This window comes from Chelmon rostratus, chromosome 3, assembly GCF_017976325.1.
Source record: "Chelmon rostratus isolate fCheRos1 chromosome 3, fCheRos1.pri, whole genome shotgun sequence".
Classification (NCBI taxonomy): Eukaryota; Metazoa; Chordata; class Actinopteri; order Chaetodontiformes; family Chaetodontidae; genus Chelmon; species Chelmon rostratus.
Genome location: NC_055660.1, coordinates 24,300,157 through 24,422,052, shown reverse-complemented (window position 1 = coordinate 24,422,052; position 121,896 = coordinate 24,300,157). Strand labels below are relative to the sequence as shown.

Sequence of the window (121,896 nt, the reverse complement as noted above, 5' to 3'; positions counted from 1 at the left end):
ACATCATTGACTGCTGCACCTCCTACGTGACACACTGTGTATGTGTTAGCTAAGAGAGCCACCACGGAAGGGAAAAAAACTCCATATAACCACGTAGTAATAAGAAATGTGTGCAGAGGGAAAGGTCTGGTTGTGATGTACTGTGACTTGTAACAACACTAGCTTGCGAGGCTTCACATAGCTGTAGCAGGGAGGCTTGTGTGGCCCAGTTCTACTCATGTCAGGATCTCTAATGCCAGCTGTGCCTCAGAGAGGGAGGAGATCGGCCTTATGTGAAGTCTTTGGACACCGCCTCGATGAAATTGGGAGCCGACATGAGGATGGTGAAGGTGCAGATGATGGAGAAGAGCGAGAAGGCCACCAGGCATAACCGATCCACCACGGCCGCTGCGAACTTCCACTCGCTGCAGATGGCCTCTCCCTCGTCCTGGTCCCGGAAGCGCCTGGCAATGTACTGCACTTCCTCCAGGATCCGGGAAATTTCCGGAACCTGCTCCAGCAGGAAAGTTTGCACCTGTTCTGATTGGATGTCATGCTGGGAGGGGCCGTTGGGGTGGCCGCCGCCGCCGCCTCCTCCGCCGCCGCACACCACCACACCTGAATCAGTGCTCGGTGGGAAAGCGGGGTTGTCGGTGCCCATCGAGTGGTAGCCGAAGTACAGGTTCATGTTCCCGTTGGTCGTGGCTGCCTGGTTGGACGCCTGTCCCGACATGGTGCTCATCTGGATGCTGCTGGTGCTGATGTGGTGAGGAGGAGGGTGGGAGTACTTGTAGTTTGGGGGGCTACTGGAGCTCACTGCTGTTTTGTTTTCTTCTCCAGGTTTCTTCATGCGGAGAAACCAAGCGCACCAATTGAGGAGGATGACTCGGACCTGGATGAAGGAATGAGGTAAAGTGGAGACATCAAAGATGGAGAGTTATAGACTAAGATATGAATAATAGATCTGTTACTCCCCAATCTTACTTCTACCAGTGTTGCATTTGATGCACAATGTACGACTTGACGCTGTGGAGGTTTCCATGCAGTGCATTATTTCTTAATAACTGCTTCAATGTGAATAATCTTTATATGGTAACTTTATGGTTGTCTTAGTGTTGACTCAGCCTTTGTCAACCTTTAAATGAATGTCACTTCATTCTCCCGCAATTGGGAGCCATAGCCTCGTAACAGCCTAGATAAGTAGGGAGTGTATGTATAAGTCATGTGGTTATTTGAAAATAATGCACTGCCTAATGCAGTTTTATGTTTGCAGTGATATTTATTGGGTTTAAAAATGATCGTTACTTACCCATTTAGGCATCTTCCCTCCCTGAGGATCATGGTGGTGGAACTGCAGGACCAGGACTGTTACCACCACCGACAAGCCCACAATCATCATGGTGCTGGCAAAGTATTGAGCTGAAGAAGAGGATACAGCAGAGTAAGAACAGCACTGTAAATTCCATATGGGATGAATGAAAACAATCGCAGCCTCTTATAGGAAATTCACCCGTGAATTTTAAATGAAAAGCTCATGTATCAACACTCGGAGCAAGAAGTTTAGTATTTTGGCAGAACCGTTGCTAAATCGGTTGGTTAGTCAGTGGAGAGTTTATCCCTGTCAACAGACCTGAGGTGCTAACACCACGGGGGCTGGCAGGAGGATGACTAACATTTTGCTTCCTCATATACCAGCCAACCAAAACACATACACCGCTGGCAGGCACTGAAGCTACAGAGACATGAAAATACATAACATATGCATGGAGGCAAGCACGATACCTCGTCCACACGAGATATGTCCCCCTCTAAAAGAAAGAGGCAGTTTTTCATTTTGATCCAGGGACCTCTCAGAAAGGTGAACCAATCCAATTATTCCTTATACATTTCCATGTCAATGTGTAATTGGAGCAATAGTAAATCCTGTCGCAGTCAGCGGTGAGGAGCATTTATTATTGTCTTCAATCTCTCAGTTCTGCTCCATCTGCTGTGTGTTAATATGTGTACTCCAATAAATGCGAATTTGCTAATGGCTTCGTTTTACATCGCTGAGCTGCCAAATGACACCGAGCAGCATCTCTGTCTGCAGCCTCCTCTCCCATCTCATGGCTGGCTGCCTTGTCTCCTCTGGTCTGTATCAGTATGACCTTATACAGTGCGACTCTGCTCGTCTCCTGCACTGAGAGTATTCTGCATCGGCAGCCTCCCACACCCAGCCCCTCCCTGTCTCAGCCACAACGTACCGCTGGGTTGGTTTGAAGACTTTAAAGCAACAGGCTGCCTGCGGCGTGCAGGATTTTTCTTTTCTTTTTCTTTCTTTCTTTCTCTTTTTTTTACACTGCTAGTAAATGAGGAAAAACCTCCACACTGACCCAGCAACAATGCTGTAGCACTTTGTAGCCTGTCCACCATGTGCTCACAGCTTCCCAGTGAAGGTCGCGTTCAGGTGCAAAACAGAAGAGATATATGACATTTTTGTTTCTTTGCATAAAGATGAACGTCATCATCTTTCAAAATCAAGAGAATTAAACGCACAGTATGTAATTTCTGCTGCTAGGGGTCAAAACAATGCAAAGAAAGGAGGTTGATGATGTGGTGAAGTAGTGTTGCATCATGGGAGTTGTCGTCTCTTTTGCTGTTAAATAAGCTAACAGGCTGCTAGCGGTAGCTTTATATTTACCATACGGACACATTGTCATCTAACTCTGGGAGAGTCAGCATGCACATCCCAAAAAATGCCAGACTATTCCTTTTGAGTTTTAAACGTGCATTTTATGTTATTGTAATCCATCTTCATCGTTTTTCTTTCTTATTCTCACTTTCAAAGTCCGACCATCATCAAATTGGCCGATAGTTCAAGCAGAAAAGTGTCTTACCAATCAGAGGGACAGAGTCTGAAGTGGCAGGCATGATCTCTGCTACCAGCAACATGAACACAGTTAGAGACAGCAGCACTGTGATGCCTGGAGAAAGACAGCAGAAACACACAGGGTACATTCATTCACCACAGATTATCACCACAGTAGAACCAGAAATATTGTCCTTTTATTCCCTGCATCGCATTCCCGCATGTTGCTTCAAGCTAGGGTGAATCAGCTGTGGATGTATTTCAGAGTATTCACTCTGATTTGTAACTCTCGAGGGATTACCTGCTGTTGCATGTTTACACTGGCCTTGTCTCACTGAATGGCATTTTGAAACAAGCTGGCATTTAGAGGTCCAGGTGATTATCTTTTCTGTGTTTATAATGGAGCTTTTATTAATCTGCTCATGAGCGAAATCCAACACAAATGCTAATTCACAGCCATAATGTCAGCATTAGCATAGAGCAATGACAAATAAATGGGTTAGCAAGAGCGTCTGGACCTGGTGGGCCGAGATCACCAAGGCGAGGGAGAGAGATACATTTTTGTCTGCATGTATGTGTATAATCAGTGTGTGTGTGTGTGTTTTTTTTGCCCTATACCCAGTGAGATCTTCTCTCCAGAGTCAGCAGGGAGCAGGAAGACCAGCAGAGCCAGACCAGAGATGAGCACACAGGGGATGAGCAGGTTGAGGCCGTAGTAAAGTGTCCTGCGGCGCATGGTGACCGTGAACGTCACATCAGGGTAGGGCTCCTTACAGCAGTCGTAGTAAAGCTCGTTACGCTTAGCCGGCACACCTTTGGGACAAATTAAAAGGCGGGAACGTGTCAGTTAGAGGTCAAATACACAGAACTATAAAATACAGGTCCAGTTCTCAGTCCTGTTGCCTGAATAATAACAATGAGACCTTGTAAAATAAGCTGTTAATGTGCAGCTGCGGCTGCTGCTTTCAATATTAACACCATGTTTAAATGAGCGTGCTTGGTAAAGAGGATCAGTTAACAAACATTGTTAATACAGTGTTTATTGGTAGCATTTATTTAAGCTTTGTTTAACCAGGAAGTCTCACAGGACAACATTAAAAGCTCTTTTTCAAGGGAGACCCAGCCAAGATGGCGCACATGAGGTATGTTGAAAACAGACACGGGACAACAGAAGAACAAAATTCAGCTCAGGAGTAGAAATAATGCTCTTCACTTACACAATTTTTTTTTTTTTTTATCAGAGCTTTGAACGCTCCCAGGGAGGCAAAATCAAGACGTGGTGGTGTGCTCTGTGTGTTTAAATGTGATTGAAAGAGGAGATTGGTGATCAGAAGGTCACTGGATTAAATCCTTGGATGGAAAGGAAAAATGTTGGCCTGTCTCTCTGTCAATGTGCCTTTAAGAAAGGTACTAACACTGTTTACTACGAGCAAGCATGTTTCATCATACAGGACAGCAGCATATGGGTTTAATATCAATCCTTTTCTAAAGCAATTTCCATGTACAGTAAGTGATGGAGGACAAAATCGAGAGACTTGGCCCTTCTGAAGTTCACCTAAAGTTAATATGAGGCTTCAGCGGTCTTAATCAAAAATCAAGTGGGTATTAAGTTACACATTTTTCAGTGTTAAATTCCCCCTTTGTGTTGCTGTTACTCAGTAAGGAAGCACTGTCTGTGGAAGCACAAAGAGGGAATTTATTACTAAAAGGCCTGTCATTTCAGAAGATACCCACTTGACTTGTTTAACTCAGCCTGCTGAAGCTTTATATTAACTCCAGTTGAGCTTCAGAGTTCACTTTTACACAGAAACACAACTGTGGATTTTGTCTCCCATCACCTACATTGAAATTGCTTTGGGAATGGATCTCTTTACAGCCAGTGGAAACATGTGCAGCAAATATAGCAACCAATAACATTTTTCAGGGGAAATATGGGGATGTGGGGATTGTTTTTTGCTATATAGGAGTGCAGTTCAGCATTGCACTCTTACATCATTGTCAGACTCACAAAGTTTTAAAGTGTCTAAATCAATGCAGTAGAACCAGAAATATTGTCCTTTTACTCCCTGCATCGCTTTTCCCTGTCAAAATCTGGTGCCTACATTACCCACAATACAGACAAGGAGCTACAGAGGCGTGGTGAGCTCATTTCTGTCTGTACTCCACCAGAATTCTTCCATTTTCAAATTTCTAGTCTTCTGCCGCAGCCAAGGCTGACTCCAGTGACATCACATGAGGCAGTTCATTAGATTTCACACAACCTTTTTCACCTGTGCTTTAGTATTGCCCAGCACCTTTCAACAGACTTTGCCCCTTTAAGACAGACTTGAAAAACTGTAAACCTACCCCTAAGTTTAAGATTTAAACATGGTCAGATTTGCGACAAAATGCATCTTTGATGTGTTATTTTGTGTTCGTAGACCTGAGTCGAAAGCAGGTCAGAAATATAATTTAGTCCCAGCCCCAGTGAGTGACCAGCTAAAGTATTTTAAAATCAAGTGTTGTGTGTAGTGTTGTAAACAGAATGAGCACTGGTTGGGTAGGAACAGTCAAGATCTATGAATGAGCAGAGCAAACTCCCACAAAAACACTACAGGATTTCAGTACATTAAAAACTGAGTTTTACGACCATTAATATTCTGTCAGCTTCAAATTACACCTCCAAAAACAATCCTAAATCATTTACTGATCCCAGTGCTCATCACTGTGGCCTTATCTGTCTTGAGGTATATTTACTCGAGTAATCTGCCTTGTACATCAGATCAACAACAGAAAACAATATCACCTCAGACTGGTCAGAGTCACATAAGTCCAAATCCTTGTGTGTATTTGTGTTTATGACTATTGTCGACTGCGTAGCGAGATGATTGATGATAGATGATAGTAAGCGTGACTTTGATCGATTTCAAACGCATCATTTTCTCCTTGATTAAAGTTTAAAAAAAAGTTAAAAACAGTCTGGGAACTCTGTGTGTGTGTGTGTGTGTGTGTGTGTGTGTGTGTGTGTGTGTGTGTGTGTGTGTGTGTGTGTTGAGAGAGGGAGGGTCACTTGTGGTTCACAGTCAACCATCAGTAAACATCAACCTGAAGTGCCCTGAACTGGATTATGACTGAAGCGTCATCGCGCAGCTTTATCAGTCATTCATACCTTTAAATGTTCAGTGATTCTGAATGAAGCCCTGCAACAACAAAATCAGCGACGTTTTCAAAAATAAAAACATCAAACAAAAGATGTCACAAAAAACTTGCTTTTAGCCCAGTGTGTTGCCTGGCTACACATGTGTGTGCATGCACGTGTATGTACGTGTGTGTGTGTGTGTGTGTGTGTCTGCGTGCATGCCTGTGTGTGTGTGTGTGTGTGTGTGTGTGTGTGTGTGGAAGCTGTTCTTTCCTTTAGAAATTCAATTCTAAGTTAATTGCACAGATTCATTTTCATTTCATTTAATCTTTGTCACCTGAACGCTGAAGAGGAATAGCCTTTGTTAGCCATCTATTAATGTGATGGATTGCAGACCTGCAGATGCACACATGTGTGGGCGTGCGTGTGTGCGTGTGTGTGTGTGTGTGTGTGTGTGTGTGTGGGTGTGGGTGTGTGTGTGTATGTGTGTGGGCGTGCGTGTGTGCGTGTGTGTGTGTGTGTGGGTGTGGGTGTGTGTGTGTATGTGTGCTGGCATGGTTATGTTCTGAGGCACCAGGACAGTGTGTGTTCTTGGCCAGCTTGACGCCTGGCTGTGCCTGAATTAAGTGAACCATCCCTGGGCCAGCTGTCACCACACACACCCATGGCCCCCTCCTCCATTCCCCCCAGCCAGCTGGGTACACTCACAGCTCACTTTGTGGCTAAGTCTGTTTGTGTATGTGAATGTGAATTATTCTGTTGGCCTCTGATTAACACCCAAACTTGGGCTGGCGATGATGCGAGTTGTTCATTTCCACATGAAGAGATGAAGAGGAGAAAAAAACAAATCAACATAAAAAGAGAGAGAGAGAGGAGAAGAAAGAAAGAAAACAGGGAGAAGGGATCTGTATGCTTTAATATCTTCTCTGTCTAATCTTGGACTTGACCTTTTTCCCACTGCTTTGTTTCTTGGGAAGAGACAGACAGAGGTAGTGTGGACAGAGTTAGAGAAATACCAAGACAGAAGGTAACAGACACAAATAAGACTTAACTGAGCCACCAAACATAGAGAAAAATCCTGCTTTTGTAAAGCTGTAATGTTAAAGGAACAGTGTGACACCTTGGTAAATATGCTTATTTGTTTTCTGGCCGAGAGTTAGATGAGTAGATCGATACCAACCTCACTGGCATTGTCTGTGCAGTACATGTGAAGCCAGGAGATGATTAGCTTAGTTTAGCATAACGACTGGAAACAGGGGGGACCAGCTAGTCTGTATTTCCCAAAATGACAAACTATTTCTTTAAGAGTCTATTGAAAACTGCCTGTGATTAAAAAAACCTGACAAATTAAACTTCAATCATGCTATGTGACACCTATCAAAAAATAATTTCCTCTAATTCACGGCAGCCAATTAACCTTTTGTCCCATAATTCTCACACACGTCTAGAAACAAAAGCTCATCAGATACTAATTATCTGAAAGCTTATCAGCTTACAAATAAATACATATATAGCAAATAAATGGTGTAAGTTTGGTGAGTTCAAGAAGTGATCAGTCAGAAGACACTGAGTCGATGCTGCTGCACTAAACATCAGCAATACACTCCAGGATGTGTGTGGCACTCTTTAACCAGGAGTGATAGACAGGGAAATGTCAGTGAGAACGGCATCTTATGAGGAAGCCGACATCCCTGAAACACCTGCTGTCAGAGCTGTGTAACGCTGGCTGGCTGTCTAACTCCCTGAAATATGACATGAAGGGCCGAGCCGATGCTGAAAGTCTGTCTGTCTCGGCCTGTCAGAGTCTTTCTGAGTCCCTGAGGGAATTTCCAATTTGCTGCTCAAACGCATCCGTCAAATATTGGGAGCGCTTTCAGTCAATCATCACGTCAGCTCTCACACCTCATCTTTATCCCTCTCATGTCAACGGGCAAACTCGTCATTTATTCTTGTACTCCGCGATTAAGTCGATCCAGATTCTGGTGCAGATTTATCCATACCCAGTCATCGTTAAAATATTTAGTGATTGACAGCTTTTCATTGCTGTTTACTGTAATATACAACTTGCTCTAAGCTCCCTTCACTTAGCAGGTAATGATACATTTGTTTGAAATGAACAATTTACTGTTTTACTTGTATGCACCTGAATGTGTCTTGGTGTGCCTGTCTGTTTTTCTCCTCACCTACGAGATCCCATTCCCCGTTGGGTATGTAGGTAGAGATGTCCACGTCCATCATCTGCAGGTCCAGCAGCCAGCCGTTGTGGGTCCAGGAGCCAAACTTCAGGTCACACTTCTGCACATCGAATGGGAACCAGCGTACATCGATGTAGCAGGTGCTCTTCAGGATGCCTGCACAGAAGTGTTGGGGTAACTTACTTTTGGCACTAAATACTTTCCATAGTTTTTGATAGCACATTTTGAAAAAGGTCCCTCTGATGCCAAAATATTACATATAATTTAACCTGATTTATCAGCTGAATTTAGGTGAAAAGGGAAAATTGTATAAGTCACATATAACTGTTGTAGTTTTCAATTTGTGGCAAATCCCACATTGAAATGTAGTTGAAAGGGTATTGAAACAGGGGTTATATGACACCCTGGTGTCTGTGAGCTTTTCACTTTTCCTCAAAAGCCTGCCTGAAAATCACTGAAACCATGGAAAAGGTGGAAGTTTCAGTTTGTGAGTTAGGAATAAGGATGACGATGATGACACTGATGATGACAATGACAATGATCAAGTTAACGATGTCTCTAAAGACATGATGATCTGAACAGTTGTAATGTGAAAAGATGCTAATGATGGTGAGGACACTGTAAGAACAACCATAAGTAAAGGTAATACAGTGATGTGATGAGCTAATGGTGAAATATAACATGCAACACAGTGAAGGTGTCACCTGGCGGGATGTACTGGCAGGATCCCGAAGCATTTACTAACACATTTGTGTGGAACGTTGCATCAAACCTCTCATCAGCACTGCAGGGAGAGAAGAGCAGACAATGTTAAAACAGCACTGGAGCATTCAAAGAAAAACCCCCCAAACAGGGTCTCATTCTTCTAGAAGAAGACTTCTAGAGAAAAGGCCAGAAAGGGGAATAAAAGGAGCCGATGTAACGAAATTCACTAAGAGTTTAGTACAAAAGTACAGACAGATACAAAGAGAAAACCCCAGATAATAAACAGGTGAGAATGAAGGTGACAGAGATAGAGACAAGGGGGATTAGTGCAAACCCAGACAGACAGTGTTTAATTTTACTGATCATCTTCAACAAACATGCCTGTCCGCCATCATGACGTCCTTCAATCAGACAGGGATTATGTACACTCCAAAAACAAACTACAGACACATAATCAGAAAATTACACATTTCACACAAGAGCCAAAAGATCCCTGGAACACTACAACAGCTGAAGATTTCTCTCACAGAGACAAACCAAAGCACCAAAGGACAGAAAATAGCCATCCTTAGACTGCAAATGTTGGGGACTCGTTTTTGCATTCATTGCAATCAAAAGGAGCATGTCAGAAATGTTAAAAAGTCAGTCCTGGCTAACTGAGTCCCTTTAACAAGAGTGGACAGATTTTCAAAAGACCCCAATAAGTGCATTCAATTGCAGAGTATTCATTATCTAAAAAGCACTCACAAAGCATATCCGTCCACTGAGGCTACGCAGCCCTCCGCATTTATTTATTTATTATTTGATAATATAAAATGTCAGGTCAGAAATTTTAGCCTGAATCTGCATTAAAATACACAGCGACAGCACAGACTGAATAAAACATCGATGTGGATTCTGTGACATCACCCCCAGGTCTCTGAGGAGCCACTGTGAAGCTCAGCGCCACCTTGGCAGGGCTCGACTCTGCCAAACTCCCAGCTAATCCACAAGTGGTCACTCAAAGCAGCCATGTCCATAGCTGTAGAGACCAAAACCATTTTTGTACCAAGCTGTAAACATGTTTATTTCTGCTCTAAAGTTGGCCATTTTAATATAGAAGTCTATGGGAATTGACTTTCGGAGCCAGCCTCAAGTGGCCATTTGAGGAAGTGCAGTTTTTGACACTTGACACGTTGCATTTGAGGGCCATGACTCTTGAAGAGAACCTAAATGGAACCTAAATGGAATTTAAGGCTTTATGCAAAAATGAATTATGAAAAATTTCAGCTGAGTCAGGCTCATGAAATCTTTACGACTCTGTTGATGGCTAACCTTTCCCCGAGCGTCATCATCAGGTCAAAATGCTAATTTATCCAATACTTCAGCTCATGACCACATACCAGCAACACTAATGACATCTCCATCCGCCTACATTGTACTTTCTGTTTAGTATTAATTAGCAAATATTACCATGCTAACACACTAAGCATGCTAAACATCTGCATGTTAGCATTGTCATTGTCATTTCACTCACGTACAGCCTGACAGAGCTTCTAGCATGACAGACAAAAACAAACAAATGGACAAAAAATAATCACACAGGACTAAAAACACAACCTCCTCAGCAGACGTAATGAGTCGGTAAAAGGTTTGGTTTGATGGCAGCATATAATGTATTTATTTATTCATAAATAGTATAATATTTATGTTACAAATCCCGAGCTATAACCGACTGCTCATCCAAAGCCAGACAAACAGCCTGACTCACACCATCATCCATCATTTTACATTAGTGCATTTCCACCGCTTACAGACTGAGACTGCAGGCAGCAGGAGAAAGTGAGGGGCATGCTTAAACTCTTCCTGAAGGCTTTTTGTTGGACAGGTAGAACATAAATTTTAGCAAAGTGCAGTGGGACTGTGCCCAGGAGGCACATAACAAGACAAGGCTTTATCCCATGCAGATTTATAACCGCTACATCAATAATCTAAATCTAATCACTCTTTTCACTTAGCAGAGGGTGGAAAAGCTAAGAGGTTGTGAGAATACTTTGGAACAGCGGTAATCGCTCTTGTCCATTGCTGAGAATAAATGAGATGAATTAGCATTTAGCCTTGTAATGGTGTTTGGAACACATCTACACAACATACAGATTAACTGGGTAGCATTTAAAAACAGACCTGCGTTTTTTTAATTCTTTGAACCATCTATCAAAAATCCTAATGCAGGATGTGGTTGATATAGAAGTGGGTATTTCGAATTAAGATGAGTTAAGACATAATTATCTAGATGAGACTGATTGTTTAAAACTGTTTTGTGAACATTTCTAGAAATGTGGAGACTTATACAATACCTAGACATAGCACAAGTGGCTAGCATGAGTGTCACAGGAGGCTTCTTGATGCATAACCTTACATCTTAATCAGGTCATTAAGTAAGTAGAACATGTTCCAGGAAGGTCATGTGTCATATGGAAAAGATAAGGGCATGATGAGAGTGTTGAATCCCAATGGAGGCCTTCAATAATTGAACCTTTTTTTCTTAGATGTGAGCCATTGAATGAAAAACCAAAAGAAAAAAATGGCTTTTCATTTACTTGTTCAATATCATCATGAACTTACTGAGTGTTTTTTTTTTAAAAATGATGCATTTCTGTGTGCTGTGATCTCAAGAATAGACTCTAAGGCACATAACCTTTCCTGTCATACCTCACAGAATATACTGCTTCAGTGTCCACCGGCTCAGTGAAACTGGATCATCCATATTGACATTTCATGCCTGTATTCTAAAACATCACCATTGAGATGTGCTTCTATGGTAAGGAAAGACAGCATTGTCCTGTCTGGATTCACAAGGGAAGCCATCTCAACATGTAAAGAGAGCAGCTCAACAGCGAGCCGGCGTACATTATTTACATGAAAAACACAATGAAAGCAGAAAACTCAGTCCTTTTGTGTCCCAACTTCCCAAGTGTCTGTAGATGGTGAAATATTCAAAGTCATGACTAGGATGGGACAAATGTTTCCTATATTATTCATCTGAAAGAGGTTCAGGATTGTTGCTGTGCTGACATGAGCACATATACAGCATGCAGCAGTCTACCTTTCAGATCCTTCAGCAGTCAGGCTTCTCAGTGTCCAAACAGTCTTAGAAAACGTCAATCAATCACTGGTCTAAGGTGCTGTTGTACAAACTACCTTATGATTCAACAGTCTGTCTGTTGTGTCCCCAGGCGACATCCTCATCTGAACCCCACTCAGAGACTCCAAGATCAGATACTATACCCTGAACTGCTGTTTGCTGCATAGGAATGAACAACAGTCAGAGCCTTCCTCTGCAAAACAAGCACTCATAGAGTCGACCCTCCTGTTCCTCCCTGAGAAGACTCAGCAGCACTCAAGCCAGAGGCTTGTGACCTTTGGTATCTTTTCTCCTCCTGCAATACCTTCTACCTTCAGAGAGCTGATATTATTCGTGCCCACAGCACTTTTTGTAGAGGTCAGCACACGTGGGGCCTCGCCTCCACCTGCCGCATGACTGACAGACCACCAGACCTCTACGCCAAACGCTACATGGTACAGCTGCAAGCTCCCCTCCCAGGCTTGGCTCGAGGAAAGCACCTCAAGCTAGGTAGGCTGATCTCATTCATACTTTGGTTGAAAAAACAAGTTAACTTAATTTCCCAAATTGTCCTCGAATGCTATTGTTAGCTTGAAAACTTTATGAAGCCCAGTCTCAATTCTCATGCTATTTGTATAACGTGTATAAAACTCATAATTGCTTCATTGTTTAATGGTTGAGGGCTCCTTCACTGTTCATTTTTTTCTTTACATACACTTTATGAATATCTTGTACTTTTTGTAGTGTCCCTGCTGAAGTCTTGCCTCTGAAATGACCTGATTTCCGGATGGGGATCAGTAAAAGCTCGTCTTATCTCACATCGCTGTTCTTGCTTGCGTTCTCGCTTCATAAAAATAGAAATTAATGATTTTACTCATGTTTTATACTGCATGCATAAGGAACGTCAGTTTCAATCTGGTTCTGTGTCAGGACTACACTATCGTTATCGTTAGTGATCGCTGATCCCCGCTGTAAGCTGCTTAATGTTCTGTATCATCCCTGTCTCCCTTCTCCTTCTCAGTCTCTCATATACACACACACACACACACACACACACACGAAAAGAATCCTCAATCACCTTGAAGGTAGAGCTGAAAAGCCAGTGCCATCAATCAACTTCAGCTCTGCCTTGTATCATGTTGTCTTTCCCCCATTACAAGTGTGCTTCTTTAAGTGTGTGTGGGTGTGTGTGTGGAGGAAAAAGCATTCGAGGCATGAAAAGGATTGATGCATTAAAAACATCTCACTCCCCTGTTAAATACCCTCTCCTGGAGCTTGACAATTCAATACCATTCAACAATCGCAAAAACTTTCTCCCCTGGTATCTTTTACAGTCAGCAGCACTAAAAAAAGCTGTTTTACTCGAGCACCAATTAAATCCCACTTTGTTATTTGGTAAGTGGTATTCCCCCGCACATGAATATGATGATTTATAATGTTTATGAAGGAAATCCTCATTCAATCCTCGGATTCCATCACTTTGCTTGCTGTGTGAAACTGCATAGGATGCTTCCTATAGCAATAATTATAATTTAATCTAACATGAGTTTATCTTGGTTTTGCAGAAAAACACACAATGAAAAATGGAATCTTCCACAGCCAAAAGGACGGAAACACAGAATTTCTGTAAAAGGTACGCACATTATTTTATTCCTACTCCTTCCCTCCCGTTGTCCTTTTCACAATAAACTCCCGCTACAGGTTTTCAGCAAAATGAACAGGACTAAGACCTGTATCGCTTGTACCAATGTGCAAGTCATGCGACTGCACCACACTGAGGCACAGTGTCTGTAGTTGTTGTTCTTTCACTATGTCACAGCTGTTCAGCAAGAGGAGAAATGTTCTGGATGTTTTCTGTTTACCATGTAGGCAGCTGCCTGTAATATATGTCTGAGAGAGGCTTGTGTTTGTGGACAGAATTGGTGCCGCACACATTCTTTTAATGCGCACCAAACCCTGAAACACAATGGGCACTGGAAAATGGTCAAGTTGCTCAGTGGCACTGATTCCAAGGAAGGGCCATTCTCTAAAACTGAGCAGGTCTCGACCACACTCTGAATATCAATCTCAGAAACACCTAGCAACCATCCAAACAGCAGAATGCCAAAGCGACTGAACAGGTTGAATAGGAAAGAGTCAAACTGACCTATGAATCAAAGGAACCAATGAGTGGTTCAAGAGACAGGTTTGCCAAGTTTGTTTTTCTTTCTAACCATGAAAGTCCACTTCCAGTAAGACCTGCACAGATTGATATGAGACTGAACCATCCTTTCAAACCAATTTAATTATACGATGATCACAAAATAAGGCACTAAAAGAACTAACATATTGCATACATATAAAGGTACATTACAAAAATGTGATATACTACTCTACATTCTGTCTATTCTTATCAAGGTTGATGGACTATTTGCATAATAGCCTCTGTATTGATATTTCTAGTTGCTCTGCGCAATGTTTTCAGAAGTCTTATTCCTGCTGCCCATTGCAGGCAACAGATGCAAAGCCTTCTGGGAGTTAAGGTTTATTTCCACCCAGAGGGAATCTGCTCAATCATCTTATTAAATGAGGCTATAACCAAGAGGGAAATTTTATCTGGGGAATATGTCTTTCCACTCTGTAACTGGTAAACAAAGCCCAGACAATCTAGAGTAACTGTCCATGTTCGTATTGCAGAAAACCAATCGGCATTAATAGATTATATTAAGCACTGTGCCGATCATGCCAGTGGACAGTGGCCGCTGGTATAATTACCAGCGTATGATGTTCCATCATTTTAGCTATCTTTCTTTCATCATTCCTTCCTTAATATCAATGCACTTCATTAAATACCCATTTTAATTCATAAGAGCTACAAAAAAACTGCACCATGTGGATGATTTTAAATGCAGTGTGGTGAAATAATAAATCACTCTGTCGGTAGAAAAATGTAGGGACTCTGAGGGAGTAGAGATTAAACATGAACAGCAGAATTACATTAAAAAGTTTTATACCAATACTGATGTGACTTTATAAAGTATTAACCCTTTCATTCCTGCATCATCATCAGCGTCTCCTGACCAATAATGTCCAATATTATTCACTCACTGACCATTACAACCGGGCACTTCTCACTTTCACTTTGCTGATGCTAACGCTCATGCTAACTCCATCCACCCCCCCAGCCTACTTCTTAGGCACTACAGTTTTGGTATTGTTGATTTAATGATAATTTTATGTTGTTTTTTATGTTTGTTAAAGGGGCATTTGGTCTCTCAGCAGAATCCTCATTGCCTTTTAAGATTCATTGTGAGCTCCCCCAAGGTGGATAGCCCTTTTTCTAACCAGATCTAACCATACAGGCATTTGTTACAAATGGTTTGTTCCTTGACTTGATTGTATCTTTATTGCTCCTGCTCCTAAACGGGTTATTTGCCTGAGGGCTGCAGTGGTAAAGGCCGTCCATACTCCAGCTGAGAATCTCAGGCCCCATGTGCTATTGAGAAACGTGTGTTGCAGCTTCAGATGTACAAAATAGATTTAATTAGTAAAATATTCAATCAACTCACAAGCAGGTGGTTAAAGAGCAACAATTTGGGAAGTCTTAAGTGAGATACGAAAGGTTTTGTGTATAGCCTACCTGTTGTAGAGGAGGATATCTGGCACCCAGACCAGATTGGAAGGGAAGCGTAGGTTCTGAACCCCGGGGTAGCTCTCTGGGTTCCATGAAAGGTAAATGTCTGTCCAATACTGCAACAAACAACAGAGAGTGAAAGAGTCGATAAAAAAGCAGGGGTGAGGCGAGGACATAAAAGTGAGGATAAAACACATGAAAATAAAAGTAAACTGAGCAAATGGCAGAACGGGTAAAGTAAAAAACAGAGTTTGAACTAAAATGAGACAAATGCCACATTTAAGGCTCTTTACTGTAATCTGTTTTTGGTTTGTATCCCAGCCAGGCGAGCCAATTTGTTATTTTTGTTGTTGTTGATACCTTGTTTGGCAAGACAGCATATTAGCAATGTTCACAGCTCTGACAGCAACACACATTTCACAGCTTTAATAGTGTTGGTACAATGCCACGCAACCTGCATATATCATCTGTGCATCATCGCATCTTTCCCAAAATAGAAAACATACCACAGTACACAGTAGCAATGCAAAGTGCATCATAGCTTTCTTTATGATCAACCATAAACCATTAGAAGTCAAACATTGTCCCTTTACCCAGGCTAATATTCCAACAACTGTTGGCCCTGACACTTTGTCCCCATCTCTGATCATGGAGCCTGACAGTGAAACCTTGCCAAGCCAACAGTTGTTGGCACTGACTCCTGCACTCCATTTGAGTCTGGTCCATATTCAGCCAGCAGCTAGCTGAGGCTGCCATCAAAGCGTTTAAAAGCACGAAGAGTGAGTGAGTGTTGTGTGCCTCCTCTGTGCCCCCTTTCATGACTTACAATACGTAGCAAGATGATGTGTGAGCTGTGCAATGGTGCACATATTAGTGTTTATTACTGTTGTGTCCTTCTATGGGTGTGTGTGTATGTAGGTGTGTGTGTGTGTCTAGTATACATATATATATATATATATATATATATAGAAGTCACATATAGATGGAGGCACTCAGATGTTGTCGCCATAGGGGACATTTTCTATGAAGCAAACACAGTCCCATTACTAATGTGGCCACGGTACACCGGGGACATCTGTTTATGCCTCTTTGTACACGAGTGTATGTCTGCGTGCATGCATGTTTGCACATGGATACTGTGCAGTGTGTATCGGCAATGTGTATTGTTGCGTTTGCATGAATGTGCTCTTGGAACTAATGTACGTGTCCGCTCTCCAGCAAATCTATTTACGCATATGTGCCTCTGTCCACATAAGTGACATTTACAATCAACTCAGAATCCTTTGATTTGAACCTTTCCCTCACCGCTAAGAGATGCCATCCATCTGAAGCGCTGACATATGTCTCCACTCACGCAGCTAATGACTTAATCACTACACTTGTCATCTGTGGGCCTTGGCTGTTTGGTGCTAGAGAGTCTTCTTTTCATGTTCGTTGGCTTGGAAAGCACATCTAACAGCCAACAGTACGAATTACAGCTCAGTAACTTTGTAGTCTGTCAGGAACAGATGAGGAGGACACTCGGCTACGTAAGGTAACAGCTGTCTAAGAATAGGTTTTGGAGTTACATAACAGAAATTTAAGAAAGCGGCACTAATTTGAGACAACTAGGTTCTTATTAAGAGAGTGTGAAATTTATTCTCCGAATGCAAGACTGAGGATGAAACGTTTTATGGTGTAGGATGAAAAATATGCAGTTTATATTTTATGCAGATGACAAAAGTAACAGCTGAAAAAGTTGGGCAGATAATTAAATAATTAGCACTGATTGATTTGTGTTATTTGTAGTGACATTCTGTGCATATCTGCACGTAGCCTCCTCAAAACAGACTTGCTACAAAAGCCATAATAAGGCAATAAATTGTCCATAAATTATTAGTTACAGTTATAGATTGTTCTATTTTTCCATGTAGCAACATGTTGCTTTTAAAAAAAACACTTGTATTTAGGTCATCTCTGGATTTAAGCCTTCGTGATAGTTTTGGATTTCATTGCCCTGGTTTTGAGATATCTGTCTCTGAGATTTCTGCTTCACCCCAAAACAATAGAGGTGAATAGGATTTCATTTGTGGTGCTCACAGCAATGAATAAATGTATTTAAAATGTGTCTATCCAGAAATGGTGTCCTGGTTTCTCTCAATAATCCGCAGACCTCACTGAGAACAGGTGCTACAGGGACTCTTTCTCAGGTAGAAAGCAGTTCCGGTAAAAAGTGTTGGTCTGCGGATTATCGAGCTCCACAGCACCACTGTTCCTGGAAAGACACATTTCTGACTGTTGTTAAGTGTTTCAGAGCAGTGAGCACCACAGACACAATTCAATTCCCCTACATTGTATTCAGATGGAGGCAGAATTATCCAAGACAGATCCCAGTTCAAATTTAGGTGAAACAGTCTTTTGGTAATTTGGGTGAGCTGACCCTTTAAAGGGCACTTCTCCATCAGCCACGTGAGCTGGCTGTAGAGGACACTAAAGTAACACCCAGTTCTTAGAAAACTTAAGCTCATTACAATTCTCACAGTTAAAAACCACATAAAATCCAATCCATTCGGATGTGGGACATTCATTGCCTGATAAACCTGTAATCCTCAAATCCCCCACAATGCAGCAGAGGTGAACCTGCCCCTTCTCTGTCTGACTGTCTGCAAGCCAGTTAATGTACCTCTCAAGTCTCCTTCAAAATCTGCTGCATCTGCAAAGCCCCCCTAAGCCGTTACACCAAAGTGGAAGCCAGTATTACAGAGGTGGCTTCCTGAATAATTGATTCATTCATAACTTGTGAGCCAGTCAGCAGCCAACTCAGCCTGACTGTCAGCTGTGAAATCCGTAATGGGCTGCTCTGACTGTGGCTGCTGTGATAATGAGGCTGTTGTACCTACCCGACTGCCTTGATGTAACATTTTCCTGAGCGTTGTGATGCATATTTCTTGTACCATTAGCCTAACTCATTTTCAACCTTCCATAATGGGACAGCTGTGCAAGAGCCGAGCTAAGTAGCGCAGTCTCCACCTGCTCGCGTGGCGGTACAGGTGCTAGACATCTTAGAATTAGCGTTCTCCAAACCCCCTCCCCCCATCATGGTTCAGAAACTGCAGCTTGGCACGGCAGCTCTGTCCGGCTTTGTCCACATGCTGTGCGCTGTGCGTGGGGCTGTTGTCAGAACAATACTCGGCATTGAAAGAGTCTGGAAGGTCACCTTTCCAAACCAAAAGCACAAAAGCTGGTTACGGATTGGAATAAACAATGGTTACCTGTTCTAACATAAGCTGTAATCATAGTTGCTTCCTACCTACAGTCACTGAGTATAAATCCAAGGCCAAGAGTTAGCATAGCATTAAATAGCTACATTAGCTTGTGGTGTTACAGGTTACGTTAAAAAACGCCCCACTCACGGCTACTACATGTCTGTGTTGTATGTCCCCGCTGTGTGGAAGCAAGTGCTGGGTGCTATTAGCGTTAAGGCTAACGTTAGCAGCTCTTTATTGAATTTGACAAAGTGACACTCCACTAACCTCAGCCAACGTTAAAAAGTTTCGATAGATTAGCCAAACAGATCAGTTAGTCCTCCTTTAAAGTGAAAACATACTGTTTGAAAATGTGAGTAACCAGACAGACATGACAGTCTTATCTGACATTTTTCCTTATATATAACAATGCTGTTTTATTCAGTGAATGTCTTCTGAACAGGTGAGGTTGCTCACTTCCTGGAACATAAAGGTTTAGCGTCTTCTAGCCTCTCTTACATACACGTTTACACTTTTAAGACGCCCGGAATGAAATCGAGCCAGCCGGACACAGCTTTGTCAACCAGCTCAGGGAGCTAATGTTAGCTTTATCAGCTAGCTAGTTAGCTTCCGCTGCTGAAATCTGAGAGCAATGGTCGCCATTTCAGCCAGCAAAAACGATTGTTTCCAGGTACAAATGAGAAGTCTGGCTCTTTTTGAAATCAAGGACCATTTGTTTAAGTATTTACTTAGTTTCAGTAGTTAGTCAGCACCATTACCGTTGTGCTATAATGAAAAGCTCACATACTCAAAGTTACTCAACAGTAAGGACTCCTCACAAAGCCAATGTAGATCACAGAGTAAGTAAATCGTGGCTGTGAGGCTTAGAAAAGTCTTGAGAGATCTTTGAAAACGTGATTTGCTGGCTTCATAAGATATTTTTATCCTGGACCTCCTGTGACATACTCTAATGGTGACATTAAATATCATATCATGCTATTATTAAATATCATTAAAGAAAAAAAAAGCCACAAAATCAGATTTTTTGACAGAAGCGAATGTTGCCGTTTTTTTTATTTTCTAGGAATCTAACACATCAAAGCTGTTTGACACGACTGTCTAATATAAACTTCAGGCTTGTGTTTAATTGTCACATGAGGACTTGGAGAGTTTTTGGGGGGTCAAGGAAACGGTTCCTGTTCAAAACAAAAGGTTATTGGATGCTGCTCAAATCATACCTGGCTCTGTGCCTTCAAAAGCGGTTAGATGTGAGCACTTTTTGTAAAAATGAGTGACAGAGCCCACAGGACAAAAGCAACACCCGCACACACGCCTTCCAAAAATATACTAAATGACAATTATCACACAGTGATCACACAAAAAGCGCTCGGAGAGGAGACGTACCAGCTGCAGCCAGGCATTTGTGATCAACACTTGGTTCTTTTCATCCTGGAGGGGAAGAGGAGGAGACAGAGAGAGTAATCAGCAGCGAGTAGACGTGACGGCAGACAGTGAATGAGATTGTTCTGCAGGGTGGGAGCAAATTAAAAAAATTAATTCTGCATGTCTGGAAAACGTGAGGTGAGATTATGAGACGGAACAGATCGGCAGTGAAGTCAAGCTGCAGCCCTGATGACGCAGAGCCGGCACTGACTGAATGACAATGATGCACTCCAGCTTTATTCCTCTTTTATGAGACTCTTGTGATGCAACAGAAGTCGTGCTTTGTCATTTAAACAATGCTAAGATCATAATGAATAAGGAAATAAAAATAAGTAGTGCAAACAGCAATTTTAGAGCAGAAAGGATGCAGCTCTTTAAAAGAGAGATGAGTTCACAGCAGTTTTAATCATCGTCATGAAAAGAGAAATACACAGACTCGGTGGCTCCAACTGCAGTTTCTGATAATTCACAAGGGTCAATTCATTGTCAAATGGTCAGAAGGGAAAGTGAGGTTCATTTGGACTGACGGAGAGAGAGAGAGATGCAGAACAGAGAGAGGCTGAGATAATTCACAAGACAGAGGAGAGAAAAGGAGAGAAGGAGGTCAGGAGGAGAGGAAGGAAGAAGGAAACAAACCAAAGCAAAACCCGAGGACTTGTTTCGAGTCTGTTTTGCAGAATCCTACATGACAGCGACATGTTTTGCTCCTTGTTACACACTGGTACGCTGTGTCTGACTTATTACCTCCCTCTCACCCTGAAGAAGAGTGCAAACTGCTCGACAGTGGTGGCTGGTCACAGCAGCCTCCTCTGTTCTCCGTTTCTTCATGGATTCGTCCTTGTTTTGCTTCCATAGAATCACTTAAGTGATTTCTCACGATATCGTCTACCCATGACCGAAACTGTGGCGCTACTTCAACCCTTTGAAAACTTTCCCTTTAATGTCCCTGTGGTAAAATCAAATCATGAAATCAATTTGCTCACTTTATTTCTTTGTATTTCTCATCCCACCAGACCTAATCTACGGTATAGTTTTCTTTCTTATCAAACAGTTTCACACTGTTCTCGCTTGTTTCGTCCCGCTTTTTCTTTTTTTTCTCTCTTAGGAACAATTTTGAGGTGGAACCTGAACAACCAAACTTGTTCTTATGTTGTGTGACAGTCACAGAGGAGAGAGCTTAGATCCGACCCAAACTGAATTACTGGTTTCATAGTCCTTATTAATGCTTTTCAAAGTGCTTAGCAGTAATATAAAGTATGTTAATGAGATAAAACTTGTATCACCTGTATGCTCCTTTTAAAGGTCTTTGAAGAGAGAAGGTGTTCCTGATGAAGTTATTCTCAGCTGATGTCATTACATTAAATTAGATTATAGTGCATAGGCCTTTTTTGAGCCATCTTTTTAGCCTCCATATCGCACCGAAACAGATTATGTTATTTTTATCCAGCCACCTCAGTTCTGAAACCACAGCTGGAGGGTTTTGTTAATTTCCAAAGAACTGATTTATAACAGCTTGCTCTTGAAATAAAGGCAGCATGAGTGGAGACCGGGAAGCCGTCATCAGCTCTCATCCCATCTGCCGGCGTAATAAGTGCACCTCACTCAAACTAATGCAGTCTAATTGAATTTGTGGTGCTGTTGAGCTGCTTTGCATCACACTGAGATAATGTTTTTATTGCATTAGTATTTAATTCTTCAATGTTAAATTGTAATCATTCAACTAAACCTGTACCTTTCAAAGACTGAAAGATCTACTACACCTGATAAACTTTGATCATTAAGAAGAGCTTTGTCTGTGCCTGTAAGGAGAGTAATGGTCGTTAAACATGATAAACCCCTGTCGTATCCCTGCCGTCCAGTGGTGGAATGTAACTAAGCACATTTACTCAAATACTGTACTTCAGTACAGTTTTGTGTAGAGGTTTTTGTACTTGAGTATTTCCATTTCATGCTACTTTTATACTTCTATTTCACTATTCCTGAGGCGAATGCTGTACTTTTTACTCCTCTACATTTTTTGGCAGCTGCACTTCCTGTTTGACATTAAAAAAAGCAGATGAAATAAATACATTTACGTCTTATGACCCCCCAAAAAAATCAGTTTGTGGCCTCTTGTCACAGTTCAAATGTCTATGAGTTCCACCAAATAGTGACATCCCCTCTTAACATCTCAAGTGGTTCATTTCAACAAAATGTTTGAGGTCCCCAGAGCTCATGGCTATATTTGTCAGCACATTATGGCTACCGGCTACTGATCAGTGGAATAACGTGAAACCGACTGCAGGGTGTCAGTCGCGCCACAGGTTTACTCGCTTACACAATACAGACAAAACAGGCTAAAAGTGTTCCAAGGTGCCGCTGGTGGTCAGAAACTTTCGCAGAAACGTTGGCAGGCTTGAGCTTAATGACTTGTTGCTCCACGTAAATATGAAGCCAGATTTAAGGAACCGAGAAATCCAGCTTGATATCAAATCATCATCATTCAAATCAGCTCAACTCATCAACTTTTATGAAGATCACTTGTGAGAAAGAACTTTTTGACATGGACAACGATGTAACAGAAACTATGAACATGGATAAACTATGGGCTCACCTCAAGTTCAACAACCACTAATATGAGTATGAATATTGTTTTTACAGTCACATTAGTGATTTTATTGGTTAGTAAACACCCATTTTAAATGTGCTTGATATGACTCTAACGATCCCAGCAGCACACAGAATCTCATCAACTGAATGATCAGCTTCAATAGGCTCTTAAACTCAGTATCATCGGCGACAAGCAAAGCATACTCGCTGCTCTTACTTGAAGTGAAAATCGATTCTCACACAATCGCCACTCCTCTCTCCCTTCCCCGCCTCCTCACCTCCTCCCTAACTCCCTCCACGCTCCAATCTTATCTCCACCTGTCCTTTCTGATCTGTCCCTCTTTTAAACAGCCTCCTTTCAGCCTCCTATTGTGTGCTTCACAAAGCAACATTTTCAGGCATTTCCATGTGTGTGAGTGTGTGTGTGTGTGTGTGTACGTGCGATCAAGCTCACAATCATGGAGATTTAGCTTTGTCCGTGAGGCTGTGTTTTCTCTGTGTTCTGCGCCTGACCTCTCTTTTGTGGTGTTTTGTGGGATTTTCCTCAGCTGCAATCGGCAGTATCAGCCCTGTCACACCCACTATAAACACTAATCTCCTCATAAATCTGCTCCGATTGGTTTTAGACAGACTGGCAGGGGAGTGATAGACACTTACATCCAATGAAAGCTCCTTAACTGTACTTTATTGCAAGTTATCTGACATCATATGGCCATGGTTGAAAACACGTTGTCACATATATATATATGTATATGTTGTCACACACACACACACACACACATATATATATATACATATATACATATATGTGTGTGTGTGTATATATATATATATATAGCACTTTGATATGATCAATGAACCATCCTTGTTTGAATGGTTCGACAGATGCACCACAGTGTGCGTAGAAAGGATGCAGCAAGGCCTGGTTTAGCAGGAGCACAATGAGAAGTGTCTCTCTACGTATACCTTCTGTCTAAGGGTTGATGAGCATGTATTAATAAGAATGCTTCTAACTGTGAGACTCTTCACCAGTGATCACCATGCCAGCAGCTCTTCATGTGTAGCTTTATCATCCTTTCTCTCTTTCTGTCTAGACATCTGTGTTACTGTTAATGCACAACATGTAACCATGGAAGTAGTGCAGGAAGTAGTCAGATCCTTTACTCCAAGCAAATATATTGGGAAATTTGAAAATTTGCCCCATTTGGACCGGATGTATTTCTCTCGAGCAGGCACTGATTGTAACATTACCTGCACTGGTCAGTGATTTTGGCTCAGTGTAAAATCTGACTTCTGTATGAAAATAGTGGTAATCAAAAATGTTTTTGCTGATTTCTGATAAATAAAAAACACAAATCATTAGTGAGACTGTTGCAGTGTCAGCTACAAGTAGGTATACTGATATTCTCAGCTGAATTGTTCTCCAGAATGTCCATGTCTCTTTAAACCACATTCTGATATCTTATGGTGGTTAAAATGCTGCTCAGAGCAATGTGTTTGATTAGAGGACCCAAGTGACTATTTTATTCCCAACTCCCCTGTAATGGCAACCGTGAAGTAGGCTTTAAATGAGAAGATTGTTGCCACTGTCTATTAAATATGAAGGTAAGGCCAGCAGATGGTTAGCTTATCTTAGCATCATCATGCTTTTTCGTTGAATCCATAAAAAAAACAAGTGTAAATTTGCTTTTTTTATGGGGAGTTTGAGCAGAACTATTTCTTGGCTCTGAGCAGCAGAGATTCCAGGAAGTTACTGATGGGTTTTACTAGAGTACTGGATTTTGTTACCTTTGAACAGAGCATGGCTAGCTGTTTCCCCCTATTCCCACTCATTGTGTTAAGCTAAGCTAACTGTCTGTAGGCTCTTGCCTTATGTTTAACGGACAGATATTAGAGCGCTATTGGTCTTCCTTATTTCTCGGCAAGAGAGCAAATAAGAGCAGTTCCTAAAATGCCTAAATATTTCTTTTATGTAAAAGTGGCAAAATGCAATATGAACATAGTCCATTACAGGTAAAAGTACACAAGTAGCAAAGCAAACAAGCAAAGTGGTTGGCTGTGGAGCATGACGTCCAGAAGGTAGATAGGTATATAAAGTAGCATGAAATAGGAATTTAAGTAGCTCAAATTTTCTACTGAAGTTGCATTTCACCACTGAACTTTGGTATCTTTGTAAACAACATAAGGCACATGGTGACCTTCCCACACTGGATGGTGGCCGGTCCCGTGCTCGTCTGTCAGCCTGTCTGTGGATCTGTCATTATTCATGGTGACGAACCCAGTTTGTGGACATCGACCTGCCCCAGTTTCCTGTTTGGAGAGTTACCCAGGAGCAGATGGAGGAATCAAAGGCCACATTACACACACACACACACACATGCACAACCAGCTTTACATTATTTACAACTGCCCAGTAAGCATTAATTCACATGGTCTTGCCATCTTATCCATTATGGATTGAGTCAGCGAACAATGTAGTTAACAAGTTAGCAAACATACACGCATACATAAAACATGTTCAACAGCATTTCAACAAATGACTCTACAACAAGAATTTAAACACGACATGTTATTTGTAACTTTTCACGAATCAGTAAGATTTTAAATTAAACTGTCCATCAACAAAAGAACTAAATGGTGTGATTACACCATGTTTGCTAAGTGCCATATGTTGTCTCTGAAGACTGTCTTGCCTCTCACCTCTGTGTCTCCAGCAAGCTCTAAGAATACACTGAAATGTTGTTTCATGTGTGCAGAAGGAAACTTGCCCATATTAATAATAGAATGGGAATCCTGCATCACAGCCAAGCGCATGGCTCTTACCACCATGTAGTTATCATGTGTCTTGTGACGGGGCTGGCTCTGTGATGTGACGGGGTGTCAGCTTGGGTTTTTTTGGATGAATGCTTCGGCCGAGTGGTGGAGTTAACAGGCAGGAGGCTACGAGTGGGCATGAGAGAGGATAGGTGCACGAGTCACGGAACAGGAGGAAACACACGATAAAGCACAAGGAGCAAAACATAAAATGAGATGTGACAGAAGATCTGCCCAAACCACAGAAGTGTCGATTTAAGAGCTGAGGGTTCGACATGAAAAAGAGTGAAACTGAGAAGTGTGGCCACACTGAGCTAAATGGGGTTTCTGTGTGCATTTGTGTGTGTGTTTACTGGTGTAGGTCACAGATAAGAGCTCAGAGACGATGTGAACGAAGCTTTTCTCTCAAGAAACGACTTCAAATGTTATACATGAAAAGAAGAAGAAGAAACCGTGGTGTTTGGCTTGGGCTTGGGCAGTGCACAGAAAATGTTTTCTGTTTATATGAGAAATGCACTGGTTCGCTTTCTATACGGCTGCAGCGGCCTGTTCACTTAGCTTAGCAGAAAGACTGGGAGCGGGGGGAAACAGCTAGCACATTACTGTCTAAAGGTAGTGAATCTGTCTGCTATCACCAGTAACTTCCTTGAGTCTTGCTACAAAAGTGCTTGTGTGTAACCTGAGAATTTGTTGCACGGAACCAATTGGGAAGTCGTCCTTGGAATGAATCATCTGTCTATCAACTTCAACCAGTCAAATCAACACACCCCATGTTGTAGTAGGAGAGTCAAACTGGACAGTAAGTTAAGATCTGAGAGTGGCACCAATCTTCTCATCTGACTGTTGGCACGAAGGCAAAAAGATCTAGTAAACACCTCTAAAGCTCACTGATTAACATGTATCTTATTTTAATCTGTAGAAAAACCAATGTGTGCTGTGGTTTTATTACGTGCCCAAATACTTCTTGAGCAGGCGCAGTGACCTCTTGGCGTCTAAAGGTGTGTTCAGACAGAAAAGGAAGCAAAGTTTCACTTTGCATCTTTTGTACAAATGTGCCTGCTGAACCTGTTGTACAATGTCTGTTGATTCATCCCAAACATCCAAAAGTACCAACTGTACAGATGTTAGCTGGAAGCTAGCAAACAACAGATACACTGACAGTGAGGGACTGTGTCAGTGTGTGTTTGAGGGTCAGCTCAGCCTCTGACTGAGCTCAGAACTCAGCAGAAACTTTGGTTCTTCATGAATTTTTCCTCAAGCTGAAAGATGTTCAACCTTCACCTTCAATTTGCCATCCTGCATCCCAAATTTGAATCAAGTAACGTCTTTCCAATAAATCTGTATGCAGTCATGCCACCTCTATAATTTGCTTTGTGCTCCGCCTGAACACACAGTAACAGCCACAGTGAATTTGCCAGGCAACCATGTTTTTGCTCTTCAGTCATTGTGCTAAGCTAACCTAACCTCCTGGCTCTAGCTTCATATTTAACAGCATCAACTCATCTAAATCTCAGCAGGAAAGCAAACAAGGGCATTTCCCAAGATTTTGAACTATTACTTTAAAGGCAACACACAAAAATAGTTGTGATCATATGGAAAAATGGTCAAAGAGGGAGGGAGAGTGAGGAGCAGCTGAGAAGGGGAAAAAAGGGCAAACATGTGAGAGGGCATATCGCAACACGGAGACAGAATTTTCCTGTTGGATGAAAGAAAGGACTGAGGGCCTGTAGTGCCACCAAATGAAAGAGGATCGAGGGGAGAAACAAAGCGCTCGCTCTTTCAAACACGACTTTTCTCACTTGGTTGGGTGCTGCCACTGGTGGAAAAACAGTTTTAAGTTCAGAGGAAGATGAAGTGCGGCAACCTCAAAGTATGTGGATTAGTATGCACCGCAGTCGCTGTAGGTAAATCAGATGGAATACCTTCCACGTAAACAAAACAAAAAATACTGGAAAAGTGCAAAAAGTTCGACAAAGAGTGTTCAACTTGACTTTCTCTTACTAATTCAGTGCTGATTTCCAAAACAAATTCCACTCACATCCTCACTTTTTCTGTCTGTCTTCAAACATACCCGACGCCCCACATCGCCGTGACACACGCACTCACCACGTCGATGATTTGCAGCAGTGTGAGGCCCAGTTCCACCACGATGGGTGCAGAGTCATTTTGGACGGGTCTTTCCAGCCGATTGTAGTTCACCATCAGGTCATTGTACAGCTTCCTCTGGTACACACCGCCATGGCAGCCTGGAGCAGAAAGAGGGTGGACGGTGAGAATGAGGAGAGAACGAAGGATAGAGGGAGAGGAACAGCATTAGCGAGACAAAGGGAAGGATGAAAGAGAGGAAGGAGGTAAAGGATAAAAGTCGGTTAGGGTGTAAGAGAGCAGAGGAGGGAGAAAGAATAGTAGATAATAGAGTTAAAGGGAAGGGGAAAGAAAGTATAGGTGAGAAAGGAAGCAAAATGTAAAGATGTCATGGTAGGTGTAAAGAGACAAAGAGGGGTGTAGTGGTGAGAGGAAGTGACAAATTAAAATTCTACTGTTTACATCTTTAACAGACTCAGTCAGCCCAGTACTTCAATAAAAACATACTCAGAATATTCTCCCACACATATTAGTGCCTGTAATCTAATCAGCAGTGTTAGCGCAATTATTTCCAACTTGATTAAACACGATTAAGTCCTGATCTGTTGAACGTAATGAGCACATTGTCAACTCAGTTAACTTTAATTGTGTTGACTGTGCTTTCGTTTTGTCTCTTCTGTATTCATTAGGCCTCATCAAGAGGTTTACACTGAACAACGAGGCCTCCATCTTTAATGGGAATGAATATTACAACGCCGTCCCTGATACAAACAAAAACCCAGCCAGATATGAAGGTGGGTGCTAGCATTATTCCTCTTTCACAAATATGACTTAAAAATGGCTTCAAGATGTATGTGACATAATAAATGTAATTTTAGAATATTGTAGAATCAAGACTGCATCATGAAACTCCTGACACACAATCTGGAATCATGTTATTTCTGTATTTCTAATTATTATTATTAATAATAATTAATAATATCAATAATTTCATATTCCTGACCCCTAATTACGGGGATGGAGCTAATTGCTGCCAATCTAGTCTATAAGTGCATTTCCACTGGGCGCGTAGCATCACTCCACTAAGCCCCACCCACTAAAGCTAACTAAAAGTTTGAACAGGAGCAGAGGGAGTCAGTCGCCCTGCAAAACCTCATGCCTCAAAGTGCCCACTCCCCTCGCCAAGACCCCGATCCCTCTCCCCACAACTCCTCTTCCTGTCATAGACGTCCCTCCAGCACTTTCCGGCCCCAGGGCAGCCTTCAGGGCTGCAGAGACAGCTGCAACACATACACACACACATGCACGCATGCCTCATTGCCACTCGTCGAGATGGGGCGCGGGCGCCATGGCATCGCAGACAACAAGCCTGAAGCTCCTGTTTTGTACTGTGCGCCACTGTAGGCAAAATTCATCTGCCATTGAATCCAGCTTTCACTTCCTCCAACACTGGCACGGTGCTAAAAGGAAGCGTGGGGATGCGTAGGTGTGGCTATGTGAGACTAGGTGTCCACCATCTGAAAGGACGTGCATGTGCATTTTTAGAAAAGACCTGTGATTGGCCAAAGTCTCCTAGATTTTCTAAAGCCTGAAAACAAAGCCAAGAGAAGTCTAGTTTTCTCTTAGACCGACTACTGTATGCTGAAAGATTATTATGGAATTTTTGCCCAGTGATGCCAAAAATAAACTGCCTACCACAGCTTTAACTGCAGCCTTGTCAAATGACAAAAATGATGATTGTTCAACAGCGATTTAACTCTTTTTGAAGGCAAAGTCTACTGCCGTCATCTGGCCTGTCAGGTGTCATTCTACAGGACGTGGACAAACAACACATTTTGTTGTTGACTGAGCCTGCAAATCTGTCTGCCGCAGCCCAGCACTGGTCCAAAGCTCTGAGCAGTAAACAAGATATGATAAGACTAATGACGTGACCACCTGTCGCCCTCCATTTCAATGTAGAAGGACCTCTCCCCATCTTATTCACAACCATGCTGGTATTCTTTAAGCATGATGATTTGCAGTGCAGCATTACAGACCCATTGTAATGTAACTCTGAGCAGATTTAAGTGCAAACTTTGAGCTCCTGGTGTCTGAATAGGCTGATAGAAATGTTAAAAAAAACTCTTAAACATGTTCTTATACGTGCTTACAGCTACATTTTAGTGTGTCATAAACGGTTCAGTGTAGAAATGCTAAATATTGGCCTTAAAGTAAAGCATTTTACAAGCTGTTCCATATCTGAAGCAGATTTCTTCGACGTTGGCACCAGCGAAAACAAAACTTCCAGACTTCCTCATCGTTCAGTGTCTCATCTCAGCCAGAACTGAAAAGGTCTCCGCCTGCCTCTCCCCAGTGACCCTTGTCCAAATTAGATGCCGTCTCAACATATTCCAGCATTTACCGAGTGACAGCCGAGACGTGAGTGCACACATGATGACTGAGTGGATGGCTAATTAGCTAATGAGGCAAGAATAAACAAAGACAGCTCCCTGTGTGTTTATGCGCGAGGGTGTCGGCGAGTGTCGGATGGGGCGCTCCTAAATCTTGGCATGACAGGGACTCTGCATAATGGGTGAGAGCGGCAGCCAGCAGAGAGCGGAGAGTCGACGGACTGAGGCGAGACGAGCAAAAACAAGCTGAATAGAGTTGAGCTGAGCAGCACAGAGCCCTGTCACAGAGCCACTGTAAAGATGAACTGTGACGAGGTGGTGACCTGGGATGTACTGCCGTTAATACATAATAGTACATTTAATGAAGTCAGCCTCCCTATTTCCTGCCTGCATGTTTCCACTGTTTGCAACAAATATGGGACGTATCTGTTTTCTACGATCATTTTTCTTGTCCTTAAAGTAGCAACAGTCTGTACCTGCTGCCCTTGAGACAGAAGAGTCAAGTACAGTGAGTTCCCAACAATTTGTTTTCCAGGGTTCAAGCAAAGAAACGCACACTATCAGCACTCCCTCCTCCAGGAGGGAGAAGCAGCTTTATCTGTGAAGCAGCTTTCAACAGCAAGGTAAGTGCTCTGCATACGGCATTAAGAGAAGATATAAGCATGCTGCGATTATAAAAATACACACATTAATAGGATTTTAATAAGATTAAAACAAAATATAAAAATAAGACAAAATAGAATAAGACGGATTAAAAGGTAGAATAAAAATGACAGTGCAGCTGTTTATCCGGGGTATGAATAAAAAGCCTCATGTTTAACTCTGTGAAAAGCTGTGGAAAAGTTTCACCGATGAGACAAACTTTCAGTGACCTCGCTGGCCTTGTCAGTCTCATCCTCCCAGGCAGGAGAGAGAGCTGTTCCCTCTTTTTTTTTTTTTTTGTCAGTTTTTCGTTATCAGCAAGGTTGGTGTTACAGAATGTGCTTGGTTTGGGCGGAGGCATACGACAGTGAGGGGGGGGCGAGCGTTGACCATTCTTCCAGTGAATCCCAAAAAGGGGGCAGAGAGACACGTGTTTTAGGACCTCCTTGGACAGACTGAGCTGTGAACTTGTGCAGGAGACTGCGCCACACTGCATCCTCAGGCGGTGCGTCTGTGTTATTAGACCGGGCTTTGGTTTGCACCATGCAGCTTCCTGGGCCGCATGTTTATCCCGTATGTGACCCTCCATGTCAGTTCAGCAGTTATGTAATGTCTCTCTTACTCACTGCCCTCTCTGTATGTCTCCTTCTTTTTAAAATATCCTCAATGTGTTCACACAGGCTTATCAAGGTTATACTAGCTTGCTGGTGTGTATGGACAGTATCTGCTAATATACTTGCACTGAGGTCAGTTAAAATAATTCAGATGTAAACACTGGACAGTCAGTGCCTTTAGACGCTGGCTGTCAATTTCAAAGTGTAGTCTAACTCCCCATGAAATTCTTGTTTTTGCTGACCTCTAGCGGTTTAACTTCTCACCTTGCTGTGGTGATATAGGCGTGCACTTCAGGGTGTGTCAGTACACCACAGCACCAGAGCACACTCCTGACCACACCCATCAGCGACGTGGCCAGAGGTGACAGAGACTGGAAACTTTCAAGCAGAGAGGCCGGTGAAACACTGCTTTTCAACCTGGTGTTAAGTTATTCTGTAAAGACTTTTGAGATGAACACAAAATACAGGAAATGAAATCGACTGATTAATCTGCTTTAGCTGAAAGTGTAGATTTAATTTGACCAGTATAAATATTCACCCTCTTGTTTTGGGGGTTTTTCACATGTCACATTAAACACAAAGCCTTTTTAAAATACTGTAGGCATACGTTGTGTGGATCAATAAACATACTTATAACTTACAATTTATGCCGTTGGACCGAGCCTAAATCCATTGAGCTACCCTCCACCTTGTGAAAACAAGTCCTGCTGTAGAGACAGACTGTCACCGTCTCTCATAACTCGTTGGAACTGATTCATCAAAGTCGCTGAAAGGAGTTCAAAATTCCCAGCTCCATTTTTCAACTTGGCTCTTACTCGCATAATCTCACTGTGGACTCATCTTGAAATGATTTATGTAAAATTGAATTTATTTGAAAAACTCTACAAGGCCCGCTCTGCATGCCCAGATATACTATATTACTGTAATGTATTACACTATGATTCATACTACCAGATTTGTCACAAATAGGGCTGGTTTTTCCTGCACAGGACTGCCAACAAAGTGCATTCTCCGGTAGCTGGAGCATGTACCACCTATCAAGACCTTACTGCAATCACCAGGGCTCGAATCTGGTCTGGGCCCTTTGCTGTATGGTAAACCCTCACTATAACTATCACTATCATTATCAAATAAAGCAGAAATGCAAAAAGAGACGTTTCCTAACTCTGTTTTTGTTGCATTCACTGTTGAAAGGTGCTAAACCTCTCCATCCCATTCTGTTGCATGATAACATATGGATGAATGGAGGGACAGACAGAGGATTAAATGATTCATTGAAATGAATGAAGAAAGAGCTCCGTCTCAAAGTCTCTGCTCTCATGAAAGACTGCGAGAAAAAGTGCTGGTACAAGACTGTTGTTCAGCGTCAGTTTACTTACCCACTGTGCTGTACTCGGCTGGCAGTGTGACCTGTCGCATTAAAGCAGGTCGCGAGGGTTTTAAGAAAGACCAGATTACTGTCTCATTATGTTGTGTAGCCTGAGGGCAACTTCTGCAGTGCGCTGAATGTAAAGAGGAAAAAAGTCACTCTGTCTGCACTCTCCTGCGTTCGCACCAGCTCTCCCTTGTGCCTCTTGATGCGTTTGCAGTTGCAAGTGTGTTTGCAGCTCACGGATCAGTCAATAAATAAAATTCTCCACTCGTACGTACTCACGATTTATGGATTCTATATTTCATTGTTGTGCTCACTTTCCCATTGTTGGTGAGCTCTTATGCGTGTCATCATTTTTTATTCATTTCAGCTGTGATCTGAGGGCATGGTTGGAATACCAGGTCAGTTAAGAAATGGGAGTGGGGAAGATGAATGAGCAACACTCTTCCCTGCCTCATCACCATTAACTCTGAATGACTCAGTATGGCCTGTGGAGTTGCACTGCTTGACTCTAAGCATGCAAATAAACTGTATAGTGTATTTTGCTTTTGAATGTCTTCTGATGATTTCTTATTTTGCTTACTTTACTCATTTTAAATGGCTCTTTATCTTTTTCCTACCTCATTAGACCGCTTCTTGTGATGCTGTAACATGTGAACTTCCCCGCTTGGGATCTATAAACTCCTGTTTTATCTTTTTTAATTGTTCTAAAGGAGGACACTTAAAGGTATATTATTCAGGATTTTCCTAAAAAAATGTATAGATACAAAAGTAATCCCTCTCAATCGTCATTTATGACCCACTAAAGTACTAGGTGTACCTTTAAAAGGCTGTGGTTGTCAAAAGCAGCTGCGCAAGAAGGGCTGCTGTAAATCAACATGATGCTCAGAGCACCTTTGCAAAAACACTATATATACTATACTATATATTCAAATGACCAATAGCTCAAATACTAGGACGCAGATACTACTATTTTTAATCCTGTCACAGTGGTTTCTCTTGTACCTAAATGCACCTAAATGCAATGCAATATAAACTAAAATGGTTAAGTTTCTGTCGAACAGCTCAGAAAAAAAAAACTCAGCAACACACTTCAAAGCAGCTACACTTTGTAAGAAAAGATACACACTAAGTATGTCATTTTTAAATTTGTGTTTTGCAGTGCATTTCAGTTGCAAATGTCTCCTTGCAGGGTTACAGAATGTCATACACTGTAGCAGAAGAGATAAGGTGTACTCCCATTACACCTCTGTCCTGCCAATTTTCACTCTGTCCCCCATTCCCTACAACTGAAACGCATATAATGGACAAATTCAAGCGTGCATTTCCTGTTTAGATGCAATCTTCTGGCCAGCTCTGGCAGACTCGCAGGTCAGACTTTGCTCTGCATATTTACCTGGTTGGCCAATAGAAACACTGATGCCCTGTGTTTTGAAATGAGGAGGTTATTCATATAGTGATGAGCCATCGCTGTGTTTTGTACAAGATTGCACTACTTGCCTACCAGCTGCAGCATCACTCTCATACACTGTTTACAGAATGTGATTGCTCTGCTCAATATTTGTTCATTACCCACACTGGATCCGTGTCGAACCATGACATCATCCTTTTTCGGGGGCATTTTCATTGGACAGAAGGCTTATGTGACACTACCTACAAACACTACCTGGACAACAGTCAATTTTCACTTACTTCAACTTACACATCTAGGTCTTTCAGCAAAAAGCCTCCTAATATTCATCTTGCCCTCAGAGCTTCCCTCTGATGTACACAGTTCCTGCTCCAGTCTTCCACAGACCAGACATCCACTTCTGTCCCCTCTCCATCTCCCAGACTACCACTGTTGTTGTTTTTCCATTCTTAGCACTCAAACCCAGCACTCAATGATTTGCTGCATGATCCACAACCTCAATTGATACACCGAACATACGAATACAGACAGAGCCCTAACATAGCCTGAAGGCATCTATCAATTTTAAATGGCTACCATATATCTCTCTTATCGCATTAGTGGCCTCTCGTATTTCCATTTCAGAGCCCACTGGGGACCTCATTCGATCCTCAATCATTAAAGCTCGGTTATATTGTTCAGAGATAAAAAGGGATTCTTTTATTGGCGGGTGGACGCAGCAGTAGACACACAGGCAATTCACTTTATGAGTCGTTCACCCTTGAAAGCACTCGCTGCCTCTAAAATCATTTTTACAGACTTGGTGTCCATGGTGTGCTTTCTTCTGTCACAGAGAGTGACACTCACAGGTGTAACAAATCTTTCTTGCTTTGCAATTTGGCAACACTCACACAATTTTATCACAGCCATCTCAAAGCATGTCCTTTAAGACGTACTCCAGCAATGTAGTATGTCACTTCCATAAAAGTGGTGGACTTAAAAACAAAGAGATAGCTTGACTTTTAGGTCCTAGTACGGGTCAGTCTCCAAAAACACTGGATCCTACATTTCCCACAATGCAATAGACTGGCAACTTTTTATTAGACCCACATTTACATCTTTCCACAACTCCAGTGTCGCACAGGCTTCCTGTTATAAATTTGTCTCCAAGCCTAAACTGAGATAACCCTGATGACATCACAGCATCTGGGTTATTTTTAAAACTGCTGATTGACACGAACCATGACCTGACGTTTGAAAGCAGACTGCTCCTTTAATAAAAGAAAAGGAAAAGAAAATGAAATCATTTAAAGGTGAGACAAAAACACCTGTGGATCCCAGCTTTTCCTCCCTTTACTCAGCGATGTGATACTCACATCTGGATCTATACTTTATCTACACAGTACACTCTCGACAGGCTACAGCCAATTTGTTTAGTTAAATATGTGACCTGCCATTAATAGAACCATTGCCACAGTTAATGCAGGAGCTCAAAGACAAACACTGACATGCAACCAACACTAATAACCACATGTGAACTGCAGCATACACACCTTGTATGATCTGAAGACCTAACATGTAACACGGCACACCGAGGGCTTCTCTGCGGGTCGTATTTGTTGCACAGTAGAGAGCAGCACAAAATTTACACCCCACAGCTAAATCCTCATCTGGGATTTTCCCGTCTTAGTGTCCCATATTAGAGCTTTCCAGGGCCATACGGCGACCCCTAACAGCTTGCTGCTCGCAGCAGTATTGACTTCACACTAGGAGAAACATTTGAGGACAGTAAGACAATGCCAGAGTGGAGTCTTTAATGTCAGCGAGAGGCGGTTTGGTTTACAGATAGCAGTCAAAATGATCAGCAATAAATATGCAATAAATTAAAGACACAACGGGCCGCTGTCACCATGACCATTTGAGGGAGGGCAGTGAAAATGGAGATAGCCTGCTGTTACATTTAACTACAAGTCATTTCAAAGGCCAGTAGCTGATGGGATAAAACACAGAACTCCTGAGACAGTTTTCATTTATCACAGGTTGCAATGTGCAGTATGGGGTGCGCTATCAAAGGCTTTACCTGTAGTCGTCATAGTTACTGCATATCTACATGATTCCATTTTTCTTTGATGGATGTCTCAATCACTTTTCAAATTACGTTCGCTGGTGATCATCTATGTTATTATACTGTACAAGGTGAATGTTTCTCCCTTCAGCATATGCAAAGCGATGGAAAAGTGGCAGTAAGCACCTGTCGGGTGCTGAGCTGCAGTCTGATGAAGGAATTTACCAGAAACTAGATACAATTCAACTCAAGAACACTCACAAGTACTATCCCTCCACAGAGACAGATTAAATATTGATTAGCCTCAGGCACTCTGAACATGGAGGAATTCTGGGCAAGTTAAAAATCGAATCACATTAAAGCAGCTGGTTCGCAGATTATCTGTATAAGATCAATACATTTCCAGAATCTGAGAAGCAAAGAACACATTAGAGCAGAATCTGACCAGGTCAGTTTATTTGCCTCAAGGTCACTCCCTTTGCTTGTGCAAATATGTTTCAAGGAGCATTTCCTCTGACCCAGGGGTACCCACACAAACGTGATTCTCAAATGTAGAGTCGTCTCATGCATCATGCAAGAATCCCTGGTTACATATTTATATATTCTTTATTAAAAAATGATCCATTTATGCTCTGGTGCAGCATTATTTGTTTTCAGAAACTTTTATTTGTTTTCAAAAAGTTTCCTTAAACTGGCATTAATTGATTTTATTGCCTTTTTTTAATGTGTCTTGTTTTTACTACTGTTTATCTTTGTGTCCTTGAGTGTTTTGAAAGGCGCTTATAAATAAAATGCATTATTATTATTATTATTATTATTATTATAGTTCAAGAGGCTGTGAACATAACACACATTATGTAATAAAACTGTGATGTCAAACCTGTGAACAACCACTTCTACACATCCAGCAACTTTATTATTCATTCGGAGTCACTTTTCAGGCCACGTGACGAATGTTAATCCAATATTCACTTTAATTTTAGCTCCGTTTTGGTCTCCACCAACTCCTGAGAGAAATATCAGGCTCTTTAGCTGCTAAAAGCTCCAGTACGTTCACCAGCTCGACACTAACTTGTGGGAGTGTACTGTCAGAGGTTTTTTTTCTCAAATCAGGTACCTGGAACACCTGGAAACGAGCTGAGGAGAATGGCAGCCCCAAAAACAAAACAACAGCTAAAACGCTAAGTACAGTCAAGGGGAACTACAAAGTGGAGCGATAATAATTTGTAGCTTTGCCACTTTGAGAAACCCCTACACACCATACAAAGTCATTTTCTTCCACTACTAATAGAAAAATGTTGATTAATGTCCATTAAGTTTGTGCAAAATTAGTATAATTTTGTTCATGCCTTTACATTCAGTGCTCTACTGTCCTGCAAGCTGATATTCATCAAGGATAATTTCTGATCAACAGCAGTAGCAAACACTCTTTTGCTCATATGAAACACACATTTGAAGGAGCCAATTCAGGTGTCTGCATGTTTGAAACACACATTTTACAGATTTTTTTTTTCAAGAATTACACTCACATTGGAGCGGTGACAAAAACAAGAAACAGTGTAAATTTTAAACTCATCTTTCCCCCTCTTTTTATAGTGTTAGAGAATGTTAGAGCGAACCATTTCCTGGTTTGTTTCAGATTAAGAACTTTCATTAGCAACCACTGTTGAAACATTTGTGACAAGCCAAGTGCAAATTCAGATAATCACAAGTTCAGTGAGTAAAGACCAGACTGTGTCCACACTGCATTTGACACACTGTACTGATATTGGAGCGACTGTTTCTGGAACAGAGGGTGGACATAATAACACAAACAGCTAATTAAGTGAACATCTGGGAATATGTCATTTTTTAATTCTGAAAGAGTTTAAGTCCTCCATGTAATGTTGTCCTCATGTCTCAGTGAAGGAAAGCCTTCACTTCACTGAGACATAAAAGAGGTACAAATGTACATGGACCTTTGCAGCCTAGAGATTTTCCTAGAAGGCTCAAATATGTGTACGAATGATGAAAAGGGATCTGAGAAACATCTGACCTCATTTGTCGTCTGTGAAAGTGCTCTTACACCTACTACACTACACTGCACCTACACTTACACTACACTACACCTGCTACTGCAGCCATTACACCATATGCAGTACACCTGCCACCTCAATGTAGTCTTGAGCCTAATGTTAGTGTCCAGTCTGCATGTTATTCTACCACCTGTTTGAAGAGTATGTGAGGACCCTCTTTACTTTTAGCTTCACCTGTGTGCATGTTGGAGCTTATAGGAAACCAGGGATAGCAGCCCTGCTCCTTAACTGTGCTCTAATCCATCTCTGAGACTGGTTGTTCACATCCTCTTAGATGTGTGACGTCCCGCTGCGTTTTCACTTTCATTCACTTCAGTCGAGCAGAGCAAAGGCACCAAAACAGTCAGTTCCATCAGTAAAACCTGACTGCAGTCCATGGCTGAAAAAAGCACCCATGCCACAAGCATGTGCAGAATAGGTCTAGATGTAAACCAGGGATTCAAACACATTACAGAGATTTAACCTCCTCTGAGGGTCCTGTGGCTCTGGTCCACTGGAGTCACGCATTTAACAATCCTTTATCTGCAGATTACACTGAAGGGATGAGCGGCCCCAATGGGCTTCGTGCATCATCGCCTGGACGACCTCCTTATTCCGGGACAGATGTTGTCGGACTATTAAAGAAGGCTCACTCGCGTGCACGCGCAAACACACAAGCACCCACTGACGCACGCGCTGCAGGCTTGCAAATTCAGTAACACGGCAGTTTATTAAAGTGTGGTCATCTTCAGAGGTTTAGCAGCCTTTACACATATTATGACACAAATATAATAAAAATAATATAAACAGCTGTTATAGTTTTCTAAAGGTGATTCGGTCGCTCTGAACTCACTTTTAAATTGAATGAATCAAAATTAAAGTGTAAATTCTAACATCATTTTATTAAAAAAAAATTTCACGAAATGTTCTATTGCACCTTTGCCAGCTGTGGAGACCGGTGCTCCTGTCGCCCCAGATGTGCAGTGAACAGCCGAACTAAGCCGAAGTGTGTCTAAACTGCAGCTCTCATCTCTCTGACAAATGTGTATGCAGATGATGCTCAAATGACAGCAGCATCAGAGAAAAACGCGCCTGGCTGCATCTTTTTTTTTCTTTTCTTTTCTTTTCTTTTGGTCCCTGCGTCTTTTGGCAAGACAGAAAACAGACTGGCGGCTCCGTCAGTGACCCACCTTGACAGCAGAATGTCGCCCACAGGTAAACTCCAATCAGTACAGATCCAGTACACAGCCGAGGCTCCATGGCAGCGGTGGAGCAGAACTCCCTCTGTAGCCCGCTGGGGATGTCAAACTTCGAGGGAGTGCAGCTTTATCAGACTGCTGGTACTCTCTCTCTCTCTCTCTCTCTCTCTCTCTCTCTCTCTCTTTCTGTGTGTGGGTGTGTGTGTGTGTGTGTGTCTCCTTGTGTTCCGCCTCTGAAGTCACTCCGGATCGCGCTCTCTCCTCTGCCTCTCTGCGCTCGCCTGTAGTTTTACATCAAACATCTCGAGCTCGTCCCCTGCGCGTTTCCTGTCGTGTCCGTGTGCGGTGACGGTGTCAGCCACCTGTCCGCTGGATGCTCCTGCGCAACGCTGTCAACTTCGTCAACGGTTGTCCCCTCCAGTCATTTCGGACTCATCCTCGTCTGCTTTATGGGCGATGACTCAAGGAAATACGAACACGCACGAGCTTAACGCGCGCGCACGGGAACCTCCAACAGAGGGCGACATGACCTCACCCCTGCACTTTGGAAAACTTTTATTTAAACTCATGTTGTCCTAAATATTTCATTAAAAGTTACTTCGATGCTTGTTTGGCACATGCCTATTTGTGTACGTGCAGGATTTGGTGGCATTCCTGTGTTTTTTTTGTTTGAGTTTGAGTAGAGACCATGATCTCCTACGGCGATCATCCACCGCTGCCTCATCCTTTCCCTCCTACAGGTGGGAGGGATGAGCTTAAGCCATTTGAGCAACAGTAAAGATTATCCTTTTTGAAATAAGTGCACAAATTCAGCTCAGGTGTGACCCTGAAAAGAGCATAATTTCCATTCTCTTCTTTTTCGTTGTGGAATCTTTCTATTTAAGTGGTCTCTTCCTGCACCTCATCCTCCTCCTCCTCCCTCTACTTTCTTTCAGCATCCTCTTCCTCTTTGAAAAGTAGCATCAGTCACTTTTACACAGCATGCTCCTTTCTCATTATCCTGTTTTTCCTCACAATGGTGTTTCTGTCTGGACTTTTACTTAATCCTCCCATCATGTTTCTCCTCTCCAGTCTCCATAATCTCTACCTCCTCACTCCTACAAGCATCACCTGTAGCATCCTCAGCTCTGTCCTCTCCTTATTGATTTATATTTTCTATATAGAAGCATGTCTAAAGGTTGGTGGAGGACCCATCTATCTCTTTAAAATCAAAGCAAATGTATAACACAGCAATCTGATGGCAACTGTTCAATGATTATGTAGTGCAGACACACATGACAAGAGAAAATATCTTAATTTCAAGCATTTATGAGCATAAGAACAATTTGAAAGGGGAGCAAAGGGACAGTAAAGTTGGTCTTCATGTGTTCCTGGAGTACATTTGTAGCCTTTATGGTAGCTTGCGGATGTATTAAACAATAAATAATGAATCCAGACATTAGGATGGATGCATTACTTACATAATATACATTATCATTTCCATAATGAATGGAGGTTTATTCATTTCCATGAAGACTGATCACTCAGCACGGGCGGTTCTGCCCAGCCTGCTAATCAGGCGCACATGACTCTTTTCTCTGGCCGAGGCAGTACAGTGCATGACACGAGAATAGATTATTCACCACCGTTTGGATTTTGAGAGCCATAAATCGCGGTAGCAAAGACCCAGTTGATTAACTGGCATTGATCCCAGCTCATTTGCTCATCATCATTTCGTCCTATGTGATAACAGCCTTGTTCCGCTGTTACATTGGGGGCTTAGCCTCAGAAACGTTGCCTTTTTTCACCCCATTTACTACATCATTTGTAACAAATGATGCAGTTTCCGAGTTGAATTTCCTGATCAGCTTCAAACACCCTGGAAAACAGAGCTCCTGATTTCAACCCTTATTTTAATATCACACATATCAGCTGGTATACTGCACATTTCATAACAAGGACATTATATGTTGCTATTTTGAGTGATTATGCACAGCGGCGCATATGATGAATGAAGCTCATAATTTCATGTTAGCATGCACCACTGAATGCATCTTTAATCACCATGGCTGCCGTCCAGTGTGGCGAGTTTTGGTGCATTTGGCCAGTTGTTTAAGCATATTGGATGGCATAATTACCTTTAATGAGACGGCCTGAGCTTCAGTGTGCTGCTGTCAGAGGGAAGGAAAACATCTTCAGGGTACACACACCTTACACAGGCGTGACAAGAGATGGAGTATCATTGTGTATGTGTGTGCGTGTGTGTGTGTGTGTGGGAGTCAGTGTGCAGCTTCATTAGCTTGTATGGAGATGCTCCAAGTTGTTAGTTGGAGAGATGCGCTGATGACGTTTCCTGATCTGTTAACTTACTCATGTATGCCACCCCCGACTTTTTTGCATCATCTTCCTGATGTTCTTCTCTCTCTTTTTGTCTGCCTCTTCATCACCCGTTCATTGACTCTCATTTCCTCTAGTTTTCTCATTTCTTTTACCCCCAACCATGTCATACCCACCATCCCCTGTTAATCTTCCTTTTTGTCCTCTCCCCTCCTCCTCCTCCTCCTCTTCTGCCACCCCTCTGTTTCCTTTCTTCCTTTCCTCTGTTCTGTACTCTTGCGGTTCTGCCTGTGAGCATCAGATGCAGTGATGTCCTCAGACCATTACGAGAGCGCCTGCAGCGGTTGTCCAGCTCTCACTATCTATCACTCTCGCCCTCCCGTTTGCTTCAGCCTCAGTGTGTAAACCCCCTCTTCCCCCGCCTCCCCCTCTTGTCTTTCTGTCTCCCTCTGGCTTCAGTCTGGACACAGTGTTGCACATGTATGTAGACTGCCATCAGCTCACATTAAATAAATGTCTTTTTGGCTGAGCCTGCAGGGACTGGAGTTGGTACTGTGTGTGTGTGTGTGTGTGTGTGTGTGTGTGTGTGTGTGTGTGTGCTGCGTATGTGTTTGTATGTGTCTTTTTCTCTGTGTGTGTACCTGTTTATTTAAAGTGCAGTCCTGTGCTGTATTGTGTGTTGTCTCTTCGAGTCCAACTGAAAGAGCCCCCCACCCCCTTTCTTTTACAACACACATTAACATACTGTATAGCATAGTAGCCCCAAGCCCATGCCATAAATATCATAAACACATAAGCAACATCACAAGCATGATCATCAAGCATAAGGCAGGACATGTGATTTATGCTGAGGCTCACAACGCTGCATATGCATACTTCAGCATGTTAAATCAGACTGTTGGCTACTACACATGCATGCTAAGAGAAATCACTGGAATGGAGCAAATGACAGTATGAAAGGGGTAAACCGCCTGGGAGAGAATTATCACCTGAATCTCCAGCTCCCTGTCGGCTTATGGAGTCGGTGGAGACCAAAACGAAGCTAAAAGAGAGTGAATATTGGACTTACATTTGCTATTCGGCAAGAGAAATGACTGCAAATGGATCATAGTGTTGCTCTGTAACTGCTGGCTGAGAGTCAACTGTTCGGTTACATGTTTGCCATATCAACTTAAAAGGTGATGATATGTCAATGTTGCTTTCACAACCTGTTTCTGTTGCCCCCAAGTGGACAAAGGAGAAAAAAGTGGGAAAACAATAGGCCTACTTTCTGTTTTCAACAGTCTTCACCCTTCAGGATTACAGGATTACATGCAACCAAGAATGGAAATAAAAATCACATCCTTTTGTGCTTTTGTCAAACTTTTGTACCTGGTAAATGAATGTGATTATTGACATTTTGGCAACAAGCTCTAAACACAGCGTTACCAGATTATCACCTTGTAAAGTTTATATAGCCAAAGTTTATTTGTCCTTCACATTACCCTTAAAATGAACCTGGATTCCTTAAACTGTCCCCATCAGACCTCTAGACCAGAGACCTTCTGCAAAGCTGCATTCTGAATGATTTTTCATCAGACAACCATTAGATGAAATCTTATGTGAAATAAGTTTAGTCAAACTTATTTCACATAAGATTTCATCTAATGTTCAATATCTGATGACAAAAACAGACAAAAATGTCAGCAGTTTTCATTGATTGAATTAGATTAGAATAGAAACTGTTTTCTTTGACCAAGTCTAAAATGCCCTGACTTATATTCAACTTAAGATGAGCTAATGAGTTTGATTAAATATGCTAGAAACTAACAAGGACATTTGACACTCGACCGAGACTAAATGAAAAAATGGCTGACAAAATGAACTCAAGGTGAGCGTGAACCACAGCAGTAAAGCTAGGTAGCCTTAAAGCTAACTTTGCAGAAGCTAAAAGACTGAACTGAGAGATGCTGAGACACTCTGCAGAGCGGAGGAGTCGTCTGATGATTCTCTGTCGATTGTCTTTATGCCTTTGACGTTTCTCATATTGAAATAAAGCTCCACCGTGCTCTATTCATGAAAAATAGTTTATTGAATTAATAGATGCATTCATTTACACTGGATGTGCACTGTAGCCTTTTCTTAAAACCCATAACAGTAACACGGTCAGTGTACCTCTCACAGCAGAGCGAGAGCTAATGCCTTCTCAACTTCTCCATACATTTCTACACTTTCGGTCAGCGAAAAAACCAAAAACAATAAACACTTTTCAGTCAGAGTGTCTGTTCTCATGACAGAAGACATGAAAGGTAAAGGTCGTGTCGAAATCGGGCAGTGTTTTCCATTGACTGGCAGGGTCACACCTTCAGGCGGGGGAGGCTGAGGTGAGCAACGGACCATGTTTTTCCTCACCTACGACCTTTTGACAGCGCTACTGTGCTACAGGCAGTCTGAGTCACGCGGTCAGAAAGTGGCAAGGCTCACACACACAAGAACACACAGTTTGTAAATGTGATGCTAAGAGGAACAGCACATGTGTCTTATTGCTTCGGTCCCTAGCAGCTCGGTCAGTAATTGGATTCTTGATCAGCTCTCTCCCAGAGCTGCTTGCGACTCTGGTCTCTACCCTGTAATTTCCCCATGATGTGCAACCTGGATTTGCTTCATTAAGAATGGATGAATCTATGTGAGACTGACCTTGTGGAGAACGTGAGTTTCAGCCGCTCTGTCCAGAAGAGCTTCAATTCGCGGTGGTGATGACAGATGTGAGGCAGAAAATTGAGTCTTCCTGTATACCGAGAAATTCCCCGGGGCTCTGCTGTGATCACCGTATCAATCTTGTCTTGTTCAGTGCAACTGGGGCTGTACATTAGTGTCACGGAAAATAAAGTATGCACTTCCCAAGTCAATACTAAACAAAGGCAAAACTGTACACTCTCTGAACGTTGCTCAGCGTGAGCTTTGATTGTGCATTATGAGCCAGTGTATCTGTCAAGCGATGTTATGGCTTTAAATTGCCACAGCTGACACATGAAGGCAGGTCAGGCTGGATTCAGACTGTACGGGATTGAGGTTTGCAAAGACTGTTCACTCATATGGATCAAATTACGCTGTGGCACGAGGCAAATACTACAACTGAGTGAATTCTCTATAAATAGAAAAATGGTGTGTGTAGAATCCCTTCAGACTAAACGGGCTCAAATGTGTATTTACTGGCAGTTTGCATTAAGAATAACTGATAAAAACTTCTTGGTTTTGCTATAAAACCATGGTGGCAGCTTGTCTCTAGTGATAGGATTGTTGTGTTGGGCAGTCCGCCGCAATGAAATATGCCCACATCTATTGGATGGATTACCAGGAAAGTTGGTACAGAAATTCATGAACGTTTTCAGTCAAATGTCTCTACATTAATTGCCTGCATTGCCATGAAATTTGGAACAGACGTTCATGCTCCTCACAGCGTGAATGGTGAGACTGACTTAGCATCCAGCTCCATCATCGAGTCAGGATTAAACATTTTCTAATACTTTGGTTTACGATGAAATGCCTGCAAAACTAAAAGCTCTGCCACCAGTCTCAGCTGCACCTTTTGTTCAGTCCTAATTGGCAAATGTTGCTATCACCAAGATGATGATCGTGCTGAACACTATACCAACCAAACATTAGCGTGTCAGGACACTGATTTTAGCACGTAGGCTAAATCATGCCTCGGTAAACCCTCACACAGCTGCCAGTGTTGCATTCATTATAACAATACTGTGTTTATCATACTACAAAGTTGTAATGCTGTAACGTTGGTCTTTTTTCAGTGTATGATGTATTTCTATCTAATATGATTTTTGTTAAGGTTAGGGTGAGGTTTGGTCATGGCTCAAACAAGTTTAATGTAGACTGTTATGGTTCACAGCTTTTTGCTTTTTCGATACAAATAACTGAACTTCTTTTTCATACAATTTAGTAGTATTATGAATTTCCCAGATGCACCAGAGAACCTAAGAACATGAAATATGTTTTTGTTGGAAAGAGGAGTTCCCCTCAGAGTATTTTGGTTTTCTTACATGCGACCACAGACTTTTCTCCACCCGAAGACCTGAAAGCCTGTTTATTCATATGGAATCCTGAGGGGTTCACACCCTGCTCTGTCACTGTCTGTTTGTGTCACACACACACACACACACACACACACATTGCCCTTCTTGTGCACTCTCAGTCTGTCTCACCCAAACACACACACCTGTCTGCCTGAGTCAGATCTGTAGCTGTGAATAATGGAAGAGTAGGCTGAGGTCAGACTGTTCAAGTGCAGGGGAAACAGGAGGGAGGCTTTCACTTAAGCATGTCAGCCATTTTTAATAAGTCAGAGAACAAACTCATGTCTCCTGTAAACTAGGCCAAAGCACAAAATGCCATGATATCACCAGGGACTGCCACTTGTAACAGTGTTTGCTGGGTGACAAAAGCCCGAAGGCTTGAAGTTACAGCAGCTAATAACAAGAAGGTTGGCGGTTTGGATAGACAAGCTCAGCCAGCAGGGAAAATAAGTGCAGGGGGAATGAAGGATCCACTGTCTCCTCTTGTAATTGCTGATGATGATGTGTCCTTCAGCAAAGCATACCACTCAGGGAAGCTTGACTAGAGCTAATACAGGGGTAACAGTACAGTATAATGTTACTATATGACCCACAATCAACAGTCACTGGCCTCATAGAGATATTATCTGCTGTATCCAGTCTTATTGCAGGGGTTAAATTCTGCTCCTCCTTTCCCTCTATGTCTGCACTGCTCTGCTGTAACCTCCTCCCATGTAGCTGTTCATCCAGGTTGATGCTGTGAATGAAGACACATCATTAGTGTTAAAAAAAATGACTGCAAAACATCATATTCTCTAAATATTGATCTGTATGGCACGCTAATCTATCTTTTTTTTTCCGCCCACATGTGGTATTTGAAGCAGTTTTCTGAAGGAACACCGGCTGTTTTTGTGGGGAAAAAAAGATGTTTGCTGCCATTTAGTGGTGAAACTGCGTCATTACAACCAAAACACAACCAAATTGGCCCACTCCAAACGATCTACTCTAGTCAATACTCTAACTCTGCTCTAATTTATTGCCCGCTCTCTTTGTATTGTATATGTATTACTTAGTAATTAGCAAGTAGTTTGAGGTTAATTTATTCAGAAATATGCACCACCTATGTCCTATCCTCTTGTGGTGCAGTAACATATTACAAAAGTAATTTGCAGTTCATCAAATTCCCACAAACACATTGCCATGTTGTAGACTCGCAGTCCTCTGCTTCCTTGACAGTCTCGGGGCCGCTGATAGTTGCCCCTTTGTCTGGTTATTAGCATCAAGTTAGTCTTAAAAACAGGACTGAAAAAAATGGATTTTGTACATCAGATTTCTTTTAATTAACATCATCATCACAGCACTTACAGCAGAGTAGAATGGGCTGGACATCATGGTGAATGTGACACACAAAACTCATTAATCATGGAGTGATACTGTGCATGTTGCGGTATGTATAATTACAATGTTACAGTTATACAAACACAAATATTCAAATCATACACGCTACTATAGCCTGCTTATTGCTTTTACTCCTTCGCAGTCTTCCAATGTATGACAAGTTGCATCTAGAACATTACAGTCTCCAGTAGTCATTACAGGCTGCAAACCACACTGTACGGAGGTAAACGTTTGATTCTACAATTGAAATATACAGTGTGAATGTTTTATTGAACCTCATCAATAAATCATAGTCAGAGACAAACTGGAAAACGAGACGGGGCTGTTGGCGGGCGTTCTTGAGTTTGTGTGTGTGTTTATCAAGGAGTGCTGAGGTACATCTGCAGAGCTGGGGTGAAGATTAAGACAGTTCCCAGTATTGACACTGTGAGGAAGGCCCACAGGAAAATCCTGTCCAACACCTGAGCCACAAACTTCCAGTCTTGAACAACCTGAATGAGACACAGAGATGGACAGACAGACAGAGCAAGAGAGAGACAGAAACAACAAAGAAAGGTCCACAGGTGAGAATCTGTGTCAGCCTCAAGCACTTCTGTCACAGTCAACATCGCTCATTCAGACGCTGCTTTGTGTCATTTTAAGCAAATATAGAGCAAATGAGTCATACGTCGGGGGTGAAATTGCAACTGTCAAGACGCTGTAGCAGTATAAAAAATTCAAAGAGAAGGTAAAACTCATGCATGCAAAGACTCTCATCCCACGCCTTCCCTCATGTCTGCCCACCCCCACACCTCTCGTATGAAGTGCTCCTTTTTGATGTGACGGCTGATGTAGCGAACTGAATTCGTGGCCTTCTCCAGCATGGCCAGCCAGGCCTGGTTCTCGTCCTCCTTCCCTGTGAGGGGGCCTCTCTGCTGGCCGCCACTGTGGCCAGGAACCCCCCTCCTCCCCACACCTCTGCGGGGCTTCAGCTCTGGGCTACGCATCTCCATATCTGGAAAGTGGTACCTGAGGATAATGGACACTCATTTCATTCATTTTACATACTGTTTGTATCCTAATGTGTACTGGCACATCTGGAAGGAACAGTTTGACATTTTGGGAAATGTGCTTCTCTCTTGCCAAGAGTTATACGAGAAGATTGAAACTGCTCTCATACGTGTACATTAAATATGAAGCTACCACCAGGAGACTGTTAGCTTGGCCGAGCATAAAGACTGGAAACGGTCAATTTTGTGTTTAACGAGAGTTACGCATGATACTATTTTTTATTAACAGCCTTGCTGTCTCTTCCCGTCTCCAGTCTTTATGCTAAGCTAAGCTAATCTTCTCCTCTAACTCTCTTAAAGATAGCGAACAAGCACAGTCGACTCTATGTTACCTGTCAGTGTGGCCCCTCATACACAGCAGCCTGGGCAGTCTCTGAAGGAAGAGGCTCTTTACCCAGGGGGCCATGGGGTGGTAAGTTGCAGAGGAACGGTGGTGGACGTTAATGACAAAGACGGTGACGATGATGGAGAAAGTGACGAAGATCATGATGAAGAGCAGGTATTCTCCGATCAGTGGGATCACCTGGAGACAGAGAAATGTTCACTTGGAGGTTTGAACTGTGGAGATCCATTTAGAATTCATCAGGAGAAACTAGTTTATTACCACATAAAAACTACACACTGTCTGTTTCGTAACGAGTTCAGTTTGGGTGGATCAGTTTTGGAGCTCAGTAGAAGGAAAAGTCAGTGAATTTGGATGCAGTCATTGTCTTTTTGAGCTCAGCTTTTCTGTACCGTTCTGTATTGGACTGAGATTTATCTGAAGTCGATAGCAAATTAATTGAGTTGACATGCGGTTTAAGCTGCAGGTAATTGAGAGGGCTGTGGTTGTGATCTGTGTTAATTAAGGAGCGTGACAATTAAGATTACAATTAGGATAAGTGAACACAGGAAATGCAGGACTGATCCCAGGCAAAACTTCAAAATGAAAACAGGGTTCGATGTAAACCCTCTTAGGAAGCCCACCTTTGAGGATGAAGGGATGATTTCTTCTATGACCAGGAGGAACACAGTGAGTGACACCAGCACAGATGTGGAAAGTGACAGTTTCTCTCCTTCGTCTGACGGCAAATAAAACACTAACACAGTCAGAAAGGAGAGGCCGAGGCATGGGATGATGAGGAACAGGGTGTAGAACAAGGGCAATCTCTTCAGGATGAAGGAGTAGGTGACGAACGGGTACCAGTACACCCCATCCCTCCTGCTTCCCTTTACTCCTGTGGCATTGAGGATCTCCCACTCGCCGTTATCGAAGAAGTCTTTACGATCCACATAGTGATCTACCAGGACCAGGTCCACCATGTTTCCATCGTAAGTCCAGGAGCCAAACTTCATGGAGCAGTTCTGCCGGTCGAAGGGGAAGAAGGTGACATCCATGGTGCAAGAGGACTTGTAGCTGGCAGGTGGAGTCCACGTTATGGTCCCGTCCCAGCGCACAATGGCTTTGGTCATCAGGGAACCCTCAAAGCGACCGTCCGCACTGAGAGAAGAGGAGATGGAAAGGATGAGGTGGTGAAGAAAAAGTCAAAAAGATCAGTCAAGGTAGGTGTGAAATATGCATCAGAGATATCAGGCACTGCTTCAGAATGTGCTACTAGTGTGTGTATAACTCACTTTTCATACAGGACAATGTCAGGCAGCCATATAGTTTCTGAAGGCACCCTGATGGAGGTGATCCCTCCATAGTCATCTGGGTTCCACTTCAGCTTCACATCAACCCACTCCTTTAAATAAATAAATGACACACACGATAAGTTACACAATCTGATCCAGTTAGCCTAAATTTTAATGTGATCCTGTGATGCAGCTGTCAAAGACGCTGGACTCAGGAAAGCTTGACGAGCCTTTAAGTGCATCTTTTACATTTCAGCACCACGGACAGCACCACACTGCTGACTGCACCAAGCAGCTGGAAACAGGGTTTTACCAGACATAGTTGTCCCCAGTTTGCTTGTGTCTTGTCCAACCACGTTTGTGTGTCTTTGATTCAACATCTTGTTGAGGACATGGATTCATTAGAGCAAATTAAAGTTAAAAAAAGCGTTCCCACATCCACCAGTCTCCTTTAAACGTCAAGATTTTTTGTGTAAAATTCTTTATTTTCATTCAGACTGTGTTCAGTGTGTTTCATTTTGTTGCAATATCATTTTATTTTGTCAATGCCATTTAATGTTATAGGTATATCATATAGACCCATCTATGAATTACACTTTTTAGGAGTGTTAGGAGGAGGGAAAAAAATTGTAGTAAGTTTATTATAATGAGAAATAGGGATTATTAAATGGGAGTTAATAGCAGGAAATACCAGGAAATAATACCAGGAAATTAGATGTTTGTCTTTTCATACTGCACTTAAAGAAATATGTTCATATTAATCACATTTACATTAGATTTGTGAGCTCTTCTTGATTAGTCCTTCAGTAAAATCAAACAACACCATAATGTGTGACATTGCACATTTTATATAGGCTACAGTTGCTCATTGTCGCTAATGAATCTTACCCAATGCTCAAACTGTGTTAGAATGAACTGATGATAGCCCCCGCTCCAGTCATGGAGAACCAAAGGTTGTGCACAAAAATTTCCCACCTGACAGTTTTTGTATTTGTAGATGGTGGCGTTCATTGTTACCTGCCAGAGCCAGACGTTGGTAGTCATCAGTTGGTTCTTTTCATCCTGCAGGACGACAGGGAATAGGTTTAGTTCACTATTTGTACATCTTAGTGGGGCTTAACTGTGAGCAATAAGAGAGGCTAATAAGGAGCAAACCAGAAGCTGGAGACAGAAAGTTGAGTGGGATGAAAGAGAGAAACCTAGTTAGAAAGTACGATTTTTTTTCAGATTCAGTTAATTGCTTCTCTTCTTTGCCACTAAGGAAGCGCAGTGGAACATTGTGAGGGTTAAGTGCCTTGCTTCAAGGTAAGTCTATAGCATTTAATGAGCAAGATGAGCACAAGTTACTCTTGGCAACACTAATATACTGTAGGTGCCGCTGCCTCATTTGCTCAATATGGAGTATTGACGTATGCTGTGCAAAAACAAACAGGGAGGCAGGGAGAGAGGGTGAAAGAAAGGAATAAGAGCAGGAGGACAAAGACAGTAATGAGTTTGTGGAAGTCAGAGAGGTTTTCCATGTGAGCTGTCGACTGTCCGTGCAAGATCAGCTTCGCCAAAACATGAAAAGCTAAACTAGAGGAAAGAGAAAATCTATGCAATAGATTTTGTGGTTTGTCTGCTCTCGAGAGGCGCTGAGGCAAACCTGATTGCATACCCATCCTCTCCGAACAGAAATTGATCTGAGCTGGGTCTTTTCAAAATCACAGCAGTTAAGTTAGAGTACCACAAGATGGCGCTCTTCTAGATGTTATTTCTGCACTGTAGAAGTACGAACATCGAATGCTGATGTAGTCAAAATGTGGCCCTCTGAGGTGTGTGTGTGTGTGTGTGTGTGTGTGTGTGTGTGTGTGTGCGTGTGTGTGTGTGTGTGTGTCCTTGTGTAAATAATAAATGTGATCTGGTTCCTCTCAGCCTGATGGCCTCATTACTTCCTCTGCTGCTATGAAAGACCACTTTGGACCTCTCTTTTAACCTTTCTTCCTCTCTCTTCTTTTTACTCTCTCTTCCTGTCCTTGGCCCTTTACTTCCCTCTGCTCCTTAATGTCGTCCTTGTTTATCTTCACACGTCTGTCCTCTCTCATCCTCTGCTCTGGCTACCTTTTATCATTTCCTCTTAACATTAAATAATAACCTTTGTCCCACCTGAAACAGAAGATGAGCCACCTACAGTATCTCTCTCATGGACTTCTTCCTGTTCCCTGGCTCTATATTCTGATGCGTCGCAGGGATGGTGAGTTTCACTTCCTCCCCTGCTCTCCTCTCTCATTCCAAAACACAACCTCAAAAGACTATGACAGGATTTTATTAACCGTGTTACATAAGGATAGTTTGATTTCCGCGGAGAGCTTGCTTAACAGGTATACACAGCTTAAGACTGTGTGCTGGGTCGGTCTCCTGGAAGCATTAGAGCCTCTCTGTCTGGTTTCACTTCGCTCACGGATGTGGTCACTGCAGAGACTGTTTAAAATACCCTTGTCTATTTAATATTAATATAATACATTATCTATGGCATGAACTGCCTTTGAGGACACTGAGGTCATTTCCTCAGCATTTTATTAGATTTGTTGTGAATTGTGAATTTGTGGGCTTTAGCAACATCTCGTTTGTGACTGACCTTTCGAGGTCCAGCTTGATTTTATTGATTATCTGCCTTCTGTTCTTCCTCAGTCAATATACCTAAAAATGCAAAGTCAGCTCACAAGCTGCATGCAAAGAAGATGCAGGAGTTCCACATTTATTTTGCTGAGAATTCAATAACAAAAATACCTGACGATTTTTCATTCACTTCCGCTTTGCTACCTCTTTGATATAAATCCATGCGACACATTGACGAGAACCACAACAGCACAACAGCGGCCTTAAAGAAGACCATTCAGTTCACAAACACATCGTCCATGTGTAAAACCTGAAATAACTTGACATTATGTGCCTCTTGTGTGTTTGTGTATCTGGGTGTTGTTTCCTCACCACATCGACCAGCTGTGAGATCTTGAGTCCAAAGCGTACAGTGATGGTGTCATTGGCGTGCTGGACAGGCCGCACCCACTTCTGGTAACCGCTGAAAACGTTCTTCAACAAGGAATCCTCCATCTCGGCCAGAGACACAAAGTCTTCCTGAGCTGGAAGAAAGAAAGTAGTGATGAGGACTAAAGACAAGGTACACAACAAAATGGTATAGTGTTCATGAAAAACATAGTTATGGATATGATAATAAGACATTAGTTAAATTAGTAATTAGAAGATTAGTCGATTAACAGTAAACTGATATTCTTTACCATTCATTTTGATCAGGCGTCAAACGGAAAAAATACACCTCTCTTTTGATCAATCCAGCTGTCTACACAGCTTTACAAATGTAAACCAGACCCAAACCACTTTAAGTCTGTTTTCTTCCATTTTACATGTCTAACTGTGGTGTGTGTTGGAGTTCTTGTGTCAACACTGTCAAAACACAGATGACCTACACTTAATGTAGTGCCTGAATGCATCTTATGTAGATGGAGGACTGAGACTCTTGTGCTGCTCTGCTGGTGTGCTGCTTTTGCTTTACAGGCCATGTAGACAATGTCTTACTGTCAATACTGTGCCTGCCCACATCCTGTGTAGATGCTGACGGGGGTTAGGCTGCTGCTTGTGATTTCAGATGTCAATTTAAGATGCTTTTCATACAGCTCTTTGACAGGGCTGTGTGGGAACTGTGTAATACAGCCATGCTAACAGCTCTGTGACCCTGTGGGGCTCACAACGAGTGTGCTAACATGCTAACCACGGTCACAATCTTAGTTAAGACTGAGAATGAATCCTCTTTTTGAGCACAAGTATCTTGTGTTTAAATTAACTCACAACTAGCTTGGCTAGTGACTGTTGTGAATAGAGCAGCTGACAACATGGGAAAGACCATGTGACTGCTTGGAAAGACAGCTGACAGGAGGGAAAAGACCCCACAGGTGCTGGTATGGGCTAGCAACCCATGGCAGCAGTGGCAAGCCTTAACCTTGCTACAACCAGACTTAGCTACAACCAATATAAGGAAAATACCCCAAGAGTCAGCGAGAGCAGGGGTGGAAGATGACTCACAGGTGGATTGCATGGTAACGAACAGGATAACGGATATGACTATGCCTTGGATACATGACTCAGTGAGGGATGGGGGCACGGACCCATCTCTTAGGGCCAGAGGTAGCAGTACTCAGGTGACAGGGAAGGCAACTAAGGAGAGCAAAAGTTGTGCAGCAGAGGATAAGAAGCTTCAAGTTTGCCCATGTGGCTGGCAGAAAATAACATCAATCCGAGGCCTTAGAACTCATCAGGGAAGGAGGAAGTGTTTAGCGGTGGAAGGGCAGAGTGGCCGCATCGACCAGTATTTCTTGAGAAGTCAGTCAAATCAGTCGGATGAAGTCCAGCGACAGGTAGAAAACCACAGTTCGCAGGATATCAGTAACACTATCCCTGGAGAGGAGGAGGTACGGAGAGGGGATGCAGTTGGTGTTGAGGGCAACAGGCCAGCCAAGGAGAGAAGCATGGAGCAGAAAGCTAGAGTTAAGTGGCCGAGGGCTAATGATAGCAAAGAGTGGGAGGCAGTTGATAGAGATTTATCAGTCATATTAAGCAGGCTTAGAGGAGATGTAGTGGAGAAATTGGATAAAATTGGAGATGTGATCTACTCCTATGGTCGAGAGAGATTTGGGGTGCTTGTCAAAAGGAAAGGCGAGAGGGTGCAGGTCGGCAAGTCTAGGCGGCAAAGAGAAATAGAGAAGTTAGTAAAGGAAAGGAGGCAGTTAAGAAAGCAGTGGAGGAAGGCGACAGAAGAAGAAAGGGAGGGAATTAAGGTGTTGCAGGAGGAACTGAGAAGCAGGTTAGCAGTACTCAGAAGGGCAGAACACCTTAGGGAGAAGAGAAAGAAGAAGGAACGTGCAAGGTCAGCATTTTTTAGGAACCCCTTTAATTTTGTGAAAGGCTTGTTTAATCAAGAAAAAGGAGGGCAACTTAAGGCAACGAAATCAGAGATTGAACAGTATTTGAAGTCGACGTATTCAGATTCAAAGGAGAATAGGAACATAGGTCTTCCACCTGACATGCCACCATTAGGGGAAGTGGAGCAGGAGATGGATGTGAGCCCACCTAGGTGGAGAGAAGTGGTGGAGGTGGTTAGGCGTGCAAAGGCTTCTTCGGCCCCAGGGCCTAATGGAGTCCCCTACCGTGTCTATAAGAGTGCACCTGGCATCTTAAGGACACTATGGAGATACCTGAGAATAGTTTGGGAGAAACAAAGTATTCCAAGAGCATGGCGCAGGGCAGGAGGTGTCTTCATCCCTAAGGAGAAGGAGTCATCGGACCTTAGCCAGTTTCGGATGATTTCTCTCCTAAATGTTGAGGGAAAGATTTTCTTTAGTATCGTAGCACAGAGGCTGGCTAAATACTTAGAAAGGAATGGTATGATAGATACGACAGTGCAAAAAGCAGGGATACCAGGATTTGCGGGATGCTTAGAGCATACTAGCATGATTTGGCATCAGATTCAGACAGCTAAGAGGGAGAAAAGAGACTTGAATGTTGTATTTTTAGATCTGGCTAATGCGTTTGGGTCAGTGCCACATAACCTTATTTGGAGTTCCTTTGACTACTTTAAAGTGCCGGAGATAGTTGTTAACTTGGTGAAAGCATATTTCCAAGACATCAGACTGTGTGCAAGTATCGCAGAGCTTACAACAGGCTGGCAAAGATTGGAGGTTGGTATTATGGCAGGATGTACAGTGTCCCCGCTAGCTTTCACAATGGCTATGGAGGTAATTATTAGGGCTTCCAAGTGGGTCGTAGGTGGAGAGAGACGGCAGAATGGAATGCGTCTTCCACCAATTAGGGCTTATATGGATGATATGACACTGCTAACTTCAACAGTGCCATGTACAAGGAGGTTGTTAGATAAAGTCAATCAGAATCTCAAGTGGGCTAGTATGAAGATTAAGCCTAGTAAGTCAAGGAGTATTTCAATATACAGAGGGAAAGTAAGTGATAGAAAGTTTGCTATAGATGGTGAGGAAATCCCAACAATTAGGGAGAAAGCAGTTAAGAGTCTAGGACGGTGGTACAATGTGGACCTGAATGATGTTGAACAGGTTGTGCAATTTAGAAAGGATGTTGCAGAAGGGCTGGAGAGAATAGATAAATCAGGGCTCCCAGGAAAACTGAGGTTGTGGTGCTTGCAGTTTGGCTTGTATCCTAGGTTAATGTGGCCAATGTCAGTATATGAAGTCCCATTATCTGTAGCAGAGAGAATGGAAAGGCTAGTTAGCTCTTATATTAGAAAATGGTTGGGTGCTCCCAGGTGCTTAAGCAATGTAGCTTTGTATGGGAAAGGAATGCTTCAGCTGCCAGTATCCAGTCTAACAGAGGAGTTTAAATGCACTAAGGTTAGGACAGAACTTTTATTATCTGGGAGTAAGGACATGTTAGTTAGCAATGTGGTTCCGAATCCTTCTGGGGGGAGGAAATGGAACCCAAGGGCAGCAGTGCAGGAGGCAGAGGCAGCTCTTAGGCATGCAGAAATAGTAGGAAATGTTCAATTTGGCCGGGGAGGCTTGGGGCTTGGCCCAGGCAAACCAGTGTGGAATAAAGCAGGTCTAAAGGAGAAAAGAAAGCTTGTAGTGGAACAGGTGCGTAGGCAGGAGGAGTTGTTAAGAGGGGCAAAAGCAGTTGGTCAAGCCAAACAGGGACAATGGTTGAATTGGGAAGGTGTTGAGAAGAGGAAACTTAGTTGGAGGGACCTGTGGAATATGGAGGAAGGCCGTATTAAATTTCTGATAGGGGCGACATACGATGTGTTGCCAACCCCGCAGAACCTAAGTCTCTGGGTACAGGGCGATCAATCGTGCCCACTCTGCTCAGGTACAGCAAGTTTAAAGCACATTTTGTCAGGTTGTAGAATTAGCTTATCACAAGGCCGGTATACATGGCGGCATAATCAGGTGCTGAGAAGCTTAGCCGCAGGCATTGAGGAGAGAAGGAAGCAGGTGAATTCTGGAAGTTCTAGAAAGGAGAGGTTAGATGTGCAGTTTGTTCGAGAGGGGGAGAAAAATAAAGCTGCTAAGTCAGGGAGAAAGCAGGGAGGTGGCTGCCTGGTAGGGGCTGATGATTGGCAAATGCAGGTCGACTTGGGAGGACAGCTAGTTGTGCCCCAGGAAATAGTTTATAGTAATCTGAGGCCAGACATTGTCTTATGGTCCATGAGTAAAAAGACTGTGTATTTTATTGAGTTAACAGTCCCTTGGGAAAATTCAGTGGAGGCAGCTTATGAAAGGAAGAAGACTAAGTATGCAGATTTAAAGACAGAATCTGAGCAGAGGGGATGGAAGACCAGGGTCTGTCCGGTTGAAGTGGGGTGTAGAGGTTTTGTTGCAGGGTCAGCTGTTTCACTGTTGAGGGAGCTGGGAGTGCATGGGCAAAATTTAAGAAAGACAGTGAGGGAGATGTCAGATGAGGCTGCTAGGTCTAGTCAGTGGATATGGATCAGGAGAAATAATAGTAGTTGGGGGGTGAAATAGGGACAGTGGGGGGGCAGGCAGAGGACATGCATGCCTAACCCGGCAAGAGAAGAGGTTAAAGTCTGAACAAGACACCTCTCCTCTGCTCTGCTTTCCCCGCCCCATCTTCTCGCTCTGCCAATAGGAAGAGAACCAGGAAGTTTAGATAAGGTGGGGGGTGTGGCCAGCTAGAGTCTCTCTTTGGGACCATGCGGCCTGTTCAGGTGAGTTTGCGTGGTAAGACACAGAGTTGGCTTGTTTTTTGATCTTTTTGGTTGTTTTCCTGTTTTGTCTGCTTCTTGAAGGAAATGTTAGGGTTTGTTTTCCTGCTCTGTTTGCTTTTTGAAGGAAATGGTAGGGTTTGCTGCTTCTTGAAGGAAATGTTAGAAGAGGCTGTTAAATCTAGTCTGTGGTTTAGGCCTCCACCTTCAGCACCTTCTAAATTTTCCACCCCCTACCCGAACAAGGGTCTGTATCCAATCCCTACTTTCATCTTTTGACTCTACCTCTTTATTTTCTATCCCCTACCCGAACCAGGGTTTGTATTCCCACCCCGCTTTTTTCTTGGTGCAGTTGGTGAGAGGCAGGGGTAGATGATGGTAGTGTGGCAATCGGCAGTTACATGTGGCATCTAGGCCTGTGGTAGCATTGTAGCAGCTAACAATAGCTAAAGCGGTGAGAGTATGATAGTATCTTAGCAGTTAGTATTGGTAGCTAGCAATTAACATTAACAGTATAGGTGAATCTAGCGTTATTGTCTTCTTCTGTTCCTCTTAGCAGGTAGCGGTTAGCACATAACATTAGCTAAATGGTAGCATCGGAACTGTATTGTCTTCTTCTGTTCTTCCTAGCGGTTAGCAGTAGCATTAGCAATAGTTAAATGGTAGCATCGGTACTGGCCACTACCTGGAGCATCTCTGGGTCAGTTGAACGTGGCGGTGCTGTTTGGATTGTGTAGGAGCAGTGTGAACTGGCACTAGGGGGGGTGACTCTGGGACGCCGGAGTTCACTGCCTAACCTCCTGGAGGTGTAGTGGGACTAAGTAGGCGAAACACTGTTGAAGGGAGGTTTCCACCTGATGACCCCCAGAGACGTGTTAGGAATCACTGCTCTTTGGCAGGTATAGAGGCAGATTAGAGCTCCAAGGTTCTTCACTGAGAATGAATCCTCTTTTTGAGCACAAGTATCTTGTGTTTAAATTAACTAAGCTGGGTAGCATGCTAACATTTCTTAATTAGCACTAAACACAAAGTACAGCTGATGAGAATGTCATTAGGTTTGCAGATATTCAGTCATCAACCAAAACACTGTATGAACTGATATTTGGACTGGATGATGGTGGTGGTAAATGAAAAGTCACAGGATCACAACAGTTTTTACAAGTCATCCTCTGGGGCAGATTAATTTCTGCAACAATCATGGTAATCATTCCAATAGTTGTGAACCTCATATTGGCACAAGAGGCAAAGTTAGGGGATCACCAACGTCAGTAGGATGCATAGTTTTACACGTTTGTGCAAATCCAGTTACTGTTGAGAGATCTCAATGGATAGGCAAAAGCTTTGACCTGGTGCTAGATGACCAGTCAGGGGATCACCACCGTCACAATGATTCATCCCCTGCATACGATGCTGCTCGCATGGCTAAATGCGGATAAAAAAGGCAATCTGAGGGCACGACAAGGCAACTCTATATTCAGTCGTTTTATAAGGTAAATTATTTGATTCATTAAAGAAAGCAACAAATGAATCAATGGTGAAAAAAGCTGTTCTTTGCAGCTCAACTTAAATGGCTAGTTAATGCACATGCATGTAATATTCATGTGCAGACAGATGTGCACATAAATGTCACCCTCTTGTGAGGCTTACATGTTTAAGAACATACAACGGCACAGTGGTGCATGAACACAGTGAACTGCCTCTCCCGAGCCTCAACAGCAAGTGGAAGGAAAAATGTAGTCAGGGCCTAAGAGTCACTCACACACAAACACACACACACACACACAGTCAACGCTGGACTGACAGCTGGTCATGGCCGAGCGAATGCATCTCAGCTCCCAAGGCTGACAAAATGATCATGTTGACATGATCACCTCAGACAGAACAATTGCCAGGGGAGACAAGCCGAGCTCAGAGCGCTTTGTGCAGCCAGGCACAAATAGTCAGTTAAAAAGTGACGCTCATGCTGAGCAGGAGACTGAAGGAACAGTGCTTTCGCTTCACCAGCCACCGTTCTAGTGCGGACAGCTGGGAGATATCAGGCCTGTTAGGTAGACAATTACAGAAAACACACTGTGATATTCTGCAGCTACAGACCAAAAAATGCACGTGTAATTCAGTTTGGTTCAGCAGAGAGGAAACAATCAGTCAATGGGTGATGGTACATCTTGTCGTCAGTAAGAGCTAATGGTTTAGTCTAATAGTCAGACTGTTCAGAGACTCGTCAGCAGCTTAAAGTTTGCATACTTGATTGCTCCGACAGTCAGCGTGCTCACCGACAGCTGCATGTCCCATCAAATTGTCCTTCAGCAAGACGCTGACGCTCGTCCCTGTTATTCACATTGTAACTCAGTCTAAAAGATGCGGATGACAGCAGCATTTGCTGGACGCTCAGAGCATTATGTGGTATTTGCACTTGAGCTGCACAACAGAGCCTCCCACAGTAACAGGGTGCCTCTGTCAGCTCTGAGCGTTGCACTGCATAAGAGGATGTTATTTGGCACCGCCAATAGTAGTGTTGCAACGGAGGCAGAGGCTGATAGAAGGAAAAGAGACGTTTGGATCAACAGCCTCTTGAACAAGGGGAATGGAGCAGAGGAATGGAGAGAGCTGATAAGGGAAGGAGTGAGACAGAGTGACCCAGAGCAATTCCCTTCAGCGTCTGAGAGAGACAGAATGAGGGGGCAGGGTAGGGGTTGGTACAAAAGGAGAAGTTAACTGGGGCAAGGGGAATGAGAACAGACAGTAAAACAGATAGCAAGGAGAAAGCAAATTCCCATTTCAGCTTCTTAAAACAAGGCTCTATAGTGAGCAGGCCAATCCCTCTGCTACTGTAGTTCACATTACAGAGAGATCGGGGAGTGGGGGGGGGGTCGTAGATAGCAACGTTACATCAACATTCAGCGTCTGATAATGATGTTTTTGTTTGTCTCAGCTGTTTTTGTCACGGCTGTGCCTAATTCTCAGTGATTAATTTAGTCCATAAATCCTTCTTCCAAGAACCGTTAAAGTCAGGTAGCCTTCCTGATGGAGACACACTGTTAACTGAATGCACTGTGCTTCTTATACATGGCAGCTACATCAAAGTCTGAACACGAGCTGTTTTATTTGTTGATGAAAAATCTCATACGCTTTGTTTGTTTTAATGAGTTACAGTTAGGTATATTTTTTCTTATTCTGTGTATTTCTTAACAAATCCCATGAAAAGACAGATTGCAACTATGATCTGGTCTGTCTCTAAGCACTTTCCATACCGTCCACTGCCAATCTGTTCCAACTGGTCACAAATATGTTTCTTTTTCTTCTTTACAAAGGCTCAGCTCAATCTCCTAAAGCAGCTGGACACTGTACTTTGTCACAAACATTACTCAAACAGAAGTGAATTGTGAATTTGTTGGGAACTATTTTCAGCAGCGGATAAATACACATTTGGTACTGAAGTGAATATTTATGGCAGAAGGATGGTATATTTTTGATCTGACTCAAACTAAAGTGCAGTGGCTTTAATCATAGAATAAAGGAACATCATCAGCTGGTGTGACAGTGTGGCTCACTCATATTTTTAATGGTTATTAAGCAACAATGGAGCTCTATGGCACACAGGAGTGAGCAACATGTATGTGTGCTTTCTTACTGTGTGCATGCGAGGACAAAACTCAGAGTGCTTTGGGGAATGTGTGCATGGATACAACTATATACCCTCATATTTCCCGTCTTCTGTCTCCTGTTTCCTGTCGGGTGCGTTGGAATCTGGCGGGCTCGGTGTGTTCAGACAGATTACCTCCCGTTGCATCAGAGCCCGTAAAGCAGTCAGTTTGTAAAGGCTTGAAACGGGGTGTCGGCACACTCAGTCGGCTGAATCCTATCTACCATCTCTACGGGAAGCAACTCTGTCTCAAGATCCTCATCAACAAAAACGCAGGAGCCAAACCAGTCGAACACTGCAGGGATGGATTACAAGCGCCCCCTCCCGCTCTCAGATAGAGGATGATTGACTCTCTGCGTGTGTGTACATGCAAGTGAAGTTGATTGAGCAGGGGTGAAGGGGAGAGTATTGATTAGAAAGCAGAGTCTGATGGTACGGGGGTGGGGTTAATTTTTCTATGGGGAAATTATGACACATTAGCATGTGCATACACTGTCTGTGTGTGTGTGAGAGAGAGAGAGATGAACTACAGTTTGTGGATGATTGATACAGAGGGGTAACCCAGCATCCAAACAAACACCCTGCGTCTTCATCAATCTAAATCACCCCATGGGCCACACAGTGGTATGATCACCTTGACACTGCCACCATCTGTTCAGTGTGGAACCTCAGTGGGATGTACCACTGAGAGGGGTAGAAGGATGAGGGGGAGAACAGAGGGGAACCCATTTTTTTTCATCACACACGAGTGTAAATGAAAGACAATTTAACTTTGTGTTTTTTGCCTCTCTCTGATTTTAAATGAGATGCTTACAGGCCACAGGAAAAAGGGACATTATTGAAGGCAAGAATCAAGAGAGAAGGAAGCGAGCTTTACCATCTGTGCTGCAGCCCTGCTCTTAGTTACCCACAATGCAACTGGACAGGTACCTCTGAGGTAGCCAAGACTCACAATGGTTAACTCCAATCTTTGAGGCATGTACTGTAATGTATGCGGGCGTGCACCCCAACACGTGTCCACATGGTTACTGCACGCCAAGAACACTGACCATCACATGCCCAGAGGTGACCACATGTGTGCAGCATTACTGTACACAGCCAACACATGTACGAACATTTGAGCCCTGTTGTGAGCTGTTTTCATTGGCGCTACTTTCCACCAAAGGAAAAGGTCCTGTGGAAGCTGGAGGTATCATCCCATCTCTACTGAGTACTAGTACTCAAAACCTGCACAGATAAAACCCAACATGTTTGTAATTTGGGTGAACTGACCCTTTAAAATCCAAGCACGCCAACCTGCCTCCAACAGGTGACACTGCTGTCGGTCAGCCTCCTTTGCAGCTCGGTGTCATTTTAAAATGTGATTCCTCTAAAGTGTGGACTCGTAATGGGACTCATTGGTCACTGAGGGTGGATTAATTATTTCTTGTCATCACATCCCTCTCTTTTACTCTCTCACTGGCACACACAGACGCACACACACACACTCTTGCAGTATATCTATAGTGCATGTGTGTGTCAGAGTGACAGCATGTGCTGCCAAGAGCCTCTCCATCTCAAGATTAGAGTGGTTCAAACGCTTTACCGTAAGATGAATACACACACGCACACACACACACACACACACACACACACACACACACACACATACACAAAGTAGAGCGTCTGCTTCTCTATAACTCAACAGTGACACAGTATTTCATCCTTTACTCTTCATGAGACACAGCTGAGTCACAGCTTGTGTATGTGTATGTATTGTTTTGTCAGCTCTTTGTCCCACGTTGTCCTCCTGTGGCTGTTACACACTCGTCCTCATGCATCCCCAGGGGGCGCTGCGCTCCCGGTCTTTAATAAACCATGAATGTGCTCCTCTCACCTGACCCGAGCATTTTGCGAGTGCAATCACATCTGAATTATACAATATACCCGCTTTTTTCTCAAACGCTTCCTCATGAAGAAGCGCTGTGCTGTCTGTTAGATTAAATATACTGTAACGTGGTGGGATGCTGTGTTCTGATCGCGCGTCACAAACCCTCACCAGGCTGCATCCAAGTCAATTCAGGCTTTGTTGTTTTGGACACATAGGGTCCAACCTTGCAGTTCAACAGCTTCAGCAGTTTAAAGGTGAACTGTGTTTCCAGATTCTTACCTTGCATAGTAGCCTTCCCGAGAGCCAGGGAGAACCACAACACCGCAGCCGCAAACTTCATGCTCCCGCTGGTCATCAACAACAGCGCCTGGATCTGTCCGCGTCAAATCATCTCACTGTCCGCGCAGTCCTGCAGGACGCATCGCTTCAGCAGCCGAGCGGGACCTCCGGAGTATCGAGACGTCCAGTGTAAATAACGAAGGGCAGCCGCTTGTTGGAGGCTTTGCACCGCCTTCACGACGCGGGGCAGCAGCAGCCTGTGTGACTCCCTCCACCTTCCTGCTGCTCTGTCGCCTGTTGTGCTCCTCTGCAGCCTCTTTCCGTGTGTCCCGGTGCAGAGATGGATGGGTGGATGGATGGAGCGGAGCCGGGCTGAGGGCGGGACGGAGGAGGGCCGGCCCGTCAGAGGATGGAGGGAGGACGAGGACTGGGGAGGACAGATCTGGTCCCCATGCAGAGGATATAAATAATCAAATAAAATAAATAATTAGATAAACGGATAGATGCACATGCAGTGCACAATACTCATTCAAAATACAAACTTGAATTTTAAATGCATTTATAGGACATATCATCACCTTTTTGGCTCACTGTTATGCATCTTTAAAAACTTCAGTCTCTCCACTTTTAATCCGTTTATATAAAGGTGGTAAAATTCAGTTGTGGTGTAAAATAATATTAGATGTCAGGCTTCAAATGTAAATATTACAAAGTAGTACAGTGCAGTTGGATACTGGTCAATTACAAGCAAAACAATCCAAAGTGAAGAAAAGGCTCACCACAGTGACCTTTCTGGTGTTTGGTTGAAGAATAATCTAATCCTAGGTTAAAACTTTCTCATTCATGCAGACTACAGTCTTCTTTCCTTCAAAGTGTCTTCTGATACTGTATCACTGTATCACTGATGGATGTGGCCAGAAGTGGTGTGACGTATGCTCTGTTGCAACAGCACGCAAACCCAACAGTCTGTGAGCCTGATGAAGCACATGCGAAACGCTGGTTGTAAAATAGAGCTGGGTTTCAAATTAAGGCCATCTGAGGGGGAAATAAGGGTGGACAAACTCCTGCTGCCAGTCATGAACGTACATCTGATCTGTATAAAGAGTTTCCACTGCTTCATCAGTAAATTCAATACTTTAGACTTTGTCACGAATCATGTAGTACAAGAACTTACAAGGCATACAAGAGAAAATAGAGAACAATAGATCTCATGCTTAATATGAGCAAATACCCTTATTGGAAGTGAACTGAAATACAGGCCTGTCTCTAATATATATGCCTTCAAATGAATGCCTGTTGGCCTGTAGTTGGGGTAAATTCAGAGCCAGCACTATTATAGATTTTACAGTAATAGTTTCTTTGGACAGGAGTGCACTGGGAAAAACTTTGACAAACACCTTGGAAGACTGACAAATACTGCAGCCTATGCACAATGGTCACCACAATGCTGAACCCGGATGAGAAGACAGATCGATGCGAACATTAGTGGTGAGGAGACATGTACATTAGATTTGAAACAGCAGTTGTCTTGCTGTGAAGGGATCAGGGTGGAGTTATGTGCTGGAGTCAAGCTGGAGAGCTGCCAGGACCAAAGGCCCAGAGGATGGAGGCTGAAACCACACACTGTGAACTCTGTATTCCCACAATAGTGCAGGAAATGACTTGGGAACCTCCGACCAGCATGATCAGCCTTACAGTGTCCAGAGAAGACAAGTTCAGAGTGTTTGATTTGGAATGCAGAGAACGGTTGATGAGGATTGATTTGAGATACTGAACATAATGTTCCTATGATTCTGACAGCCAGTCGATACTGATAAGAATTCCTTCTAAACAAACCACATTGGCTCAAACTATTCAAATATTTTTGATAGACATACTATAGACATACTATACACTACTTGTACATAATATTTCAATGTCTTTTGAAAGATCTACAGTTACAAATTAAACAAATACTGTCCTACATCGTGTTGCTGAATTATGTGCTTATTTTCAGCTCCCAGACATTTATTCATTCATTATGGGCCCTATTTTCCCATGTTTTAAAGTCCAAGTGACTAATGGAGACAGCAATTTTAGTTTTTTCAGTAGAGCTGCATCCAGCAGCCACGAAACGGGCTGCAATATAATCCTCCAGGTGTTTGTACACCATCAAAGTACGTCCACTAAAAGTGTTTTTTTTTTCTTTTGTTAAAGACCAAAGCCACCAAACTCCTCTCACAGAAAAAGTGATTTTATCATAATTGTAAAACACACTGATTCAAACGCAACAAAAACAAAATAAAACTCATGAAAAACTTTCTTAGTTTGTCTTTTCACTGTTCCAATAACCATCACAAACACTTTCATCTACATAGACTTAAATGTCAGATTTCAACAGATTTTCCAGATGTAAAACAATGTGATTCCTGTCCATCATGCAGTTCTTCCAGAGCAGCGATGCTGCTTTTTTTTTTTACCCACAATTGAATATTAATTTTTAAAATTAAATGTAGAGATTTTTTTTTACAATTAAAATTTAAATTTAGAATAGTCTCTGTCAGCCCTAATATGCATATGAAGACATTTGACGAATCTTTTCGTTGCGCTGGGGGACTGATGGGGCTCATTTTTTAAATTAATTAATTTTAGATGTTAGTGCTGTTTCCCACCTGTGAGACGTTGAGGTGTGGAGGCCAGAGAGTGATGAGAGGCTTGAATGTAAAATGAACATGAAGGCAGGCAGCACAGGTGGCATGGCAGGGATAAGGGACAACATTATGATGATGATGCGGCAGGGGCTCAAACATATTCCAGGGACAGCAGGTATGTGTGGATAGCTTGGAAGGAATTAGCCAGAGCCTGCACAGACACACCAAACTCATTTATCAAGTATTTGCAAACTGGGAAAAGCACTACATGTAAGTGTACTGATTTAAAATACAGGGTGTGCTTTTATTAAAAAAAAGTGATTAAAGTGATTGTCAGTGGATCAGTGATTTGCAACTTGTGTCACTGCTGTAAGATAAGTGCTACTTTGGTCAACATTACACAGAGGTGTGTTGGCGTTACCTTGGCTCCAGTTCATGCTGTAGGTCACCAGGCTGAGGTGGGGCCTTATCATGCAGTAGAACATGGGCAGCTAGGAGGTGATCCCCTCCACACGCTGGCACACAGAGATCTATCACTGCAGCCAGATTCACCTGCAGGATTTAAGATTTTAATAGTAACTTTAAGGAAAAACCTACAAGCATGTATACCTGATTACCTAGAGGATTGTGAAATATTGGAATGGTGGCATTGCGGTACATCTCGTGTTTTATTTAACTTTTGTCATTTAATAGAAGAGTATCATAGTAGATTACCATGGGTCAGACTGAACAGGTTGCATAACTCATTCCTTCCTCGTTCTGTCAAACAGTCCTCTTTTTGTCTGTTCCTGAGGTGACTGTGGAAATAAGATGGGTTCTCTGTAGGCCGTGGGTGATGTATCGTTAGTCGGGAAATGAGACACAAGGTTTAAAGGTGTATTATGCAGGATTTTCCAAAAAAAACAGTGTCTAGACTCATACAAAAGTAATCCCTCTCGGTCACCAATTATGACCCACCAGAAATAGTGGCAGTGTTTTTATCTGCAGGGACCCTGTCCTCTGCCGGTGGTTAGCTTAGTTAGCTTGCTAAAGTATCAGGTTCCTCATTACAACAAATGTAATGTTCCTACAATAGCCGCTTGCAATGTACGTACGCAATGTACGATTTACCACTTTGATTTACCGTCATTTTTGCTTGTGGAGCAGGCAGAAGTGTCATCTAATGGTGTATGCCTGCATTAACAACAAAAAAAAAAAAAAAGAAAAAGAAAAATCAGCCATCTGAATATGCTGTATAGACTTGATGCAGAGTCTATTTTTAGGTTGATTGTTTCCTTGAGAAAATGTGGGGCTGTCTGTTAGCTAGTCTTGGTGTGAACTACTTTCAAATGTTCGTATGACTCGTAGCCCTGCTTCGTTCACAGACAGGGCTTTTCTGGCTGTAGGTGGCTATACGACTTGTATATTGTACATAAAGCTTAAAATAAGAAGTGGCCTGGAGCGAACAACCACCACAACTAAGTGAAAGTCTTCAGCGAAGTGGGAAAGAACTTGGAACTGCAAATCCTCTCAAATCAGGACGTTCAGCATTCAGCTGTACTGTCTCACACCAACCCCGGAGTGATTCTTCTGCTGCATTGAAGATGATACTTTTAACACAGGCTTTTTTCCCCACATGGTCAGGCTTTGGAAAAGGTTCGGACATCATTTGAAGAGGGTGCCTGCTTCCCTAAAAACCCCTGATAAAAAAGGAGCATGATTTGACTTGTTTACTTGCCTATGAGGATGCTTTGTCGAGCCTTTAGACGGGCTCGACAAAGTGGCTGAGCAGGGCTCCTGGTATCCTAGCACCTGCCACTGAGTGAGCTTGTCTGTGGTGGACATGCTGACCACCTTGGAGGCAGAGTGATCAAAGGCTGACGAGAAAACTGAGAACACCTTTAAAAGAAACAAATCAATTTGCAGTCATGCAGTGATAGTGCTGGTAACAGTTGTAGTATCATATTATGACTCCATGATGCATTTAGAAATGTGAAACTTAACTTTTCTTAATTTTCCAACTGGCCACCGTCAGCCCAACACAGTATATTTGCACATGTGGCACAGACTTAAATATGAAAATACTTTTTCCCGCTGCCTCTCTATGCCATTGCTGACCTCTTATGTTACTGGGTAACTTGTTCACTTGTTCTTCAAAGGCAGACCATCAAATAAGAAAAAATAAAATGACAAAAATGCCCCCCACACAAAAACAAAAGGCAATGTCAGCCATCACTGACACGTCTAATCACCCAACCCTGATACAAGCTACATTAAAAATCACCTCGCTCTCCACCGACAAGTGTAGGCTGATCTCATGTTGACTTGCGATGCAGAAATGGAGAGCGGGTTCAGCCGCATGAGAATAGAGGACAGACCTAAGGAAAAGCATTTCCAATCTTTGCATTTGTAGAAATATTATTCATGCTGTTTTACCAAGATTTGGTCATTTTTGTGGCTCCTATAAAGACCAAAGTGGGAACAAAAACAGCCACATGAGGCTAAGAGTGAAAAAACAGCTCTAAGTGAAAAACACTTAGAGCTTGGAAGGGACCTTTGGCAGCTGGTTGACATAGAGGTGGAAGCTGATGCTGCTCTTCAGGCGGAGGAGGTCACTGCTGCCGCTCTGCTGGAAGATCGACTGCTGTGTCAGCCCGGCCGCCGGCACAGAAACCTGACAGCACAGCACGACAATGACTCATTATGTTACTTCTGAATTATGAGTTGAAGGAGAGCAGTTATGCACGTCATGTAGGTTAATAGAAAGCAGCATAAATGAAACATGGTAACATCTGTGTCTTAAATATGTGCAGCGGCGCTCATCGTGCCTTACGTCATGTTGTAAAGTGATCTGTATTTTAGCTGATGTCAGTTGAGTGTGAACCATGTTCAAAATAGATTGAAAGATTGACACATACTACACATGAAATAGTTCTAAAACTTTATTAAAGAAATTCTAAAATTGTCCACACAAACTTTGTTTTACAAAATATCTCTGTTCACACAGGCATGCAAACTGGATTCAGCGATTCCTCAAATACCAGAGAAGAACATTCTGAGCTGGATGGACAGCAAGTGAGCTTACTGTATTTTCCTCTGGGGGTGGTAACTTAAAAACACAAACAATAGTGCTGTGTACATTGACACTTATTGCCAATGACCTATAACTAAATCACACATCTTGATTTAGTTATAGGTCATGCTCATGTGGACTAGAGAGAGGGATCGTGCCAGTTTGGACAATGAAGTGCATGAACTACACTGCAGACCGGATTCTCTAGTAAACTCTCCTTGGCGTGGATCGGGCCTCACAGGTTGAAGAAGTGGATCAGGGGATTGATTGCAAAATGTTTTGTTACCTTTTGTCCTTTTATATTGCTGTGGCAGCCTGACATGGCAAAATATTACCAGCAGAACCACTGATCCTGGTATTTCACATGATAGACAATGATTTAAAACAAATAAAAAACAAACAGGGGTCATGATCTAAAATGTATTCCCACCGTCTCCAAAAAAGGTCGCAAAATGCAACTAAATGCTTGCAGTCTGGGCCTGACGTGCCAAAAAAAAAAAAAAAAAGAAAACAGGAACACAGGAACACAGTTCACTATAAAGTAACCCAATATAAATCTATGAACTATAGCCTGGAAAAATACCTGAGCTGAATCTTTATATACTGCAGCTTCGCCATAAGGTCTGTATATTCACTCAGGACAAAACATGATGATTCAACCATGCAATCAGACTGATTAACGTAATTTCAGAGGAAACTACCTGTTATAAAGCTCTTTACCAGCCGACCTTCAGACTGTGATATACCCCATCACATACCATTTTAGCTTGAGAGCGCTGACTTACGAGTCTGAATGATGAACGCTGTGGTGCTCGCACAGGCGGAGACCTCTGGGTGGCTGTTCATAAATTTGGTGAGCTGATCCTTGACAGCATGTGGAATCTGGAGGTTGATGGAACACGTCCTTCCCTAACACCAAGAAAGATAACAGAGAAAAAAAATGGTTTTTAACTGAACTCAGATCAAAGTGGTGACTCTCAACTTTATCCAGTGCAATCATTCAAGACATGCAGCCAGACTAACCAAAGGTTTTTCAGGCCAGCTGAATTCTTCACTGGACAAATCCGTCACCTGACCTCAATCCAGCTGAACATGTGCTTCACTTGCTGAAGACCAGATGAGCCAAACAGGTTACAATTCCTACACTTCTCATCTGGTATGGATGTCAACACGCTCTAATTAAACCTAAATGTCAACACTAAACGTGAATACCATTTTGGAGAGACAGAGTACTTCGCAAACAATGCAAAAAAAATGTACCACTGTCAATATTTGTGGCTGCAGTGGATGATGTCTGTTTATTCTTCTGTCAGCCAGCTCAGCGTGAAGTCTCAAATACCAGGGATAGCAATCAAGGACGTGACCATTGAAAACCGCTCCCAAGTGATTGATGTCGGCATGTTTCTCTGACAGTTGCACATTATAAAACAATTGCAGTGAACTCAAGCGTCTATGCTGCTGAAAACTTGCAACAAGAAAGAGTCATGAATGAGAGGAAGAAACTGTACGAAGCATAGCTCTAATGTCTGTAAAACAATATTTTAAAATAAGGGTGGAAACAGTCTACACATGAGTACCAGTGTTTCCCAACCAGGCAATACGCCCATTACCGAGGGCAAATATCCTGTCTTTCTATAATAATTACATGAGCACCATGCAGACAGGCTTGCCAGCTTTTTTCTTTGACTAAGAAAACCTAAATGAAAATGAAGGCTGCTAAAATATTTTCTCAATTTCTGCTGCTGCAGCTGGCTCTCAGGCTGCATCCAGCTTACTGAAAACTGAACAGAAAACTACGTGGGATTCAATAAAGAATCAGATCTGCAACAACAATCAGTAATGGCACTGGTGTCACTAAAAGGTTGTCCATTTCCACCCCTGTGACATACTGAGAAGTGCAACATGCCTCTGTATTACAGTCTCATTTTGGCTCACCACATGTTGTGACATGTACTGTAACAAAACCAATCCGGTAAATGATCAGCACAAGACAAATGATCCACGTCTGCTGCAGAAACACAATATCCTTTGATCAACATTAGACCCTCACCTGTTTCAGGAGGGAGAGAGGTTGGTCTTTCCAGGTGGCCAGCAGGTCTGCCGCTTTGAGCCGAGCCTCCTTCTTGGTTATTCCCATGCCAGTCTTGTACGTGACCCCATCAATCACCACACAAAAGGGAAAATAAAGCCCTTTTATGTTGCCTGAGATAACAAGAGTTGAGAAATTGATTGGAGACAAATCCTCAGCTCTGGTCGTATTGTATTTGAGCGATCAGATTTTGGGACTCATTTGAAGAGCCTGCATGTTTTCACCCTAGCCAGACTTTAGAAAAGCTGATTTCCAGAGCTGTCAAGCTGTGAATGAAGCCTTAATACGTGAAATCAGCAGACATTTGCTTGGGATGAAAACACAGACTTCTGACTTTTGGGATGGCGACTGTGGCCAGGAGTTGCTGTGTTATGGCTCACCACTGCCAATTGTCTTTATCAGAAAATGTCACAGTTTTAAAACTCTGGACTGCATTTGAAAATCTGGTCAGTGTTCAAAATAATCTGAGTCTGTTGATACAGTAGTTATCAATTATTCTGGTTGTCAGACACTGAATTGGTGAAATTATCCCTCATACAAACAAGCTAGAGATGAAATGATTAGTTAGGTATTTGATTAGTCGATCAACAGAACATTGATCAGTGATTATTTTGACAATTTATTAACTGTTTAAATATTTTTTCAAACAAAAGTAACAAACATTAAATAGTTCTCAGGGCTCCAGACACACTTTTTCCAGTAGCAACACTGCTACTCCCTACTGAAAGCTTTGCTTCATCAGCACAAAATCTAGGAGTGGCAGAAATCAACATGCAACGTAACACATTTATTTTTTATTACTGATAAATGCTTTGGTAATAAAAATACAATTTACAGATATAATGTGCTGTTTTATGTAAAGAAGTCACAAAGTGAAGCAGTGCTTTGAGAGAAAGTCATTTTCCTAATGACACTTTCATTGTCATTAGTGTTTAAGCTGTAGTGTTTTCCTTTCTTACTGGGATGCAGGCTGTATGTGTACTACACAAGTATTTGTGGTGGAAAAGAGGATTTGCTTTGCTTGTTCTCAGTTTATTATCATATGCATTAGTGTAGAGCACTCATGTGGGTGAGAGCGAGGGAGCGTGCCAGTATGGACAGAAATGTAGATGTGGAACAGAAACTTTCTAAGCACAGTGTTTCTCTGCACATCTCTGGTCTACCAGTCTGCAGCATATGAGCCACACTGCAGACTGGATTCTCTACTAACAGATACAGAGACAGCTGACTCATACGAGCAGGTCCAACACCGGCTGACAGCACATCGATCGGTCCGCACTATATGCTTCTCCTGTATGTAATGGCTGTATTCTCACTACGCTGCATGTGTCTAAACTATAATAATCTGCTAATGGGTGATGTCTCCCTGGCTTCCAGCCACCGTCTCACTCCCTCTTCCTCTCTGTAGGACTGATCGGGTTTCACAGTTTGAGCAACAAATATGTTGTGCAGCAATACAAACACGTCTGTATTGAGGAACCGGATTACTCAGAAGATGTCTTCTTTTGGGATTTTTTTTTACTGCTGTGATTGCGCACCATGACAAAACATTACCAGCAGAAACACTGCTCCTGGTATTTCACATGATACATGATGACGATTTAAAATATATATATATATATATTGCAAATTGCATATTTGCAAGTGCTCCTTATAACTAGGAGCACTGGCCCTCCTAATTGTAAAATTTAGACGCACTGGCTCCAAAAATGGTCGCAGTCTGGATCCCTGTTCTAGCTCCTCACTCAGGAGGATCTGTAGCTTTTTGTTATCTTTTTTGATAGTAAACTAAATATCCTTAAGTTTTGTATTTTTGTTGACAAAATGATTAATCAATCAATTGTTGCAATTCTAAAATAAGTCTGAATTACTGTAATAATGAATTACTGTAATTATTCACGGATGAAGTCATCAGGAAACAAAAGACCCAGATTAGAATTTGAACACAGGCAGCAAATAAATCTTTTGCATGAATTGACAAGTATAATTAATCACCGGCTTCCATGGAGCAGTAGCAACAGGAGTGGTCGCTGAAATTAATCTGAATGCACACAGACATGCTGAGCAGCTTTACTTGTGGTCACCATCTCTTTTATTTCCAGGTGGAACTACAACATCTGGGCGAGCTGATGGAGCAAAGCCACACCGTTCATCTTGCCTTGCCTGTATCTGTCAATCAGCATTTTAGGTGGGACTTCTGGCATGACAGCAGGACCTGTTCTTTGGTGAAATATGGAAAAGTGTACAAAGGGTAAATTTACATCTTACACCTATATAGATTTCTCCATTTGACTGTAGGCACAAAACAAGCGAGCAAAACACATTCTGAATGTACCTTTCACTTGGTGGTCAAAGACACCTTTGCTAGTGCTCTTCAGGGCAGACGGAGGTCCATGTGTCTCAGTCAGTTCTGACGCCACAGGAAAATGCTTTGTGAGGACTCTTCCTCGACATGATCGACCAGCTGGAAACATCCTGGAAGCTTTCACCATTACTGAAAACGAGAGAACACTAATCTATACTCCTGAAACCACACTTCAAAAAACTGAATGATGCTGACAAACACACACAGACTTTTTAGCTAGAGTTCCCAAAGTAGCATTAAGGTATGAAGGCTATCGAGGGTCCTTAAAAGGGCACAAGGGCATGCATTTACCCCTCCACCACAAATGTGAAATTAAAATCAACTGGAAAGAAGAAACGCTGTATTTTACTACTCCACAGGAACAAAAACCTGCTGTGACATCTGAATATGCTGCTGAGTGTAAAAACTCCTTCAGGCATTTGGTGAGAGGTTTCAGGACACGAACAGCAAACACAAGCAACTGAACATGTCTGCTGTTTGATGTGGAACCAGCTGATGTGCCTGACTGACAGCCTACAACAGGAAAGCATTGAATTGCAAAGCAACAACCTACTAGCAGCTCTATTCAAAACTGACTTTTGCAAAGACTCTTGCTGAAGACTGACTGAAGAAAAAAAGAGTTTTGAGCAAAACAAACATCCTCTTAAAAGCTAGTTATTTGACTGTACAGCAGGAAAAGAGGATGTGGCGTCATCACTGCCACCTGCTGGTGGACAGACACATATCGTATCCTGTAATGCCGTTGTAGTTTGAATAAAAGTTAGAGGGTGTGGTCACGAGCACTGACTTCTACACTCCTTTCTTGCCATCCTCCTATAACAATTACTGCATGGACAAGGCAAATTGAGGTTTTCGAAAGTGTGCCACATAGCTTTCATAAGAGGCGCCAACAATGCTAACATTAGCTTGAAAGGACTCGCTAATCAAACGGCAGGTCTTAACAGCACCATTCACCAGCTAAAGCGTTTGCAACATTCACTGACACTGCAAACATGCACGCTGATGTGAAGCAGGCCTGCAAATATGACTAACTGAAAGGCTCTGAAATACATTCAGTTCAAGATATAAAAGCACAGGGCATCACTCACCTGCTCTTGATTTTACCGGTGAAAGATCAGGCATCTCTTACGTCACAGCAATACGTGCTTGTGATTGGATACAACTCGTAAAAACGTAGATAGATAGAAAATTTAATGTGAGCCAGAATATTTACAAACCTGAAATATGAAATGAAATAATGGTTCAGTGTAATTGTGTAGTTGTTAAGTTATTTAATTACATGGTTTTTACCTCATTGTATAACATTACTGCAATGTTGCAGAACAGTCGTTATTTTGCGAGCATAAAGCAATGTCACCTGTTTGAAACTTACCAAACTATGATCAGTGTATCAATGTGCTTGTAGGGTATCTTTATACAATATTCACATGCCCATATGCACATTGAAATCACATATGACTTGCTGTAATTATCCCCTCTGTTTACACTGGTCATAAAGAGATCCCTTCCTAAAGAGAGGCTAAGAGAGTCCTTTCACAGTCCTTGTTTCACATAGAAAGACATTTAAAGTTCAGATGAAGTCAATGTGAGCCTTCAGCAGTCTGAGTTAGACAGATGAGGTGGGTATATTCCAGAGTTACAGTCCAATATTCTCTATTTGTGCTCTAACAAACACTTTATGCCTGCTGAGCCATAGATGGGATAACTTTGATAAGATAACTTTGGAGAATGCCCACTTTACTTGTCTAACACAGACTAATGAAGCCTCATGGTGTGATAGCTTTTGCTGAACTTCAGAATTAATTTTTGCACAGAACAGAGACTGTAGACTTTGTCTGCATTGCTCAGACTGAAATCGCTTTAAGGTGGGATCTCTTTGTGGCCAGCACAGTCCAGTGAACAAAGACTATTTTATTGTACAAAAGGGGCATACGAGTATTACTTAAAGACAGATTTGTCAAACTATGCTGTAAATCAGAGAAGAACAGAGGTGCTCAATACACTTCACACCTTACCATGACTGACATTAATCATGAGCATGACTTCATCAAGGCTCCAACTCAAGTTGCTGCACAAAAAAGCACGTACAGTAAGGAGTGAAGGATTGTGCTGAACCACAGGGCTTACCACTTTGTGAGTAACACTCAAAGATGTCATGAAGCACTTTAGTTCATGATAAATGGCCTAAGATCATCTTTCAGGAAGCAGTGACCTGTAAGTTTCCTCTCAGAAGCCCATCACATTGTTTTATAGGCAATGAGCCTGCACATTATCGTAAATCGTCGGGGAGTGCAATTTGATGCTCCATTCATTCGGCTGCACACAGACGCGCGCTTATACACGCCATGCCAAGTCAAGCCACGCCATGCATGCCATGCCGCGCCGTGATCTCCTGACTGCCACAGGAGCCTCTGGGTGAGGCCGCAAGCACAACGAGTGTTTCAAGAAAACTGAATCCACGCTAATGGTATAAGGACGCTGTGCACTAGAGGGGAAACAGATCCCAGATGACTGGAACAATACGTCCTGCCACATCACATCCTGAAACCAAGTCTGATTAGAGCCTGTGATGTATGCGGGCATCATGGACCACGATTAGAGCCTGTGATGTATGCGGGCATCATGGACCACGATTAGAGCCTGATTCCAGCACCAGTGGAGACTGGAGGTGCTTGTGCTATTATTTTCTGTACTGTTGTTTTTCCAAACCTATCACGTTTCACTGATAAAAGGTAAATTGGCGAGGATGAGCACTTACTGTGGCACGTTCTATCTAATTACCGGCTGTACAAGACGAACGGATGAGGCGATCCAGTTATTGATCTGACAGAGACTTTCCATACACTGTTGGGAAACTGAGAAATATGCATCCCCTCCGGCTCAGATCACTTCTGTCACGAGTTAATGATGGTGTAACTGAGGGAGAATAAGACCTACATGAATATAATCAGGCTTGCACCACAGCACAATAGCACTTGTGTTTTCCTCACATGCACTATAAAGTAAATTGTGTCACTGTGTAAAAGACAGCAGAGAGCAGAGAGTGAGGAACGGGAGTGATTTATGGAGGAGCCAAGGTCCAACGACCAGACCATCTGACAGGGAGCAGAGAGCTCGGATTCATTTGCTTTGTGCCATTTATACAGGCAATCAAATCAGCAGTTAGTTGACTCGTAAAGAACTCATGGGGAGCTGGAGAAGGAGATGGTCTCTCTGTCTCTCTCTCTCGTAATTAATTTTGAGCCAACAGCAGCTGGAAGAAGAACTGCAAGGTGAATCATTCTGCACCCACCCACACACACACACACACACACACACACACACACACACACACACACACACACACACACACACAAACAAACAAACGCACGGGATTTGATGCTTCATTCATAATCAACATGAACCCACACTTCATTGCCGCACACACGCAGGTCACATGCTTGAAAATCTGCCACTTGGCTGCTTTCGTTGGCTTTGTGTATCTCATTAAATGCAGTCTTACTCAGGCACCTGATCGCTGCTCTGCTATTGCCAAGACTCGCCCACGGGGGAACCCAGCCTATCTGTCTCGCACACACACACGCGCGCGCACACACACACACACACCCACCCAAGTAAGCGCAACCTCCCTGCTTATCTAACACCCAAACAAACTCTGCCGCTTCTGTGTCAGTGCACACAAACTGACAGCAAGGGCTTCAGTAGTCTCGTTATCCAGCGCTGGAGGTGAATGGAGATTCTGGATGGTCTTTAAACTGCAGACTACTTCAGTAATTAGTCTCATTCCACCTCCAATCCATGCTAATTAAGAAAATGAGTTCACATTAAGGTCATCAGAGCTGAGGGGAAGCATGGGGAGCAAAATGTGCTTTAATTATAAAAGAAATTTGAAAAGCCCCATCTTTTTGATTGAGTTGTCACCATTACTATTTATTTTTTAATAAAAAACACGACTTTTCTGTCTGTCTGTCTGTCTTTTTCTGTTCCACAACACATTTTGATGTGCTAACCTTCCTTTTTTTTATTCCAAAAGAGTAATTGAGTGTAGCAGAGAACACTTTTCAGTCCTCTGTGATTTTCCATCATTACTGTATTTGTCCCTGATCACAATGCATTGAATGAGTGCCATGTTTTTATCAGAGAATGTGGATGTGTGGAAGCCGAATGCGATGGACCACTCAGGCACTGTAGAACTGCAGGTGACCTTTCAACTAATCTTACCAGACTTACTTAATCCAAAAACATAAAGGCACGTACATCTGGCTGCACACACCCACCCGCCCACACACACACACACACACACACACACCCACCTGCCCACACACACACACACACACACACCCACCTGCCCACCCGCCCACACACAGAGGAAAACAAACCAGCAGCGAATGTCTCCATGCTCTTTACTCAAACTGTGGGTGTTCCCACCACCATTTAACAGTCATGCTCCAGTGTGTGCTCGGTGACCTTTTCAATCCAAACAGTGAGAAAAAGGTAGACCATTGTTGAAATAGGAGCATTTGCCTTTGGCTGTGTACACACATGTGTGTTCCTGTAGTCCTACCTTTACGAGGACCAGCTTCAGTTTAAACCCTTCAGAGCGAGGAAGGAGAGGCCATTTTGACTTTCGAATTAGAAATATTGTACATTAAAGGGGAGCATGATTTATTTGTCATAAAGAGTGCAACTCTGCATGGGAAAACGGCGCTCACAAAGGGTGATCTCAGTTTTGGTTGGGAGACTCTCTGTAACAGAAAGCCTGTATTACAGACTGGAGATGTCAAATGGGAATGTTCTAATAAAAGATGCTGCTGAGGCACATTATGAGGAATGTAGGATCCTGGCTTTCTGGAGCTCGACCCATGACAGGGAATAACATACAGGACATCTCAGCCTCTGCTGAGGCTGCTTTTTTAAAAATCTGCCCCTCTTAAGTCCTCTAACTTTACGGAAGCGACACACAAGCTCACTGGCCTACGCTGCTAAGGTTGAGGTTTGGCACTGGAGAATGAATGTAACATATATACTGGTAAGGCATAGTGTTATGGTGCATTAGCGTGATAACTCTGAGACTGGATCTGTGCATTGAGGTATAAGCATATAAGCAGCTAAATTTCACATTTCAGATTTAGAGAAAGCTGACATGATTCAGACTAGGAATCCCTGCTGCAAGAGCTATATCTGAGCCCTCAGCTGCTGTCATTTGTCACGCTGATGTTATGTCATATCATTATCCTTCCCTCCTCCCCTCCCACTGCCCCTCCTTTTCATACCAGCACTATTTATATTCCGTAGAACAATTATTTCATTGGGTGGTTTCCACAACATCATTTACTTGCAGACTTTTACAGAGCGTGTTTATTTTATGAAAAATGTCACACACACACACACACAGACACAAGGAAGACAGGCATCCAAGCATGCACTTGAACAGAGAAAGACAAAGCCTTTCCCACCCGCAATGATCTAGTAAGGCAGAGCGACCTGTGTCTCTAGCAAGGAGCAGCGGTGATTTAGTATAACACTAAATCTTCCTTTCTGCCTGGTCGTCTCAGACAGAGACACAGTTTGAGAGAGTACGAGAGAAAGGGTGGGAGATGGACATCAGAAGGACAAGGAACGCAGACGGGGTTGTGGATATCAAAGGAATTGTTTAGATCCAAAACAAATCCAATCTTCTGTGCTTGTGCACAGGTTTTTTGTTTTGACGCAGGTTAACAGCGAGTTTTCTGTTCTCAGTCCCTTCTTCGCTGGAGCAGGTATGTGAGGGAGTGTGAAAACATGCCCTCTACACATACATGCTGCCATCCCAAGAGGGAGTGCTTACAAACTTCTGTAGTGCTAATGGAAGGTTCAAGGTGAAGAGCCGTCTGTAAGAGCTGGTGCATGTGTATGCATGTGCAAACATGCACATGCACATTAACACACACGCAAACAGCATGGATGGGATGCTTGGCTGGAAAGCCAGAGGGGCAAAATATTCAGTAAAGCGGACACTTTAGTGAAAAAATATACCTGAGCAAGATAAAATCATCGGCCTAAAATCATAACACGGACAAAGTGGCAAACAAAAAAACAAAAACAAAACATGAAACCACGATCTGATGCTGATTATGACAAAGCGATGAGTCTGATTTTCTGCCCCAGTTACCGTGGCAGCCAGGAGCAGCTGCAGTGGCAGCGTAGCATTCGCTCTGCCGTTCCACTCCTCCATTCCCCGAGCCGGTCGATTATCAATGATACGGAAAAGCAAGGAAGATCCTGCTGGGCCCGCTGCCCAGCACATGCTGGGGCCACAGGAGGGGGGTGGAGGGTGAGACACACACTGAGAGAAATGCTTAGAGACAAAGAAGAGGACACGTTGTTGGCTTCGTTAATACACCAGTTCATGCTTAAAGGCATTAGGGACAGACAGAATAGGGCAGGGAAAGGCAGTCACACACACATACATGCCCTCACACAAGCTTGTTTTTATCCCCCAGGAAGTAATCATATCAACTTACATCAGATCCCTGCAGGCTTCCACCAACATTAACCATGTGTGATGTTGCATCACCTAATACAAGCTGGATTGTAGATGGCAGAATTCCCATGGTAATGACTCATAAGCGTTCATGTCATTGGACGACCAAAGATGGTTACATGATTACAAAGTTGGTCCCATCAGAGTTGTGCATTCACAAAACAACTGTCTATCTGTTAAATTTGGATTAAATTACACAGAGTGTCGAGGTTTGATTGGTTTTCAGGCACCTCCACATTATCAAGCACCAAGTCAGAGACACTGAAACTTTCAGACACATTTGAGTTTTCTGGTGACGACTTGGATGTTGAACATAGATATAAACCACTGAAGCTCAGTGACACCACCATCTTGGCAGTGTCTGACTCCACCAAACTCCCAGTTAATCCAAAAGAGTTGAAGTGTAGGTGGAGCTGAAGTGGGCAGATGAAGCCTGGCTGCTGAAACCTAGCGGCTAGCTGTCACTCAAAACAGCCATCCCGATAATTCTGCACAACTTTAAGCCTTAATATAATTTAAACGGGTGAGTTATATACAAATTCACCCTGTGTACAGTTGTCATGAATGGGAAATTTAGTATGGGGGTCTATGGGGACTGACTCACTTTTGGAGGCAGCCTCAAGTGGCTGGAGTTTTGCCGCTTAATGCTGGCATGCAACCAACCAATATGAACGCGGCCTATCCCTCGCTGCATTTCCTACCGTTTAATCCATACAGCTCACCTTCCACTCTACAATCAATCAGGCTGTTTGTTTTTCAAACCAAGAAAAACACAGACACAACCAGAGAACAGAGCGTCTATGCTTGGCTCAAACTGTTAACTCATAGTCCCAGAGCGAACTTTCCCCACTACTCAATACTCTGATAAACAGCAACGGTAAATTCATCCTCATAAATTTTCCCACAGTGGGATTAATAAAGAATTATCTTATTAAATTCAGTGCACCATGTTTCCCACTACGATTCCAGAGGTGGAGTGAGCCGTGTGATTACGGTTTCCATGGGAACACAGCCATTGAGGCATTTGTTATGCAGAAGTGGGCGTAGTTTCATTGAAACTGGGTTGGAAAAAATGATAGAGGTCATCCCAGATGCTTCCTTCTGCAAATCTGAGGGAAGCAGCTGCTTTATCAGAGGTGGGCAAGTTAACCTACAAGCCGGTGTACGTCAAAGCACCAATGGCACCAAAGCTACTTGATTCGGTTTAGGAAAAAATCATGGTTTGGCTTAAAATAAAACCGCAATCAGCAGTGACAGCTGGTCACAAAGGTCTCCTTCTCTCCCAACAGCATTACACCCTTTTCACACCTAGGCAAGCAAAACGTGACACTGACACGCTATCCTCAAGTGAATCTGCGAGTCAGTTACAAACTTTGGCGTGAGACTGGGCTGTAACCTGATGTGCATTTGTCAAAGCAACCGCTAAAGCCGTAAATGCAACATCCTTTTCAGCAAAGAGCGTCATGGTAGAATGCAGCGGCTTACAGAGGGGCCGTCGCACACAGCTCGGCATCTCATTTATGCATTGTACGTACAACTATAAAAGCAGCTGCAAGACGACATCTATGAACAACAAAATGTGCAAATTTTCCAGTGTGCCGTCACGAAAAAAAAAAAAAAAAGGGGGTAAAGTGGTTGGTCAGAACCGACGTTACAGTGGTTGTTTTTTTAACACACTGGCCACAAGAGGCAGCAGTGACACCATTCTGGTAGTAGCGCTTCCCTAAACATTTGTGTGTGAGGCCATGAATGAAATAGTTGCGAACAGGGCCAGCCTGGTTTACTTTATGGGGACCAGCTTCTTTTCACCAGTGAGTCCCCTTAATGCGAGCGTGTAAACAGAGTCATGTCTGCACTACTTGATTAATATAAGCGCAAACCGTCGGTCTGAAGGCCTGATGCACTGTGCAAGTGAGGATATTTTTAGTGAAAGTCGCCATGTCTTTATCAGTCATGGTTTGTGCAGTAACACATCTGCTGCTGAGCTGACATTTTGTTCGCTGTCTGAAGACAGCTACAGGACCTTTCAGTGAAAAACAAAGGCATCACAAGAACACACAAGCAAATACACAGTGCCTACATGCACACACACACACACACAAACCAGAGGGACAGGAGTTGGCATTAAGTAAAACCAAGTCTGTCATTTCCACTCGAGCCCTCTGCCTCTTTTCGACTGAAGCTGTCACAAAAATATTCTGATAGAGAGACACAGATCTGACGCAGTGCGACTCACTGTCTGCACTCGTGGATGTTGAGCACCTTGATACATGCACACATGCACCGTCTGCACACACACCTACGCACACACGGTGTGCACGCTCTCCCCGCTCCTCCACCACTGAAGTTGTCACAAAAATGTTCTGGACCGAGCGTTAAAGGTATGACTCAATCAGACTCCTTCCCTCTCTCTTATTTTACTCCTTCCACTCACTGCATCACACACACACACACACACGCACACACCCCACAGCTCGGCGTGTAAGTGCGCTGGCATGCACACAAACACACACCTCATCACACATACGCAAATATCTTCAAGTTGAAGCTGTCGCAAAGATACACACATTCAGATCTGACTCATTGAGACTGAAGCATGTCTCTGTTACTCTACAACCTCTTGCAATCACTCCCTTTGCCTCACACACACACACGCACGCACACACACATACAAAAACCCTGTTATCCACTGCATAATACCACCCTGGAACAGACCAGTATCTGAAGCCTCCTGAGTATCCAGCAGTATCCTGAGGGTATAACAGTGGCAGCTATCAAAGAATAATGATTCACCCAGCCTGCCTTAATATGGAATATTGTTTTCCTAATATACTCTCTCTCTCTCTCACACACACACACACACTGTACTTGTGGTATTACTGTATGCACACTGAAAATAGAAAGTGCTCTAATTTGATTCTTTGATTCGTAAAAGCCTTGCATGTGAGATGTCATGAATTTCTGTCACTGGATTTTCAAATATCTACCAACTGGTTCACATCATACGCCACCGGTTTATGTGCTATTACACCGTCTCCTACGCCGGGGAATTAAAGTTAAATATTTTGCATCAATAATCTTTTTTTTCCCAATGAGCTGACAGACTGGGTTATGATGAATACTTTTGGGAAATCAGACCTTGCTCTGTTTAAGCGTGCCTGGTAAATCTCAGCGGAGATGACTGAAGCTAAAACTCTGCAGCAGAGTTGTTAGTGAACGCTGCCTTTCGTTTCCTGGCTTTGCTAGCAGACTGTGAGTGCCACGCTTGTTTTGAAGCGTAAAAAAGGCGGGGACGATACCCAAAGAGCGATAAATGTGTTAAAAGCATATTTTTCAGTGCCCACTCCTGTTCTGTGAGAGAAGAACACTCACTGAGGAGTCTTAAACGACATTTCTAATGAGTGGCTCATTAAAGATCCATTATGATATCGCAGCGCTCTCCGTGCCACCACACTGAGTCATCGTCAAGGACAACAGGCAGGATGAATTCGTCATTCCCGTTGTCTCAGCGCCAGATCATCCCGTAGATTGTGTCACTTCCCTAAAATTACCTTTTAATAGCAGTGATGTCAAGCCATCTGAGAGCAGCGTGGCTGACTGAGAATACTGATGTTGAACTGATCTGTTTTCAGCAACACACAGTCCCTGTATGTCTGTGATTAATCAAGGCTTGAAGTTGCTTGGGCACAGCAACATTTTAATTTTCATATTCATACATGATGCTGTGGCCTGTGCATTTGACCATTTTTTCCCTCTGTAGAATATGTTGCTTTTCACATATTAAAGGGATAGTTCAACATTTCAAGTTCATTATGAACATGCTATAACTCACTTGTTTAATCTGTAGCTACACATATAGTACAAAAATACAAAAGTCAGACTGTGGGGACACAGTGACTTCCTAGAGTCTCTGCTGGTCTCTGCTGGCAGGCTAGCTAGGTCCCCTTCTTTCATGCCTTTATGCTAAGCTAAGTTAGCTCTGCTGCTGGCTCTGCTCTGAGTTAGAGTGTTTCCCAAAATGTTAAACTATTCTTGTTAGGCATGATGTGGGTTTATTTCAACTTGAGTCTAGCCTTTATTTCTGACAAATATTATAACATTGTTCTGACAATAGTAATTTTTGAGATGTGGAACACAGCAACATCAATACAATCAAGTCTGATGTGGGTCAAGACACAGAGTCAGAGAGGTTTGAGCCATATTATCGACCACTTTTGGAGGTTAAACTGAAAGTGAGCACATCCAAAATTTCAGTAGTAATCTCTAATCTCTTATCCCTAACCAACTGCCTCCTAGAAATAAAATGACTGAATGTTTAACTTCAAACGTCCTCAAATTAAACAGCAATAAGACAGAACTTCTCTTTTCTCATTGATACTCGTCCATCTCCCCCTCCCTTCAGGAAAATGGTCTGGGTGTCATCCTTAACAGCACCCTCTCCTTCACCTCCCATATTAACCATGTCACCCAGTCAGCCTACTTCCACTTCACATGCACCCCCTCCATCCACCACATCACACCCTTTCAACAGCTCCACTCGCTCCCTTCACATACCCTATAAACTACCAAATACTTCTCTTCACCTTTACAGCCATACACAGCCTCACCCCTCCATATCTCTCTGATCTCCTCCATATTGCCATACCTTTCTGCACCCTCAGATCCTCCTCCATCCATCTCACTGCCCCCCCCCCCCGCTCACCTTGTTTTATCATGGGGAGCTCTGGAACTCGCTCCCACCTGACCGTCGTAATACTGACTCATTCCCACATTATAAATCCAAACTCAAAACTCATCTGTTCAGACTAGCGTACTCCATCTGACCACCACCATTGTCCATTTTTCTGTCTTTATTTCTTTTTCTTCTTTTTTAATTGTATTTTATTGTTGTTTTTATTTGTTTCTTAAAATCTGTGTTTGTTTTAATGAATTAAGGTGAACTTGAGTGTCCAGAAAGGTGCCTGTAAATAAATAGATTATTATTATTATTATTATTATTATTATTATTATTATTATTATAAATAATAGACTGATATCAGCTTGTAGTTTATTAAGTCTGGTTTTGATTCTTTTACCTGCCTGCATTCGGGTCCAACCCCTTGTTTCCCTGCACCCCTGCCTACACAAAAGTGTGACACATTGCAAAAGAAAAATGGTGCATGCAGAACGATGATAAGTATAAACTGAACCTGGTGGTCGGTTTCTGTCATCATCCAGAAAAATATTTAAAAACTGCATGATTGCCTGACTGCTCATGTTTGCTTGCACTGTCAGACTTCTTCAGGGATGTTGCCACATTTCCATACCTCAGCAAGTGACTTGGTGTATTATTATATTATCATTATCAATAGAAGGAGGGTCAACACTTTGCAAATAAGACAGACAAGTTGTAATAAACTGGAGTTCACCAAAGGCCATTATACAGTGAGCATGACATGAATATGTTGAATATATTCAGAAACAAGTTGAATTACAAAAGCAGGCTTGGTACCATGGGGTATCAAACTTCTCATGAATTATTGAGAGACATGCAGCCTCTTCCTTGTTAGTTCTATGGCCCTGTCTTGTTTGATGGAAATAATGATGAACTGTACAAAAGTAATACACACAGAGATGTGCATACATACAAACCTCGTCCCACATGTACGGTACGTGTGCTGCAAGAATACATTGTAGAAAAATCCAGGTTAGATACTGGACTGTGATGTTCAGGGAAGACAAGCAGGCTCTTAAACCCACGTGATTTGTCTCATCATCTCTCAAAGTTGTTGGATACACAGAAAGAGATGGTGAAAGTCAAAGAGAAAACTCATTCAGTCTAATGTCAAATCTTTGAGAATCACAGTACGACTTACATGGAAGAGAAATGGACTCAGTAATTAGTTAAAATGCTGTCCATTGACATTTTATCACCTAAAAAGCTGCTATGGTGATGTGTCAGTCAACACTTGCCTTCACGCCTTGAGCAAACAGCAAGTTACGTTATTATTCACTTGAAGTTGTGTTTCTGGACACCTGACAAATACAGGGTTCACACATACAGATACAAAGTAGTAGGCAGTCTTGCCTCTGCTGCAGCTGTGTTTGTGTGTGTGTGTTTGTGTGTGTGCACGCGTTGCATTGTACCAATTATGCATTTACTCGCTCTGTTCTGACCGGACAGTTGGATTCAGATGCAGCCACAGTACGACACATGAGGACGTTTCTTGTTGTACAGTTTGCTTTCCTGAGTTTTTTTTTTTTTTTTTTTAACTGTTTTAATACAATAATGTCACCTGAGCTGGCAAAACTGATTAGCATTGCTGTACAGTGTCAGTGCTACAAGCGATCCCCCGCTCCACTGGAGCAGAGAAGTAAATAACTCTGTGCATCTGTTTCTGCAGGCTCTTGCCTGGTTGTCGCTTGCATTGCGTCAGAGGACATTTGCATAAAGCTGAGCGTTTCTCAGCTTTCCCCTGTAGCGCCACTGGGCACCTCGCAGATCTCTGCATCTCAGCTGGCGGCACCAGGCGGAAAAGCCAAGTCCCTTTCCCAATGAATGGCAGCGTATCACTCTCCCAGCTTTTCAGTCTGTATGTGTGAACGAAGTCCAGTTCACTCTCTTTTAGCATTCGGCTCTTCAACCTGTAAAGATCCATTATGTTCACCAGCTTGTCCCTGACGTTGTCTGACATTTGGTACAGGACAGGTAGCATGCGGTCGGTTTTAGAGCTGCTTTTGTAGCTGTTTTTTGCTTATATAAAAATACTGATTGGCACAGCTTTAAACAAGCCTGCAATATTTGTCTTCAGAGAAATATTCAAAGATCTGCACTTTGTCTAACTACAGTACTTCTAAATTGTCAGACATTTGAGCTTTTGTCATGGAAATGTTCCCTAAATCGTTACAACTGACTCATTTATACGTGGGAATGTTACATTTGGAAACAGCGTCCGGTATAATAGTTTTTGCAGTGAAATCACAAGACCAGCGCCGTTATACAGTGTTGCTGTACATCTCCCTCCCACTGTTCTGTCTGAAGTGTGCCTGTGAGAGTTGCTCAGTTTAACATCGAACACTAAATCTTGTGATTTCCTGCCTCCGCCAGCCATCAAAGAAACACCTCTCTGCTGCTGTGGATGGCAGATGTCTTTCTTCTTTTCCTCTACCTCCTCCTCCACCAGGTTCCCACAAGCAAACACATTTCTCAAAAAGGGAAAGTCAGAAACGCCCTCACAAGCTGAATAAAGTAAGGGGCAGATTGCCGCACGTGAAAACACAAAGTTTTTGGTATCAATTATAAAGTCTGTTCACATGTTTGATACACGTGTCCTCCAACAGCATCACAGGGTTAATAAAAGAGAAGAAGGTGAGGCTGGTATAGCCTTGACTTTATCTGCATGAGGATCTTCTGTGTGTGTGTGTGTGTGTGTGTGTGTGTGCAATACTATTAAAGGCCCGATTTCAGAGGAGTTAATGAACTTAATATGTTAGTAGATTTCAGTATTTCTGGCTGTATCATAACTCTTAATGCCACTTTACTCGCAGTGTTGACAAAATAAAAAACAGCCATTGAAACGAGTGTGAAACTGAAGCGTAATCACAATCTCTGAGACCATCAGAGCCTCAGATAACACAATCTAGGGCCATACATTTGTATACTTCTTTTATTACAGTGTTAAAATTGGGACATTTAACCCAATTTTCAGCATTGTCACCGTCCCTCTCATTCACCGTCTGCAAACTCTCAAATAGAATTCTTCAGATACATCATAAATCCTTGGGAGCATAAGAAACAAATTATACACAGAAATATTACACCAGCCACACTGAACCAAGCGCAAGGTTGCTTTGCTTCCTTCGATTCCACAACTTGGCTTTTCATAAAGTCATATGGCGTGATTGAATATGCCAGTGCAGCATAGAAAGGCAATTTTCTAGAGGGACTCAGATGGAAATTTGTATTGCATATGATAATGTTTCCTATTAGGATTGAGCTTCTTTCCTTTTTGCAAATCCCGCAGAAAATAGAGCATGAATCAGCCCATACAATGTAATTCCAGTTCTGCTTGACATTCCAATTTCATTTGACCTCCGTTACTAAGAGCCTTCTATTGTGGATGGCACTTCACAGCACTGCGCTACGCTGCTCCATTAATGTTTTTCATTTCGCCATGTTTCTTCTGCCTTTAAGCATAGATCTAAACTGGTTCTGAATTAAATCTAAATCAAATTGCACACTTGTATACAATTGGGAAATCAAGCAGCAGAGCATATAAAATCCCTGCCAGTTGCACAGCATGGATTATTGATACTTTCTCACCAGATGACTCAATATTTACGTCATAGAAACCAAAAAGCGCCCTGGTTTTGCTAAACTCAACATACATATGGCTCCTCACAGAAAATCAATCAGTGACTCCACAGAGATTAAATGTGTTTTCTGTCAACCTCAAAGTAAGTCAATCGAGTCCCCCAAGGTCAAACGAATATTGTGTAATTGTGTGTCTGTGTATTTGTATTGATCATGTGGTGGGGTCATGGTTAGGGTTAGGTGAGGGCAATGGTTGGTGTTATAAGTCATTAACTGTCATAAATCTCACCTTTTTGCGTGGCTTGTCCAAATTTGGCTTCTAATGCTGTGGGAATGGTCTCGTTACTGCCCCCCTGTGGCCTGCGTGTATAAAAAAAACATCCATTCTCCTGATGATAACGTTAGTATCGGATGATTCTGCAAACCCAGGACTTCCTTCAGTGCCGATATTTTGTATGTGTTAGTTCAGCAGTGCCACTGAAAGCACAGCTGGACAGAGATGCTATATTCTTGCCACATTATAAAACAAGAACATTTCAGCATTTACTTGGGCGCATGAAATAGCTGCCCAGTACATTAAAGTGTTCTGGGATATTGCGTAGCCTGAGATATAGGCCAAATGTTGTTTATTGATCCAAACTCTACATATGCACACCTGGACCAGAGGGTGGAAGCAGCTCCGGGATTTCAAAGTAAACCAACAGTGAGTGTTTTTGACCGTGGTGCTGCAGAAACCTACGCTAGTCTATTCTGAGATTCTTTTAGCGGGAGAGAACGTGTGTGTTTGTTGTTTACATCATTCACGATAGAAATGTTGCACTTAGGGTCATGGTTGAGGTTAAGGACTGAATATATTGTAAGTCAATACAACGTCCTCCCTAAGAGACAGAAACACTGCTGCTGTGCAGTGAGCGCATGAAGAAGTCACATTGCAGCCCTTCTATAGCCTGCTGGGTACAATGCATGCAGTACATACATGCTTTTCCTGTTTCACATTCAGGGTGTCATATTTGCACAGAAAACAGATTAAATTTGTTATCCAACAGCTGTTTTAAGCCTGATGTCTGTAAAAAATGTTACCGACTTTCCAACACCCCACCTCTCTGTTATTACCCATTGAGGTCTCCCAGCAGTTAAAGATGAACACTGTGGTTTGTACTGGATTAATCCCTGTAGTGGAAGATGAGAGCAGAGTTACCCTTGGAATTGTCTGTCTAGCTTTTCATTTTTCCTTTTCTTTCCTTTCTTATGGTGTAACAGCTAATAACGCGCAGAGTAACCCTGTTCCATTTTTAAATGTTTTACATTAGAATAATTGCTTATCCAGGCCTCTGAAACCAATGCAACATATAGACTAAACAGAATCTTCCAAAATCTAATGCATTTGACATTTAGACACTTATTCCATTAAATGTCACACACACACACACACACACACAAACACACACTCACACACATTAATGCTTTAAATATTTCTAACCTTGTGAGAACACTCTACAGTGGCTCCAAGCCAAATTCTAACCAAACCCTTAAAACCAGGTCTAAACCTTCAAACAGCCCTTTAGGTTGTGAGTTCTGGCCAAAATGTTTTCCAGTTGTCCTAAAACCTTGTTTCAGTACACAAAGACACACACAAAATACATTTCTTAAAATGCAGTTTGCGTGATTACAAGCCACAGGGGGCAGTTAAGTATATTGTGTTTTTGCATTTATCACTTCAAATGAAAACATTCATCTCTTGTGTGAGTCTATGAGTCACGAGACACACTCTGCATACTAATATTTGTTTATTATTAAGCTAGGAAGGCTGCTTTTGTTTGATGCAGACTGTTGTGATAAACAATACATTTGATTTAAAAGAACATCTGTTATTTCTGTCTGCGACTTTTTGGGTTGGTTGACTTATTGAACAAGCGGCAAGCGGTAAATTGTTTGTGTGGAATCTGTATTGCTTTAAAAAGACTTTTTGCTTGTGAATCCGTCATCCATATTCACACTATCCACTGTGCACACAGAGGAACAAATGAACTGTCTCACTTACAGAAAGACCTCACTGGATCCTGAAAACACTGCTGCTCCAACATATGTGTACCGCACCAACCTGGTATCAACCCGGTCTACAATGCCTGTGTCACAGTTTGTCTCACATTGAGCACATTGTCACTCTGCGGATATGCAATGTATGGTTAGCCTTTTAAATAAAACATCTCAGGTGATGGTTGCAGTTCACTGGTTTAGGGACCAAAAATACTTCCTTAAAACAATCAGCATTGACTATTTTCACACTGGAATTGAACCATAGTCTCCTGTCCTGTTGCTCTTTATACTATGTTTGTCCTTTGCTCCTGTCATTATCTCCTCCTTAAAGATAGTGACATGTGGATTGGCGGGAATATTACACAGTTTGGCGTGATTCTGGGCTGACCACACAGTTGTGTTACTGAGACAATGTTACTGTAACTGTTTGAAGGCTGTTCGTGTCCACACAGAATATAAAAATCAGAGAAAAAGCCCTTTAATTGGGGTGTTTTATTAGGTCCATATCCACTGGGCAACAATTTGTTGTGTAATGTAGCATTTAGCTCCACTCTGCATATACGTACAGCATGTTCTCTTCCAGACCAGCCTTCATGTCCCTGTTAGCTGTCCCTGCTCTCTGGCACTGTTACTGCATCACTGATGCCTCTCCAGCCTCTGGGCTACAGCCATGTGTTTCATGCTCTGATGGCACCATAACTTACCATAGAAGAGATTATCCAGTGAGTCAAACTGCTCTCTGATCTCTTTCAAGTCTGTGCTCGTCTGTGTGTGTGTGTGTGTGTGCAGCAGTGCCTCTCACGAGTTTCGTTCATATTCGACTATTCTGCATTAGAGATTTATGTTCGGTATTGTGTGTGGGGAGGAGAAGGTCGGCCAGCGCTCTGCCAGGCTGGACACACAGACAAAAGAGAGCGAGTCTCTGTGGAAACACAGTATCTGACCAACAAGCTCACAACAGAGCAGACCAGGAGACTGGAGCTGAGAGAGCTGCAAAAAGACACCCATCAGCAAGAACTCTGTGGGAAAATAGTCTCATGCTGAAAAGGTGAGAGAGGATGAGGAGCTGATCCAGTGGCTGAGGGATGAGCAGGGTGCCCCCTGCCAGGAGCCTGAAACTACTGTGTGCTTGTACATACTACAGTCTAGCATATTTAGCCCAAATAATAGATATTCTGAAACAAAAGCCAGTAGTGCAGCTGTAAATAAAAATCTTCTGTTATAAAATATGCATAACCAAGAATTACTGGCTCATTACAACTTGCAACAAATGACTCTGCCATGGCAACTTATCTTTACACATGTACACTGCAGCTACGAGATGGACCCTCTGATTGATACATGTGAATATGTGCCAACCAATGATACCAATTTTATCTTGTCTTTATCTATCTTCTATTTTGGGGTCTAGATATAGATATCATATAGGTTGGCCTACAAAAAGCTTGGAATTGGTCAAGTAGATCACCTCAGCTGGAATGCGCCAAATGGGCTTCAATGGCTACAATGTAATCCTTGAGGGCATATACAGCTGTCAATATACATCCACTAACAGAGCTTGTTTTTGCTACTCACAGGCTCAGACTGTTAATCTGACTGTCTGACAACAATATGAAAAGGATCCCGACAGAGATAGACCTTTTTGTTAAAGAGCAATAACTTTTTGTTTAACCACAAACAGCTCTAATATCACTCTATTCAAAGCCATCATTTTATGTTGCGCAACATGGGGCTCGCTGGTTTACCGCTGCCTCGATTGGTTAATTTGTTTGTTATTGTGTGACCTTGGTGTTTTAAAGGGGTAGTCCAGATCCGAACCAGCATCTAACAGCAAGCACTTTTAGTCGACACACTGTACTTTGATGGATGTGTTTGACCCCAAGAATTGCGGTGCAGTCATTGCAGCTCATTTTGTGGTTGCTGGCCGAGGCATCTACTGGACCAGTTCCAAAAGTTTTTGTACCTGCCAACCATTTAGACAAAGCAAAAAAAAAAAGACAAAAACAAAAAAAAACAAAAAAAAAACAAAAAACAAAGCAAGGCCCATGTTTAAAAATTGTAATTAAATGCTGCAACTGGAGGCTGTGGTGGCTGCTTTTGTGCGTAATGGCAACACAAATATCAAAGCAATCCTCCCATGCCAGTGTGTAAGTGTTTGTTTGTGCATAAGGAAGTTATTGGCTTATCTTAAAACCTCTACTAACAAATGCTATTTCACTTTATTTGAAGAAATAAGTCATTTATTTTAAGTTCAAAGACAGTCAAACAAAAGAAAGATCATTTATACAAACATGTTTGCTCCCTTCAGCTTGCGTTGTGCGTTTCTGATGCAACGTATAATCAAAAAGGATGGGGATAAATGAAATTAAGTAAATAAAACAGTCCCTTTACAGTGCTGTAATCTGAGGGCGATACATCTGTGGTCAAAGCAATCAAAATTTCTGTCATGCATGTTTCTTGCATTGCATATTTGCTCTTAATAGTTAACTTAATCAAAAGTGAAAGGAAAAAAAACATTAAACTAATAGCCATGGAATCGGATGATAGAATCCTCTCATGAATTAATAAATGTAATGTTATTTCAGGAGCAACTAATCAAGTACCATTTAATCCAATATTTACCAGGCCAAGCAATTACTTTGCGGAACATTAATCATAGAGAACATTTATAAACACGTGGTTTCTAATTACAAAAAGAAGAACAGCCTGCCCTTATTTGTTAAAAGCGCTGCCAAGTGCGCCAGAAATCTGAACTCTAATTGGAAATGACACAAAAAGCGGTGAGCGCGACTGGCTCTGACAGTGAGCAGCTTGATGAATCAGACTGGGGAGTGGGTATGACAGTTATCATATATATGGGGAGGGAGCTGCAGGGTTCAGTTCAGTATGTTGGAGAGTTCGTGTCATGTCTACTTGATGTCGAAAGTTTCCAGCTCGCTAACGTCTGCTGGACATTAATTCTCAGGTTCCAGTCCTGAAGAACTACTGGATGTGCCAAGTTTTGTCCCCAGCCAAGCTTGAATGTACCTCTTTCAAACCATGCAGGAATCAGTCAATCAAAAGGCCGTAACTACGTATTTGGTCCAGTTAAGACCTGAATCTGACTTTTTGACGTTTTATCATGTCAAACGTTATTATGTCGTAGAAAAAAGTTCCATGAATGCAGCATGTAAAATTTGTTGTAGCAACAAAATGGAGCTAAAAGCCAATCCACAACTTTGCATTGGTGGCCAGGCTGCAGTAACTACACTGTGTTTACTGATCTCTGGGATGTAAAACATGTTGTCACACTAACTGTGACAAACCTTGCAAAACAGATACTTTTACTTCCTGCAAACTATGAACTAATCGAAATAAAGCTTATTTTCTGAAACCTGTTCAAATGGCCAAAAAAGCATGAAGTATTATGTAGGTGCTATGATTTTTTCAGGTAAAATAAGCAGCCTCAAAAGGCATAAAATTAAGGTATTACAACCAAATCAGTTACACAAGTCCTTCTTCCTTCTTTCTACATTACTGCGCTCTGCAAAAAGGCAAGAAGCAAAACAAGCACACCGAGTAGTGCTTTAGGACTCAAAACTCTGTCTTCTGATTGGTCAACTGAGAGAGAGTTAGTCACTTGTTCAGGATTGGTCGACACAGGGTGGCGGTGAACCCTGACCGGTAAGCAGTTATGAGACAAAGCCACAAAGAGGCTGGAGGAAGAGGCCCACGGTTCCCAGGACGCACACGGTCACAAACACCCAAAGGAAGATTCTATCGATCACCATGGCAACATACTTCCAGTCATCCTCCACCTGTGAGCAAAGGAGGGGGGAAAAAACAATAAGTGCGAGGGGACAGAGGAAGGCGTCAGCGGTGACAAACGCAAGATGAAGAGTGGAGGGAGTTTTTTTGAAAGCAGGTGAGGAGAGGTGCACAGTGAGAGGGTGATTCAGCATCTCAGAGGGTGGGAGGTTTGTGGGAGTCGAAAGGGGAGCGAGGATGGAAAGAAGGAAAGAAACAAAGAAAGAGAGAAAAGAGTTGAACATTTCTTGTAAGCCAACAGAAAATTGATACATAATTTACACAGGAGGAAATTACTATGATAATCACATTCAAACCACAGAGTCAAAAGAAGCGACAGGCGTTTTGACAAAGCTGATTGAGCCGCAAGTTTTGCATATCAAAGGCTGCTTCTCCCCTTTGGGAGGATTCACCCACAGTGTTTATAACCGACGGAGGGAGGAGGGAGGGCTCTCAACTCAAATCTAAAATTATTTGGCTCGAACTTACACTGCGGTTAACTTGTGGAGCAGGTTGCAATCTGCAGCAATGCTGCCCAGAATCACAGCACAGCTCTCCCAGGCCAACAGTGTCGTTTCATAAATACATTCGGCATCGAACACCCTTTCTATGAGCAGCTGTAGGTTTCTATAAAGTTTAGAAAAACTGAAACATTATATTTTACATTATATTATAGTTTTGTAGCCTACTATTTATGTTGAAATCGTAAAGTTTAAAATAGCATTAAAATGCATTTAACAGTGAGACTGTTTGGACAGGAAGGCTGGCTTGTCTCCCATCTCTAAAATACGCTGTTGTGCAAATAATTAAGATTAGTTTCAATTTGGGTCATATTTTCATAGTTTGGCCATTATTTCTATCTTTAATTATAACATTGTACTCAGCACATCTAAAGTCTGACGGGGAAGAAGCACAACCCGGAAGATGGGTTGTGAACAAGATGAGAGTTCAACCAGATTATCTAAATCACTTTAAAACTGACGGTCAGCCATCTTGAAATGTCAGTAATAATCCCTCATTGCACAGGAATAAAGCAAGTGCATGAAGTCCGAACTGAACCAGTAAGCTGTGACTTATTCATTATTCATTTCATCAGACATTTTGATGCATCGTGGCTTCTGTTTCCAGAGCCTTCAAATTGGTCTTTTTCATGGAGGACATGGTGACGTCACAGCGTTTTCAGTGATATACGCTGTTTTCAGGGTGTAGTCCTGGTCCAGCAGCTTTGGAGGTTTCCTCTCACCTGCCTACCACCTTCTGGCGTTGCTATTTCCTCAAATATCACACCACCTGCCAATCCTCAGTGAAAATCACAATGACTCACCTCCTTGGCCTTGTTGCGGCTCCTCATGTTCTCAGCGATGTACTTGACGCTCTCAATGGCCTGTTTGATCTCAGGGGACACCACAGAAAAGGCCACCACTGTGTTGATGCTCTGTGGACTCAGCTGACGCGTCACCTTCCCCATGTCTGGTGTTTCTGGGGTCTCCTTGCTATGCTGGCAGGGGCAGGGGCATTTCTTCCCGGTGCAGCCCTCCACGGACGAGAGCTTACTGTCCCCAAACTCGAGACAGTTGAGGGAGCCTCCTCCGACCTGCTGGGGATCGCATCCAGAGTTCACATTCAGCTTCACATTCTGTTTCAAGTTAAAGTCGACATTTTTCAGGTAAGAAGTTCATATAACAGCTCTGGGATACTCATCTGGGATCTTTGCAGTACAACGTTAACAAGGTGAAATCAAGGACAGACTTGTTTCTGTCATGTGTTTTGGGGTGAAAGACTTAAATAAGGGCTTTCTTTGAGCTCCCAGTGTTGACCATAAGGAACTTATCGGTTCATGCTGTACATACATTGTGTGTGAGGACTTTGTTAAAGTTCTTTACTGGTAGAGAAAAGTTTTTTAGATGATTTACCAGGTAGTACTTGCAGAAAGTGAGTAGCTAGATCACAAAGGGGCTACACCATTGAAAAGTGGAAAGAGGTAGGAGTGTTTCATGGACCAACAGGAAAGCTATCGATAGAAACCCTCAGTCTGTTGGTGGAGGTGATCCAAGGTCTGATTGCCAGAAACAGGTTTTTTACAGACATATGCTGTGATTATTACTGGAAGAAACAGATCAGGTACGATTGTGATGGTTCCCAGTTCAACAGCTGAAACACACTTGATTGGTTAAATCTGAGACAGTATATTGAGTTGTTTTTCAGAGCTGCATTAAAGAACAGGCAGGAATCACCCTCTTCAGCTGCACGCAGAAGAAGATGCTGTTTGTTAAAAATAGTACAGTGCACTAATGAAAACCCAATCGCCTCTTCTCTCTCTTCTCTCATTGACTGAAGCACATCACAACTTATGATATATGGAAGTAGAGAGTTGGAAAGTTTAGATATATCAATGAATCATGGTTATTCCCAGAGAGACATTCTTGCTTTCTGCAGGACGGCAACTACGCTATGGTTAAGGTTATGGCAAACACTACATAACTTGCTACACACACTGTGTGGTGCAGAATTGTCTGATATGAACGTGAATACCAGGGCTACAATTGCTAGTTTCAGTTCTGACTATGGCTGTTGATGACCTTTCTACGGTACAACCAAGGCAATAACAGCTGTCAATACTTAAACTCATGATGAAAACAAAGATTTCATGCATCTAACCTTGATCAGATTCTTACCTGATCATTGTTAGCACCTTCTTTTGTGTTAAACTGGAATACATAGTTCATAAACAGCTTTTTTGTAAGATCATTGTTTTTCTTTGCTGATTTCCTGCAACCTGGTGCATGTTGGTGACAAAAACCTAGATTGCGCTTCGCCTGCAGTTTGCTCTGTGGTCCACTTTAAGCAGAGAGCCTAAAGGATTAACCTTAGTTTTTTTTCAGCTGTATTGACCTTCACTGAGTGGTGTAGCCTAGAGTGGCCACCTCTAAATGACATAACCCCCCTAAACTTCTGAGCTTTAAATAACAGGCCCAGACCTGGACCAGATGTTCTGCGATTCTCACCTGCATCAAGCTATTCTTCCTTTTCTTCCCTCCTTTTCCTCCTCCGCCTCCTCCTCCCCCTCCAGCTCCTCCTGCCTCCCCACTGCTGTCCAACCCCCGAGCTTTGCTGTCCTCGTCAATCGGCCTCCGCATCAGCATAATCCTCGGCAGCACTTTGAGGAACACGGAGCGCACCCAACCCGGCATGGTGTGGGTCATTGGCGTGCGGTAGTGTACGTTCAGCACGAACACAGTGATGACGATGCTGAGCGTGACGAAGATCATTGTGAAGAGCAGGTACTCCCCGATGAGCGGGATGACCAGCGACGTGGAGGGGATGGTCTCCGTGATAACGAGCAGGAACACAGTGAGGGAGAGCAGGACGGAGATACAGAGCGTGACCTTCTCTCCACAGTCAGACGGGAGATAGAAAACCAGCACTGTGAGGAAAGAGATGAGGAGGCAGGGGATGATGAGGTTGATGGTGTAGAAGAGTGGCAGGCGCCGGATGTAGAAGGAGTAGGTGATGTCTGGGTAGATCTCCTCGCAGCAGTTGTACTTGATATCATGCTTGTAGCCCGGAGCGTCGATAATTTCCCATTCACCGCTCTCCCAGAAGTCTTTCAGGTTCACCTGGGAGATTGACAATGATCTTAAAATCACATAATGATTTAGCAGTCAGTCAAGGCTCATTTTTGTCTGATCAATATGGATTTGTTAGAATATGCAAAACAACGTAAAAGTGATTTTCACCATACCATATTATTTACCATATAATACCATGCCCATCACCATTACATCATCAGACTTTGAAGAGCTCCCTCCATTAAAACCAATGCTAGTGATCCCTACAGCAAATGAATGCATGCATCTAATTGGTTGAGTGTAATCAACAGTTTTCTTTTTGAAAGGACAGACAGAAAAATTATTAAAGGGATAGATCGTTAATAGGTACGCCAGACTTGGACACAGTCACAAACACTGACCTTAGACCCAATGAGTACCAGATCAATCTTGGCTTTGTCGTAAGTCCAGGAGCCGAACTTCATGGAGCAGTTCTGATAGTCGAAGGGGAAGTAGGTGATGTCCATGGGGCACGAGGATTTGAAAATGGCTGGGGGAACCCAGGTGATGGTGCCATCAAACTTCAGCAGAGCCTTGGTCTTGTCCTCCACCAGGAAATCACCTACAGCACTGTATATGATGTGTGTGTGTGTGTGTGTGTGCGTGTGTTTGTATCATCGAGCAGAAGTATTCCCATGGCAGTGGAGGTATGAGGAGGTATGATGCGAGCATTTGTGGGTTTTGAATAGGGCACAAAGGTTAGAGGAAGGCGGAGATGTCAAACAATGGCGAGGAGAAAATGAAAGCGAGGAGCACAAAAGAGGGGAGAAGTTGTGGAGGTAAGAAAGAGAGCATTAGGATTAAAAGACAGAGGACAATGAAGCTGCTTTACATATTACTGTGGAATACAAAATAGCCTTTGATTAACATTATGAGCCACTGATGTGAGTAGAAAGAAGAAATGAGACCACAATTAAGTGAATTGAAAGAGAGAGAGGGAGCACAAGCTGACCCTGAACAACAGACTGTCGTGTTAGCATAATTCAGCGTTAGTACAGTGTTTTAGCAGCTAGAGGTATGAACGTTCTCACTGCAAACTGACAAGACAGGTTTGTAAATTGCTTCCAAATTAGCCCAAATGTCCATTACAGTATGATTTGTTTGTGATCCACCGTCTCATGGATAAGGTCTTGTTGCTTTTATAAAACTAAAAAGTATGAGGCCCACACGTACTGAGAAAAATTGTGTTTTTTTTAGCCATATAAGCTGCAAACACAACACTGTCATGCTTGACAGCAAAACAGTTGCCTATTCTCACCTGCAGACACAGAACAACACTAGCATTCATATGGAATTGTGTTTTAGTGCTGTTGTTGGTCTCCACCAAACCCTGAGGGAAATATCTGGCTCTTTAGCCGCTAAATGCTCCACTATGTTTCCCCGGTTAGTCACTAACTGTCTCTCGGTCAGCTACGTGCTGTTTGGTGTTGGAAAGTGAAGTTATTTGAGCTTCTTTAGCTGAAAACAGCAGCCTGCTGCTGCTGGAAACAAGGTTGATGAAAAGTAAAGGAGAAAGGTTGCACGCTACGAAGCCAAAACAGTGAGCTGAAAGATGCTGAAACAGTCCAAAGAGCGCAGGGGAACTGTGAGTGACGCCTCTCCACTTTGACGCAGTGCTTATTTTACAGTAAAGTTTGAACTAGTGCAGCTTGAAGGTTAAAGAGAGATTGTTTTCTGGATTAAAAGAAACCGACGTTGACAGTTATAGGAGAAAGTATGGGGAAGAAGACCCTGACCTCTCTGAAACATCACACTGCTGCTGCCAGACAGCAGTCAACATTTGGAAGGCCATAAGACGTCACTTTCCAGGAGTTTTTTCTGGTGAGAACAACTTCTTATGATAATCATGATAATGGTGAACAAGGGAATGCTAATGCTAATTGCAACGACAGTGACAGTCTCACTTGTTGTAGAGCACAATGTCGGGTCTCCAGATCTTGTTTGATGGAACTCTAATGAACTCGATCCCATCAAACTCTGCCGGCATCCAGCGCAGCTTGTAGTCATTCCAAATCTGAGAGGGAGGAAGAGAAAAACACTGTGAGCATAATGAGGAGTCAACCATCTGTTTTGTGTTTTGCATTGTACACTGCAGACAGTATTAGTCACTGGAGACACCCCCCCTTCATGGGAATATTTTGAAATGCATATTTATACTGCAGGCAGAACTTCCTTTGATGTTTTACAGTAGAGAGTAAATAAGGATACCGTAGCAAAAAAAAAAATCTCGTATAGACAGAAACATGAGTTTCATGGAGCATCTGGGTGCTTTCATTGCTTTTTCGTGGAAAATCAAGCACAAACATGTATGTTTTTGATGCAACAATTCCTCCTGGCAATACAGCCACGAAGCTTCTGTGAGCAAATAATAAGACGTCTTCAATAAGGAGCCGTTCAGAGAGAAGGGGAGTACCGACAGAAATAAAGGATGAGTGCATTCACTTGCCGTTCTGTCAACATACCTGCGGGTAACATTTCATGAGCCATGGATCCATTAGTCTTGGCTATTTGCATGTCATTCAAGATGAATTCATTCATTAGCACGGCGGATTAATACCGAGGCATGACCTGGGAGCTGTTTAATTAACCACTTCATGCTACGCTGGCTTTCTCATTTATCCACGAAGGGAGTTTACAATATCATTGGCTGGAGATGTAATTCCCGATCGAGGTCGAGGTTTATGGCTCACTGCTTGCAAGATATAAATGATTGGAGATTTATTTTGTATGACCACAACGTTCCAACTCTGATAAAAGCATACATGAGTCACTAAAATCTGCTGGTATATTTGATGTGCGACTTTGCTGAAAGCAGTGCAACAACTATGCTGAACAGCTAACTGGGGCGTTACTATTGGCCATCAAGTCTGAATGAACATCTTTACCAAGACTTTGTAGAGATTCAACACAAAAAAACAACTGGGGAAGGGAAATAGTTATAATTATAATTATAATTACTGTTAATTTGGTTAAATGGTGGGTTATCTGACTTATTTTTTCAGTGTGCAAAGAGGATGCAGATTTTCCATTAATTTGAGAACTGCTAATGTCACTTCCTTTAATGCACAGTGTTGTATTATTATTGTTCCATTAAGCAGATGTTAAATTAATTCTTAAATCCTTCGTGTGTTGCCTCTCTCAGCGAAACAATGTAGAGTCATAAGAGTGGGGACGCTGTGTAAAACATCAGTAAAGCAGAATGTGATGATTCGCTAATCCTTTTTGGCATACACTCAACTGAAAACAGTGCAAAGACAATATAGTGTTTTACTTTATCAGCTTCATTGATGAGCTTATGATGATGTTCAAGCAATTCTGCCTCTTCTGTGTTGTTAGCACGCTTCAGCCTAGAAATTCACAGCTTGGCAAAGATCACTTATCTAATGAGTCCATATCACACAGAAAGGCTGCCTGAAGTTGTACAGTATGTAGCGCAGTTTGAAATTAAGTTCTCTTATCCCGTACATAAAAGTAGTGAATGCAGCTTGTTTTTGAGGAGTATAAAATGAACCCATTTAGAACCGCTGTGACAGAAGGAATCCCCTGCAGTGTTCCTGCAGAACAGATGCAATGAATTCATGAAGGGGCGGCTCTCTAAAATGGCTACCACTGTAAACCCACTGGCTGCGATTCAACGTCTTTATCAGTGACTGTGGTGGCTACACAGCTTCTCATTAGTGATGCCTTGTTACAAATAAACAGCACAGCCATTACAAACGGCAAACAAGATCAGCCTATTCGGGCCCCTCAATGCATTATAATTGGACAGCTCAGAGATGACAGTATCATATCTGCCATTGAATCCCATCAGCATCCAACAGCTGTTTGTCCATGTAGCGCAATTAGACACCGATTTAAAAAGGCAGCATCTATAAGGTTTTTTATAATTTGCTGCTCAAATGATCGCTTTTTAAAAGGAGAAATGCAGATTTAGTTGCGGAAAAAGGAGTTAAAAAACAAATAAACGGTATCAGAAAGAGGCAGGTTTGGAATTTAAAGTGAGTTACTGGGGAGAATAGGCAGCTGTGTGAGGTCAGGAGTTCAGGGTCCATGGATATACATCTGCTGGGAGGCAGAGCGTGACTAACCTTAATGCTGCCATTGACCACGAGCTGACTGCATTTAGGTGTCTGGCTGACATATCCTGGCTTCTTGTTCACTCGTCCCCTCTACTTTATTCTTACTCTTTTTAACATTTTACTGATGACACACACACACACACACACACAAAACAAAAAACATGTTTTAACTGTTTGACCAAATCTGATACTGGGGTCACACACACACATGCGTGAACAAACCCAGGGGGAGGGAGAACCAGAGAACCCATATTGATGTCTGCTTAGTATGTATAGGTGTGTGCTAACGCACATGAACCATCCTCAGTCTTCACTTGCCTCTGTCTCTGTAGACCTCAGGATGGGGTTAGATCAATGTAATAGCTAAAACATGTTGTGCATGTGTGTACGTGTGTGTGTGAGCGAGTGTGTGTGTGTGTACTTACATGTCTGAGCCATAAATTTGTTTCCATAATCTGATTCACCTCATCCTGGACAAGGAGACAAGGAGAATGAAGAGAGCTTGTTAACCAGCAGAACACGTGTGTGTATGTGTGTGTGTGTGTGTTTGTGTTTGTGTGTGTGTGTGTGTGTGTGCATGGGAGAGTGAGCATGTTGTTCACACAGCAGCTGAAATAACTACAAGCAAAGTGTGCGCCGTATTGAGTTTTAAAAGAAGACAAAAAATATAGGCAGGAATAAAATCCACATTTTGGAAAAGAAATGGAATTTGTCCCCTAATATTTATCCTCTAGAGCTGCAGCTGATTGACTGAAAAGGTCGACTGTGAGTTAGTCAATAATAAATGGAGGGGTTACAAATGTCAGGCGCTCCCTCCATCTCTCTCAGTGACCCCTATTCATCCTGATTTTTGCAATTCTGTGATTCTCAGTATTCCACACAAACAAAAACCACCTGCATTGTACAGATACGCTTAAGCCACATATACTGTTTACAGACAGACGCATGAAAATAAATGCACAGACACAAACATTGTGAAGCCGTCAGCAGGTGCACCCACGCCCACTCGCGCACATCCACGCACTCACCTTTAGATTAATCTCACCTTGCCGAGTAAGCAGATACAGCTACATATCAGTCCAGTCTGAAAAAGGTTTCTGCAGGCAATTTTCTCTTAATCTGAGGATTTCAATTCTGAGCTGAAAACCTCTTTTCACCAGCGGATGTGCAGCATCCCCTCCACCACCACCACCCTCCCCCACCCGCATTAAACTTAACATTGCCAAAGCAAAATAGCAGTGAATAACAACACTGTGTGACATTTTCAGAATGCATGAAATTGAGCAGACTATATAAAGACTGTATTCACTTTCGGCTTTCACTTCTCTCGTTCCGCAGCTTATCGTTTGCCTTTTCTGTACCAAAGGTAGGAAACATGATCAAGATGCTCGCGGGGAGACGTCTCCCAGTTCACACAGACTCTCACACACTGTGGAGAGGATGCTACGAGTGAAACAACATTTTGGTTACATTCACCTTTGTTCAATCACACTTATAAGACAAGACATGCAGAACTGTATGAAACGAACGTGCAACGGTGCTTAAAACACCTTTGGCAACATGTTGAAGTTTTATAACATTTATGCACACCTGTGTATGTGTGCGTGTGTGTGTGTGCTTACAACTTTGACCAGCTGCGAGATGGAGACCTCAAACTCCACGGTGACGGGGTCAGAGACGTTCTCCACTGGCCTGATGAACTGGTTATATCTTCTGAACAGCTTCCTGAACAGTCGGTCCTCTGCCTTGGATGAAAAGCAGCCTGAATTGGATTGGAAGGGGGACAGAGACGACGAAGAGAGAGCACAGGAAGAGTTCTCAGTGACGGGATGAGTGAATGTGAAGAAAAGGAGAAGAAAAGACTGTAAGAAAAAGAAGTGTTAGAAACAAACAAGCCAAAAAAATCTGCAGAAATCTAGCTGTTTCAGGAGTGACAGATTAACGAAACGCAGATGCTAGCACTGCTAATCAATCACAGAATCACAGCTATCATCCACAGGCCTCCAAGTGGAGTCCTGCATGGCACTGTTTTTGTAATCCTACGAACCTCTACCTCCAAATCCATTCAAATCTTTAACAGGTAACTGAGAGACAAATAGACATCAACATCTTCCAGTTTTGATTGAATTTGATGAAGTCTTTTGAGTTTGTGGATGAATGTTTCATGATGTTTGATGAATCGTCTATAAAGAAGTCTCTTTAAGATTACAGATCCTCAGCTTGGATCTTCGGAGTTGAAAGTCACTTTGAACAGGTCTGTGACATGAGATGACTTTTAGGGTGTTTCTTTGTGTGATTGGGCTGGTTTAAAGTGCTCATAGCTTTGAAAACTGTTGGCGAGGAAGCACAAAGCGGCCATGTTCACTCTGAATCATATGGGTATATCATAAATAGTATAATATAGTTTTCTTATTTTCTTAAGCATCATTGCATCCTAAAGAATTGGATCTTGCTTGGAAATAGGAGAAAGGGAGGGAAAAGCTCACCACGTCATTCAGGACACATATGCCCCACACAGACCTTTAAATCCCAACCTCCTGAGCACCATGTCAGCTTTCAGTCTCTCTGCCTCAGTTCATTTCATTTAGCTCGGTTAACCATGAGACCTTTTTCATTAGCCTCTATTTCCAGACTATAGACATACCTCTACTTCTAGGTTAGTCCCCCGGTGTTTACAAGTGCAGATTTTGAAACAGTATTTTAAAAACCAAACCTTAACCTCATCCATCCGACACCAACCTTTCTTACGATTTTCAGTATCAGTAAAACTACACTCACCAGGATGATGTAAATTTTTGTAGCTACTACACTAATTCATATTATTCATTTCTTGTTCGACTTGCATGTTATCATTACTGCCCAGCAGAGCCAAATTGGTGTCCAGCATGCATCGTTGCCATGGTTTAACATGTTTGTAGAACATGCAATGTTACAATGGCAAATGTCTATATTTTCCTCAGTTGGGTCTGTTATGCCTCAAGGTCATGGCTAAATGTTTCGACAAGAGCTTCAGTCCAACATTGAAGCAGCTGTTTTTCAGCATAATCCACTGCTTCAGTTCAGTGCAAACACACTATTGTCATGACTAGAAACCAATGAGCAGTATTAATGAATTAATTGACCACGGCTGCAGTTCATCATGTAGGAACAAACAAATGCTTGGGAGAGGTGTGCCTTTAAAAGCCCCAACAGTCTCTGTTTATTTAGGTAGTGTCATGGACAGGTGTTATACGACCATATCCAGGATATCCTAGAATAGATTCATATTTAAGCTCAAATAAAAATGTAATATATAAACGGAGATTAATCACAGTGACAAGCATGTCTTCTCCTCTCCTCCGGACTAATGGTAAATATAGATGGGTAGGTGTTGGCAGCAGCATGGTTTCATCCTGTGTGAGATTTATTGCAATTTACCTAAATATAGGTATGCCTATGGCTAGACTGCTGTGTAAGTGCTGTATACATAACCAAAATATGAAGGGCCTTATTTACTAATTATCCAGGAAGGAGCCTGGAAGGCCTGAGGCATAATATCAGCATGTTTACCGACTGAAAAATGCACGGCAAGCTATTTTAACATAGTGCAGAGGAGTTGTAGACTGTAGCCTGAGGAGAGGAGATAAAGTACCACAAGATTTTATTTATTTATTTATTTATTTTAGTGCAGGTAAGGAATCAAGTTGTCGGAGGAGTTGCTGGTTGTCTTTAAACAGTATCCTCAATGTTACTTAACATAGAAACATCGGACTCTCTTGGCTAATGTAACAGTGGTGTAGGATTATGTGTCAGAACTGTATTGAATTCAAAACACTGTAATATAGATGCTGAATTCAGTCACAAATGACCCAGAATCAAAAGTGATTTCACTCAGAGCCAAAATTCTTAACATTTTCATTCAATTTAACTCTAATATTTGCATATATTTGTTATTAATGGTCTGTAGTTTTTCACCGATAGCCAGTCAGTGTACTTACATTCAGTAATTGTCTTTATATATTATTTTCTACTTTTAGTGGCAGAGTCCACCATTCCCGCCACAGTTCAAGGTAAACAGTGCTGCTGTTTGAAATTTTATTTCACAACAGCCTCACGGTTTGGTGTTCACTCTCTTTCCACTGTATCAGAGCTGTGTAAGTTACTGCCACTGCAAACCAAACAATTTCTACTGTTGATGCTTCACACTAAAAGCATTTATCCAGCTAAACATGGAGGGGCCTTTGTTGTCAAGCAACCACAGGAAATGTAATGCATTTGTCCGTATATGTGCAGTTAATGCTGACCGCAATCATTAACCAAAAGTTAGTCTATAAAGCACAACAATGGCCCTTTTCTGCATATTTTGACAGTGGATCACTTCTAAATATTATTTGCAACACTAATGAAGTGAGATGAAGAGCTGCTACAAACTTACCATGCCTTGCTGTTGTGTGGAAATGATTTGTGCCATGCACAGCATGAAATCAGATCGCGGTTGCTCACGGCTTGATAGAAAAGATCAGCTATTGACTGATTTCAGTTTGTTTGGCTGCACTATACAGAACTAACCCCAGCTGAGACAAGCCGTATTAAATCACACTTGCTTTTATGACAGTAAACACTGGTGTTGCCAAATCAACCAGGACCGAAATCTTTAAGATTGTAACTTTATATTAGGGTTAGGATTATTATATGAAATGACGTTGAAACTGCGCTCTTTACCAGGATGAAGTAGTTTTTGTTGGTTGTGTAATCCGCGCACATTTTCAAAGTGAACCATGTCATAGTTGAAAGTTTCCCACACAGTTTCCTGCCTTGAGGCCAGTTGAGTCACAACGACTATCTCTCCTGACGTTTGTGGATATAATCATCCAGTCTTTGTCCTTCAAGACCCCCAATGATCTTAGAGTCGTCATGCAGAAACCCCAAGCGCTCCCCATCACACTCTATAAATATCTAGATCAATAACACATTCTTCTCTGCTGGACAGCTCTCAAGGTTGTTGGATGGAGGAGACGGAGCCGGAGAGAACTGGAATGGTCAAAAGGGACAGAGAAAGCAAGACAGAAAAAAACACAAAGAAGACGTCGACCATTCAGGAGAAATTTGCAGAACTTGTGTCACATCAAAGACATCAGCAGATTTTGCCCTAAACTCTTTTTAAATACCATCGTCATTTGACTAAAACCAGCAAAACTGAGTTTGTGATAGATGAGAGGAAAATCTCTTAATTAAGATGGGCTTCTTTGGAGAAGGCCTTGAAATCCTACTGATGAAACAGCGCTGACCCTGTTACATCAAGACACCTTCCTCAAAGGCAAGAGACAACCCTGGTCATGCAGATAACCATGAAACCAGAAACCCAGCTGGTGGTGACCTCCTGGACCAGAGGAGAGGAGAGGAGAGGAGAGGAGAGGACAAGAGAAGAGAGAAGAAGAGAGGAGAGGAGAGGAAAAGAGAGAAAGAGAGGAGAGGAGAGGAGATGAGTGGAGAGGAGAGGAAAAGAGAGGAGAGGTGAGGAGAGGAGAGGAGAGGAGAGGAGAGGAAAAGAGAGGAGAGGGGAGGAGAGGAGAGGAGAGGAGAGGACAAGAGAATGGAGATGAAGAGAAGAGAGCAGAGGAGAGGAGAAGAGAGAAAGAGAAGAGAGGAGTGGAGAGGAGATGTGAGGAGAGGAGAGGAGAGGAAAAGAGAGAAAGAGAGGAGAGGAGATGAGTGGAGAGGTGAGGAGAGGAGAAGAGAGGAGAAGAGAAGAGGAGAGAGGAGAGGAGAGGACATAGAGACAGACTGAAAGCAAAGCCTTCTTAAGATGTCACTCAGCAGATTATGTGAATCCAGACTTCATAGCTCTCTGTCTGTTAGCTGCCTAGCATGAGCTAATGCTATGCTAAATAGAGTTTAAATGCAGCGTGATGGAACGCTTTGCATCTGATCCATGTTTGGCAAAAAAGGAAACCTTCCACTGCACAATCATGGCAGCAGTATTTTTTGGACAAGCACAAGAAAGAGAGTAATGTAATAGAAAAGAATTGAATGGAACAATGGCAATAGGAAGGAAGGATGGAAGAAAAGTCATTTTAATTAAAAGATAAAATAGGAGAAGTGGAGATGTTAGATGGACTAAAATGGACTGCCATGGTGCCTCATCTGCTTGTTAGCATAATTACAAAGGCAAAGCTGCTCTCTGCTACATGTCCACTGACTAAACCAGCTCTTTGATCAAAACAGGATCCTGCACTCACACGCTCACACACACACACACACACACACACACATATTTAACATGGTCAGATGCATGTCACGTTGAGAATCATAAAAGAACCAATTATGACAGAAAATGAGCCACAGGTTCTACCCACTTCCCACTTTCATCTGGATTTAATCACATTTCCATCCTCCATCCCACCCCCCTCTTTCTCTCTCCCTCTCCATGCTTCCAATTATTAGTCTACCAATATGTCACTGGCCTGTTTTCACTCGCTGCTTCCATCATGCTTGGATTAACATATCACGTGGCAAAAAGGTAAAGTGGTGAAAAATTATTTGCTTAGACAAGAGTTTATGGAGGAAAAAAAAGTCTCCTGAAAAATGTGTGTAGTAAAAGTAAAGCTAGACTTACAAAAAGTGTACGACAATTTGTAAATTAATCACCATAAATGCATTACTGACAGTTCCAAGCATACCTAAGCAACCATTTCTTTGGCTTTCAGGGGACGTACATGCGGCTGCAGTAGTAGAGATAATCTGCATTGAGGGAGAATGGTGTCTGAGGAACTGATGAAACTCTGCTTTATGCTCTAATGTGAGCTGTAATAGTTAGCATGTTCAGCTAACTAGCTGACAGCATACAGAAGTAACATACTTTAGCATTGCTTCCAAGACCATATCATCGCTCCCGAGGATACTCCCGAGTTATTTAAAATAGGCGTCCTGTTCACATGTGGTGCATCCCCTGTGTGGAAGCCGGTACTGGATGCTGGTAGAATTAAGGTTTTAACCAAGTCAGCAGAGACTGAGCTAACAAGCAGAAGCTGCCATCGTAGGAGAAGCACCACTGAAGAACCTGATGATGTGGTGCAACCTGGTTGAATTTAGTAATTTGTTAATCTCCACTTATACACTCATTTATAAGCAGCCTATGTATAAGGCTAAATTTGCGGAAGAACAGCTGGCACAACTGGCTCCTGTTCAGCTTCCGACTGTACCGTAAGTCATGTTTTATACGGCGTGGAAGTTTAGTGCAGCTTATTTTTTAGCCACTTTTTCAACTGGGGCTGCACGGTGGTTAGCAGCGTCGCCTCACAGCTAGAGTATCCCCGGTTCAATCCTGCCTGGGGTCTTTCTGTGTGGAGTTTGCATGTTCTCCCTGTGCAGCGTGGGTTTTCACCGTGTTCTCCGGCTTCCTCCCACAGTCCAAAAACATGCTGAAGTTAATTGATAACTCCATCATTGGAATGATGGAGGAATGAGCAGGTTGCGTGGTTGTTTGTCTGTATATGTAGCCCTGTGATAGGCTGGCGACCTGCCCAGGGTGTCCCCTGCCTTCGCCCGAGAGACGGCTAGAATAGGCACGTGTGTTTAATGTACTCATACATGCAGTATCAGTTATTCAATTCAGCGTGCAGAAGCTGTCAAAATCCACTTAGCAAGCAAGTTAGTTCAAATCCTGTGAGATCTTTAATGCACCCAAGACATGAGGGTTGGAGGTCATCTTGCATGCTGTGAAAAAAGTAGTCTGGAGATGACAATGATGGAGAGCAAGTACGAAGAGAATGATGAGGGGGGAAAGGGGGAGAGGCAAGAAGAGAAGAGTGAAGGACAGATAATGAGTGATGGAGAAGAAGAGACCATTTTATAGGCTGTCTGAGAGGATACTGTTAGAGAGCCATTTAGCCTCCATTCTCCCCTGAGCATGCAAATGCTTTTAAAGGAGAGTGCGAGAGAGAGAGGAAGAGCGACAGACAGGGGCGAAAGAGGAAGACTGGATGTTTTTTTTTTTGCTTTTACATCTTCATCGTGCACAATACTCCTGCGGTAAATACAGAATAAAAAGGAGTAATTGCTTCACGACGAGCCAGAAGGCTCGCCTCAAACTATTCTTTCCTTTTGTAACCACAGAGCTGAGTTGAAATGAGCTGAAGTCGACTGACAGAGATTAAATGGGAGGAGAACGGCGGCGAGAGGGAGAGCAACAGCGGAAAAGACAGAGACGCAACTGAGTGGAAAGCTGATGACAGCAGCAGAGCCTGAGAGATTTGTGAGTGAGGAAGTGTGGCGGGAAGCACAGGAATGTGAGAGACAGGTGCAAAGAGCCAGAGGAGATGGGACAGGGGGGCCAGGATACACTGTGTGTGTGTGTGTCCAGTAAATGGCATATCATTCTTATATTCTGTCTCCTTTGGGCAGATATAAGCATGAACACAGGTCCAGTATAGTGCTATTAAAAGCCGTGCGACATTCACAGAAGACCGCACAGGCACGCGTGTGCTCGCACATTTTCACTCAGAAAGAAAATGGTTTTCTCTCACCTTCAAAATGAGCATATCAAATAGGAACAGCTCATCTTTCCCCTCAGGGCGTGTTCCCCAAAAAGTGGGTTACGTGAATTTGAATGTGTTTCATGCAAAAGAGTCATTCAACCTTTGTGGCTCAATATCTCAACATCTTCAAAATGTACACTTTGTGGTGATTGGGTGTAAATGAGACCCTGATGTGGTCATATTCTCCTCTCTGGGGTTCAGGAAATGTCATCCTAACCTCGGAGAAGCCAGAGTGAGAGAAAAAAGGCGTCAGCAATGTGTCTTTTTGGCAGAGGACACATGTCATGTTTCACTAAATATGCTTTTGGGAGAAGAGCGTTAAAAAGTGAAACCTGGCTGATGTATGTATCGCTTAGCTGATGACTGACGTTGAATGTGCGTTTTGTGGGAAGGAAGAAAACACCCCCGCACTTTCCGTGTCATGGTAAAACTGTGAAATCTAGTGTACAGGTTGGGCGTTTATGAAAACAGGCGGGCGAGCGCAGCGCTGCACAGTGAGGTGTTCTCAATACTTTTATCTGTGACTCAGTTTGTCTTTAGCCACGCCCCCTCTGCTCTCTGTTCTGCCCTATAAAAGTAACTGTGACATAAGCCTTTGTACACACACACACACACCCACACACACACACATCTTCATCATCATCGCCACAGTTCACTGACCAGATCATCAGTCATGCATTCAAATACATTAAGAGAGCAGCCTCTATTTGAATACAAGGGACAGCATCATGAATGCACCTACAGGCTGATGCAACATGACACACACACACTGTAAATGATTTTACATGCTATTGATCTGTGTGTGTGTGTGCGTTGGGATGTATTTTGAAGACCTCTATGTGCCTTTGTGTGAGGCTAAAATTGCAGCTATTGGTGTGGACACATTAGCCTTCTTCAGAGACATCATAAATTATGATCAGTCAGTAAGAGCAATGCAGCAGTTTGGAGTCTGGTGGTGTAATGTTGCACTAAACATGGCGATGATGGAACAGCGGTCTTTCAATCTCCGATCAGCAGTGCATCACTGTTTTTAAAGGTCAACCATGCACATCCACACGCTCAAACACCTCTGAACTGTGCGTCCATCAGAGCCGGCTGGACGTCACACCAAAGTAGGAAGCATATGTTTGGATTAGCCTGTCCTGCAGCCGTCTTTAGGCCTGAATAGTAGACAGGGCGTTTGTTTGTGTGGTGGAAGCACCTTAAATCATTCGCTAATTTTTGTGTAGAGTTGTGAATATGCATTTCAATCTGTACATGTGTAGTTGGATTTTTGACTATCCTTAATTCAACCCTGTCTACGAACACGCTTTGCCAAACATGTTTGAGAGGAAACATAATTGCTGTCCTGATTACATTCATTAGCAATGCTTCTTCCAAACCAGAAGCACGACATCCCTATCCTGCACATATATAGGTCACGTGGAGGAGGTCCAAGGGGCTGGATCTGTGTGGAAAACATAGGAGTTTGATGCCAGTAACAAGAGTTTATGTCCTGCATTTTAGGTTCAAGCTACTAATAAACTGCCTGAGATCAGTCAGTCAATCTGCTTTTTCAACATTTAACCAAGACTATGACCTTTCTTTAACCTTCTCCCACTGCTTTGGGTTGCCTGAACATAACCAGAAAAGTGTTAATCATGTTTTAATTAGCACTGGCGGATATTGTAGGCGAAACAAATATTTAAAGTACGCCGAGAGCTGGCAACATTTTGCAAATACAGTCAGCATAAACATTCCTCTCGGTATGAATATTTCCTCTCGTTGATGTTATGCTGAAGCTGTAATCCTATACAATGTGTTGATTAATGCAAATCTGTTGTAAATGAAGGGAAGTTTTAGGAGACGGATTGCTTGTTTTGTGATAGTATAAAAGAATCTGTGAAGTATACTGAGATGAGTGAGTGATGTCGTCTTGTATTTGTGAGTGTGTGCGCTCAGATTTGTAAAGGCACTTAGACCCGTGATTATGTGAAACATTTGTAACTGCATACTTAGATATTTCAATTTGACTCTGGTTTGTAAAAACAACAACAACAAAAAAGACTCAGATTTGAAAATAAACATTAATCTGTGTCTGACCACCAGTAAATCCCAGTACTCCAGCAGTACTTCAGAACGGATTGAGATTCAGGTTCAAGACTTCTCACAAACATTTACAAATGATGTAGCTATGTGTGTGTGTGTGTGTGTGTGTGTGTGTGTGTGTGTAAGAGAGAGAGAGAGAGACCTGCACACAGACACCTCCCAGCCAGGAGGGTCATGCATGGAGTAAATATGTGTGTGGAGCCTGATAAACCATAAAAGAGCCTATCTGCCACCTTGCATACATCAGATAGCTGCGTTTCATGCCCTTGGAGCAAATGTTTACGTTACTGCTTTGAAATGCCGCCGCATAATTACCGTCTCTGCATCTGTTTCACAGAGTGGCTCCAGGTCACATCCAGACTCTCTGCCACAGCTGCGGTCACTGATTAGGTCTCTGGATGTATTTCAGTAATACCAAACCCATTCCTTCCTTCCTTTCTTCCTTCCTTCCTTTTTTCCTTCCTTCCTTCCTGCTGTCCTCCCTCTCCTACTTTTCTGCCTTCTGTCCATTAATCTTTTCCTCCTTCCTTCCTTCCTTTCTCCCTCTCTCTGTCCCATTATTCCCTTCTCCATTCCTTTCTCTGTTCCTCCCTTCCTTCCATCCTTCCTATATCCTTCTTTGCCTTTCTTCCTGCATCCCATCCTTCCTTCCTCCCTCTTTGCCTTTCTTCCTTCCTTCTGTCATTCCTTTCTTCCCTTTCTTCCCTCCATCCTTCCTTCCTTCTATCTATTTATCCTTCCTTCCTTCTGTCCTCCCTTCCTTATCAAATCAACCTCAACTCAGTGTCTACAGACGGCTACTTCCTTTCTTGTTTTTGAAAGTATATAAAATATATTCACTTGCTCTAATCTCAGTCGTCAATACACTTTAAATTGTCTTAATCCTAATACTTAAGTTAACCAGGCTAAAAACAATTTATAACTATAAAAAACCCCCATTTGAAAAGATGAGGATTGATCAAAACAAGCTTTTAAATGACCCCGCTTCACAGTATATCCTCACTTTAAAGCTCTAAAAATATACTTCTGTCCTTTCACAAAGAAGTACAGGAGCAAACACAAATGACAAGTCAATACAACTTTTTATTCAAAGCATAACTGGGCTAAAACGAAATAAAGTTATCAGGCTTATCCAAAGACGCACATTGCAATGAAAAAGGCTTTTATCAAATGCCTGCAGACGGGATAATAGGCTATCTGCCCTGTCTGAATACAACACTGTTGGCGCAGGCCCTGTATAACCCTTCAAATTCCCTCACCAGCCGTAAGAGGAAAACAGATCCTCTAAACAGATCCTAATCTGTTTTGGTTTCCTGAAATCACGACTCACGCCTCAAAACAAAATTTGCATTCATCAAAATTCATTTGCCTTTTCTCGCATTCTTCTGCATTTCATTTTGTTGGCCTAGTTAACAGGAAACCAAGTCATGGATGAGGTTTATGACGCGATCATGTGCAGCGAGAGAGAGAGAAAGCACTTTCATTAAATTCATGAGGCTAAAATGGATAGTTGGGCTTTACATCATTGGACGTTTCAACGATTATTTTGCCATTTTCGAAATTATGATAAAACCAAACAAAAAAAAGTTAAGGGACTGATTATCCATGACAAAAGCGGAGGAACTTTGTTTTTTACGCACTGGACAGAAACTCCACTAAGTCATCTCGTTACTGTCTTATCACAGCTGAAATATGAAGCCAAACTTAATGAAAAGCGTTTAAACCGTCACCAAATCTCCAAGTTGACCATCCAGGCACAGACGCGCGTAAATCTCTCACCTCTCGCTTACTATTAAAGAAAACAAACAATCTAAAATCCTTTAAATGTATCTGAGAGCGTCAAATCTGCATGATATAAACGCCTACCTGGGATAAATCCTACTTACTTTGCGCCGTCAAACCCACGAGAAGAAGCAGCAAAGTCCATCTCGCCGCCGGCTGCATGTCTCCCCCGTGTCGTCTGGGAATCCTCCTCACTTTTTTTGTCCTGAAGGAACTCTGTCGGTTCAGTCGATGAGAGGAAGAAATGAGCTGAAATGGCGTGAAAACGTGCGTCTCTCCCCCGGTGCCGCCGCCTGTCTCGCTCCGTCGGTGCGCTCCTTCCTGATCCGATCCGAACTTGACTACGCTCGTCCCTCCCCTATGAGCGCAAAGCTCCCCTCTGGCGCATCCATACGGACTCCACACGGGGAGGGGAAACCCGCCATAACAATCGCTCTGCAGGATAATAGGCGTAGTTTGACTCCGTGGATGTCAGGAAGGGAAAATGAACCGAACAATCCGAATGTAAGCGCACATTCAGCAGAGGTGTTCGGCACCGGCGTCTAGTAACTACAGTCAAGTTTTGCTCTCACCGTGGTGTTGTTGCTTTAGGTCTGAACAGAGCTGCAACTCAAACAGGGGACCGTTCAAATGTGCCTCAATTTCAGATAGCTCAGTATTCACAATGAATAATATCTGTTTATTTCTGTCAGACCCTGCGCTCACACAGGCGCGTCGGGCTGGCTCTGCCTCATGCGTAAAGCAGGACTGAATCGTTTGTCGCCTCTGATGGTTGCAGCTGGAGCTGTCCGTGGTGCTGAACTTTACTTTTACTCACTTTATTTAAAGGGATATCTCATAGCATTCACACATGAGACAATCACATGTTGAAATATATATATATATATACATATATATGTATATTTAAAGTCAGTGTATCCTGACGACGTTAAGTACAATCTTTGCCATTCTTGAGTCTGTGCGTGCTGTGTCCTCGCCCAGCCACTAAACTGCAGCACTGCGCTGCGCTGGGGAGGAAAGTTTAGTTGCTCCCAGCCATCATTTCTGCCTCATTGCAAAGCGCTGCTGGTTGTATTGTGCGCTCCCCAGGTGCCTGTTCACCAGCCTCCGGATCGCGCTGATTAAGTTTAATTTTAGACCCTGATCCGCCACGTTTGGTTTGACGTCACCAAACAAACTAATTAAAGGGAAGGATGCTGAGCCGAAGCCGAGCTGAACCGAGCCGACACAAAAGTGAGGGTGAGAGAGTGATCGAGACCCAGCCGGGGAATGTGCCCTGGTCTCACACACACACACACACACACACACACAGAGGGAGAGAGAGAATTGAACTCTTCACTCAATTCTGATGCCCTGTGTGTGCCCGTCCACACTTTCTTATCACACACACACACACATTGATCTTTTGTTGATAGTGATATATTGGAGGCATTAATGAGGCTTCATCAGCTGTTGTGGAAACTATTGTCATGACACCCTCCCATTGAACAAGTTCTGTTTAAGTTAATGAACTTTGTAATCCAATTTTAATTATTCTCTCTGTTGGGAGATGATCAGACAACAAGCCTCCCCAGGCACAGACACAGAAGAGCAATAAATACAGTTTTATAACAAAAGAAAAAAAAGGTGTGATAATTTCAACACAGAGAAAGAGAAAGAGAAACACTTCGCTTCACTTCAGTCAGAGGTGATGGTGCTCTCTGACCCCTGGGGGCCCTGGAGCTGTTCCCAGTGGGCCCAGTAAGTATTCATTCGTGCGTACTAGTTGAAAATGCACTCTATATGTTCCAGTTTGTTGAACTTTTCTGTTACTTAAATGACCCTTTAATATTCAAAAAGCACCATAGTTTGTTCAGTTTTTGTTCAGTTGATGTGTTTTTTATAGACTACATCCCCTAATATAAAACCAACAAATCACTCACACCACCCATGCAATACATCCATTATAGTCAGATTTTACTTAAATTTAATATCATCTTTTAAATTGAATACCAAGATCATGAAAACACTTCAATAGAAGACTGGGTGAAACAATTACCGTGTTAACGTGTTAATTATTATTTCCGTGAAACAGCGAAACAGGTGGTGTTTTTGCCTCAGGTAAAACTCTACCAGATGTGACATGTGAGATATAAATATCATCTGTATGTATGAAGCATAGGTGTGTGTACGCCGGTGCTTTACACCAGGACCTCCCCTTCACCCTCAGGCCATATCACCCAGGATAAACACAATCAACCTTCACAACAATGAGTGCTGTCACAACAGTCAGTATCGTCTCACTTCAACACGAGCACCGCCATCAAAACATCATGCTTTCCTCCTTCTCTTCCTTATTTAGCGATTGGAGGGAGTTTGCTGTTGCGGAGTCTAATCCATGCAGACAGGAGCCGCATAAAAAGGACAGATGAAGAAAAACAGAATAAGCGCAACAGGGATAATGTGTTTTTGCTGTTGCTGGTGTCGCCATCTGACAAGTGCTGAGCTCACAGTGTGGCGTCATGACACGCTTGTCTTCTCCAGCCTTATTAGTGAGGCAGTTTAGAGGAGGAACTAGGTGAGAATCAATGTTTCTGCCAGGATTGTTTAGCGTGACGCACCGCAGCCCGTCCTGCTGCTCTGCCCTGGGCCATGTTTAATTCATGTTTTTCATAAAAGCTGAATGCACTGAGTCCAAAAGCCATTAGTGTCATCCTCTTTCCTCTCCACGGCATCATCTCTCCATTTTTACTTCCTCTCCTCTCAGTCATCGTCCCAACAATACAACTTACTTCATCCTCCTCTTCACTCTTTTGTATTCCCCTCAGTCCTCTTGTTTTACTTGATTTTCCTTCCTTGCTCATTAGGTTTCTCCCTTTTCCATACTTTCCGTCACCTTTCTCCTTTCACCCCACATACCTCGAACATGCCTTCCCCCTACGCCTGCTCTCATTCATACAACGTACACTGGTGCCATCTTTCTGCCTCAAACGAAACACAACCCATAAAAAAATCCATCCTCCTCGCTAGAACTTTTAGACCATCCTGAATTATTCACATCCGCATATCTGCACCACATCTCCTGACCCCGAGAGAAGTGCTTTTATTTTCAACCCCAAGTAATGAAATCTGGATGGCCTTTTTTTATTCTCCCTGGCATTATCGTCCGACTGAGGTGCGTTTAATGGAGCGGAGGTGATCAGAGGCTTCTGGAAACTTCCAGAAGGCAGGGAGGTGGATATCATATCTTCCTTATATTGTGAGGAAAGATATAACGGTGGGGGTAAAGAGGTCAGGGTTGCAGTATGGACAGAGCAGGATGCATGGCTGTCGGCTGCATCCAGGAAATCAGCAAGCAGCTGTCAGTTCTACAAATGACTGCAGCCTCATGCAAAAACATCATTATATTTATCATTATCATGGTAATACAATACATGCACCTAATCGGAGCAAATGAAGCTATAAGCAGGAAAACTGACTGTCCAAATGCTTTCTGCTTTTAATGCAAAGAGACACATGAGCTAAAAGCCTGAAAACTTTTTCTTTAGTTCTGAAGACACAAAGTAGGTCAGTGTTATCGCATGCGTGTTATCGCATTTTTTGTTTGTTTGTTTTTTTTAAAATAAGTACATAATTTTGTGTCATTTTTCCATCAATAGAGTTTAATACTGTGGGTACACCTTGCTACAGCTCATCAAGTATAATCCAATGCAAAAGTCGTTATACTGGTTTGCACTGCCACAGCTTAAGTAAGTTTAAGTAAGACTTTTTTGCAGGGCTGTTGTCTTTGATTGTATTGAATAGAGTTACTGTGTGTGTGGCAAATGTGATAGCGATTCAATGTGTTGAACAGCTGTGTTTGCTTCAGACCCGCAGCCACATGCACCAACTGTTCCTGAGTCCAAACTTAGCTTTGTTAGAAGTGTTTACTGGGACACTAAATTAAAACAGGTTGCAGCACAAAAACTACGTCTCACATACAGAGTAGCTGTTACTTAATAGTTACATCTACCATCTGAGGTCAGCATCCTGTTGAGAATAATATCTGAGGACGGGATTCTGAGAAGTTTGTTTTAAATTTCCTAATTTCAGTTATTGTAAGGCAAAATGCTGGACTACAACCACTGAAACAGGAGAGGGCTGTGTTTGCAACTGGACATTTCCTAGATGTGAATGTTGTAGGTGAATAGGAGTGCTCCGCAGAGTAATGTTAAATAAACGCCAAAAATACTTCCTCAACATGTTTTTCTCAGTATCAGAGAAATTTAAACAAGTCATTTTTCCCAACATCCTTCTCGCTGTTTCTGTGTAAATAATTATGTTGAATCGTCCTTGAGCAAGACATGAACCCCAAGGTGCCCTCAGTATTTATGTATTAGGAGCTAAACGCCATATTAATGTTGCTATTTACTGCTTTAACGATGGTTTATTGCAGCCATTCAATCTAAAGTGTCCCCCTTGGAGCAATCTGTTGTATCATATTTTTCCTCAAACAATTCAGGAAAGAAAAAAAAGCGATCAACACTGAAGCAAAGCGTATATGTAAACCAAGAGAAACAACCTCAGGAAAGACTTTATATAAATTCTGTCAACACATTTGGTTGCCTTGACATCAAATGATATGAGGTCTGCCAACAGCAGCAATCTTGTTCTTGAACGCAGGATTATCAGCTTAATGCACACACATACAGACACACGCAGGTGGAGGAGCACACGCACACACCTACACAAACACATCTGTTCATTTGTCTGATTAAGGAGAACAATAATTTGATTGACTCAGCCCACGTAAATCTATGGCTCTATAGTGTGAGTGTACTGTGTTGTGGCTTTGTACACACCTGGGTGCTCAGTGCACCTACATAGGCATGATTTACGCCAGCAGCAGGTGCCATATTTTACCCTGGAGCCAAAAGTGGACGTACGCACAGAAACACACACGTGCTGGTTTTGCAAAGCTAATATCCTCTGGGACGGTAAATGTCATACGGTGTAGCGCACGTAGTCCAAAAATGGGTTAGCTCATGCTGACTCAAACTGCAATGAATCAAATTAGAGACACCAATGTTTGCCCCAAATGACATAAAAAAAACCCAGCTCATTAGTTTAAAGTCCTGAAATCTGTCCCCATATGTGGCTTCTGCTAGTCCCCACATTCACACACTCACACTCGGCTCTGCAGGTCTCCGTGAGTTTGCGAGTCAGATATTGTAAACTGAGGGGTACGAATCTGAAATAAATGTGGCAGCTCACCAGTCTGGCAATACGCTGACTGCTACAGCTTGTGATTGCGAGGGATGGAGTATCACACACTCACATGTACTCGAGCCACAGGCAAGAGGAACACTTGGACAAGTTCAAACCTCTGTTAGTACATCATAAGTGCTGTCTAAGAGCATCGCACTCATTACTGTGTGTAGAGCCGGATATCTTTTATTCATCGCTGCGGCGGCAGAAGGGGAAGGGGAGTATAATTAGAGACCAAATGTACTGTCAACACTGGGGATGTTTTTACATGGTTTCTATGTCCAAAATGAACTGAAAAGCCAAACTTAAACCTTAGCTGCCAAGTAGCAGTGCGTGAGTGCCGCGCAGTGTGAAATATCTGAAAGGATAAGTCTTTAAAATATTCAGAGTTTGTTCTGACATTTGTTCACGGGACAGAAACATCAGGCATTCATTTTTCCTCTTGAATTTACTACTCGGCGCAGTGTTTCTGTGCTGGTGTCTATTAGGGCATCTTCAGCCAGCAGGCGGAACACACACACACACACACACATTCAAGCTGACGCACAGAGCGATCAAATGTTGTGTGCTGCTGAAAGTGGGTTATCCTGTGGGACAAGCTGACTTAAGCCATCATGCTTAGCAGGCGATATCTAGAGGAGCCATGAAGACAATGAAAACTCTGAAAGTGTAATACTGCAGGGTCATCTGCGACCTACTGCTGCACTGGCACAACTTTATCTTGGCTGCATCTCTCTCTACTTGAGTTCACCGTGGACTGGAGAACGTGCAGTGCTTCTCCAGTCCAAAATGGTACTTGCGTCCAAAATCTGTTTCAGTTCCTGAAGTGTGAGTGCTGTGGCCCGTTGATTTGTTCTTCCACAGTGGCAGCAGTCAGTCGAAGCTGTTAAATGACTTCACTGAATAGCAAAGGTGGAGGCACACTCACACACAGGAATCCACACTGAAGGCTGGTATCTGGCACGCAGCCTGTCCCATGTTCTAAGCTATTTGGGCGTGTAGCGTGAAAAAGGACAGATAATTGGGTTTATCACCAGTGTATTTTTAGTTCCCGTTTCTCCACACGCAATTTACAAACGACTGAAAATGGGCGGGGGAGGGGAAAGGGAGTGGAAGAGCAGAAATGGAGCGAGGAGGATAAGGAAGAGGGGAAAGAGAGGAATGGAGGCTGGTAAAAAGAGGAGAAAGAAGGGCCGGGCCACAGAGATGGAGCGTGGCACGTGTCCAGGTCTGGTGGAGTGTGTGTGAAGGAGCAGCAGTGTCTCCACCCTCGGGCTCCAGCGCGGGTAGACGGAGCAGAACGAGCCCTCCGGATGGCTGCAGGGGCGCCTGACAAACCACGCTTATTTCGGAGAGCAACCTTAGGAAACTTTAGCAGCGCGGCAAGCCAGATTTTTCCACCATGACGCCGACCTCAGTTAACACCGGCAAACATCGCGGGGCACGAGAGTATAAATCTGATGTGAGCGCTGGAGATTATCTCCACGGTGGGATTTACATTAATTAGCGGCCTGAATGGGGAAAAAAGAAAGGAGAGATACAAAAGAAGCTAGAAACAGAAAGAAAGGTGTTATTTGACAGCTGCATAAGTTTCATAAATGTCGTAAGTCAGGAAAGAATGACAGCTTAATTTATGATTAATGTTCACGTTAAAATAATAGTTAGAGAAAAGGCTACTGTAGGAATAGTCCTACATTTGACGAAGTGTGCTTGTTCGCTTTCATAGCCAGGGTTAGTTGAATCCACTGTCACATTTATACGGCGAACATGAAGCTACTGCTAGCTAAATAAGCTAATTAGCTTAACATAGCAAAAATACGGGAAATAGGGGGAAAGCAGCTAGCTTGGCTGTGTCCAAAGGTAACAAAAGTAATTAACATGTGCTATCTTTGTTTAATCTGTACACAAATCAAAATGTAAAAACAACACGTTTGTTTACGGGAGTCTGGCTAGGCTAGCTGTTACCCCCTGCCTCCAGTCCGGTGCTAAGTTAAGCTAACCACCTCCTCATATTTAACACACAAACATGAGAGTGGAATGTGTTTATGGTCCTCCTGAAAATTAAAACTAATGTGGTGGTGTAAATAATCTAGCGTAAGCTAAATGACCAGAGTTTGGCTCAACATCTGTCCACCATGTCAGTCTTTTTTGCCAATAACTCATGCATTGAGCTGCAGGTCAGGCAAGATTTGGCTTTTGTTTTCCACAGAGACGATCGTGTGAATTCTGTGAGGGTTCATGACCGCGTGCTGGATATTCACATTAAAAAAAGTGACGCATGCACTTCACGCACCGCAGTTACTGTACCTTACCAGATGGGCAGAGGGCTCAGCGTGTAGGCCCACACGTGTGTGCTGGACAATAACCAATGAGCTGAAACGCCGGGTTCACTGAAACGAGCGCCGCTGCGGGTCGGCC

At 42.7% G+C, this 121,896-nt stretch overlaps 3 protein-coding genes across 3 annotated transcripts; all 3 read right to left on the bottom strand.

Annotated features, from left to right (window-relative positions):
- Window positions 1-263: 263 nt before the first annotated feature.
- Window positions 264-39,530, bottom strand: LOC121625786 (neuronal acetylcholine receptor subunit alpha-7-like). Its single transcript, XM_041964050.1, has 10 exons — window positions 39,434-39,530; window positions 27,738-27,877; window positions 20,190-20,234; window positions 15,568-15,677; window positions 8,845-8,924; window positions 8,129-8,296; window positions 3,446-3,640; window positions 2,856-2,942; window positions 1,289-1,398; window positions 264-871 (listed from the first exon to the last, which is right to left on the bottom strand). The coding sequence occupies exons 1-10, from the start codon at window positions 39,501-39,503 to the stop codon at window positions 269-271; spliced, it is 1,608 nt and encodes a 535-aa protein (XP_041819984.1). The 5' UTR covers window positions 39,504-39,530; the 3' UTR covers window positions 264-268.
- A 7,675-nt stretch (window positions 39,531-47,205) lies between these two features.
- On the bottom strand, window positions 47,206-63,721 carry chrnb3a (cholinergic receptor nicotinic beta 3 subunit a). Its single transcript, XM_041964062.1, has 8 exons — window positions 63,405-63,721; window positions 52,839-52,990; window positions 50,886-50,930; window positions 49,869-49,978; window positions 49,221-49,734; window positions 48,587-48,777; window positions 47,997-48,213; window positions 47,206-47,696 (listed from the first exon to the last, which is right to left on the bottom strand). The coding sequence occupies exons 1-8, from the start codon at window positions 63,478-63,480 to the stop codon at window positions 47,565-47,567; spliced, it is 1,437 nt and encodes a 478-aa protein (XP_041819996.1). The 5' UTR covers window positions 63,481-63,721; the 3' UTR covers window positions 47,206-47,564.
- A 30,343-nt stretch (window positions 63,722-94,064) lies between these two features.
- chrna6 (cholinergic receptor, nicotinic, alpha 6) lies at window positions 94,065-103,545 on the bottom strand. Its single transcript, XM_041965782.1, has 7 exons — window positions 103,489-103,545; window positions 102,292-102,336; window positions 99,692-99,801; window positions 98,150-98,357; window positions 97,185-97,796; window positions 95,504-95,773; window positions 94,065-94,190 (listed from the first exon to the last, which is right to left on the bottom strand). Exons 2-7 carry the CDS (start codon window positions 102,316-102,318, stop codon window positions 94,065-94,067), a joined length of 1,353 nt encoding a protein of 450 aa, XP_041821716.1. The 5' UTR covers window positions 102,319-102,336; window positions 103,489-103,545.
- Between the last annotated feature and the right edge of the window lie 18,351 nt (window positions 103,546-121,896).

Excerpts from the sequence above, each read along its gene's own strand:
- LOC121625786 (XM_041964050.1), bottom strand. The coding sequence starts at position 39,503 with ATGGAGCCTCGGCTGTGTACTGGATCTGTACTGATTGGAGTTTACCTG. Across the intron at positions 2,943-3,445 it reads TGGAGAGAAGATCTCACTGG|GCATCACAGTGCTGCTGTCT; the intron begins GTATAGGGCAAA and ends GTCTTTCTCCAG. Across the intron at positions 1,399-2,855 it reads AGACTCTGTCCCTCTGATTG|CTCAATACTTTGCCAGCACC; the intron begins GTAAGACACTTT and ends CCTCTTCTTCAG.
- chrnb3a (XM_041964062.1), bottom strand. The coding sequence starts at position 63,480 with ATGACCAGCGGGAGCATGAAGTTTGCGGCTGCGGTGTTGTGGTTCTCC. Across the intron at positions 49,979-50,885 it reads CCAACGTCTGGCTCTGGCAG|GAGTGGGTTGATGTGAAGCT; the intron begins GTAACAATGAAC and ends ATTTATTTAAAG. Across the intron at positions 49,735-49,868 it reads GACATTGTCCTGTATGAAAA|TGCGGACGGTCGCTTTGAGG; the intron begins GTGAGTTATACA and ends CTCTTCTCTCAG.
- chrna6 (XM_041965782.1), bottom strand. The coding sequence starts at position 102,318 with ATGGAAACAAATTTATGGCTCAGACAT. Across the intron at positions 97,797-98,149 it reads TGGTACTCATTGGGTCTAAG|GTGAACCTGAAAGACTTCTG; the intron begins GTCAGTGTTTGT and ends TCAATCTCCCAG. Across the intron at positions 95,774-97,184 it reads GGAAGAATAGCTTGATGCAG|GTCGGAGGAGGCTCCCTCAA; the intron begins GTGAGAATCGCA and ends GATCCCCAGCAG.